Source organism: Setaria viridis, chromosome 3 (assembly GCF_005286985.2).
Source record: "Setaria viridis chromosome 3, Setaria_viridis_v4.0, whole genome shotgun sequence".
NCBI lineage: Eukaryota > Viridiplantae > Streptophyta > Magnoliopsida > Poales > Poaceae > Setaria > Setaria viridis.
The window spans coordinates 9,258,172-9,365,801 of record NC_048265.2 but is presented as its reverse complement, the minus strand read 5'-3'; the positions used below and the strand labels follow the sequence as shown (position 1 = coordinate 9,365,801).

At 47.3% G+C, this 107,630-nt stretch overlaps 17 protein-coding genes and 1 long non-coding RNA gene across 19 annotated transcripts; 7 read left to right on the top strand and 11 right to left on the bottom strand.

The window, feature by feature from the left end:
• Nucleotides 1-7,857: 7,857 nt before the first annotated feature.
• Nucleotides 7,858-10,752, bottom strand: LOC117850036 (phospholipase A1-II 7). Its single transcript, XM_034731814.2, has 2 exons — nt 9,925-10,752; nt 7,858-8,782 (listed from the first exon to the last, which is right to left on the bottom strand). The coding sequence occupies exons 1-2, from the start codon at nt 10,543-10,545 to the stop codon at nt 8,183-8,185; spliced, it is 1,221 nt and encodes a 406-aa protein (XP_034587705.1). The 5' UTR covers nt 10,546-10,752; the 3' UTR covers nt 7,858-8,182.
• A 5,108-nt stretch (nt 10,753-15,860) lies between these two features.
• Nucleotides 15,861-20,131, bottom strand: LOC117848189 (malate dehydrogenase, mitochondrial). Its single transcript, XM_034729520.2, has 7 exons — nt 19,701-20,131; nt 19,444-19,617; nt 18,830-18,998; nt 18,662-18,723; nt 18,111-18,235; nt 16,940-17,057; nt 15,861-16,253 (listed from the first exon to the last, which is right to left on the bottom strand). The coding sequence occupies exons 1-7, from the start codon at nt 19,935-19,937 to the stop codon at nt 16,113-16,115; spliced, it is 1,026 nt and encodes a 341-aa protein (XP_034585411.1). The 5' UTR covers nt 19,938-20,131; the 3' UTR covers nt 15,861-16,112.
• An 809-nt stretch (nt 20,132-20,940) lies between these two features.
• On the bottom strand, nt 20,941-23,381 carry LOC117848190 (GTP-binding nuclear protein Ran-2). Its single transcript, XM_034729521.2, has 8 exons — nt 23,236-23,381; nt 23,075-23,144; nt 22,346-22,402; nt 22,143-22,260; nt 21,851-21,940; nt 21,584-21,763; nt 21,414-21,491; nt 20,941-21,303 (listed from the first exon to the last, which is right to left on the bottom strand). The coding sequence occupies exons 1-8, from the start codon at nt 23,236-23,238 to the stop codon at nt 21,234-21,236; spliced, it is 666 nt and encodes a 221-aa protein (XP_034585412.1). The 5' UTR covers nt 23,239-23,381; the 3' UTR covers nt 20,941-21,233.
• Nucleotides 23,382-25,096: 1,715 nt separating this feature from the next.
• Nucleotides 25,097-27,141, bottom strand: LOC117847933 (3-ketoacyl-CoA synthase 11). Its single transcript, XM_034729237.2, has one exon. It carries the CDS (start codon nt 26,987-26,989, stop codon nt 25,403-25,405), a length of 1,587 nt encoding a protein of 528 aa, XP_034585128.1. The 5' UTR covers nt 26,990-27,141; the 3' UTR covers nt 25,097-25,402.
• A 1,466-nt stretch (nt 27,142-28,607) lies between these two features.
• On the bottom strand, nt 28,608-31,805 carry LOC117847934 (uncharacterized). Its single transcript, XM_034729238.2, has 7 exons — nt 31,581-31,805; nt 29,745-29,787; nt 29,569-29,661; nt 29,405-29,467; nt 29,229-29,324; nt 29,004-29,081; nt 28,608-28,932 (listed from the first exon to the last, which is right to left on the bottom strand). The coding sequence occupies exons 1-7, from the start codon at nt 31,757-31,759 to the stop codon at nt 28,846-28,848; spliced, it is 639 nt and encodes a 212-aa protein (XP_034585129.1). The 5' UTR covers nt 31,760-31,805; the 3' UTR covers nt 28,608-28,845.
• Nucleotides 31,806-32,055: 250 nt separating this feature from the next.
• On the top strand, nt 32,056-37,718 carry LOC117847932 (pentatricopeptide repeat-containing protein At1g15510, chloroplastic). The gene is made up of 3 exons (XM_034729236.2): nt 32,056-35,047; nt 35,130-35,203; nt 36,324-37,718. Exon 1 carries the CDS (start codon nt 32,186-32,188, stop codon nt 34,781-34,783), a length of 2,598 nt encoding a protein of 865 aa, XP_034585127.1. The 5' UTR covers nt 32,056-32,185; the 3' UTR covers nt 34,784-35,047; nt 35,130-35,203; nt 36,324-37,718.
• Nucleotides 37,719-40,782: 3,064 nt separating this feature from the next.
• LOC117849010 (protein SLENDER RICE1-LIKE 2) lies at nt 40,783-42,267 on the top strand. The gene has a single exon (XM_034730623.1). It carries the CDS (start codon nt 40,783-40,785, stop codon nt 42,265-42,267), a length of 1,485 nt encoding a protein of 494 aa, XP_034586514.1.
• A 6,625-nt stretch (nt 42,268-48,892) lies between these two features.
• Nucleotides 48,893-49,990, top strand: LOC117847606 (uncharacterized). Its single transcript, XM_034728833.2, has 2 exons — nt 48,893-49,214; nt 49,327-49,990. Exons 1-2 carry the CDS (start codon nt 49,114-49,116, stop codon nt 49,679-49,681), a joined length of 456 nt encoding a protein of 151 aa, XP_034584724.1. The 5' UTR covers nt 48,893-49,113; the 3' UTR covers nt 49,682-49,990.
• Nucleotides 49,991-50,140: 150 nt separating this feature from the next.
• LOC117847605 (uncharacterized) lies at nt 50,141-51,451 on the top strand. The gene has a single exon (XM_034728832.2). It carries the CDS (start codon nt 50,679-50,681, stop codon nt 51,243-51,245), a length of 567 nt encoding a protein of 188 aa, XP_034584723.1. The 5' UTR covers nt 50,141-50,678; the 3' UTR covers nt 51,246-51,451.
• A 3,986-nt stretch (nt 51,452-55,437) lies between these two features.
• LOC117847267 (zinc finger CCCH domain-containing protein 39) lies at nt 55,438-57,671 on the top strand. 2 transcript variants are annotated; one of them, XM_072292669.1, is made up of 3 exons: nt 55,438-55,551; nt 56,061-56,720; nt 56,839-57,671. In XM_072292669.1, exons 2-3 carry the CDS (start codon nt 56,082-56,084, stop codon nt 57,178-57,180), a joined length of 981 nt encoding a protein of 326 aa, XP_072148770.1. In that variant the 5' UTR covers nt 55,438-55,551; nt 56,061-56,081; the 3' UTR covers nt 57,181-57,671. The 2 variants fall into 2 exon arrangements, with proteins under 2 accessions (XP_072148770.1, XP_034584338.1); XM_034728447.2 differs by having other exon boundaries at nt 56,836-57,671.
• Nucleotides 57,672-58,098: 427 nt separating this feature from the next.
• On the bottom strand, nt 58,099-59,017 carry LOC117847268 (probable 2-oxoglutarate-dependent dioxygenase AOP1.2). Its single transcript, XM_034728448.2, has 2 exons — nt 58,507-59,017; nt 58,099-58,432 (listed from the first exon to the last, which is right to left on the bottom strand). Exons 1-2 carry the CDS (start codon nt 58,899-58,901, stop codon nt 58,261-58,263), a joined length of 567 nt encoding a protein of 188 aa, XP_034584339.1. The 5' UTR covers nt 58,902-59,017; the 3' UTR covers nt 58,099-58,260.
• A 443-nt stretch (nt 59,018-59,460) lies between these two features.
• On the bottom strand, nt 59,461-61,744 carry LOC117849009 (probable 2-oxoglutarate-dependent dioxygenase AOP1). Its single transcript, XM_034730622.2, has 3 exons — nt 61,264-61,744; nt 60,845-61,166; nt 59,461-59,922 (listed from the first exon to the last, which is right to left on the bottom strand). The coding sequence occupies exons 1-3, from the start codon at nt 61,626-61,628 to the stop codon at nt 59,680-59,682; spliced, it is 930 nt and encodes a 309-aa protein (XP_034586513.2). The 5' UTR covers nt 61,629-61,744; the 3' UTR covers nt 59,461-59,679.
• Nucleotides 61,745-64,337: 2,593 nt separating this feature from the next.
• On the bottom strand, nt 64,338-65,253 carry LOC117850032 (uncharacterized). The gene has a single exon (XM_034731811.2). The coding sequence runs from the start codon at nt 65,074-65,076 to the stop codon at nt 64,570-64,572; it is 507 nt and encodes a 168-aa protein (XP_034587702.1). The 5' UTR covers nt 65,077-65,253; the 3' UTR covers nt 64,338-64,569.
• Nucleotides 65,254-67,419: 2,166 nt separating this feature from the next.
• On the bottom strand, nt 67,420-68,620 carry LOC117850440 (oleosin G). The gene has a single exon (XM_034732267.2). The coding sequence runs from the start codon at nt 68,156-68,158 to the stop codon at nt 67,658-67,660; it is 501 nt and encodes a 166-aa protein (XP_034588158.1). The 5' UTR covers nt 68,159-68,620; the 3' UTR covers nt 67,420-67,657.
• A 962-nt stretch (nt 68,621-69,582) lies between these two features.
• On the top strand, nt 69,583-77,353 carry LOC117848015 (uncharacterized). Its single transcript, XR_004638765.2, has 2 exons — nt 69,583-71,831; nt 73,588-77,353. It is a non-coding gene; the product is annotated as an uncharacterized lncRNA (long non-coding RNA).
• LOC117848013 (protein CHUP1, chloroplastic) lies at nt 72,034-76,310 on the bottom strand. The gene is made up of 9 exons (XM_034729317.2): nt 76,168-76,310; nt 76,048-76,097; nt 75,232-75,957; nt 73,626-74,897; nt 73,355-73,486; nt 73,055-73,236; nt 72,792-72,903; nt 72,476-72,619; nt 72,034-72,395 (listed from the first exon to the last, which is right to left on the bottom strand). Exons 1-9 carry the CDS (start codon nt 76,253-76,255, stop codon nt 72,297-72,299), a joined length of 2,805 nt encoding a protein of 934 aa, XP_034585208.1. The 5' UTR covers nt 76,256-76,310; the 3' UTR covers nt 72,034-72,296.
• Nucleotides 77,354-79,441: 2,088 nt separating the features above from the next.
• On the top strand, nt 79,442-84,347 carry LOC117848014 (mitogen-activated protein kinase 17). Its single transcript, XM_034729318.2, has 11 exons — nt 79,442-79,900; nt 80,750-81,149; nt 81,245-81,372; nt 81,459-81,518; nt 82,086-82,235; nt 82,620-82,775; nt 82,862-82,999; nt 83,087-83,166; nt 83,298-83,399; nt 83,642-83,813; nt 83,983-84,347. Exons 1-11 carry the CDS (start codon nt 79,589-79,591, stop codon nt 84,055-84,057), a joined length of 1,773 nt encoding a protein of 590 aa, XP_034585209.1. The 5' UTR covers nt 79,442-79,588; the 3' UTR covers nt 84,058-84,347.
• A 19,253-nt stretch (nt 84,348-103,600) lies between these two features.
• Nucleotides 103,601-106,620, bottom strand: LOC117848053 (probable auxin efflux carrier component 3b). The gene is made up of 6 exons (XM_072292291.1): nt 105,220-106,620; nt 104,901-105,157; nt 104,707-104,792; nt 104,456-104,613; nt 104,295-104,371; nt 103,601-104,149 (listed from the first exon to the last, which is right to left on the bottom strand). Exons 1-6 carry the CDS (start codon nt 106,387-106,389, stop codon nt 104,080-104,082), a joined length of 1,818 nt encoding a protein of 605 aa, XP_072148392.1. The 5' UTR covers nt 106,390-106,620; the 3' UTR covers nt 103,601-104,079.
• Nucleotides 106,621-107,630: the final 1,010 nt, after the last annotated feature.

Sequence of the window (107,630 nt, the reverse complement as noted above, 5' to 3'; positions counted from 1 at the left end):
GCTACGAGCAGAGGATGAGAAAATCCGCTAGGCCCACGCTGGCGAGCTTTTCGGATTTGGGTTTTGGGGTTGGTGTTGGGCTTACCCGTGTTCGCGGACCTAGCGGCTCGCAGGCTGGCGGAGGAGCAAGAGAGACGGTGAGGAAGTGGAGGCAGTGAGGAGTGGGGCCTAGAGAAAAGTGGGGAAGAAGAGGGTGGCAGGGGCGAGGACCTCGACATCGGGGCGAGACCTAGGTGTCGGGCTGGAGCTAGGGGCGTTGACGGTCGGGGGAAGAAGATAAGGAGATAGAGAGAGTAGATGAGAGCCATTCAAGTTTGATCCAACGGCCCGGAAAAAATCGAGTGTGGAGAGACTCAAACACTCGAGAAATACAGAGGCAACCTCTTAGCTATTATCTTAATACAATAGTGTTAAAAGAAGCCACCATATTCGCCGAAAAGGTCTAGAAATTCCCATGTTAATAAAAAAGGAGAAGAATATGAACCGTTGGATTTTATGATGATCTAACGGTTTAAACTAGCCCAAAGAGTCCACGAGTCTTTTTTAATATGAGTCCATGATCTATCTACTATCTTAATACAATAGTGTTAAAATAAGCCATCACGTTCGCCGAGAAGGTTTAGAAATTACTACATTAATTGAAAAAAAGAAAAGAATATGCACCGTTGATTTTTATGATGATCTAAGGGTCTAGATGAACCTAAATAATCCATGTCCAATATGATTAATAAACACTTAATTTGGGAACCGGAAAAAAACATAGACATCGACCTTTCAATTAACATCCAGATCAGCAAGCAGATTAGATATTTAATAATTCTATATGAATTCCATACGAATTGAAACCAAGAATTATTCCTTCTTTAGTAAAACAACTCTTTCCAGTTTCCATCTACCATACGATGCCAAGAGCTAATTTCTTCTATGTGACCAAAGAAGAGAAGAGCAGACATTCCTTGCCATCGAAATTGATCATCAAGAGAACTAAAACGAGGATTAGACGGTTTCGTTGGAACAAGTGAGAGAAGCAAGGAGCAGAAAAAATAGAAGCATCATGATGAAAACAGAACCCACAATAGGAACACAACGGCGGTGGACTAGGCAGCCATCTTTGCCGAACATGGTGTGCCGTGCGGCACAATGGCAGGCCGTTTTCTACCAAGCCAAAGGATACCGGTGCCGAGCTTGCCTGCTCCCGCAAGAGGACCACGAAAGGATCGGCTCCACCTTGAGACGCCGATGTCACCGGCAAAGAGCGTTGCACGGACCAAATGAGGAATAGCACCAGTGACTGTAGTCCGGCCTCTCACCATCTGGCTTGCTCATCAGAATTCACACTTGCCCTTAGATAGCAGCAGCGTGCAAGAGTGGCAGCGTCCATGCCGGCGTATGTGCTACGGTGGTGTCCGCAATGTCATCAAGCCATGCATATATATACAGCCTGCGATGACAGCACACAACAACGATTTATGATGGTAATGAGTTGGGTTTAGCATAAACACCGGTTAGATATCTTTATTGTCGAAAGTGAAATTTTTTTGTGTTGGAACCATGGGTCAAACTATGGTTGGCAATGTCATCAAGCCATGCATACGTGTTTATTATTTTGAGCCTTGGCATCGATGCCGCACGCAATGACAGCATACAACAACGATTTATGATGGTAATGAATTGGGTTTAGCATAAACACCGGTTAGGTATCTCTACGGTCCAAAGTGAAAAATTGTTGTGTTGGAACCATGGGTCAAACTAAGATTAATTAGATGAGAGTTTCGGTGATCCCGTTGATCAAGAATTACACAAGGAGCAATGTTGGTGCAGACATTGCTGATAATAGTGCTGATTTGGGCATTTGCCCTGCAGGGTCTAGACAAACGCAGAACCCGGCTAAACATGTGCACAAAGTGTCGTCATGCACTGCACCAGAAAAAAAATTTGCTGGTGGCAAAGAACGATATGTGCTAGCGGATGTTAACAGGCCGACCCCTGGTCCTTGCTGGCGGGTGGCAATTCGGCCTGTCAGCATGCTAAGTTCCAGCTGCCACTACAAATATTTTGTACTATCTAAACAATAGACTCCATGATACGCCAAGATTTGGTTTCGGCAAAAAAAAAATATTATGCCCAATCACCGTCAATTTTAATCCATCCAGCCTTTGATGCAATGCTTAGCCTTAGCGGCTTAGCCTATGTCTAGCCTATGTGTACGAAGTCAACAACGGAGAATTCTTCAGAAAGTATAACATCCCGAGTAACATCCAGTGAACACGAAGAAAAAAGATACTATAATGAACAAGGTACTATAATGAAACCGCTGCAAAGTTCATGATCGTGGTACCTGCTGGGTGAGGTCATGGTTTGAGTATATATTAAATTTAATTTGATTGTAAAATTATATATCGGCCAATATCTTACTATTACTAATTGGAGGCTCCTTTTGAAGCCTCCAGGTGAAGCCACCTAGGATTCCTATGTGGACACTCTAGAAAAAGAGAGAAATCCTAGAAATTCTCACAAAAAAGCAAAACATTCGACCATCAATCGATAGATTCAAATCATCATAGCCATTGGATCTATTATGTTTTCTAAAAAATTACTCACCTATGCCATTATGAAAATAGCCTAAAGTAACCCCCTAAATCTATATATAAATTACCCACCTCTACCATTATATAAAATAAAATAAAGTAACACCTTAATCTTCATCAAAATTACCCACTTATGCCATTATAAATAATATTTAAAATAACCCCCTAATTTGCAACTGAATTGCCTACCACTGTTACTTAAAAAATTTAAACCCCTTAAATTTGCATCTATATTACCCACACATGGCATTATTAAAAATAACATGAGGTAACTCTATGTTTGAATCAAATAACCTTAATTAAAAATATACAGCAATATATGATTCTAAATCATCTATATCTTGCACTATTGGTATACGATATAATAATTAAGGTCTATACGTATGATTTGTGTCACCATTTATAAGGATATAAAGTGATGAGAATATAGATTTCTATGCTAAAATTGTATATCAAACTTAAGGTTCATTAAACAAATTCAAGTGCATATCTGCGATGCAAAGTGAAAAGTTAAAGATTATAAATGTGGATGAAAATATTATAGAGTAATTGCTAACTAAAATCTATTACAATTGGATGAAGATATTAAGTATATATCTACATAAGCATTGTGTGTTCGAATATTTAACAAATGAGAGCAAGCTTATGGTAATAGCTTTTTAGCAATGTAGTTTCATTTTTTTCCATTGGAGGCTTCGCATTAGTTCCCACGAGACAAGCCAGAAAAAAGAGACAAATTCTCATAAAAATTAAAAATGTCAAACACCAATCCTGTAAACTCTAATAATCATAGCAATTGATCTATTATATTTTCTAAAAAGTTACCCACCACTATTATTGCGAAAAATATTCAAAAATGAGCTCTAAACCTATATTTCAATTACCGAGCTCAGCTATTATAAAAAATAATCTAAAGTAACCCCATAACCTTCATCCAATTTACTAATACACATCATTATAAAGCATAACTTAAAATATCATTCTAAAATTTTATCTATGTTTCCACGTATGTCGTTATTAAAAATAACCTAAAGTAAATACCTAAATCTTAATCTAATTATCTTCATGTGCATCATACAGACATGTTAAAAAGTAAATTAATATATGATTTTAAATTATGTATTTATGTCATTGTTAATATAAAAATACTAAGTTAAAGTATATACACATAATGAGTGCCACCATTTAGACCATTTATACATGTATGTGAGGAATCGATGAAAAATATTGATTTGTATGCTAAACATAATGTATGGAGGATTGGAGGTGTGATACAAAATGGAAAAAATATGAATATGGATGAAAAAGTGCATTGAGTAATTATTAATTAACAATCAATCACAACTGGACAAATATAGATACATATCTATGTAAGTATTATGTTGAAGTATTGAAAAATAAGAGAGTAGTAGGTAAACAATTTTGATTATTAGCTAGGAGTTTAATTTCTAAATAATTTTAAATACAATAGCTTCTAAAAAATATTAGCCCGTGCGGGAGCACGGGTTGATGAACTAGTGTATGATTAATTATAACTCTATTAATATATGATGAAGGGATTACAATGTTAAAAAGATACGGGACTAGCCGCGCTATTTGCGCGGAGCATCTTGCTAGTTTAATATATATTCGTTAGTTGGGGTCCATATATCGTTATTGACGAAGAACATAAACCAACGATCATGTTAACAAAATCTTCTTCACTTAAATATGAGAGTAATTCAACAAGCATATGAGTATATTAATACTCCGCAAGACTTATCCAACTATAGTGAATACTTAGACGACTAAAGTTTTTGGGTGAGGAGTTTGTTTGAGTGGATGCTTACTATCAAATTTAGCATTCAAGTTAAGGTGAACTAAACATTCTAGGTAAGAAAATTATCAAAAGCATTTCAGCATTGAAACCAATTGATTAATAAAAACAACAATATTTATCATCATTAAACTTCATTTCTTTACTAACGATGTGACTCACTTATCAAGATTATCTTAACTGAGAGGTATGACGAAGCAATTCAAATTAAATCCCTTACAGGTGGACCTAATCACATGACACATGCATGCTCATCGAGCCGCATGTGGTAACTATTCTCTTAGCAAGTGCTAAATACTTGAACTGCTCCACGACCCTTGAGTAATAGTCCACACCGATACTAATGATGGGTCAGCCATGAGTTAGACTACCACTCAATTAGGAAGTTGGGATCAAGCTTAACCTACTAGCGCACACTATGGTACATAGGTTTACCAATTTTAATTGCCTCTTACTTCCTGCTTGTGATTAGTACAGTTCAAAATCGACCAACATGACCAACAACAGATGGATCTTAATTGACACAGGTGGAGCTACGCAAACCAACAAAATTATAATAATCATTCTCATCTCCACTGGATCTCCAACTTTATCATGTATTGCAGATTAACAACACATATTAAAAATTCCTATATCTCACGGGTGACAGATAGTCACTTGACTTTTTCCAGACTTAATTAAGCAGGTCATTTCTATGAACCTATACATACTACATACTAGTATAGAACAACGGATTTCTAGGGAGCATGTAACTATGATTTCATTCAACTCCTAGAACTTAAGTGCACAACAATTACTTAAATAAGAACGTTACTTAATTTCAAATTAGTGATCATATTTTGGTGCTTGCCTTCCACGCTAGCCTTGGACTCTTCTAGACATTGGTTAAGGTCTTGTGAAAATTTGAGAGGCTTTGGGATGCTCACTCTCAGACTATACATATGTGTGAGTTTGTGGTATAGTGATGATAAATGTGAACGTTCATGAGAAAACTATATACGAATGGTTTTGTTTTGAAGGTCTTATCTAAAAAATAGAATATTAAAATCAAAATTTAATTTGAATGATCCATTTGTGAGCTGACTTATTTTATTACATTATATTGTTGATGTCAGTAATTATGTTTGAACTTCCATGTAGAAGCTTTGCTCCTTGGTCCGTGATGACGAAGTAAATATGTGGACGAGGGAGGAGTGAATCTATGGTCGAGGGTGAAGGAGGCATCATATATTCCTATTTCTACATAACATATATTGTACATAGTATGTACTCATTTAGAACTATAGTTAGCATCGATATTAATGAACATGCTCATGCGTTGCATCGCCCGGATTAGTAACTGGCTAGGATTGGCTCCTCCTTCGCTGGTAGGATGGAGTAACATGATTTATTGATTTAGCATGCGTGCACAGCTATGATCTGAAACAAAAATCGAAATGCAAGTTCCTAAATATGGGGAAAGTATCAGCTAAGAATTATTACACCATGATACACTATAGAGAGATGGTTTAATAACCCCCAAAACATAAACTCTGGTCAATTTTTGGCAAAGTATATGAACAGGCATGAAACAATACACAACTAGTTGTAAATTCAAACTCCCGATCGAATTCTAATACGTGCTCACTATTTGTAAATGAGGATACAAAAGGTGTAAAAATCACACACATTCATATGAGGACGATGTTGTATTCGATCGGATCTGCTTGAAGTTTTGGAGCATTAAATGGCTGTAAGCATTATTCTAGTTAATATTGCAGTTGAGTGTATATAATACTCATATTTTCTCCTAAATAGATATTATTTTACACATGATTTTTCTAAGCAAGTAAAAACTCTTTTTTAGATGAAAATAAAACTTAATTAATTAATTATTATGAATTTAACAATCATAAATACATAGGAGCCTACAATGTCCATACACTTTCCAAGTTGTGCAAGTTTTGAGTTTATTTGAGCTTTCTCTCCACTTTCTCTTTACATCGGGTAAGATAAATCACGATAGATGTCAAGTTGTCGGTTAGTTGCATCCATAGATATTTAGAAATGGATCACGTTTTAGTTGTTATAATTCTAACAAAAAAATATCATTAGTAACTAGTGCTCTCAGGTGACCATATTTAAAACATATACACTATCATTTTACATAGCAATTTTTTGTGCATAAAATCATTAATCTAGAAACGTCTCTAAAAATGACAACCTTTAGATGATTTCTATTATGCATGAATTGTATATATTTTTTAAAAAAACATTACAAATCAGGCGCTTGAAACCCTACCTTCATGAGAACGTGCAGAGACAGGACATATTTTGGGATTAACAAAGTCACCACGAGCACCTCATTGTCGATGGGCAGCAGCTATAATTGGCTACATGAGCTAAGAGTTCTCTACCCTAGGTCCTCTAATATTTTTACAAGTGTTGTTGATTAGGCATGCACATGAGACATGGTTTTAGAGTTTATATGAACAATGCAGAGGCACACATACGTAAGGCTATGAAAAAATTGCAAACTAGCACATAGTAGCAGAATTAAGTAAGGCTGAGAAAATAGGAAGAAAATTATAGAGGGATGAAAAATTGAGCTAATATATAGCATGCATAACTTAGAGAAATTTGTATTTTTGACACCCCAGATACGTGGCTTCGCATATTTGACACTCCAAAAATTAGCTTCACAAATTTGACACTCACAACATTGACACATTGATTTACTTGACATTATGCCTCTTTAACGATTTTATTTCCTCCTTTTTCATTTACTGGATTGTGAGAGGACTAAACTACCCTTGATTTATGTACGTACCATCCAGAATGTCGGATGCGCCCGCCCGCCTCGCTCGTACGCTTGTTTGCGCACGGCGTCGACGTCGTCGTCCCTGACAGTAGCGCTGGCGATCGTGGGACGTCTTGGAGGTGAGGGCGTACAGGAGGCCCTTGGATTTGTAGAGCTTGTGGTTGTCCATGAGCTCGATCAGCTTCAGCAGCTCGGCCACAAGCTTCTGGCCATTGTCCAGATGTCATGAATAAGGTTGCTAGTGCGTCATGAACAAGGCTGCCAACAACGACCACGTCGCCGCCGTGCGCCGTGCGCATACATACATAAAGTAAGGGGTAGTTTAGTCCTTTCACAATCCAGTCAATGAAAAAGGAGGAAATGAAATCATTAAAGAGGTATAATATCAAGTAAATCAATGTGTCAATGTTATGGATGTCAAATTTGCGAAGCCAATCTTTAGAGTGTCAAATATGCGAAGCCATGTATTTGGGGTGTCAAAAATACAAATTTGTCCGTAACTTAAATGTTGTAGCGTGCCAAGTCTAGCGCCGTCTAGCGCCATGCTACGTAAGCCAGCTTGCTAGTTTTTTCTAAAAACTGGATTAGAATTAAAATAATTTAATTTTTAATAAAAGTATTGTGAAAAGAGGAGAGAGGACAGACCAATATGATTTAGCATGCATCCACAGAGTTATCATCTAAATTGAACGTTGAAAGCAAAGCTCACTGGCTATGTGTGCGAAAAGCATAGCTAGAATTATTACACAATGTTACTCAACCGGGATGGACGGATGGTCTGACTCGTGAAACCTGATGATCTGCCTCCGATCTGGCCGATAGGAAGAGGCGGAAGCAGAACACACTAATAAGCTACTACTACTTCAAACCCAGATGGAATGATAATACATGGCGTATTATTGTCACTCATTTATAGACGACAACACGAACGGAGAGCCACACCCACACACATGCGTGCGAGCACGAGCTCCAATTTGATCAGATCTGCTGGAAGTCCTGGAGCGCCCAGTGGCCATCGGCGCCCTTGACCATGAACTTGTTCTTGGCGACCCACCAGTCGGCGGGTACCGGGTACTGGTCCTTGAGCGCGCCCTCCTCCTTGTTCGCCAGCGCCACGTCGCGGTCCACCTCCAGCTTGAACCCGCCGGCGCTGCCCTGCTCCCCGGCCACGCCGTGCAGGTAGCACTCGAGGTTGTGCCGCGTCGGGATCGTCCCGGGCTGGCGCAGGTACGGTGACCGCCCCGTGTCGATGGGCAGCGGCACGGCCACGTCCACGTACCCCAGCGGCGGGTACAGGGGCACCACGTCACCGGCGTTCTTCACGTGCAGCGCCCTCAGGTCCGGGAACGAGGCGAAGGCGTTCTTGAAGTTGGCGTCGCCGACGCGCGGGCTCGCGTACACGAACGCCGTCACGGGGCACGGCGGCTGGGAGGAGTCGGCGGGCGCGTTCAAGCCGTTGGCGGCGAGGTCCACGGCGTTGAGGGTGGCCAGCGACGCGCCCAGGCTGTGGCCCGTGACGGTGATGCTGGTGACCTCGTCCTTGTACAGCGCCATGAGCCTCCTGACCTCCTCGAAAACCTGCACTCGCCAGAGGGCATTATTTGATCAATTCGGCAATTAGCTTGGCGTGTGGATATGAAGCAGCTGCAATGCGCGTCTATATATATGCAAAGTCAATTTGCTGACGATAAACGCTAGGCGACGCAGGCTATATTTGTATATATATATGCCGTTTCAAGTAACCTAACAATAATTAGCTAAAGAAATCTAGGGCGGCTAGCTTAGATTTCATGCATCCAACAACTATTCGATTGAGTGTCACTTTGCTATAGTTAATTGAAGGTCAAATACTTGAAGAAATCAAAAGCATATATTCGAGCAGCTGATATTGTTTATGTGGGTCCACCACGGAAGGCATGGACTACATAACCACATGATTTTGATAGCGAATATAAGCTTCTTTGGATACATTTCGAGAGGTGCCGTATCCATGACTAATTTCTATTATGGTCAGTAGTTTCAAATCATACAATGCTCATACAGCAGTTTATTACCATTTTCATATGACTTGTTCTAGAAAAGTTATAATAATGTTGATGATAATCTAAAGTTAGCCGGCCCTTACAGATTAGAACGACTAACAATTAATATTAGTTTGTATAATCAGATAGAGAATTATTAAGCCGATCTTTCTCTTATTACTAAGTCATGATATCACTTACTTAAGGGAGTAGTATATATACCAGCTCCCTGCCTCTTTCGCAAATGGAGTTTTTCTTTCTTTCCAAAGTTCAATACATTAATGCAACTTCCTGTATTGCTGACCTCCATCAATACGGTTCTTCACGGTCGCATGTACAGATGTGCTACGAGCTAACTCGTTGCTCGAATGCATGTTTTAAGCAAAGCAGCGGCTGACAAGTAGGCCCTACGTACTGGAACATTCATGCAATGTGCATGCTTTCGTGTGAGTTCACGTTTGTCCAAACGCTACAACCATGATATCTTGGCCGTACGTGGAACAATTTTCACTGATGAAAATGTATATAATGCTTTAGGTCCTGTTTGAAACCGAGTGTTTTTTTACAAAGTTCTTTAGAAATTTGATTCGCAGTAAGCATTTCAATCCCAAGTTTCCATTTCCTCAGGTCTTCTGGTAATATTTAATCGTAGTAAGAAAAAACTGGGAGATGAAGTGGAGATCGTTAGTGGTTACTTGCCTGATCTCTGGCGCTGGACTGGTTGTACTTGGAATCCGGGTTGCTGGACCTGTACACGGACAAGAATCCCCTGTGCACCAGGGCGGCCGGGTTCGCCGCCGCCGCCGATCCCAGCACGGGCGCGGCGGACACGGGCGTGAAGTCGAAGTCGTTGACCCACTCGAGGTTCCTCATCGTCCCGCGCCACGCGACGAGGATGTCGCGCCTCCCCAGCGCGGCGACGCCGGCGTCCGTGGCGACGGCGACGTACCCCATCCAGTTGGACTCCCTGCTCCACGACTCCGGCAGCAGGTCCGGCAGCGGCAGGACCAGGAATGCCTCGGGCACGGGCAGCGCCGACGTGGCGTAGATGAACTTGGTGACAGAGTAGCTCCCCGCCGCGGCGGCGCCCGAGCTGGCCAGCAGGTCCGAGTAGCCGAACACGCACGCGCCGCAGTGCGGCGAGCGCTTCTCCTGGTTGAACCCGTCGTAGGTGGCCTGCGTGAGCTCGCCGTAGGCGATGAGGTTCGCGCGCAGGTCGATGTCCAGCGGGTCCAGCAGGCCGGCCCACGAGCCCGCGCCCTGGAGCTCGCGCCACCTGTTGGCGATGCTTCCAAGCATCGGCGACGACGACGACGCCATGGCCGCACCTGCCACTTGTTGTTAATGAACTCGATCGATCGCCTTCGGCTACGCGTACGTGCCTTTGGTTTGGCTACTAGCTAGCTGAGGCTCTCTGGGCTCGGCTGAGGCCTTACTAGCTTCAGCTTGGTGGTGTCTTTATATCGCCAGATGCAGGCCGCGTCGATGTGATCGAGGTACACGGTAATCTACTTGCTGTTATCTTTCAGAGGCGCGTACGTCCATCTCAGTGTGCTCAAAAGGTATTATATCTTACCTGAAAGTGACCGGCAGGAGGAAGAAGAACGTCATGCGCCAACGACTGTTCAGCGATCTGCAGTGGTAAAACGTTGCGTCTCCGACAAAATGATCTTTGGCTGGTACCCTACATGCTCCGAATAGGAACATGCGCTGGTCAGTTGTGCACGAACAGTTACGTATCATCCCTCTAGCTACCATATTGCTGTTCTCGTCCCTTTCAGCTTCGTAATCTACTGTAGTGGTGAAAGTGGTTGGTAACAGTACTAGGTTGTACTAACAGTCAGTCAGTCAGTCAGTCACATGGCTGGTGTTAGGGAAATGTTGACTGTGGGTTAAAAAGTGCACTTGGCACGGTTAAAGTGATTCGGCGATACAAAGGCCAAGGCGGTGAAAACGTTTCTTGCCAGTACATCTGAAAATTGAGCCCGGTGTAGAAAAATGTGTGCCATTATGCCAAGAATCGTTCATCCAGAACCAGAGCAACAATAAGAAGCACGGTTCAGGCACCTTGCTAAGGGCTATGGCTGACCTGGCACTTGACTGGTGGTTACAGGAACGGAGATGCAAAGTGTATGTGTCACCTCATTGCGTGCAAGCTTTAATTGCTTGTCCCGTCGAAGATCTGATGACCATTATCCTGCTGCATCTGTGTGGCTTTGTTTCTTTTTTTTCCTCGAGTGAAATTTATGATGACGTCGTTGATTGGCACGGCAAAGGTGGTAGCTTTCAAGCGTGTACCATGAGTCTGAATAAAAATATATTTTTATTCAACTAAGATTTTGCATCCTAAATCTTCCTGGTTTACCTAGTTAGGAGGAGTTTCTAATTCGAAGTCTTCGTGACTTCTCACATAGCAGTACCAGTTTTAGAGATGGTGAGTAGAGTACTAGTAGACGTTCGTGTCGCTTTGTTCATGTTTAGAAAAATGTTTGGTCACTTTAACAACCCTTACACGTCTAGAAAAATGTTTGGTCACTTTAACAACCCTTGCACGTCTGCCGACATGAGGGATATATAGCGTTGCACTACTCTTGAATGGCTGTTTAAAGACTATCCTTATTTAACACCAGGAGAATGACTCGTTCCTTCAAAATTTCGTAAAATTTCTTCTTTCTTATTTGATACTGACTTCAACTTTCGTTCTCAAAATAACATTGTTGTTAGTTTCGTTAGATCCAACCGTGAAAAATCTTTAGAGACCTGTCAGATTTTTTGTAAGCGGACAAATATACCCCTAGCCAAGGCTAAAAATTGGATGGGGACGGTCCGCAGGGGCGGATCCAGGGCCCGGGCTGCAGCCCGAGGCGAGACCATGGAGTCCCTTTAACCTATGTGTTGTTTAGCCTAACAAAATGAGGTTTAGGAGACAAAATTAGACTATTTTAGGTGTGATTCAACAGCTCAGCCCGGGGCGCAGCCCTGTTCTGGATCCGCCCCTGACGGTCCGTAGAGTCGAATCTGTGGGGACCTACTCCGTTGAACGCCGCGTGGCATCTTCAGCGATCGGACGACACCCTGCTCGATTCACCCCTTGTTTACTTCCCTCCAAACTCCCAACTTTGACACTATGCAAAAAGAAGATTCCCCATCACATCAAACTTGCGGTACATGCATGGAGTACTAAATGTAGACGAAATCAAAAACTAATTGCACAGTTTTGTTGTACTTTGCGAGACGAATCTTTTAAGCCTAATTAGTCAATATTTGGACAATAATTCATAAATACAAACGAAACGCTACAGTGTCGCATTTATGGTAAAATGCCAATTTGGCACCTCCCAACTTGGGAAGTAAACAAGGGCTCAATTAAGTTCAGCTCGGCTCTCAGCTCATGGCTCAAGCGACGCAAAAAGGACAGACTCCACTCGGCTCAGGCTCTGAGATTTCCTAAGGCTCCAACCACGTAACGTCTAGAGCTCTTCACGCCTGCAAGGCCGCAAGGTATACATGGCGTTGCTCGTGGCGAGGGGATGGCCAGAGTAGCGGGCCACGCGCTGGAAAGGCCGCGGCGGTAGCTGCGCAGGAGCTCCGGCATCTTGAGTGCGCGGCGGCTGTCCAGGAGGAGCTCGAGGCCGGTGGCAGCAGCAAGGCGCGTGCGGCGAGGGCCAGTAAGCTCGTGCGCCATGCTAAGAGCCAGCAAAGCATCGAGCTTCTCCACCGAATTGAAGTTTCCCAGGCTGAATTGACCTCGTTGGCTTCCAAATCGAAACTAGCCACCGGCCAATTTGAGATCAGCAAATCTTTCTTCCTACCGCTAGATAGCTCATGTCTCTATGGATAGTCTTGTTGGTTGAACGAAGAAGAGAGAAAGTAGGAGAAAGTAGGAGGCAAGCGCAAAAAATTTGGTGCAAAATTTTGTTACAAGTGATGAAAAAAAAACATATATGCAATCAACCGTTGAAATTTGGCTACAGAACTGGATGAATATCTTAACTGCATGAGGGGCAAAAACGTCTTTCCAATTGACACTTACCAGTGTTAGTACTCCACATCGACGGCAGTGATATTTTGAGATGCAACTTGAAGTTGGTGTTAAATAAGTAAGAAAGAAATTTTGAGGATAAAAAAGATGTTAAATAAGGAATTATCTCATATTTTAATTAGGAGACATGATCGTGTTTTCCGAAAGCATTATCATTGGTGATAGGCTGACAGCTATGAACAGCAAAAATGACTTGGCTGCCGGCCTGAAGCGTGTACCACAAGTCTCGGCAATAGAAATGTACTCCCTCCGTCCTAAATTATAAGTCATTTCAAGAATCTTGAAGAGTCAAAGTATATCAAGTTTGACCAAATTTATACGATAATATAATAACATTTATGATATCAACTAAGTATCATTAGATTCTTCATCAATTATATTTTCATAGTATACCTATTTGATATCATAAATCTTTATAATTTTCTCTATAATTTTGATCAAACTTGAGATGCTTTGACTCTCCAAGATTCTTTGAATGACTTATAATTTGGAATGGAGGGAGTACGTAGTAGAGATACGACGACAAGCTAGCATGCTAGATAGAGCGTAGCTTTCTCTAGGTTCAGGCATGTTTGCTTCCTTTAGGGACTAAACTAAATTTTAATCCTCCTTATTCACTGGAGTAAAGTTTAGTCCCCCTGTTTGGTTCTAGTGACTTAGTCACTAAAACTTTTGAACAAAGACAAAACTACCCCTAATCAATGCCTCCTGCTACCCTTTCTCCTGCCCTGTCACCCAGCGCTCCTGCCATCCTCCCGCCATGCCTTGCCGCTGGCCTTCTCTGCCTTGCCGTTGGCCTTCAGGGCGAGGCGGGGCGGGCCGGCGGGAGCGGAGCAGCAGTGGACGGGCGGGAGCGGCGGGCGAGCGGCCGGGGGCGGCGGTGGGCGGGCGGGAGCAGTCGGGGGCGGCGGCGGGAGGGCGGGAGCGACCGGCGGGCCAAGAGCAGCGGGCGGGTGGCCGGGGGCCGGCGGCGGGGCGAGTGCAGAGGAGGATTGGATAGGGAGGGGTGGTAGGGGGAGGGACGGGGCATTAATGAGGGGCAGACCGTGTCTAAAGTCTCCTTTAGGCCCTGTTTGGCACAGCTCCACTCCACAACTCCAGCGACTCCAGGAAAAAAAATAGCCAAACACCCCAACTCCAAAACTCCCTGAAGCTGCCAACTCCATGGAGCTATAGTACAAATGGGGGTGGAGTTTTGGATCACCTCTTTTGCTGCTCCAAAACCCCCTCTTTTGAACCTCCTCGTGGAGTTGGTGGGTAATTACCCACCAATGCCACTGGTTATGAAAAAAACGGTTCGATTCTATTCTCCAGTCACCCCGCGCATCTCATTTTCCTCATCCCGTGCCTCCCTCCGTCTCCTCATCCTGCGCCTCCCTCCGTCCCGACGTTTCTGCCGCCGCCGCCAGGCAGACTGGCGGCCGCCGTCCACCTCCGCTGCCAGCCGGACCAGCCCCGCCGGTGGCCGGCCCAGCCCCGCCGCCAGCCACCCGGAGAACCCCCCCCCCCCCCCCCCCGCCGGTCGCAGGGCCCTGTCGTCGCAGGCCCCCGTCGCCGGTCGTAGCCCCCGGCCGCCGGCAGCAGGCCCCCGTCGCCGGCCGCAGGACCCGTCGCCGGCCTTCGCGCCGCTCCGCCGAAGGCCCGCCGCCAGCATTCGCGCCCGTCCGCCGAAGCCCCTCCGCCGGCCGCCAGTTCGCCCCGCCGCCGAAGATCCCCCGCACCGAAGCCCCTCAGCCGGCCGCCAGTTCGCCCGTTCGCCGAAGCCCCTCCGCCGGTGAGCTGCTTGCTTGCTCCTGCGAGGCGATGGGAGCGCCGGGGCAAGGAAAAAAAGAGGAGGGAACGGTGTGTCGTGGTTGCCGGGCAGCCTTTCTGAGGAAGAAGGAGATGGGGATGGAGAGAATGACAAGTGGGACCTAAATTGGGGGTAACAATGGCAATCCACACTGAAAATTGATTTTTTTGGAACTGAGAGCATCCATCTAGCCAAACACCCCATTTTATTCTGGAGTTCTGGAGTGGAGCTGACTCCACCTGGAGTTCTGGAGTGGAGCAGCTCCATCCAGAGTTGGAGCCATGCCAAACAGGACCTTAGTCCCTTTTAGCAACCTCTTGAGAACTAAAAGGCTAAACTTTAAGGATTAAAGTTTAGTAATTTTTAGTCATCTTGTTAGCAGTTTAGGGACTAATAGTAACTTTTAGTCACCCTGTTTGACAGTTTAGGAACTAAAAGAACCCAAACCAAACACCCTGCTACCGGCTAGGATAGAGACAGCTACTTTGCTCGCGGTGTAGAAAACGTCGATGGTTTTCAGCAGGCCAAACCACCATTCATGTTTCGCAACCCAAAGCCTTCATCCATGGGGTTTATACATTGCCAGATCTATTCTCAAGAACCGTTAACGAGCATAGCAGAGCTTGTTGCTTCGAGCCTTCGACCCTGGGAATTGCACTGAACCCGCAATGTTCGGCTCGTCTGGTACAAATAATATCTAAAAGTTGTATCTAGCAGCCGCAAGCGCCCAATAATTGAATTCCAGTGTGGCATGGGCATCCAGCCTCCGGTCCAAATACAACACCAGAATAACGAGCGGGATCGAGCAAGTGGCGAGTTTGTTTCCATTTTCGTCACGCAAGCTATTGGCCGAGCACAAAAGGCACCGGCGACCGGTGTGATTGTTTCTGGTACAAGGTTGTTCAGGTTGGCGACTAAGCCGCTGGATTTTTATTACGGAGCACAACGCCACGACCTCCCAGCAGAAGCCGGGCAGAAAAAGGCAGTCTAACAAAAAATTTCAAGACATCTCCTCAGCTCGATATATGAATTGTTAGAATCCGTGCAGAGCGCCTAGTTCCCGTGGGCGAACTTGATACCCTTCTCAATGGATGCCTTGAGCTCGCCCTTGAGGTTTTCCAGTCCCTTCTTCTCAAAGTCGTTGAGCTCCCCCAGACCAAGCACTTCCTCCACTCCGTTCTTGCCGAGCCGTACCTGTAACATGGGAAGGAGTGGTGTTAAAACTCTACTAGCCAGCATATGAAGACCATCTATTGAGAGAAAATCGACAAAATCTAGTGCAATAATACACTAGAAAGAGTCCATCTAACTAGTATGGGTAAGGCACGGGCATTAGCGAAGTTTACCGAACACATTATTTTGATCAGCCAAAATTAAAATGCCCTCTTGCAACTGACAAGACAGGGAAAACCATGATATTGTAAAAGAAATGTGATGCTACCCATCACTCGGTCAATGGTTCCTGGAAACAAGAACATGCTACATGGAACCATATGGCCAAAATGTCTCAATGATTCTCAAAAGAAAATAAACCAAAATGGCAATGGTTCACAGGTTCAACACTTCATTCTCTTTAATCCCATAAGACACGCAAGATCCATCAATGAGACAGTTTTAAAACTTAAAAAAAAAACATTTCTTTTAATGCCTCTGACCACACAAATAATTCAGGGCACAGAACCTATGATTTCGATCCTTGCTTCCAAAGTCAACAAACAGATTGATTTATATAAGAAATAAGTGCAAATCAAATTCTACTATGGTAACTTAAATGTTGGTAACTGGTGTAAACCTCAACAAAAAAGGAAAGTGCAAATGCCTTGACCATATGATAAAACATTACTGCACTTTACGTAGACATTTACGCATTAGATAAGTACCTTGGAGGCAAAGAAGGGCAACTCTGTCACAGTTGATTGCACAAAAGAGCACTCTACAATGTCAGGAACTCCATTCAAACCTTTCAAGCATGCATCTGCAAAAACAGCACCAGCATATCTGCAAAAGGCAAAGGAACTATATTAGTAAAAAAAAATTGCAGCAGAGCTTGACCTGAAATCAGCATAAATCTAGTACAGGTATGCATAACAAGAGTTGATGGAGTATTGCAGAGTTTGTCTGCACAGCCACTAGAATATGATGATTCATAAAAAGATGACATGCAGGCATAACATTAAAGGGAAGCTACGGTAAGTCACACAGAAATTCCAGACATGGGGGTGTTAGGATGAGGACGATTGCTCTTCTGTAAAGTCAATAAATTTGGATCCAAATCCCACCTACCCAAACAGGTTCTAGCTCATATTGCACTAAATTAGTTGGAAAAATAAGATATATGATCTTGAACAGGTACTCATGGACAAGGACAAGTGGGTCCTTCATTTAGGAAGATGCTTCATTTGGACAAGGACAAGTGGGTCCTTCATTTAGGAAGATGTTTCATTCCAAGTAATAGCAATAACTTGAAGTATTTCACAAGAATGCAATAACAGAAAGTTAACAAAGTAGAATGTGCAATTTTTTTTCTGAAAGAATAATGTCTAAAAAACTATAGAACAAAATAGAAGCAGGTGTGCTTCAAGGAATGTCTCTTGTATTCACGGGGTTAGTTCAATTATACCTGTATAATGAATGTCATAAACAACTAATGATGTTCATTACAATTAGATAGCTTAATATACATCCAGTTCCGACAGTAAATTGATACAATAGATATACAATCAAATGAATACAGGAACAACCATGATACAGCAGTAACAACATAGATTCAATAGTACCAAATTTCGGCCACAAGCAGGTCACTAGCTTTGAAGTAATAAGCTTGTGTCGGTGAGTGTACAGGCAATCGTGCAGCAGCTAACTTATGTCTTATGTCACAGGCAGTTCTTCTAAGAAAGCACAAGCATCTACTGATGGAGTAGTTGCAGAGGATAGAAGACAATACTCGTATAATTCCAAAAGGATCATGAACAGACATGCTATGCTAGTCCCAGGTTCTATTGTGCAACCAATAGATATGCCCACAAAGGTCCATATGTTTTATAGACTTACGCCATGGACAATGTTGCGGATCCCTTTCCAGCCTTTGCTTCAACAACCTCCGTACCACCATCTTGTGTCCTCTTGGTAAGGGCCTCAATGTCTTCTTGGGACAATGAATTGCTTGCAGGAGTGGCCTGCGTGAAATAGACATTTTGATTTTTAGTTGGAAGTTTATGCTAGAGTAACTAGCTTAAGAGATATGAGGCACAACATACACCTACCATGACAATTGATATGACTACCACTTGCATAGTATTTCAGTACAACAATGGATTATGTAATGTTAAATGCTAACCCAAGACAGATTTAGAGTCCTTATGCACAATTGCTAAAATTGAAATTGTTGAACTAGTCTAAGCAAACATACTCTGTTGACTCGTGTCCACAAAATGCAACCTCTTTGCTAATCAAATTGCATGTTTTGCCAATAATGTTCATACACTTACACTACTTGATCGTTATGGGCATGCTTATGCTATAAAGCTCTTTTGTCGCTGATTATATTTATTCTAAATTGGTACATTTTCAGATTATTGTGTCACTTTTGAAGGATAAAATACCTGTGAGAAGAGTGGCAGAATAGTAATACCCGCATGGCCCCCGACAACAGGAACATTCACGTCTGCAAAAGGTCACAGCAACAACTCACATTGAGAGAGATGAAAAACTAAATCTGACAACCACAATCTCAATGTCTCTAGCAATTGTCAAGTAAAACATCTTATTACCAGTAACTGGCACGCCCGCCTTTCCAGCATAAAAGGTTTTAGCACGAACAACATCAAGAGTGGTCACACCAAACAGCTTCTTCTCATCATAAGTACCAGCCTTCTTGAAAACCTCTGCTGCAATTGGGACAGTGGAGTTGACAGGGTTGCTGATCATATTGACAAGAGCCTAAACAACCATATAATCAACAAGCCGATGATCAGTATGATAGCACAAATTAAACAAGAATAGGATGAAAATGTATACTTAAAGATTCAGATTAGACATAATAAGAAATAAGCATGGGATCACTCCAATATCATCTACCACCCCTTGTAAAGGGGATGTTCACATATCAATATCCGAATGCATGTGAAGTGGGCTCTGGAGCAAGTGTGCCTTCTTAGAAACAGGAAATGACATTGAGGTGGGCAACTAGCACGTGGTAATTGTGTATGTTTTGGGCAAACAGTGTTGCCTATCAGTTATAGGTAGGTGCACAGCTTTACTGCAGATGACCACTGAACACTAGATCTGCCCCAAATCCAAGCACCAGCTACTCCAATTGCCAAAAAGAGTACCAAATCTATATACCTAAATTGCAGATCTACACTGAAAAGGGCGCGACGCTTACGTTTGGGCAGTGCTTGGCGATGGCGGTGCAGAGGGCCTTAACGATGCCGGCGTTGATGTTGAAGAGGTCGTCCCTGGTCATGCCTGGCTTCCTGGGCACCCCGGCGGGGATGATCACGACGTCGGACCCCTCCAGCGCCTCCCCGAGCTGGTCATCCCCCATGAACCCCTTCACCTGCAGAACCCGCAACCAATCAGCTCAGGAGCCCAGCCGAACCAGCAGTGCGCGTCGGGCGAGCAGGGCAACCGGGGGCGTACAAAGGCCGGGGAGTTGATGTGGGAGACGTCGGCGGCGACGCCGGGGGTCCCCGCGATATCGTAGAGCGAGAGGGAGGACACGAGCGGGTTGAGCTTCATGAGGAGCGAGAGGGGCTGCCCGATGCCGCCCGCCGCGCCCAGGACGGCCACCTTCCGCTCCGGGTTGGCCGAGGAGGCGTAGCCGCGGCGGCTGCGGCGGAGGAGCTCGGACGTGGACTTCAGCAGAGCCGACCTCATCGCGGCGTCGGGAAGTTGGGCTCACCCGGGCGCGTCTCGCTGTGGACTGGTTGGAGTGGGGAGCGGAGGCGCGCGGCGGCGGCTGGTGGTGCTTTAATAGAGGGGAGGAGGAAGGATCCAAAGGGTGGATGGGATCTAAAGGAAAAAGTTGTTGGTGGTGGCGGTGGGACTGGGAGAGAGAAAAGGCGAGAGATTTTGGGGTGTCTCGACGTCTCCGCCCGTCGCCGAGGTGATATTTTTCTGTTCTGTGCTGGCCTGTTGGGTTTATCTGGCTGGCCGAGGCGGAACTGCGGAAGGGTCACTGCCGCACTGATGAAGTGCACAACGACTGCGCGAGCACGATGGCGAGCGGCGCATAACGACCAAGAGCACGACGGCTCTTGATTTGCCTTGCTCAATAAAATCGATTATTTTTTGAACGAACAAGAACAGCGGTCATGGTTCCTTTGGACCTCGGTTTTGTGCCCAACTTCTGGATGGACTGCGAAATTCACAGCTGACCAAAGGCAGCTATGAACCAGCCGTTCTGGCCTCGTAGAGACACCGGGATCCATACCTAGCAACTTGAAAAGGCTGTTCCCGATCCTTATTTGCCATTAAAGAAACCCTTGGAAGAATTCAGTCAATTAAGCAATTGTGTTAACAGTTTGAAGAATTCCGTCAATTGAGCTACTCATGTTAATAGTTGTGCAAGTTCAATGACAGAAAATTGCACCATTGACTTGGTTTGAAGAAGAATGCAAATTGATCATAGAATTTAACTACATTAATTTAGACAGAGTATATTTGCGTGTGATAAATTTAGACAAAATTCTGCCCTCCTAATGACATTTAGGATCAGATAAATTAGTTTAAAAAATAAGGTAGTTTCCTTGAAAACATAGTATAGTTGAATATTTGGAAGCAATATTTAAAATCGGAGGGAGTGAAGCCTCCCATACCATCAGCCCCCACAGTGAAAACACCTCTCATGTAAGAAAACACAGCGAGAACGCGTTGCAAATACGCAACAAGCAGAATTATATGATACAGCAGATAGATAATCAAGACAGTACAAAGCAACGGCCACAGCAAAGTTTACCATCAACAACCAGAGTAACAAAGCAATGTATAAAGGAGCCAGCAAATTCATGGCAACAAGTCCAGCGATGTCAACACATTGAAAAGTTGCAACACGTCTCGAGACAGAAAAGATCCAGATTTAGACAACGCTAACTCTAGAGAGTTCGTTCTAAAACAACTCTTATGCAAGGGCACAACTCCGTCTGCTCAGGTCTGAGACTCATGATCCACTTTCTACTCAATCAGATCGTCATCGTCATCAGGAAGAGGTTGTGCGGCCGCTGCAGCAAGCTCAGCTTCATGCCTGCAATCAAAATGAGAAGAGAATCAGTTCTTGAAACACTTAATATCAAGGTGACTGATTTTGGATGTGCATAAAAATGACAGTAGATAAGAACAAAGGTGGACACTCACTGTTGCTGCATAGCCATATCAATGGTAACTTCCGGAGGCTTAAGAGCAACGGCTTCAACAAAGTGGAGGTTGGGATCGCTGATAGGACCAAAGCCATCGACAATAATTAATATATGTAGGTATTTGCTGTAACCTCAAGATGCGAAAAATTAAAGTAATTAGTTAGTTACCCAGCCAACTTCCTTGCAAGGTAAAGGAAAGGCTTCTCAAAGTTATAGTTGCTCTTGGCAGAAATCTCATAGTACTGCAGGTTCTTCTTCCTGTGGAAGGTGACCTGCTTGGCCTTGACCTGCCTGTTCTTCACATCAACCTTGTTACCGCACAGGACAATGGGGATGTTTTCACACACCCTGCAAGAATTCATAATTGAACATCAGAATCCCCCAACATTATACATCAAAGTGCAAGTTGTATGACACAGAAAGATTGAAACAAACCTGCACAGGTCCCTATGCCATGTAGGAACATTCTTGTAAGTCAACCTTGAGGTTACATCAAACATTATAATCGCACACTGGCCATGGATACTGCAGGGAAATAGAAAATTAGAAGCAGTAACTTAATGCAATGAAAGAACAGGTTCTGTGTTGAAGGTAAGGATTAAATTTACAGGGTATGATAGCTTGATTATTCATGTCACTGAAAGTAGGGCATCATTTATAATTTCATATGAAATTTAGCAGGGACTAAATCACATTTACTTAAAAGACTATGGCAGATAAGACTTACTAGTATCCATCCCTGAGGCCACCAAACTTCTCTTGCCCAGCCGTGTCCCAGCAGTAGAAACGGATCTTACCGCAGTTAGTGGTGAAATCCAAAGGATGAACTTCGACACCAATGGTTGCTGAATTAACGAAATGCATTAGCTGCAGTAAGTATAATTAACAATTAAGTAGATGAAAGGAAACCCAAGTTCACATGACAATTACGTTCGTATTTCTTCTCAAACTCTCCGGTGAGATGCCTCTTTACAAATGTGGTTTTACCTGCAACCAAAGAAAACATCAAGATTTAAAACATACAAGGTAGAGTACAAATACTGAAGCAATCAATAACATTAGGCTTTGACCATCAGATACATAAGGTTACAAAAAAAATCATAAACAGCATCCTATGTCAAGAGTTCTCATGGAAGCGTTCGTGCCTTTTATGATCAAGAGAAAAATAGGTGCGGATCTACAGAATCCCTGCTGTGTGAGGATTCCGAACATTAGAATCATCAATAAATAAAACCAGCCCACATCTAAAAAATAGACAATTCCCATGCCCTCCCCTAATTTACATTAAAAACCGGATTTGCATCAATTTAACAGATCAAAATACATATATGAGTATCAAAGTATGCCGAAAACAGTACTCCTTTTATATAAATATAAAAAACAGCCCCTACAATCATAAACTGAGTACCATCGTCCAGTTTGTGGGGAAAAAATGAGGTGGGCAATTCTATAACATGGGCGTGATTAAATTCAGTATCACGGTAAAATATAATCTAATATGACAAAATCACGGAGCACAATAACATCGACAGATTCCACACAACAGCAGAAGGCGTAATCCATCAGATCTCGTAGAAACTGACTGTATTTAAGAACGTAACACATCAGATTCTACTATTTCTAACAAATAATCGCATCACGAAACGGATAAGAACTCACCCGTTCCGCCATCGCCGACGATGACGAGCTTGAAGCTGGGGTAATCCACAGTCCCCTGATTCGGCAGCGCCTGAAAACCACAAAACATCACAGATCAAATACGCGAAACCACAGATCCACCGATCAAACGTGGCGAGAATCGGATCCGTTGGCGCACTCACCATTTTCAGTCGAGCGCGAGGAACCGCACCTGATGCGGCGATGCGGGCTTCAGAGCACGGGAGAACAGCAAAACCCTAGAATTCGAAATGGAATTGGGCGAGCCGCCGGTGGAGGCGGAGGGTTTTATAGCTGCGGTGGCGTGTTATTTTTTTCTCGGGGGTGGGGGTTTTGGTAGCTTTGGATGGACGCAGGAATTGTGGCCGCCGGATCTTGGGCGGCGGGTGGGGATCGGATCCGGCTAGCTTTCGTCCCACGCGAGATTTCTGACCGTCGGATCCGGAAGGTGCCGTTGGAGCGGCAACGTGGGCCGTTTGGGCTTTCTCTCGTTGTTCACGCGACAATGCACGAGATGGGCCGGCCTAACTCTATTTTCATTCGTCGGCCGTTCGATATTTGAGCCTGCGATAATGGGTGTTTGTTTAAGGCCAATATTCCTCTCAGAATGTCCTAAAAAAATATTCTTCTAAAAAATCTTTTAAGGCATATGTTCTAGATAATTTTGTAAGAAAAGATGTCTAAATTTTCCTTAAGTATGTGCTTGAACTGTACCGGGTGTACCTTAATATCTCCTCCAATCACGTACAAGTATTGCTTTGGATATTAACACGTATCTACATTACAACTGTAATTATAGTTTTGATATTATATCTGTAAAGTATAGCAAGAGTATAGTACAAAAGGTACTTTTCTCTACCCATTTCATTTTAATGTAGTATATAAAATTAATTTGTAACTTGAAGTTTGACCTGTTTGATTGCACTTACCTAAAACCACACCCTTTTTATCAAAAATGCAAAAAAAAAACTGCAAATCAGAAGATTTTCAAATGATAACACATATCTCAATTCGTCGCATTCAAGTTTTATGTGTTTCGTAATCTCCCGTGACCTTTGGTCAACCGATGTACGTGATGTTTGCCCTACAATGTCACCTAGCACGTTAGTACTATAAGAGGGTGCTAAAGATGCTCCGTGCATGAATAATTGCGTCAAACCTAAGTATAAGTAGGAGACTCATGTATAACGATTATATCAAGCAAACTCGTGGAAAATGAGGACAGTCTATACGGTGAGCATGCCAGCCGTTGAGAATGGTGAGCTTGTTATATCACCATTTGCAACTTTGCCGCAAATTATAGGTCATTTCGATTTTTCTAGATGTATAGATGTTTATATGCATATAGATACATCTATGTATTGCATTTAAAAAAGCTGAAATGACCTATAATTTGAAACGGAAGGAGTAGTTGGCTAACGAAGAATACATTAAACTATATAAAGTGAGAGATCCGTGGATTTCTTACAATTTTCTTTCCTGGGCGGGGACACGGGGTAACGCAAAGTGATAGTTGTCAGAAGAGGGATGATTCTCGTGGAAGCTCTGTCATACACCCGTCTATTGATTTGATAGACGAAAGTTACACGGTGGTTCAGCGTCTTCAGCCAACCTAGTTACCTGCTCAATTGGTTGACGGAAACATGTCGATCTTCAGGAGACTCCAGGAAATTTGGATTTCTTAAGGGTAGAAAATTGACATCAATCTGACATGACACCAAACGCTTCTGGCTGAAATGAGTTCACTCAATTCTGACATAGGCAGCATAGCTGCATTACGGTCAATATGCAGACAATGAGTGACTAGAAATCTTAGGTGAGAGTATCAGATTCACACGCAAGTGCATTCAGAAATTGAAGCGATCACTCGGGGGGGAAAGGATGGGGCCATGGGGAGATGAACCAAAATTGCCTTGGTGCTACATCAAGACAAAAATGTTTTGACAGGAAGGATCGAACATGTCTGCAATGCCGAGACAATGTCCTGCTTCCTGGTTGAAAAGTTAGGGAAATTCCAAGCATGTGTAAAGCATAAAGGAAACCGTGAAAATTTTCATAAGTTGCTTTTGCAGCGTGTTGTGCTTTCTGAACAATATTCCCAATCACTCGTCTACGCACGCGCTATACCTACCCCCAAACTAAACACACTTATACACATCGCGTAAGAAGTAAGAACATCAGACCGATACACAAGCGTAGCAGAAACAATCGATTACTAGCTAGTCTTGTCCTAGTAAGAACTTTTTGCTTGTACAAATCTGATCAAAAGACAGGCATGGCAATGGCGACGCCTGCAGCCTGCACACTTGGTGCGTGAACGATGACGACGAATCAGATGGCCGAGACCTTGGGGACAGGCACAGGGTACCTGTCCACGTCCTCCATCCAGGGGTTCCTGAAGCCCTTCTCCTTGGCCGGGTTCACCGAGCGGAGCGCCTTCCACACGGCGCTGTTGCACTTGAACCCTGACCCGAAGGCGATCTGCCAGGTGCGGTCGCCCTTCTTGATCCGGCCCTTGGCCTCGGTGTAGGCGAGCTCGTACCAGAGCGAGCTGCTGGACGTGTTGCCGAAGCGGTGCAGCGTCATCCTGGAGGGCTCCATGTGCCAGTCCGACAGCTTGAGGTTCTTCTCCAGCTCGTCCAGCACGGCGCGGCCGCCGGCGTGGATGCAGAAGTGCTCGAACGCCAGCTTGAAGTCGGGGATGTAGGGCTTGACCTTGCGCTTGAGGACCCTTCGCGCGACGAGCGTGGCGAAGAAGAGCAGCTGCTCCGACATGGGCAGCACCAGCGGGCCCAGCGTGGTGATGTTCGTCTTGAGCGCGTCCCCGGCCACGGCCATCAGGTCCTTGGACAGCGACACTCCCACCTTGCCGGCGCCGGCGTCCTCGCGCTGCGTCACGCAGCCGAAGCACCGGTCGTCGGCGCCCTTGTGGGTGCGCACCGTGTGCACGAGCTGGTACTTGGAGCGGCGCCGCGCCGAGCCGCGGTTGGAGAGCAGGATAGCCGCGCCGCCCATGCGGAAGAGGCAGTTGGAGACGAGCATGGAGCGGTCGTTGCCGAAGTACCAGTTGAGCGTGATGTTCTCCATGCTGATGACTACGGCGTATGTGTTTGGGTGCGACTGCAGCAGGTCCCTGGCGAGGTCGATGGAGATGAGCCCCGCGCTGCAGCCCATGCCGCCGAGGTTGTAGCTGGCGATGTTGCCCCGGAGCTTGTAGTGGTTGATGACCATGGCGGACAGCGACGGCGTCGGGTTGAAGAGGCTGCAGTTCACCACCAGGACGCCGATGTCCTTGGGCCGGACGCCCGTCTTGGCGAACAGCTCGTCCAGCGCGCCGAACATGACCATCTCCGCCTCCCTCCGCGCGTTGGCCATGGACGGGTTGGGCGGGATGTTGAGCACGGCCTCCGGGAGGTACGTGTCCTCACCGAGCCCCGAGCGCTCGATGATCTTGCGCTGGAACTCGATGTTCTCCGGCGTGAAGGTGCCCAGCTTCTCGGTGCAGTTCATGAAGCGGGCGCGGCTGCACTTGCGCTCGTCGTCGGGCTTGTAGCACGCGAAGTCCACCAGGTACACGGGCCGCGGCCGCGTCAGCACGTACGCGGTGGCCACGATGACGAGCAGCGTGGAGCAGACCACCACGAACACCAGGTTGTACTGCAGGCTCTGCCACAGGTCCGCCAGGTCCCGCAGCGTGAAGGTGGAGAGGTGCGCCGCCACGAGACCCGGCAGCGGCGCCAGCAGCAGGTACGCGCCGTGGGTGATGAGGTGGTGGTACCCCAGCTTCACGTACTTGAGCTTCACCGACTGCTTGAAGTCCGGCATGCCGCCGCCGCTCGACGTCGCCGTTGCTGATGTCGTCGTGGTCGTCGTCTGCCTCTGCAGCAGCGGCGCCTGCTCTGTTCTCGCCTCGTCCATCGCAGCAACGACAATCTCGCGGGACAAGGATCACCGCCGGAACGAGATTATACTACTTCGATCTCTCGACTTGGCTCGTCAAGGCCGCACGGCCGTCGCTTATATAGACAGACGCCAGTCACGCCGGCACCGATCCGAGCCGGTGTACGAATCCGAGGCCTACACCAACACGTACAGGTGCACGTTCAAGAGAAGAGGACCATGTCACGAAAAGCTAACCGTGACGGGATCGGGATAAGGCGCCCCACCTACCCGATCGGTCTCGGAGACCAGACCGGCCGGCGGACCGTACCACGCGCGGGATCGATCCAGACCGAGTTCGAAAGAAAGCCCGGCACGGCCACGAAACAGCCGCGCGGGCGGCAGGCAGGAGAGAACCCCGCTTGCGGTCGGGCCGGGGCGGCGCGCCGGCCGGCGTCCCCCCGCAAGCAACCGGGGATCCGAACACGCTAGCGGCGCCTCACGCGTTCCGCCTGACGCGCCCAAGAAACCAACGCGGATCGGGCTCGACTGCGACGGTTACGGGGGCCAGGCGGGCGCCGGTCTCCGGGAAGAGGAGGAGGAGGGGGAGGGCCCAAGCGAGCGCGACGTGGCGGCCGGTGGGCGCCAACTTGTAGTCATGCAGGGGGCGGCGCGCGGGCGCGGCCGAGCGAGGCGGTTAGCCGGTAGAGCCGTGCGCGGGCGCCGGGCCAGACACGCGGCCGGGCGCGGAGCTCGGGGGGTGGCACACGGTACACGAACGTGCGGTGCGCCGGGGTGTGGACGCTTTTTTTTTTTCTGGAGCGTAACACGCACGTGTTCGGTGTACGTACTAACGTACGTGAGAGTGAGCGGCTATTTCGGGGCCATTTCGTCGCTCGCCTTTTCGTGCAATCGTGTGTAGCATGAAGTCCTTGGTGTCATCGTGTGTGCCTTTTCTTTTTCCAGGTGATTTTTTTGGACTTACACTATGGTCGATGATTAGTGCAAGTAACAAGTACGAAAAAGGCAGGGTCGTCAAAGAGGTGCTGCGTTCTTCACCGAATCACCTGGTCAGATAGATACATGTGGAAAGATATATGTATAGGCAGTCGATCTCACGTTCCTTTCGTCTCGCGAGCACGTCATTGACCTGCCCAATCATCATCGGCGTCACCTAGAAATCGGCCCTGCAAGCTTCCGCGCTCGCCTTTCCGGTGAGCGTGTGAAAAACTATATATATATTCAGTGCAGCCGGGCAGTCTCTGTTTTTGTGTTTTTTTAAGTAGTCGTAGGTTGCGAGAACGCTGAACACCCGCTGACCGAGAGCGACGCCAAAACCTCGATCATCAACACATGTAAAGGTGAAAGAGGCGACGGTCAAAAGGATAAGGGAGAAGAAGAATGGCGCCGTAGTTTGCCGCAAATAGCATGGGTTTACCTGCTTGATTACGTCATTGACCTCTAGGCAGGCAGCATCGAAGATGAACTCGCAAGTCCGGTGCTTGCGCACATGGCCAGAAGATTTCGTTCTGATCGGACAATAGAGAACGACAGAGTAAAGGTGCACCCGTCTTCTTTTTGACCTAAGCATCCATATTGTGCTGTACAAGCGTACAACACACGAGTACTTGTACTTCAGACTTCAGAGGCACGCAGATTTGACCATTTGTGGGAACCATGAGAGGGATATATCTGTCATCTGTACAATAGTAGCGTGTTCTACATTGCCAAAGATCTCCAGAAAGGCATATCTTATCCAAGCCAAATTCTATGCACTGTTCACGCCACTTGCTGCATCTTCAACCACGAAGAAAAAGACCTATCCCTGAGCCAACGGTTTACAATTACAGTGCTATATGCATTTACCGGATCAATATTTACATTGATTTACGCCGTCAGTAAGCAATACCACCTGAGAATGCATCTCCATCATTGATTAAGCTCTCAGTTAGCCAGTAACCATCCCATAAGCCTCCGACTCTCTACAAGGAAAGTCGATTAAAATCACCATATAGCTGAAATATCGATAAGGGAAAGAAAATCAGACAGGCACCTGAACCATTGTAAATTGAAATATTTCTTCTTCCTCCGGACGGGCTCCTTGTACCCAAACTCTTTGTTTAAATTGGTTCTGTTTGGCATAATGAGATGCAGAACAAGATAAATTTAGTTGTTGGAGAATGGGTATTTATGCATAAATCATGGTAACTTTCATCTGTTTTGTTGTGCTTTCTATAGTCCAGACTCCAGAGTAAGAAAAGTATGTTAAGGGGAATACCTCTTCAACCCATAAGCTGCTTAATATCTTTCTTTCTTTGTGGCCTAGCAGCACTCTGTAAGCTGAATGGTGAAACAAGCGCCGGAAGCGTTCAAACTGGAATAATATTGGTGGAAATTTGTAAGTAACACACTATGACTAATAGCATACGCCAAAAGGAATAGGTTTCAGACTACCTGTCCAAGATCAAACTGCCGTCCAAAGTAAGTCGACCTTTCAAAGGGGTCGAAGCCTGCAAACTAATAAGACCATACAGACTCTGAGACTTGACAGCCTGATCAAAGCTGAGTTTCATTAACACCATGTCCAATGAAAGAATGATTCATGCTTGTATAATTACCCGGTACATGACCTCTATCCCATAATCTTGGCGGTGTTGATCATTGTATTTTAAGGACTCAAGTTGGTATTCCACTGCTTCTTCTGCACTAAACTGAAAGACAGAACTATTTTAAGTGTTCAAAAATCCATATCTGAATATTTATGCTGTAGTGATTATTTCAGATAGGGCATTACATTCAACCTGGGACCGAAGGGCTTTCTCTTTCGTGTTTCAAGCCTGAAGCAAAATTAAAGGAAAGAGTCAACAAACAACAGTACGATCCAGCCAGTTTAGCGAGCTCATCCATTCATAGGATTAACCGATGTTCATGTTCATGTACACAACATGTGGTATGTCAGCCTAATTCTAACATCTGGTATGGTATGCCATAAACATCTGCTATACCAAATGCAAATGGTATGCTCTATACTGTACATAACCTAATAAGCTTCTTACTTTTTAGTAGAGGCTTAAAAGAAAAGAACTTTATTAGGAAAGGTGAGTAAAAGTGTCTAGGTTTGCAGCCTCTAAAGATGAAATGTCGATTATCTTGAAGCAAGTAAGACAGGATTTAGGAGGACAACAATACAACATACATAATGATTTTTAGGAGGACATGTCACTTAGCCAGAATTATTGTTTCTGGGAGAGGATGTTTCAGGATGGTCCATTAGCTTTCTACCTACAAAAATACCTGATAAGTAAAGGTAACCATCCCACAACTCAGGAATTACCTAGTAACTGCAAATCTGTGGAGACGTTATAGCACACCATTAGTTTCTCAGTTATTTATGCAGTTTCTAGGTAGGACTAGGAGCAAAATGCGCATGGCAAATACATGAAAACCAGATCAGCTGATAAAAAAATGTTAAACAAAGCCCACCAGTGAAATACAGTAGTACTTTTTGTGGCTCATTTGTGCTGGATTGGAGTTGTTGAGGAGTAATCAGTAGGTGTTACAACCATACATGGCTTCACATTGGCAGTTTGGTGCATAAATCCCTAGTTATAACATCAAAGGGCAGTTTATCGAAGTTTAAGAACTGAATCGGTCTGTTCACCACGGGCCATGGGTGACATATTCCCTATATGGCTATATGTGAGATGCAAGTACCATAAAAATAAACTAGGAATGGATGTTCATGCAACAGAATCTTCAGAAGAGTTAAATTTGGTCTCCAAAATCAAACAACCCCTCATTATAAGTTGGGATGCTCACACAAAAGGTCACAAAATCTGCACATGCTGTTGGAAATTGCGGAGGAGATAGGAACTCCTGACACAGAATTTATCTATTCCTAATTGCATTCACACAGATGCTTTGCAGTCTAACTGTCATGTGTGGTTTAGCTATCGCTAATCAAATAAGTCCCGAGTGAAGTGAATAAATCCTGACTGTTTTGGTAGGCGAAAGGTAAAATTCTACTCTGGATGGCCAAAATAAGTAGTATGGTTTCATTTCACAGAAACCCACATTGAGGCTTTAGTGTCAGTTTACTCCATAGTAAACTACTACAGAATGTCTCGAATAGTGGTTTTATCCAACCGATGATAGTTCATTTAGCCTGATAGACTTAGTTGAACCTAGATAAACTTTATTTCAGCCACTTTCATTGTCGACAATGATAATGTCATGTCAATATACTGTTTGGTTGATGTATGTACCTGAAAACATTATTTTTGCCTGATAATGGCATACTTTTCTGCCTCGAGTTTTCGTCCAATTCTGAACTGTAAGCATCACGGTAAGAGATACCGGTAACCAATCTAAGGAGATTTTCATGCCGTATTCCCCATTTTAATGAATAGATTTCCTTTATTGCTAGGAAAAGCGGGGAAGTAGTCACCGAAATGTGTTTGAGAACACACTAAAAACCAAAAAACAAGCCCCACCAGGACAGTCGTGTCTGTCCTGATTACGCAACCTAATCTTCCCAAATCTCGTAACGTGTACTCAACCTAGTCGACCTCTCACACGCGCAGAGCAAGATGCAGCGAGGGGCAAGGGAAGTTGAAACGGTGGTACTGACCAATTGGACGAGAGGAAATCCGGCACGTCCGACGAGGCGGCGGAGGCGGAGACCCTGAGCCGCGCCGCCGCGACGGGGCTCGGACTGGCCGCCCAGAAACAGCAGCCGCCGCCGCGGATTGGCGCCGGCGGGAGAGCGATCGGCTTCGCGGTCGCGGTCGCAGCAGGGGACGATGCCATTGTCGCAACCTGAGATGCTTCCTTCGTTTCTGCCTCCAGTTTATTCTCTTTTTCTTTGAGAGGGAGCCTCCAGTTTATTCAGGATCGGAAAATGAATTCAGGCCAGTGAATTTCCCCCCGATATGTTTGGGCTCGGGCCGAGTCAGGCTCCACGCTTTACACAAATGGGCCGTATAGCGCTCCAACAGAGATGACGGCCCAATAAGCAACTAGTGAGCACGAAGGAGGGCGTTACTGCGTTAATGTCGTTAACTCTCTGGCTTCCCACCCGCTCTGCTTATCCACTCGCGCTTGCGGAGCAAGCGGCCACGAGATTGGCCACGAGCTCCTCACCTCGTCTTCGCCAAACCTCTCCAAAACCCCCGCCGCCCCGCGCGCCTGCAGCTCCCACCGCCATGCGCGCCTCCTCCTCCTCCGCCACACGAGATGCCGCCGCCGCCCACTAAGCCCGCGCTCAACCCACCACTCCTCCCGCTCGCCTCCCTTCCCTCGCCGCGCGCACTCCCGCCCACGCGCCTCCACCGCTTCTCCCCGGAGAAGCGCCCGCGACGTCTCAGCTCGGCCGCCGTCTCGGCGGCGGCGCCCACCTCCTCCTCCGCGGACCCGAGCGCGGAGCTGCGAGCGCTCTGCTCCCATGGCCAGCTCGCGCAGGCGCTCTGGCTCCTCGAGTCCTCCGCGGAGCCGCCCGACGAGGACGCCTACGTCGCGCTGTTCCGCCTCTGCGAGTGGCGCCGCGCGGTGGAACCCGGGCTGCGCGCGTGCGCGCACGCGGACGACCGGCACGCGTGGTTCGGGCTTCGCCCCGGGAACGCCATGCTCAGCATGCTCATCAGGTTCGGGGAGACGTGGCACGCGTGGAGGGTGTTCGCCAAAATGCCCGAGCGGGACGTCTTCTCCTGGAACGTCATGGTGGGCGGGTACGGGAAGGCCGGGTTGCTGGAGGAGGCGCTGGACCTGTACCACAGGATGATGTGGGCAGGTGTGAGGCCGGACGTCTACACGTTCCCCTGCGTGCTGCGGAGTTGCGGTGGCGTCCCAGACTGGAGGATGGGGAGGGAGGTGCATGCACATGTTCTCCGGTTTGGTTTTGGGGGTGAGGTTGACGTCCTCAATGCACTCATGACCATGTATGCCAAATGTGGGGATGCCGTGGGTGCACGTAAGGTGTTTGACAGTATGACCGTGATGGACTGTATCTCATGGAATGCGATGATTGCTGGGCATTTTGAGAATGGTGAGTGCAACACAGGGTTGGAATTGTTTCTTACCATGCTGGAGGAGGAGGTGCAGCCTAACCTTATGACGATAACCAGTGTGACTGTTGCATCAGGTTTGTTAACTGACGTAAGTTTTGCAATGGAAATGCATGGGCTTGCAGTGAAGAGGGGTTTTGCCACTGATGTTGCATTTTGTAACTCTTTGATTCAAATGTATGCTAGTCTTGGGATGATGGGGCAAGCAAGAACAGTGTTCTCAAGAATGGACACTAGAGATGCCATGTCATGGACAGCTATGATATCTGGGTACGAGAAAAACGGCTTCCCAGATAAAGCTCTTGAAGTGTATGCACTGATGGAAGTGAATAATGTAAGTCCTGATGATATTACTATTGCAAGTGCCCTTGCTGCTTGTGCTTGCTTGGGGCGTTTGGATGTTGGTGTCAAGTTGCATGAGCTTGCTGAGAGCAAGGGATTCATGAGCTACATCGTAGTTGCAAATGCACTCCTTGAAATGTATGCAAAGTCCAAGCACATTGATAAGGCTATTGAAGTTTTTAAGTGCATGCCTGAGAAGGATGTAGTATCATGGAGTTCAATGATTGCAGGATTTTGCTTCAACCATAGGAACTTTGAGGCTCTTTACTATTTCAGGCATATGCTGGCAGATTTAAAGCCCAATTCTGTCACTTTTATAGCTGCTCTTGCTGCTTGTGCTGCTACTGGGGCTTTGAGGAGTGGTAAGGAGATCCATGCACATGTTTTAAGGTGTGGTATTGGATCTGAAGGTTATTTACCCAATGCACTTATCGACTTGTATGTAAAATGTGGCCAGACAGGCTATGCTTGGGCACAGTTCTGTGTGCATGGTGCAAAGGATGTTGTGTCCTGGAATATCATGCTTGCTGGTTTTGTAGCTCATGGGCATGGGGATACTGCTTTATCGTTCTTCAATCAAATGGTGAAAACTGGAGAGTGTCCAGATGAAGTTACGTTTGTTACTCTGTTATGTGCTTGTAGTAGGGGTGGAATGGTCAATGAAGGTTGGGAGCTTTTTCACAGCATGACCGAGATATACTCTGTTGTTCCAAATCTCAAGCACTATGCATGCATGGTGGATCTACTAAGTCGTGCTGGGCAACTTACAGAAGCTTACAACTTTATAAATGAAATGCCTATCACACCAGATGCTGCTGTTTGGGGAGCCTTGCTAAATGGATGCCGGATACACCGGCATGTTGAACTTGGGGAGCTTGCTGCAAAATATGTTCTTGAATTGGAGCCTAATGATGCTGGATATCATGTTCTTTTGTGTGATATATATGCTGATGCTGGTAGATGGGATAAATTGTCTAGGGTAAGAAAAACCATGCGGGATAAGGGATTGGATGATGATTCTGGATGTAGCTGGGTTGAGGTTAAAGGAGTGGTCCATGCATTTCTTACGGGTGATGAATCACATCCACAGATCAGAGAAATAAATACTGTTCTTGAAGGAATATATGAGCGGATGAAAGCATCTGGTTGTGCTCCTGTTGAATCTCATTCTCCAGAAGATAAAGAAGTATCCAAGGATGACATCTTTTGTGGTCACAGCGAAAGACTTGCTGTTGCTTTTGGTTTGATCAATACTGCACCTGGCACCCCAGTTTCTGTTACCAAAAACCAGTACACATGCCAGAGTTGTCACAGGATATTGAAGATGATTTCTAACATTGTACGAAGAGATATAATTGTTAGGGACAGTAAGCAACTCCACCATTTTAAGGATGGATGTTGTACATGTGGAGATGAAGGTTATGGGTGAAGAGCTTGTAGACAGAAGGCTAGCTAGCTATTTTACATATAATCTTGTGCTGTTATCTATATGGTACACGCCAGTCACTGGCAAGTAGCAGGGCAACCTGGATACAACTACATGAGCAGCAGCACCACTGCTTGGATCAGCAGAACGCATTTTATGAGTTATATATAGCAGTTCCGTGCAGATACTTAACTTGTTACATGGCAATCGCAAAAATTATATTCATGTAATGGGACTTCAGATTCTCACATATGATGCCCATTGAAGGTAATTTCTCGCTTCTTCTCTTTTCTCTGGTTAGTTGATAAAGTCCTGTTGTTTGTCTAATAGTTATGTTCCTTCCTTTCAGTCTCCTGAAGCAGTGACTCGTGGAGTCATGGAGCTTTTCTTTGCTTCCAACAACTTGCCAAAAAGAAATATCAAGTAAGCTTGAGCTAGGATAGCTTAGTTGGTGTATAATGTTTTGTTGATAGGCTTTATTAGTCTTAATTGTAATTCTATTGCCTATCAACTATAGTCTAGAGAGATATAGAGCTGCAATTTTGCCAGAGTTAGTCATATTAAATACGTGAAACTTCAAACTATATATCTTGGCATTGCATTGTGTCCTTTTGTATCATTTGGGAAGCAAAAGCAGATAAAGCGTGTACAACTAAAAGGAAAATCTAGAACGCAGATTTATGCTTGGACCATGCAGTTAGATAATTCAAGATTAAGAGTTCCTGCGATATAAAGAAACCTTGGAAATGGTCCCTTGTTGCAAGTTCATTGGAAATTATAAGCAAGTCGCCAATCACTTGGGCAATTGATATGTGCTGCACTTTGCAGCCTAGTTCCTACAATTTCGATGATTGAGCTGAAAATATGGAGCACAACTTTATGTTCCAAACTAAAGTGATCTGACTTCCACCACTCAGACATTTCTATCTTAAACGCAATATTTAATCATGTAATCTGTTGCTTTTCGTATTTCATTGCACTATATGAATGGATTAATACTGGCCTTGTTTTAGTTTTGGGGATCTCGGGCTTAGGGAAAAGCGTGCTTGTTCTGAAACAGTATCTAGTTCAATCTAAATCTTTCTAAATCAATTTATGAAATATCCGTCAAGAGCACCTCTTTCAGCTGACAGATTTATTGAAGGCAGCATTGCCACGCCACAGAACATAGATGTTCATATAGTTTCGTATGTCTAATTCTGTGCAAGAGCTTCACAGGCCTTTCCCTCACCTCTCTCAAAAGTTAGAGTTGTCTGACAGTAGTACCATTTCGTCAAATGAGGATAGGCAATTGGCTCCCTGTCAAGCTAACCCAGAGCTTGAAGCTTGGTGCAATTCATGTCAGTTGCTGAATTTTACCAATACTGTCGCAGTTCTGTATTTATGCTAGCAAAACTGATATATTTAATCCATTCTCACATTAAGCCATGTCTAGTTGGTTTAGTGGTATATTTTTCTCGTGTACTTTGTACCATTTAAATTTTATTCCTATTTTGAATATTGAACAGTTCTAGCTAATATATGTCCATATTATATCATGCAGATTGCGATGAGATCGAGTAGTTCCTTTGTGTTTAGCTTATAAGAATACAAGAATATCCCAGTTAGTATCAATGCTTGGCGATGGTGATAACTGTTTGTTTATTTGCGCCAGCAATACATCAGCAAGTCCACCAGCGTACGGGATTACCTTTGTTTGGATTGTTCTGTCATCACACTTCCTTCCTCATGCACTGAGTCCCACATGGTCGTGCTCATGCTTATCATACTCCATGCAGTGCTTATAGATTCTGCCTTTAACATCACATGAAACATGACCCCTATGAGGTAGTTTGCACAAACACTACATAACTACTCTGCCAACTCCAGGATTGGCCCAAATGCTTGGATCAAAGAGAAGTCTGACACCAAGCATTGTTAGAACGGGAAATTCTGGGCAGCATTTTGCCATTTTGTGGTGAGTCTGGTATGGCCGTATGGGCCATTCTGGCCGCACTGGCCACTAGTTTTGTGCATCTTCTGTTGGTTCAGTTGAGAAATTCAGATACTGGAGACCTAGCCTATCAACTGAGTTGCCGGCTGACAGTCTGGAAGGCGTGGATCCAAGTTTTTTTTTAAATAAGCGTGGATCCAAGTTGACAGCTTGAGACACAGCCACACAGGTCATCAGCACATCGGTTGGAATGGAACTGGCTGGGTGATTCTGGACAGGGCAGTTTGGTCCCAGCCTCCCAGGTGATGGATATGTGCGGCGACGACGCAGATGATCGAGTCCGCATCGAGCAGAGCACTGCGCACCCTGCAAACGACGTGTAGTTTCAGCTGGACCGACCCTGAGAGGCTGAGAACCCAGGTGTTGTGCTGGACTGCTGCATGATTCCATGCAGGATGGCCAGCGCTTGCAGGAAAACAGGTCTGTCAGAGTGGAGAAGAGTCCTCTTCCAGCTCGCATCCCTGAATAGATCTCTCTATTACTGCTTGCAGCTTCTGCAATGTTGGAGTTACCGCAATGGTTTTGTTACTACCCGTCAATTTCTGTGCCCCGGTAGCTGCTTGGAGCCTTGCCAGTTGTACCTCAACCAGTCAACCTTGACTCTGCCTAAAGCCCCTGGCCATGCCTTCCATTACTGTGCAACACAGAATTTATGCCTCACACTCTGGGGTAACTGCCTATAATCTCCAAAGACCAAAAAAAATGGTGAAGTTTGTCAACCATGATTGGGCCATGTAATCCAGTAACCAGGTCGGTCTGATCTCGGGCAAATTCAATCCCAGCCGTCGTCGAAATTCCTTTTATATGTAATATCATTCTCATCCCATATTCTGAAATTCAGTTTCACTTTTAAAGTTGGGGTATTTGTGTTCATACCCCTGCTTTGAAGCTGCTTTGAAGTGTAATTGTTGTTTTACCCTTATTTTCTCAACTTTGTGATTTTGCCCTCAACGATTCACAAGTCAATGCGATTTTGTCCCTAGTCAATGGTCAAAACAGGGGCAAATACGCAAAGATCAAGGATAAAATCGCATTGACTTGTGAATAGGTGAGGACAAAATCACTTTTTAGAAAACAGGGGTAAAAATACAATTGCACTTCAAAGTAGAGACAAGATCACCAAAAAAACCTTTTAGGTTTCTTATTGCACTTGTTTATCATCATTTCATCGTAGAAATCGTTGGGTTTTTATGGAATTATGGTCGTACCCAGTAGGTTTTGTTTCTACGTATTGAATATCCTGAAGGAGTTTTTTTAAAAAAATATCATTAAGGAGTTAAGGATGTGAAGATGAGCACTGTAAAGTTGGTAGGAACATATGTATGATAGATGAGCACTGCTTCAACATGTGATGTACAATTACGAATTCATCTTACCACAACTCTTAAAACATTTCTTATATGGTTCAGGCTCTCACCTTGGACGATAGTGCTTTGCTGATGTTTTGGGGCTCCTAAGGCAATTAATTGTCGTATGCTATTGCGTCAATGTTTTTAAGGCTCCCAAATCTCTAGCATACATATTTCTCTTTCTTTTGTGCCAAAAATCCTCAACAGACGTACCATTACCAGCGAGCCATCGAAAATTAAAAATTAAAAATCGCAGGGGCGCCAATTGTGCCAGCTAGTCATCAGTGGCACGACATGCAACAACCATATCCGGCTCGCCTTCTAAACCTATGCATGCGTCATTCAAGCACTAGAAATAAATACTTCTCTTCCTCTTGCGCTAAAATCCTCAGTAGCGTTCACAAGTCGTTTTTAACTTTTTATATTCATAATTTTCTTATGCATCTTAAATATACATTATATCTATATACATACCAAAAGTTATAGATTATAAAAACTAAAATGACTTATAATTTGGTACAGGGAGTAGCTCGTGCTAACAAGTTGTTAACTGATGTCACTCCAACCCACACTACTAGAGCTTATTTAATAGAAGAGTATTAGAGTGGAATGAAGAGGATTGAATCTAAAATAAACTAATTTCCCTTCCCATTCCACTTCAATGCACTGCTACCCAGACAAGCAGTTATCCTGACCCGTTTAACGGCACCTCTCCCCTGACTCATATGTCATCTGCTCTATGCGAAAGAGAGGTTGGGCATGCCATTGATGGGCCCGAGGTTGAGCATGTCATTGACCGGCCAATTTCAAGACTACAACTATTCATGGTTCAGTTAAAATATTTATCTCTCTTTATTCACAAAAATCCTAAATAACCAAGCTCCCCAAATTAAAATCGAAAAAAAATCATGAAATGTATACTGAGAATGTCTCCGATCATAATTGGTATGTGACATATGATGATAAGTACCTGTGCTCCATCTCTACACCAATCGTAGCGCCCCCCCCCTCCCCCCCATAGCATGAGTAGGGGGTGTTTAGGAGGAGGGCTAAACTTTAGCCCTGTCACATCGAATGTTCGGATACTAATTAGGAGGACTAAACATAAGCTAATTACAAAATTAATTGCAGAACCCCTAAGCTAAATCGCGAGACGAATCTATTAAGCCTAATTAATCCATCATTAGTGAATGGTTACTGTAGCACCACATTGTCAAATCATGGACTAATTAGACTTAATAGATTCGTCTCGCGATTTAGCCTAGGGATTGCGTAATTAGTTTTGTAATTAGTCTAGGTTTAATACTCCTAACTAGTGTCCAAACATTCGATGTGACGGGGCTAAAATTTAGCCCCCTCCTCCCAAACACCCCCTAAGGTACAGTTGGAGGAGCACTAGCTGTGACAGCCAGTTGTCACATGACATAGGTGGCGTTTGGTTCTCTTTGCTTATTTTTAGCACGTGTCACATCGAATGTTTAGATACTAATTAGGGGTATTAAACGTAGACTATTTACAAAACCCATTACATAAGTGGAGGCTAAACGGCGAGACAAATCTATTAAGCCTAATTAATCCATCATTAGCAAATGTTTACTGTAGCAACACATTGTCAAATCATGGACTAATTAGGCTTAATAGATTCGTCTCGCCGTTTAGCCTCCACTTATATAATCGGTTTTGTAAATAATCTACATTTAATACTCCTAATTAGTATCTAAATATTCGATGTGACGGGTGCTTAAATTTAAGTCAGTGAACCAAACCAGGTCGTCACGGTTCACCACAACTAGGTCCACCTCGACTTGTGTGCTCAACTTCACACCCCTGACTCACCCGCTTCCTATTAGAGCACAAGCCATCCAGTAGACTGCCGAGCGTGGAAGCTAACGTCGGGTGCAATCACACCCCTCTCCCGCTTGTCCGTCTCATCCCCATCAACTGGATACCTATGGACCCCGTCGCCGCTGTCAAGCTCATCATCACCCTCCCGCCCCAACATGTTATTGACCGATAGATTTCTGTAACCATGCATGTTTCGTTCAAAACACTTCTTTCTCTTTTTTCAACAAAAATCCGTGACAACATTGTTAGCATCAAATTAAAATAAAAATATATATAAGAACCAGAGAGCTGTAGCCAGAGTGACCCAACCACTTTAGCTAGTTGTCTTACGACAAAGACTATTTCGTGCTCAACTTTTGCGTCATCATTGGGTAACCCCCTCTCCCTTCCCCTTCCCGACCAGTTGTAAGAGCGGTGGGGGACGAGGGGTATCCCAAGCTCCGTTTCAGCATCAGTGGGTACCACGCGACGTGCCACGAGGAATTACCATTCTTCATCTTGACGACCAATAATGGTCCCCACCCCACTAGTGTGACAATAAAGAATTAAAGAGATGATGAGGATGCAGTTGGAGGGGCATTAGCTGTGCTAGCCAATTGTCACGCAACGTGGGATAACAGCCGACGGGTATCCCATGAAACACCTCAGCACCGCCATTAGGTGCGCCTCCACCTGTGTGGCGACGTCACACCCTTGACTCGCCCGCTCCCTACAAAACGCCGGCCAGCAGCCAGTAGGACGCCAAGCGTGGACGCTCACACCGCCCACACCGTCGAGCGCAAGCACGCCTGCTCCTGCTCCCCTCCGACGAAGGCATGGGCCTCATCCCCTTCAGCTGGCTGCCCATGGAACCCGCCGCCGCTGCCACGTTCACCGGCGGCATTCCGCCACCGTTCCCCGCCGCAGCGGACAACGGCGCCGCGTACTGCATCGACCCGACGACCCTGCTTGCGTCCCTCCTGCCGCCCGGCAGGCAGCCTGCTGTCCCAGCCGCCGCGGAGGCGGCGAGGCGTCGCCAGGAGGAGGAGGAGGCCGCGGCCATCCGCCTGGTGCACCTCCTCGTCACCTGCACTGGCGCTATCCAGGCAGGCGACTACTCGGCCGCGCATGGCAACCTGGCCGAGGCGCGCTCGATCCTTGCGGTCATCGCGACCTCAACCGGGATGGGCCGTGTCGCGACTCACTTCGCCGACGCGCTCGCGCAGCGCCTCTTCCCGGCGTACCCGAACGCGGCGCCACCTGCTCCACCCCACACCGCGACGGCCGAGCAGTACAGCCACTTCTACGACGCGGGGCCCTACCTTAACTTCGCCTACTCCACGGCGAACCAGGCCATCCTCGACGCATTCGAGGGCTGCGACCGCGTGCACGTCGTCGACTTCGCCCTCATGCAGGGCCTCCAGTGGCCGTCGCTCATCCACGCCCTGTCCAAGCGCGAGGGAGGGCCACCGCGTCTCCGCATCACCGGCATTGGCCCACACCCAACGGGCGCCGGCGACGAGCTCCGCGAGGTGGGCATCCGCCTCGCCGAGTTCGCGCGCTCCCTTGGCGTCCCCTTCTGCTTCCGGGGCGTCTGCGTCGACCAGCTCGACGGGCTGAGCAAGTGGATGCTCAAGATCGTCCCCGGCGAGGCACTGGCCTTCAACTCCATCATGCAGCTCCACCGCCTCCTCGTCGACCCGGACGCGGACCCGGCGGTGCCCGCGCCGATTGACATCCTCCTCGACCTCGTCACCGAGCTGCAGCCCAGGATCTTCACCGTCGTCGAGCAGGAGGCGGATCACAACAGGCCGCCACTGCTGGAGAGGTTCACCAACGCGCTCTTCCACTACGCGGCCATGTTCGACTCCATGGTGGCCGCGGGCAACCACGCCGCCGGCGGCAGCTCCACCTGCTCGCTCGCGGAGGCGTACCTCAGGAGCGAGATCTTCGACATCGTCTGCGGCGAGGGCAGCGCCCGCGCGGAGCGCCACGAGCTGCTGGGCCGCTGGAGGGAGAGGCTCGCCCGCGCGGGGCTGACCCAGGTGCTGTTCGGCCCGAACGAGGTCCGCCTGGCGACGGCGCAGCTGATCTCCGCGACGTCCTTCTCCGGCGACGGGTACAGCATCCTGGAGTGCGCCGGCAGCCTCGCGCTTGCGTGGCACGACCGCCCGCTGTACGCGGCGACGGCGTGGCGCGCGGCAGGAGGAGGAAGCGCCGCCAGCGCCGTGGCTCACGACGAGTGGCGCGACGACGGCCGCCGCAGGGCTAGGAACGGTGGCCGCGAGAGCTACGGCTTCGGAAACCTCGCGATTGTCTAGGGAGGGCTTAGCTGAAGGAATAATCGTGCAGTGACTTAGTGAGAGAGCGGCCGATGAGGCGAATAATAATCGTAGCAATGGTGCGATGATCTGGTTTTGCTTTGTTTGTGTGATCGAGCCTAGGATGAACAATTCAGTCTGAGTAACCTGAGATGAGAGACTCTTAATTAGGAGAATGTTGCAGCCAGTTGTTTGAGATTTTGAAATGTTAGCCCTGATCTTATGAAACATGTTCCAGCTGTTCAAAGTAGCGTTGCTGATCCTTCAGTCCGATTCTGATGACCCGGTGCACTGAAATCGAAGTTCTTCGCCATCCCGACGAGATGAAACCGCACTCTCCCTCTCTGGCACAAGAGCCCCGAGAGCCCAGCAACGGGCCGACGGAAGCCCTGGACAATGCGTTCGTCAGCCCGTTCAGGAAGCGACCGGGCCGGCTCCCCTTTCAGTTTCAGATAAGTGCAGCCATCGCCCGTGCAGAAACGGGTGGCGTCGGCAGGACATCTCCCCTGCGGCCTGCGCGGAACACCTGACTCGAAACCGACCCCACGCGATCGGCGAGCAGCACACCCCCCATGGGCCCCATGGCGCCATGCGACGCCATTCACGTCAGGCGCCTGGTGTTTGCCGGGCCTTTTCGCAGCTTCTGCCCTCGAAGGACCGGGACGACGGGCGATCAAAGGGTTGAATGGAGCCTTCAATAATTCTTTCTTCGAAGAACAAAGTTTATATCCCGATTGCCACCTCAAACGCATCTCGCTTCTAATCGTTAAGATGACACTAGTCAACTCGTGATAAGCTCACCTTAAGAACGATTAGAAACACTCAAAAGCGTAGCGGAAGCAAACGCAAAATGAGACTCCGAAAAGCTTGCACAAAAGATTAAGCACAACCACTACTAAGCATGCTTGAATTGATTTCTTGACACATTGAAGCACTTAAGTAAACCGATCTAACTGCATACAAGCAAAATGGTTAAACAAGTGCTCATGCTTCGACATGCAAAGAAAAGCTAATTAGCATGTAAAGATTAAACAATTGAACCAACAGTTGTATCACTATAGTATGAAAGTAACAGTTGACAAGAATTAAATACTCGCTGATCTGGTTCTGTGAATCAAACTCGGGAGGGACTTGGCAAGTGCAGACCTGAACTGAAAAACTACTGTCCTTGCTCACCTGCAAAGAAAATGCAAGCTGCTGCTGAACGCTGGACTGCTGCAGTTGAAGGGCAGAACCAGCAACATGGCTGGGCAGTCCGTGATGGCCTCGGCCTGCTTCGCGCTGGCTCCGGCATGCTATCCGGGCCGGCCTGGTCACAGCCTCCCGCCTGGGCTGACCTGCGCCAGCTGCTGCTGAGTCAGCCGCTGGGCCGGCCTGGCTGCAGTCCAGCGGGAAACTTCGCCGCGCTGGGCTGCTGGCTGCCGGGCTGGAACTCTGGTTGCCAGGTCTCGCGTGACGAGCACAGCACGCACGCCCTACCAAAGAATACGGTTTCGGGAAACCTGCAAATTCAATCCAAATTCGTGAGGCACCAAAGTTGCTCATAAGAATCCTAGCAACAAAAATTCCAACAAATCTTATAGGATTTGGGCAAATCGCGAAGGACGAAAAATTCTCAAAGATACCTCAAAAATCCTGAAAAAAAGATAAAGTTCATATTCAAACGAAAAGCGTACGAAATTGTTCTTTGAATTACTCTTACAAGCCACTCGTAAGCACAATCAAAGTTAAGATGGTAAAAAGATCAAATCAAAGATCATCCCATCTCTCTCCCTCTTTCTCATCCAAAGGCTCTCATAAACAAATGAAAAGCCCATCACCAAAAATCCCTAAAGATGTGTGGCTTCCTCAACAGCCACTCCTCATATATATATAGGCATTTAGCAAATGTCCAAAATGTCCTTATATGGAACATATAACCCAAATACCCTATAGGGGTAAAATCATCCAACTTTTTGTCGCTGCATCGAACGGACTTGATACCTTCACGACTTCGCTTCGGTTCGGCGATGGTGCCACGCGTCCTCCGACTCGACGTCGTCCGGCCGCACCGTACTTGCCCCCAGTTTTGAGACCAACCGGCCAAATCCTCTTGCACGCCCCATCAGGCATGACTCACCCCGATTTTGAGGCCAAACCGGTCAAATCCTCTTACACACACCATGGGCGTGACTCACACTTGATTTTGAGGTCAAACCCTCTTGCACGCCGCGCACAACGTGACTCACCAATATCGACACGTGTTTGGCCTCCGCCGAGCCCTCGATGCCTCCAAGTCTTTCGCTCCCAATCCTAGGCCGCCTACTCGACTCGTCTCCATCCCACTTGACTCGACCGACGCCGTCTTCATCCCAGTGTACTCTTGCTCTTCTGCGCACCATGTGGATCGTCCATGACTCCACCCGAACTCCTCAAGTCCCTTGGTCCAAGCTTACTCATGTCCACCCTTTACAGCTCTAGTACATCGGTTGAACCTTTCGCTTGACTTTCACCTCATACTGCCGACCATCATGTCGCATCCATCACCTGCACATCACAAGCTAAGAAACACAACACACAAGATATGTTTTACACAAACAGCACAGCACACATATCACATCTCCGATTAGCATAATCAAGCACATATAGAATATGGACTCAACAAGTAAGGTCTCAAATCATCTAATCAATCACTCATCATAAATAGATAAACACAAATAGACCGAGTCACATGTTAACTCGGTCTCTCGGCCCTCCGCAGCGATCGGGCAGGCGCGGCCACGCAGTGAAATCGGACGGCTTCAACCACCGCCGTGCGGCCGTGTCGGTTAACCTGACGACGAGCGCGACGCTTTGCTCGTTTCGGAAGGGGGGCGCGGCCTGCGGCGAGCGCCGCAGTGAATGCAGGGTTCGCCGCGGACGGGAAACTCCCCGCGCATTTGGCCGCGGAAGGTAGTTGGTTTGTTGCCTTGTCGGTTGGTTGCTCGCAGCGATGAGAGTTACTAGACTAGACTTCGGCTTGGCTTGGGACCTTGGTCGTCGTCCTCTTCCTTGGCTGTGGCATGTAGAGCTGGATGGGCTAGTTTTGGAGACAGCCATGGCGGATGATCGATCAGCAACCGTGGACATGCATGGAGCTAACACGATCCCTAACCTCCTATGCATACAGTATACTCAAGTTAGCACAGGTCCGGCCGACACCATTTCAAGTGACCATCGTCGATCAAGTGCCTTCTCTGAATGTTTTTCTCCTTTTTGTTTGAGAAATGGTGTGCGTACTACCTGATATGGCTCAACTGTGTGCTCGTAAGTCAAGAGACAGAAAACCAAACCAAGCACAAATAAAGATCAAACCCTCCAGAAAATATACTAAACGAAGAACTCACGAACATTGCAGTTGCACATATAAGCCGATCACTCCTTTTCTAGATAAATGTTTACCTGCTTTCTATTGAAAGCAAATTGAGTTTTCTACAAGTACAAAGCTGGGGTTTCCAGCTTGCCATAAACAGCAACGGAATGACAAAGCTACAGCTTCAAAAAAGAAACGATATACGGCTAACTAGTAGATAGTAGTCTTCCTCCTTGCAAGTATATGCGCATACTGCATACCACCTCAATCCCCTGACTCGTTCGTTCCATAGATATTGAGCAGGTAATTGACAGGCTCAGTTTCTGCAGCTATGTATGCGCCATTCAAAATACTTCTCCTTTTCTTCATTGAAAAAACCCTCTTCAATGATGCTAGTCGTCCAGACAAAAAAAGGAAGAACTAGGGGATGTGGAGAGGGGCACCGGCTGTGCCAGCTAGTTGTCGCGCGGTGTACAACGGGGTATCTCACGCTCCACCTCACCACGACGACTAGGTCCCTTGCCCAATTTCCCCCTCCTTTCGCCAATCCATCCCGCCCCCTCCACTTATGTGCGAGAACATCCAGGGTGGCGTAGTCGAAAGAGCACCAGCTAGCCGTACCAACCAGTCGTCATGCAACATGAGACAACGGGTATCCCACACTCCACCTCACTACCTTGGCGCCACCACTATCCCCCTCCACCTGTATGTCCAACGTCACACCCTTGACTCGCCCGCTCCTTGGAAAATTCATATCTAGCCAACAGGCTTGTGTTACGAATGTTGACTCCTCTTTTCTAGCTTGATAGCAAAGAATCCCATCGAAGAGTACAAATCAGGCAGCGCTTTGCTTTTCTTTCCTCGATCATGTTTTCTAAAGCACCCACTGATAGCGATGTTGTAGTGGAGATGGTAAGTTTGGATGTGCGAATGAAACAACTGCCTCATTTTCGAAAGGGGATTTATTGTTGCCATCAAGCGTGGATACTCACACCGATCACATTGTCCAACACAAAAGCATGTGCCCTTCTTGCCACCTAGGAACCCATGGATCTCATCCATGGGTATTTCAAATACATAGAGAGAGAGAAAAAATACAAGCCATGCTTTCTTTCTAGTTTTCTTTAGTCTTTTGTTTTCGTTTTAGCAATTTTAAATAACCGATCTACATTCTCTAAAACAAACTTCAACACCAAAATACTGATATAGTGTATAAATTTTTTGACTAGTATGTGTTTTAAAAAAATACAAAAGAAAAACGAAACATATATTCACATTGGATTTTATCTTTTTATTAATGTAGCTATGAACCAATCTTAGACATTCAGTTTTTTTTTTTACCTCAGCCCGAATTTCAAGCTGCGCTCGCGATAAGCTTATAAAGGAATGATCGGTGGATGAATTAACGACGAATGGCCAGTGGATAGGAATCAGGGTAAGGAATGATCGGTAGATGGACGTTGGCCAAGCAATGGAGTTGAGCTTACCACGCGTAGCTTAGGCTGCTCGGAAGGGCACGAACAACTTAATCAAGGCGATACTGCATGAACACATAGTATGATAGTAGCGCCTCTAATAGTGCACAAAAGTTATAATAAAAATATAAATGGACAGAACATTCACTCAAACTTTGATGCCAAACAAAATATGTACATGACAGGGGGGAAAAAAAGGTGAACTCAAGCTAGGATTCGCAACCATTAACACGTTGAAGTGTAGTGTGGCGCACTGGCACAGGGGTCGACCGCCCCGCCGGTTTCTGGAATGATGAGAGAGCGCATTTCATCTTTTGAACTCTTCGGCGTCAGTCAAACTCGTCTGTTAATTTCGTTTCGAAATTTTTATGCGGGTGGTTTTGAGAGCGGATACAGGTAATTCGCCGTGAACAAGCTATGGGCTCTGATGGCTGTACTGTGTAACGACGACCTGGAGCGCCCCCTTGTGGCCTTGTGCAGTGCAGTTGAGGAGGAGTTGGCGCGCTGCCGGGTGCCGGCGACAATGCCAGGACGGTGGTTCCCAATGCTACGAGACAATGACAATGGCGGAATGGAGACACAGGCGTACGTACAGGTTCTCCAGGCCAGGAGCCACGCCATGGTTAACGCCAAACGCAGCACGGGGACGCCTTCGTTCACTAGTCAGTAGTCACTACCACCCCGCTGCCCGCTAGCTGTTACGTTACGGTGCGCCCGCGTGCCGCAACAGGATGGATGATGGCTGGGGAGGAGATGGCCGGCGGCCCAGTTTGCCATAGTATTATGGGCCTAGCTTATCTTACAGCCTGATCCCAAAACACAAGTCTACCTAGGAAAGGGACGAGGCCCCCGCCCGAACCGAGACTAGTGGCCGTAGAAGCCCAGAACGGTCATCTGGACAGAGACGGGAGCAGTTGGCGTATTGATTCTGCTCTCTGAATCCACCGTTTGCCAAAATTGAAAATGAGCCGGGAGAAAAGAGTAGCGCATTTCTTGGTGGCCTCTGCTTTCGCTCTCATAACTAGCTGAAAGTGCTGCAAAGGAGGAAGTCCGGCACCTGTTTCGCTGCTTTGGCACGGCTAAAACATGCCAAACTTGCCAGGTGTGAGGTGTCAACGGCGGACTATTAGGCCCCGCTTGAATACCTGTAGATTCAGAATCCAGCTTCTGGAATCCAGCTATGGATCAAACACTCTAAATTCTGCCACAGATTTTAGAATCCAAAGCTAGCAGATTCCAGAATCCTAGAAGCTGAGCAAACCTAGCTTCGTGCTGATTCTAGGTTATTTAAATGACGATGTTGCCCTTACCTTTTTCACATCCCCATGCTATCAGCAAGGGTATTATAGGTATTTGGTACCATAAAGCAACAATCCATCTACCTACAATCCATAGATCTAAACACCTCATCCATCGAAACTTTTACGATCTTGATTTTAGAATCTAGCAAAAGATCCAAACATGCTAGCCGCCGCTGTGCAGAACCATACGCAACGCCAACAAGTCCTCGGCGGTCGGCGCACACCTCGTCTCGACCAGCCATACGAGAATACGTATGCGAAATGACGGGTCATCTGGACTCTGGACGGGATGCGTTGCACACATGGTGCCGGACTGCCGGTGTCCCTCTCTCAGCGTTCACTAATTCAGAGCACGAACAGAACAGCCTACCCGCGCGCCGAATCGCTCTGAACTGCGACGCGACTGGGCACACAAATATCCAACCAGCTGGGGCCCGCGCTCCCGACGTGCCCAGCGCACCATGTGACACGCCACCGGTGGTTCCACACGCCAAGTTAACGGGGAGAGAAGCGCACGTTCCAGCTGCTAGAATCCAGCGTCCAGGCCCGAACCAACCGCCGTGATCTGACCAGCGACTTCTGTCTCTGTTCACCAACACCCCGCCAATTTCCTTGGAAAAAGGCAGCCTATTTAGCTTCCGAGCTCTCAGACCTGCCATCGATCGCAAGTCGCCTCTATAGCCGGCAAACACGAGGAAGCCTTTTTGTTCTAGATCGACGAAGCTCTCGGGACTCGATCATGGCGGTCTCCTCCATCAGCTGCGCGCTCAAGCCTCCAGCCCCCGTCAAAGAAGCAAGCGCTCGCCTGCAACCGTCGCCACCTGCCACGAATACGCCGTGGTGAGTTACCACTTCTGTCTCAAGATCGGTTGCACATCCAGCCCTCTCCCAAGTTCCAACCGCAATGGCCAGGGACAATGGTATGACGCGTGCGTGCGATCTCGAACTGCAGGTCGGGCGGGCTGCGCCGGGCTTGCGCGGCGGCCGCGGCGTGCGTCGTGATCGGGACGGCGGGCGGCGGCGACGCGGCTCTCGCGCGGGGTGGCGCGACCGTCGTTCCCAGGGCCGCCGGCGATGTCGTGGCCGCCGTGGACGCGCGGGCGCCGCCGCGGTGGAGCGACCGCAGGGAGTGCCCGCCGTGGCGCGCCAACTCGCTGGAGAACATCGTGCCGGAGAACCTGCCCCGCCCGTCGGCGCGCCGCAGCTTCAACAGCATCAAGGCGCCGGAGAGGGGCCCCGCCCTCGCGCCTGAGGCGGTGGCGCCCTTCCTGGAGCCGCACTCTGGCCTGGGCTGCTTCTCCCTCTAGGCAAGTAGCCGGCGGCCCCTCCTCTGTAGTTGCATTTGTGTTTGTATACAGCCTGGTGATCAGATTAGCAGAAGGGGTACTCGAACAAGGTTCGAATTCAATAGATTTTAGAAGAAATCATTTGTCCCGCTAATCCAGGGGCGGATCAAGGGCCTGGGGCTCATCTTCCTCTTCTTCTTTCTCCTTCTCTTTCTCTTTTATCTTCTTCCTCTCCATATCTGAAAATTTTAGTACTTTATTCAGTAGTATGAGCGATGGAACATACGTACATATGTATACACACGACATACGAGCATGATTTTTGGGTTACATTTCCTTCAAATTTTCATTTGCTTGTCTAGTGTCTTTGTCACGCTCATGCAGCACGTTCGGGGAAAACCGACCTGTGCAGCAGCGAGGGAGCGTGCCGCGTGGCGGCGTCCGGCGTGACGCGTGGCGCGGGGAGGTTCCAGGTTTGCCGCCCCTTGCCCGGGTAAGATGGGCAAAGGGCCTTCCTGCGTAGAAATTACTAGGCCCGTGAGCAGTGGAAGCCCATCTGGGATGAGATGATGATGTTTGGGCTGGAGGCGAGGCCTGTACAACAATTTAGCAAGTTACAGCCCAATCATGGATTTTGGAAGAACATGCCTCTGTAGTAGAGAAATCGGGTCGATGATACTCTGCGTTTGGTGATCTCATCTTTTACTGAACTCCGATTTGATTGATAGCGCAATTCTCTTGCGTTGGCATGATTCTGAAACGATCACGAACCACTAGTGCTGTCAATGGGAAAACCTGACCGTCTTTGCCCAATGGCAGCAGTAGTTGGGAACCGCGCGCACGCCACTGTGGACAAATATCTAACCAAGCGGGTCCCGCGCTCTTGACGTGCCACGAGACACGCCACCGGTGGTTCCAGTGTTCCGCACGGCAAGCGAGAAGAGTTACCGCTGCAAAAATCCGGCGTCCAAAAGTCCGGGGCAACGACTCTGATTTCACCAAACATTCTCCCTCCCCCATGGAAAGCCTATATATAACTTGCGTTGCGTTGGTCGAACCAGTCAACAGACGCCAGTACCATCGCCGCATCACTCTTCGTCCGGCGTGCCCTGCCCACGGCTCCAAGAGCTCAGGAGCAAGAATGGCGGCTACCTCCATCAGCTGCTGCCTCGGGCCTCCCGCACCGCCCAAGGAAGCTGCTAACACCGCTCGCAGGCCGTCGTCGCTGCGCCGCGCGTGCGTGGCCGCCGCGGCGTGCGCCGTCATGGGGATGGCGGGCGGCGGCGGCGGCGGCGCCGACATGGTCATGGCGCTGGCGCGGGACGGCGCGGTCGCCTCCAGGGCCGACGACGTCGCCGCGGCCGTGGGCGCACCGCGGTGGAGCGACCGCAGGCAGTGCCCGGCGTGGCGCGCCAACTCGCTGGAGAACGTCGTGCCGGAGAACCTGCCCCGCGCGCCCGCGCGCAGGAGGTTCAGCAGCGTCTCGATCTCGGCGGCGGCCCTTGCGCCCGCGCCGGACTTGGTGGTGGTGCCTCCTGTCCTGGCTCTGCGCCCCGGCACCGGCACAGGCTGCTTCTCCCTCTGACGCAACCGGGACCCGTGCAAAACGCACCTGTATTATTTTGCATAGTTAGTATAGATGTTAGAACCAGAAGGAAAAAATCGCCCCACTGATCGATCAGTATTTACTAGGGTGGAAAATGGGGGCATGTGTATATGCGATACACATATCGCCATGTACTTTATTTGTTATTTGCAATAACTGATCAGTGTCGAACTATCGATGACAAATGGAATTTGAAAGCTTCTGCTGATCAAGAGAAAAGATGGCATCACCCTGATCGTGTTGCTTTCTTGGAAAAGTAGAAAGCGTGACAGATATAGTGAGTACGTGAAAACGAAATCCAAAAATTGATCGAGCTAGTTTCAGAAAAGAAATGTTCAGAAAAACACAAAGGTCCGAGCTTGTTACGTTTTACTTTTACACCTGGTGCGAGAGCGAGGGGGGCGTTGCGCACGTACGACAGTTCGCTCGGGCTGAACGTACGACAGTTCGCTCGGGCTGAACGTACGACCTGCTTTGATGCTGCCCGAACTAAAGCTGTAGTACAAGTGTACAACGTTTTTGAGTGAAGTACAGGGACCAAAACTGTCTGCCACGTTCCTGCAGTACGAAAGTGACCTTATTCAGCGTGTTTTGCACTTTTGCTCGAGCCACGTAGTACAACCTCTGTGCTGTGGACAACAATACAACAGGGAAGCAGCCGCTCAGGAACTGAGAAGTCGGAACCATTGTGCCAAACTGCCAAAGCCAGCCGCCCCATTAGGTAGGAAGTTTGGGACACATTCGAACAAGTAAGGTAGTAAACTCGTAGATCCTAGTACAAAATTCGAAGAAAACGCGTTTGAAGTTTGAACTCGTGGACTTCTACTGTTTTACCTAAGACCCGAAGGATTTTTATTTTTATTCTTTTTTCTACTAGGCCTCTCGAATTTATGTTCCAGTTTGAGGCATTCCTAGCTCCATTTTGCAATTTCCATGGCACCCTTGGTCGCCCGGTCCACTTGTCAGGCCTGTTTCGGCTTCGGCTGCCATTTTTGAAAATGGACACACACGAAGCTCGGGCCACGAGCCCACGACCCACGAGGCTGCCGGCCTCGTCGACGCGAGAGATCCATCCATCATCATCTGAGGCCGGCCCAACTATAGCGGATCCGTCGTCCGTCGTTGTTAGCCAGAAGTAATTTTGTTGGTCAAAATCTCAGAGCCCGCAGACCAGTGCTCAAGTCATATTCGATCATGGTCTTTCCCCTCTCTTGCTTGACTACGGGTCACGGGCGTTGCAATTGCCGTGAGCCCTTGAATGGCGGCAGAGGGCAGACTGACCCAACCGCGCAGAAGAAGGCTCCAGTGTGTCCGCCGACACGGGCCACGCAGGTTCCATACGAAGCGGTGCAGTTTTGGCGGCTGAAGTTTAACTTCCCTCGGGCGCCCTCGAGCCTCGACAAGGACCGTGACCCGCCGAGCTAGACCATTTCAAAGCTGAAGCGACTTGGACATCCAGCGCCACCGCCACCCATCGATGCGCCGGCAAGAAAGAATTCACGGTCACGAAGCTAGAGGCTACTAGAGATCACGTCGCGCGAACATATATTGACCTGGCACTTCCATTGCCGGCCACCGATCAGCTAAGCTGCTCTGCTCGATCTCAGCGATATCCCTACTATATAAGCACCCATATCCACCAGCAGTGTACACACCTCGCCGTGGCACATCACCAGATCACATCGATCCCATCGTCGTCGCGCACGCAGGGCCTGCCTGACCATGGCCAGCCTCGTGTCCCAGCCGCGCCACAGCATCCAGACGTACTGGGCGCGGAGGAACTACCAGCGCCTCGGCTCGCCGTCGCGGCGCCTCAGGGTGGCCCGCCTGGGCGCCGGCAGCAGGGCGACGTCGTCGGCGCAGCCGCCGGCGCCGGCGCCGGCGCCGGGCTCGTCGTCGTGGAAGGCCAGGGCGGCCCGAGCGGCGCGGCTCCGCGCCGCGGTAGTGCTGGCGGCGCCAGCGCTCCTGCTCGCGAGGCTCCGGGACGCGTACGTGGACGCGATGGTGGCGCTGGGCGGGGGCGCCGTGCGCCCGTGCGCGGCGCTGGCGAGGTCGCGGAGCGGCGCGGAGGCAGGGCTGTGGGGGAAGCGGGTGCCCCGGGCGCGCCAGCCGGGGCGGCAGGGGAGCGGCGGCGACTTCGAGCGCCGGATGATGGCGCACATATACAGCATGGTCGTCACGCCGGAGCTGCCCTGCGCCGGCAGAGCCTGATGGGTGGATGAGCATGAGCCGAGCACGTTGTCCGTCCCAGTGTAAGCAGCAAGCGAACCGGTGGATGTGATGTGACGACGCCACTTAAAGGCCGGATCCTCTGTTCGTCATGTGTTTTTGTGTGTTCGTTGATCTCCTTGTGCGCAGCTGCTCCATCTGAATCACTAGTGAGTGCTGCGAGACCACAAGTGTATATTATCATCGCTTACGAGAATAAGAAAGGAATTTCTTCCATCATTAGATCGTTTGTGTCTCGGCGATCCTCTATCCAAGTGGCTATTTGTGTTCTCCATCCAAGTGAATACTCGAGCTCTCCATCCTGAATGGTCTGTGAATTAAGGCGGGAGTATTTGTGCTTGCAAGCTGCTAGCTACAAACAGGAAAGGAAAATACCGAGCACTTGCTGCTGCTAGGTTAAGATTGACAAGTCGACCTCGAAGTCAAGTGAGAAGAGGAAAACATATTCGGTCAACAAACCACTACGTTGGGCCAGTTCTCTCTTTGCGAGAAGCCCAAATTGGGCTGTTTAAAGGCTCCTGATGACCATACGGCCCAGTACCTAAGCAAGAAGTCCACGTCTGCCTACAACTTGGACGCTGTCTCACTGACTCACTGGTCCCAACCCAGCTTGAACTTTCTACAAGGGACTGGCAATTTGGCTATATACGTAGTACAACAATGTTGTGTGTACTAAACCACATGGCTAGGTTGTGCCTTGGTGCGGGCTTTTGCTTCAGGTGCATGACCGCAAGGGTAGGAGTATGATCATAGGAGGCAGCCCGACCCGAGGAGACCCAGGAGAGTCAGCATCCAGCATCCGCGCTCTGATTTCAGGTCCGACCTGCACGTCAGCACGTCCCGCATCGCCGTGCATGCCTTCACCCGCACGTACCGAACCAACCACGCGCAAGTGCATAACTAATCCGATTGGGATCCCCCTAGCCGAACTGATTGGCACCGCTAAACGGAAGCGCGCACCTAAAAGCCTCGCCGATTCGTTTGGGCGTCGCGTCCCTCGTCCGCGTCGGGGGCACACCTGTTCCCTCTCTCTCTCTTCTTGCTTCTCAGCACGCTCTGTTTATCTCGGCGTGTACCGGCGGCCGCGGCCCCGCACGGCCCGTGGGTGATGCGCGATCGGGACGGACGCGCGTGCGCTGGTGCGTGGGCCAAGTTAGTTAAACCTGTGCCGAGGAAGCAAACGCTACGGACTGGCTGGAGCGTGACATCTTGAGGTTCTTTTTTTTGTCTGGCCTTTTGGGTGGTGCTACTATCTTGCTCGAGACGGCGCGGGTTAGCTCGGAGCTGAGAGGGACGGACCCGTAAAAGCGAAGCAAGCTGCAGCAGCTATAGCGAGATAATCCCATCAAGAACCGCACCATAACCATACACACGGATCGGAGTAGCACTGCAAGAACAAGTACAGAAATAGCTAGCGTCCGTTGGCCCACGAAATGATTGGTTAGTGGTTCGATGGTCCTGAGCGAGTACTCAGAGACGAATGGAGCTCTCCTCCTACGAGGTGTGCACCTCACTGAAATCACCAAGTTCCGCTACCGGTCGTCAAAGGAGCTCACATTTCATCCAGACATCCGCTGAGACGGTAATGATAAGCAACGACTGTTAAGTGTTAACTACGGCGGTTAATTGAACCACAACCTGATATCTGAAATTTGCACAGGATCATTAACTGTCTGCCTCCCTTTACTCAGGTCATGCTGATCAGAGCACACCGAACAGGGCAAATTGGAAAAAAAAAAAAGGAGCATAGGCTGCGAGAGCAGCCAGCCATGAGCAACAAAAACGCGCGGGCTACTCGAGCGCCAATCCCCAAACGCTGCGCGCCGTGGCGCGCGGGCCCCACTGGATCCACCGCTCGATCGCTCGCCGTAGCCAGGCGCGCGCTGCGTGCGGCGGCCTATATGTATACGCGCCCGCCTGCCCGCTCGCACCCAGCAGCATTCAACCCCTCTTATTCCCTCCCTCCCTCCATTCCTCCCGGCTCTCATATCTCTCTCCACCCCAAATCCGCGTGTCGAATCGAGCGCACGCTCCAGCAGGGGAAGCTAGTTAAGAGGTGAGTGCGCGAGCTGTTTGATCTGAGCTTCCATCCTCGTTCCTCAATTTGGGTTGTGCATTTGATGGATTATAGCCGCCGTGTTTGATTGTCTCGCTCCTCAAATGGGGCGACTTTTGATGTGGGTTTTGCGTTCGTGACTAGATTAGGTGTGGGTTCAGTTCTGCGTGAAATCGAAGTTGTCAGTTGTAGATCCAACTCACTGGCTACTTCCCGATTGCTTATTGCTCGCTTTTCTGTTTCAATTTAATGCGTCCTAGATGTTGGGGTCAGTTCCACGTGAAACGAATTTGTAGGTTGTGGATTCAACTCACTGCCTGCGCTCTGATTGCTCTCATTGCTCGTTTTTCTGTTCGAATTTGATTCGTGTTCGGCTAGTTCTGCCATCGCCTTGAGCAATATGCTTCGTGGATGTTTCCAGCAGTGTGCAGTCCAGTTCGCTCCAGAGATTTATTTCCTGTGATTTACCTTCGATTTTTCCGTGACGTTTTGATCCAATTTGGTTGCAGGGGCAAGTTGTTTGCGCCGCCATGGAAGTTGTCCTCGCTCCGGCCCAGCCCGACGGCCTGCTCGCGGCGTTCGGGCCCAAGGAGCCCTGCGGCTTTGGAGATCGACGCTTCACCTCGCCCAGCCAGCTCACCAACGGCGACGATCTCTTCTACGGCTACTCCTCCCCCTCCTCCCCCTTCGGCCTCGCCAGCGTGCTCTCCACGCCGTCGCCGTGCGCCGCCTCGCTCTCCCGCGGCTCCTCTGACTCCGGCTCCGTCGTCGACGACGGGGACGATGCGGCCGCCGCCGCGGATCGCCGCCACCGCCTCGCCCGCCTCGCGCTCCAGTACCAGGAGGTGCTCGCCCGCTTCGAGCTCTGCCTCTCGTACCTCGCCGACGCCAGCAACGAGGCAGCGGCGCTCCGGCGGGAGAACGATGAGCTCCGCGTCGCCAACGAGGACCTCGCCCGCCGCATCAAGATGGTCGGCGACAAGCTCGCCGACGAGTTCAGCGGTCTCCGCCTCGCCGAGGGGCACGGGCACCCCACCCCACTTCGTCCTCTAGCACCGCTTCCAGTCGTACCGGCGCTGCCGAAGAGCATCTCCGTCCGTTCGCCCGGCTACCTCAAAATGAACCAGAACGGCAAGCATCGCCCTTCCAAACCAACGAAGCTGGGCTCGGTGAGATCAACGCCCACTCCGTTTCCCCGTTTTTGTGACCGAGTCCAGTGGTCGATCAATCAGTTCATGCCTCTTACCTGTTCGTCTGTTGTTCTCAATGCGGCAATCCAAGCAGCAGCGCGTGTTCGTAGGCATGGACGGCAGCGTGAAGGAGGATGGGGAGCGCAAGGGCGGGGAGGAGAAGAAGCTTAACAGCGGGCTGGAGTTCGAGGTGTACAGCCAGGGCACGTTGAAGACGGAGCTGTGCAACAAGTGGGAGGAGACTGGCGCGTGCCCTTACGGCGACCAGTGCCAGTTCGCGCACGGCATTGCCGAGCTCCGCCCCGTGATCCGCCACCCGCGCTACAAGACGGAGATCTGCCGCATGGTGCTCGCCGGCGTCCTCTGCCCCTACGGCCACCGCTGCCACTTCCGCCACTCCGTCAGCCCCGCCGACCTCTTCCCCCAGCATGACGTCTGATTATGTCAGTCCATGGCAGAGCGCCACTCCCTCACTCGCTTCCACCCTCTCCACTTCTCCAGCTCTGCCATTTGTTACGCTATTGTCGCAGTCGTAAAAAAACCATGTCATTATCACAGGTGAGGCTGAGGAGGATAGCCATAAATAAGGTATAGTTAGATACATGAAATAGAAAACAGAAATTGAGCTATATAATTAGCACGCAGGCAAGATGTGAATACAGAGTTCTAGAGACCAAGCTGTTCATATGGGGCTGATCACCAAATATGTGAATTAGGTTGAGTTTATTGTATTTTTCAGTATGGTTTACTAATCGCGGTGTTTTGGGGGCAAATAGGCGATAATTTGTGGACTCCTGTAAGTAAACTTGGTAAGGCTGTTATCTGAATATTCATTGATGTGTTGAGCACTTGCACACTTGGCTAGTGCAGGTATCTTCAATTGTATTGTTTCTGGACAATTGAAGCAATGAATTATATTTTGGTGGAACATGTGAAGCTTGCAGGGATGGCATTTTGCCTCCAGTTTGTGATGTTCTGTTTACTGCAGATGATCTTGCTGTCCTAGTTTTCTTCCGAGTGACTAATGCTGTCCTAATTTGCCGTCTCTCTATCAGACTATCACTTGCAGTGGTCAGTGGATGGGGATTTGCCCCATTTTTTACCCCAATTGCTCTTGTGCCTCAGCGCCTGTTACCTTTATGCAGCTGTTACCTTTGTGTTGTCTTTGCTGGTTGTTTCGCAGTTGGAATAAGTTATACTGTGGATTTCAATTTGTATGATCTGTGTTATTGTGCACGAAGGATAGTCAGTAGTGATTAGCGATTACACTTTGCATACACTGAAAGTCAGTTCAAAGGTGGTAAACTGCTTGTTTGGATGGCAAAGATGCAACACAATTTACACACCTTATCTCATCTTCGCTAGAATGCCAGATTGTTCATGTTTCAGGATGCAAGAAATGCAACTGTGTCCTGTGTCTTCTATGGTGTGTTGTAAACATTCTAGTGTGCAGGGGTGGTACAAGAACAGAGGCTATTGGTGTACAGTACAGGGCTGAACTGCAGATGCATTTTGTTGCCTATAATCCACAGTAGGCCTTGAGCTTATCTTCGCGGCGGCTCGTGTTGCTCGGCCACCCCGAGCCCCTCCAGCACCATCCTCCGCACCGCCTCCTCCAGCTCGGCCATCCGCTTCGCCGCGCCATGGACGGCCTCGCTGCCACGCGCGCGGCAGAGCCGAGAAGCCGTAACCTAGTTCCCATCGTCGTGCCGGAGCAAATTAGTTTGGGGGGGAGGGGGGGGGGGGGGGGGTTGCAGAGAGCTACCAGAAACTGGGGTTGCCGCCGCCGTCGGGCCACATGAGGTCCGCGAAGGCGCGGACGGCCTCGGGCTCGGGAGCGTCCACCATGGCGAGACTCTCCTGGCCGTCGAGACCCTGGGACTCACCGAGGTAGCCTGGGAACGGCTTCTCCGGTCCGTAGTTGTTGCACGGCTTGGCGTCGACGGGCAGGGCGAAGAGCGGTTTGACGGCGCCGTCGAAGAGCGCGGCGTGGAGCTCCGGCGCTAGGGCCGGGTAGCGCGCGTCGAAGCAGCCGATAGTAGCGAGCGCGTCCACCACCTGGGCGCGCACCGCCGGCCAGGTCCCGGCGCCCGGCGCCGACGGGTCCACGCCGGAGAAGTCGATTCGGGGGAGCTGCGTCGCCTCGGCGCTCCCGCTCATCGTCAGGGCCTCGGCTCTGCTCAGCTGAACTCCTTGTGCGCTGGCGTGGCTAGTGGTTGCGTCAATGACTTTGACTTATACGAGTAGCTTACTGAACTACTGATAGGCTGATTTTGAAACGAACAAGTTTTTTTTGAAACGAAATAGGCTGATAGCTTTGTCACGAACTGATTCGCCGAGTGCAGCTCGAATTTACGTGAGTACAATTTACACACTGCAATATTGCAGAAGGACAACATAAATTTATTAATTTCTTTCGTGCCTGCCATCGGATTGTTCATGTTTCAGGCACTGTTTGAAGATTAGAGGTTAAACTTTAGTCCCTAATTAAAAGTATTAAATATAAGTTAATTATAAAACTAATTGCACCGGAGGTTAATTCGCGAGATGAATCTATTAAGCTTAATTAGTCCATAATTTGACAATGTAGTGCTACAGTCACCATTTGCTAATGGTAGATTAATTAGACTTAATAGATTCATCTTGCGAATTAGCTTCTGCAATTAGTTTTATAATTAGCTCATGTTAATCTTTCTAATTATCATCCTAACATTCGATGTGATAGGTTAAACTTTAGCTCGAGGATCAAACCCGCCGACGTTTAGAAATGGAACCGGTATCTTCTCCGGTCGGTCCTAAACTTTCCAGTCTTCAGACAGCAGGGTTAATATCGCATCTCTGATGCAAAGCCGTTCACACGAACAAAACGAATGCCAGACGGCCGTACAGATTGCTCAATTCGATGGTGCACACCGGGCTGAACTGCAGACGTGTGTAGTTACACTCCACAGAAGGCCTTGAGCTTATCTTCGTGGCGAGCACCTTCTTCGGAAACACAGAAGCGGATGTAGTCATTGTTGTCATGGGGCTTGAAACGTGGAGGGTGTTCGTCGTCCACAAGTTCATCTGGCGCCTGAATCTGGAAATTCGGGACGGAGAATAACATGGCAGAGTACCTGGTGGCATCCCCACCGACAGTAATCCGGTGAAATGGTGCGTATAGACGGTCGTTTGTCCAAGCCTGGAGTATAAGGTGAAAATCATCAGTGCAGAAAGAGCAGAAGACAACATTGATCAGTGCAGAAAGTCAGGAGACAACCTGATCAGTGAAGAAATGGGTGTCTCTGAATTTTGAATCGTAGGAGAAGTTACAAAATACTAAATTAGTACTCCCTCCATTCCAAGTTCCAAATTATAAGTCATTCCAACTTTCTTGGAGAGTCAAATCATACCAAGTTTAACAAAATTTAAGAAAGTACTAATATTCATGATACCAAATAAGTACAATTAGTTTCTTCATTAAAAATATTTTCATAGTATATCTATTCAGTGCCATAAATCTTTATGATCCTCTCTATAATTTTGATCAAGTATAAAATGGTTTGACTCTCAAAAAAATTGAATGACTTATAATTTAGAACGGAGGGAGTAATCGTGAAAATGCAGGCGGGTCAGTACTCTGTAGTTTTTCAGTGATTTGTTAAGCTCAGCTTTAACTGAACTCAATGCCTGAAAATATCCATGCACACGATTACAGTATCGCACGTCCTTGTAAGCAAGCAGGTCTAAAAATGTTCCAGTTAGCAGCCCAAGTGTTGACTAACCGAATTGTGAAAGAAGATTCTTTTGGTGACCTGTTAGGACTAGGCCTTCATGTTAAAATGTGCACATTATTGCGTTTGACAATGTTTTCTGAATGACTGACACTGGTGTTCTGAAAGGGAAATAGGCACTTAGGCAGTGTGCTACTGTTGCTGAAACATTGTATTTGCATAACAGATTACAGTATCTACTGCTTCTACTAATACTAGTTGCTAGCATTTGTATATTCTTGCTTAATCTCTCATTGTCCAACAACTAGAACCGTCTCCAGCTCACAAACTTGTGGCTCTCGCCAAATGCAATGAGAGGTAAAAATGAAGCAGAACCGCATTGATTCGTACCCGGAGTGCCTGGCCGACCATGACGACGAGCGACGTCGGCGACGGCTTGACGAGGACCCGCTCCCCGTCCCTCGTCTGCACCTCCAGCCCTTCCACCTCGTGCTGGCACACGATGCTGAGCAAATTGGTGTCCTGATGCGACCCGAACCTCACCGTCTTCTCCGCGGCGTGGGGCGCCTGGTACTCCGACATCCGGAACAGGTGCCACGTGGACGCTCTCAGCGCGTCGTGGTACTTGGCCACCCCGAGCCCTTCCATCACCATCCTCCGCACCGCCTCCTCAAGCTCGAAGATCCGCGACGCCGCGCCATGGACGGCATTGCTGCGCGCAGCCGTACCAGAGCAAAAGTCAAACCGAACCTTGCCTCTCCACGGAGCAAGATCTGCGGGGATGAAATTAAAGGAGGTGCTAAGCTTACCAGAAGCCGTCGTTGCTGCCGCCGTCGGGCCACATGAGGCCGGCGAAGTCGCGGACGAGCTCGAGCTTGGTGCCGTCCACGATGGCGAGGCTCTCGTAGCCCGGGATGTCGCCGAGGTAGCCGTGGAAGGGCTTGTCGGCGCCGTAGTAGTTGCGGCGCTTGGCGTCGACCGGCAGCGCGAAGAGCGGCCTCACGGCGCTGTCGAAGAGCGCAGCGCGTTGCTCCGGGGCCAGGGCCGGATACTGCGCGTCGAAGCAGCCGACGGTGGTCAGCGCCTCCATCACCTGGGCGCGCACCGCCGACCAGGTCCCGGCGCCCGGCGCTGACGGGTCCACGCCGGAGAAGTCGATCCTTGGGAGCTGCATCGCGTCGGCGCCTGTCCTCGCCGACCTAGCTGAGCTGAAGTGCTGAGCTCCGTGTCTTCGATGGTGATGGGGCTTGGGGTTGCTCTGCTTCGCCTCGTGGTTGGTGGCTGCTCTGGCCTCGGAGTTGACGGTTGAGCATAGCGGCCGCCGACGTTGACTTGGATCCAGAGAAAGTAAAGTGGGCTTTGTATTTAGGCCCAACTACTTTACTGGCCCAACTAGGAACTGAACAAACTGAATCAGTTAAAATTTCTTCAGTTCACGGCGGAAATGTGTGATTGTTATGTTCTTCCATGATCATGAATTGACCGGCGTCAAGATAGGCTACCTGCCCTGTGATTAAATCCTCCATCTGTGTCAGGTGCGGACAAATCTTTGGTCAGACTCAGACAGTGATTGGTCCAAAAAATGACAGTCACTGATGTTTACACGCACGAACGCTTCAGACTGCCCCAACCATCTGTCTGAACAGATCCAAAGTTCGCAAGGTTTTTTATTAAGCAACAAGACAGGGATATCATTCTTTTGGCAGAATGATCTCATGCCAAGCATTTAGAAAGGAGACCCGGCATAAGCGCGGTGAATCGGTCCTGGATGACACAGCATCAATTTGTCCATTTCTGTCATGCCTGCCAGATTGTTCATGTTTCAGACCCGTAGCAAGTCCAGCCAGTGTCTTCTCTGGTCAGGGCTGTAAATTACAGTGTGCAGGGGTAGTTAACAACTTCCAAGGGCGACAACGTTGAGAGAACGAATTCAAGATGCACAAAGCTCACCATCTTTATTTTTTTTATTTATTATGATGCGGTAGGCCATGAGTGTATCTGACTTGCATCGGAGCAATAGAAATGGGCCATGGTATTTCAGCACTAGACCCGTTACCACCCATTGGGGAACTTTTTTTATTTTTTTATTTTTTATTTTAGCATTTTGTAAAAATATATAGTCAACCAAAAAAATTGTAAAAAATATATAAGGTCTTATCGCCGGTCCAGGCGGCGGTTGGACCGGCAGAAGAGCCTTACCGCCAGCCCAGCCGGCGAAGAGGGGTACACCCCTCCGCACCACACTTTTAAAAAATTATAACTAATTCATATCAACTCGGATAGAGATAAACTTTATATAAAAATTGTAGATCTTAATGAGATCTACAACTTTGTAGTTAAAACTTTTTTCATTTGATGTCATATTGGTGCTCAATTTTTAGATCTGAAACTTTTGTCGATTATTTCAGCAATTAAATGGCTCCAATGAAAACAATTTGAACTACAAAGTTGTAAATCTCGTCGAGAGCTACAATTTTTATATAAAGATTATTTCTATCTGAGCTCATATGAATTAGTTATCATTTTTTGAAAGTGTGCTGCCCAATTTCAGATCTAAAAATTGAATTTTAGATCTAAAACTTGTGTTGATTATTTGAGCACCAATATGACATCAAATTTAAAAAGTTTTAACTACAAAGTTGTAGATATTGTCGAGATTTACAATTTTTATATAAAGTTTATCTCCATCTAAGTTGATATGAATTAGTTATGATTTTTGAAATTGTGGTGCGGAGATCCCTTGTCGTCGGCTGGGCTTGCGGTAAGGTACTTCCGCCGGTCCAACCGCCCAGCCCGCGATAATAGGCTAGTTTTACAATTTTTTCATCCGACTGCAAAATTGAAAAAAATATATAAAAATAAAAAAAAAGCCCCAGTGGGTCCCCCATTCAGAACCTGGCCCAACTAGAAACTGAGCCCTGCTTAAATAACGGAAATACTTCTCTTTAAAAAACACACTAGAAACTTAACCCAGTCTCCCCTAAAAAAAAAGAAACTTAACCCAGTCATCAACCATTGTCCAATCGCCGGCTCAAATGCAAGCAGACCTTTTCTCCCACGATGGATTGACATGGACCAGAGCCAATCCTGGCCACCTGGCCTGCAAATAAACTTCTCGTTCCGCGGCACCCGCAGCCAAAAGCTCCAGTCACTGACGTAGTGATGCCTACACGCACGACCGCTTGATATCGCCTCAATCTTCTTCCGAATCAGACCTGACGTTGCCTCTGCATGATGTTGTTTAACCAACAGGACATCACTCTCTTGGCAGCTGGGTTATCGCCAGCAATGCCCTGCCAAGCATGTTCAAAATAAATAGATAAAAAAAACAGATTCCCCATGCGCGATGAATTTCCCCTGCACGAGCCATCAGCCATGCCTGAATTTTCTCAAGTCTTCAATCTTCTAGATGGACAGGCGACACCCATGGCGCCGCGTGCGATTGCACGCGACGCACCCACGTGAGTGCGTTGCTGAGCAGAGCCGCAGAGACCGCAGCTTCGACGGGGCTCTCAGTCAGAGCCGAGCAATAAGAACCGAAACGACCAATGGATGAAGGCGCTCGTGCATTTCCATTTCCTCGCAGGAGTTCCAAGAGCAGCACGTTCTTCCAGCAGCGACATCGCACGTACACGCAACTCGTTTTTCGTCAAAACACATGGCTGTGGAGTCGGACTAGTATGCCCGCCGATGCCGATGCGAATTGCGAGCCAAAGTCGCGGCAAAGTTTACCGCAGACAGCGACGCTTCGCTGTGTTCTTGCCCGTGCGGCGAATCTTTGAAAGATTACAACCACCTAGAAGGCCGCTTTATCGTTGAAGACCATAACGGAAGGAATTCGAGAACGACACGGGTTGATGTGGAGGTTAACAGTAGTCGCAGCTGAATAATCGTACAAAACCAAGCCACGGATTTGCTGCTCTGCAAATTTTCTTAGAATTTATACATTTTACACGCTGCCACTTTTGCAGCAGGCGGCTTGCTTGCATTCACAGGGGAAGGACAGCGGCAGTACTGATAATTCTCACTCTGACTACCAGCTAATAAAGGAAGAGCGTACATGCCGCTCTTGATCGGATCAGCAGCGCGCGCGTGCACTCCCCGGCTCACACGCATCACATGTCGAGCAGGTGATTGGCGGGCATCGGCGCCGCCGCCTGCGGCAGGTGCCCGGCGGAGGAGTGGAGCATGGCGGTGAGCTCCTTGGACGCGACGATGGACTTGTAGATCTCGAAGATGAGCCGCTGCTCGAACTCCGTGGTCCGGGCGGCGCTCGGCGCCGGCAGCTGCTTCCGGCGCGGCACCCGCTTGGTCCAGAGCCCGTCGGGGCCGCCGCCGGGCAGCGTGATCGCCGACGCCCTCCTGGCCAGCGCCAGCATGGCGCCCACGTACGCGTCCCGCGCCCGCGCCAGCGCGCGCCGCGGCGCGGCCAGGGCCACGCGCACCCGCACGCGCAGCCGCCGGACGGCGCCCCACCCGCCTCCGCCGCGCCGCGACGCGCCCAGCTGCCGCGTGACACGGGACTTGCCGCCGTCCGCGGCCTCCAGGCGGTGGTACTTGCGCCGGCGCCAGTAGGCGCGCACCCCCCGCGTGAACTGTATCGGGAACGCCTCGGCCTCCATGGGATCGGATCGACCACCGAACGCGCTGTCCGCTGTCCCTCGCTCGCGCGTGGGGTGGCTGGGCTGGTTGCCTGGTTGGCGTTGGTGGTGTGAGTAGGAGGGGGGCAGGGGAGTTTGGGTGGAAACGGTGGTGCGGACGCTTCATTTATGTAGGAGTAGAGGGGAAGGCAGGAGGCGGCAGGGTTGGTGAGCGGGGCTGTGGGGGGTTTATTGGTGGTGCTGCGCGTCACATGGATGTGGCGTTCGTGGCGCACGGGCAGGGATGATGCGCGTCAGGTCAGGGATGGGTGCGCGCGCTTCCCGTTCCCGGCAAGTGCGCGGCCGGTTGGTGCTGATGCTTGCGAGCCCCAAGTTTGTCTGTCCTACGCTACTCTATCCCGTGAGATGTGAAGACTGCTTGAGTCGCGTTGAACGATGAACGTCTAGAAGCGAGCTCGGTTGCCGCCGGGATGAAAAGCGTTTAATTCGGACGAGAAATGTATTGTTCCTGGGGTCGTACTACCGCAAGTAGCGCGCAGACAATTCCGTGGGTTCTAGCTGAAAATTCTGGTGCTTCACTTTTCGGAAACTGCTTGTTTACTTGAGACTGGTTTGATTTTTATTCACGCTGAGATAAAGTCAGATGGAGAACTGGAGAGGCTTGGTACGTGGAGGATCTTTGCCAAGTCTTGGGCCATACTAGTAGTATCTTTGATGGTCAAATTAAAATGCCGTAACGAAATGAAACATGTGATTGAGAGGGAAAAAACTGCTCATCCCATCATCATTAATAAAAGAAACGATCGTCGGTTGAAGATTCTGGAGGGCCAGTCAATGGCTTGTTGGCGCACGAGTCTGCTTTTAGCGTGCGCGTTCCACGTGTTTGAAATGCCTAGACATGATCCGATGCTCGTTTACATTCAAAACATGTGACCATGCGAGGTAGTACTAGCGTGACTGTTAGATTCCTACAGCTACGGTGAGGGAGGCAAATGCTTTGCTCAAGGATGGGCGGGGATGGACACGGTGTGACAGCTGCGGGAAACGGAGTACGTACCCGCAGTCATGGCATCAGCCGCAGGTGCTGACGCTCCGGCCACGGGGAGCTCTGGGACGACGGCGGGCTGCAGGATGGAATCGTCAGGCTCTCGGCACCGTGGTGGGCGTCTTGTTGTTGAAAGAAGACGGATGCAGGCGGCATCTTGTGCTGGCTCAGATTTTACTGGCGTTGCCTAAGTTTGGAGGTGCCAAATTACTATTACAGCACTGTAGCACACTGTAGCGTTTCGTTTGTATATGTGAATTATTGTCCAAACATTAACTAATTAGGCTCAAAAGATTCGTCTCGCAAAGTACAACAAAATTGTGCAATTAGTTTTTAATTTCGTCTACATTTAGTACTCCATGCATGTAACGCAAGTTTGATGTGATGGGGAATCTTCTTTTTGCATAGTGCCAAAGTTAGGAGTTGGGGGTGAACTAAATAAGGGCTCAACCGAATTCGTGCCGAGTTTGATACTCATGCTGAATGAATCTACAGGGGACTTCTGGTTTTACCTTTTTCCTTCTCTTCCTTTTCTGTTTCCATTTGAGGTTCGACGCTTAGGTTGCGGATGCTACACAACATCAGGATCTAGCGATTACCTTCTTCAACCTTTAGTCACCCCATGTTCGTCAACGCATGCTGACGCTCAGAAAAATGATCGAGCAGTTCAGCTCGAGCCCTGCCCCAAAAAAACCGGATGACCGTCCGTGGGCCGGCCTAGGCACGTATTTTCGGTCGGAAACTAAACCATCTCATGCTTTTGCTGGCCCATTCCGCTCAGGTAAATTGGTGCCATTAATTGTCGTCGCCGGCCGATAGCTAGTTAGCTACTCGAAATTGGAAGGCGAGGGGTGTTGGGCTATCTTATGCTCTGATGGGAGAGGTTATTGGGCTTTCAAAGTGTCCGTGTCCAATTGCGAAACAAAAGAAGATACCAAATCAATCCACCAACACATTATGCAAAAATCACGTTACCAAATACTACCTCCCTTTGCTGCTTCTTGTTCGCTTTTCATTTACTATTATTGCTATTATTATTACCCTTTTCCCGTTCAATTAAGTCCGATTCGATGCGAGCCGAGGGCTTTTTTTACCAAGTTGGACGCGTGGCCGGACTTTCGAACCAAGTTGAATCCTAAAATCAACCGATCCAATCATGGATCCTTCGATGTGGCTCATATGGGGTACGAATGATAGGACACTGCGTTTATTCGCACTCCTTCGGTTTTTTTACATAATGTCACATGTTGCTCATCATATGTTAATGACGCGATCCATAACCTCATATCGTCAATAGAAGCATTCCGCGAGGGAGGGAGTTGATCAGGCTGCCAGCCATGACGAGTCCTCTTATGATTCAACTAATTGCCTAATTACACGAGTACTAGAAAAGCAAGATAAAATTACCAAGATAAACGTGTCCTAGCAAAAAAGTAGAGAAAATTGACAGCACGGAGGGGGAGACTGGATTGGAGTACGCACGCAAGAGATGAACATGAAAAAGAGACGGCGACGACCTAGCTACCAGCAACACGCACGCCCGGCGCCGCCGCGCGCCTATGCTCCTGGCGCGGCGTCCTTGGAGCGGCCGTGCAGGTACCCGCCGTACTCGCGCGCGTAGTCCTTGACGTGGCTGGCCGTGTCGGCGATCCGGCTGCGCGCGTAGTCCATCCGGTCGGCGCCCACGGGGTGGCGCCCCGTGAAGTAGCGGTACATCCATGTCCCCGCCGCGAGCGCCGCGACGGCGAAGCCGCAGGCGGAGAGCGCGACGGCGGCGAGGACGGCGGCCGCGACGGCGACGGGCACCCAGATCGGGCTGGTGAGCAGCGCGATCGGGCCCAGGAAGACGAGCGCCACGACGGCGCCCGTCAGCGTGAGCCCCGTCAGGAGGAGGAGCACGGCGCCGGACACGAGCAGCGTCAGGAAGCCCACCACCTGCGTCGAGTTGGGCGCGTGGGTCTGCACGCGCCGCAGCAGCGTCGCCGACGATGGCGAGTCCGGCGGCGGGTGCCCCGGCCGCTCGCCGTGCCCGTGCGCGTGCTGCTGCCGATCCGCCATGCTCGCTCTCTCGCGCCGCGTGGCTTTGAGGAGGAGAGCCGGAGGCAGCTCGGCGGTGTCGGGGGATGGCGCTTGTCTGTCCGTGGGAGTAGTTGGCAAATGGCGGGGAGGAGTTAAAGGCGCGGAGAGGGACGTGCCAGCGCCGGCACGTGTCCGGGCGCCGCGCGTGCATGCGCGACGTGTGTGGGAGCAAGGCGACGACCGCTAGCTCGCGCTCGCGATCCTGCTCCTGGGTTCCTGGCCTTGTCTTTTCACCGTGTCATCCGGATCAGATCCTAGTTTAACCGCGGGAGATGCCTGCTTGAATGAAGTATCTAGTGTGGCAGCGGCACGTGTGCGAGGGCATCGACGGTTCGAGGAGTCCGCGAGACGGCGACGGCGCAGGTGGCCGGCCCGCGTCACGGTCGGCATGTGAGCAAGTCTTGTCGTGTGCGCACGCGAGCTTGATGCGAAAAATCAAGCTGGTTTCGGGGGACGATATGATCGTCACCACACCAGCCGCCGGAACGCGCGGCCGGCGCGGGGGTCCGCTGCTCGCACCGGCAGGCGGCGGCGTGGCGCGCCAGTGACCAGTGAAACAGAGCAGTGGAGAGGCATCGCCGCTCGGCGGGCAGGATATGTCACGTACAGATGAACATGTGATGAAGCAAGATTAGTGGAGAAAAGGTGCCCCAACAAGATTTTGACCGCTAATCAGCAGGGAGGGATGACACGGGATAAGCGACCACGCGACAACGACTTCCATTATGCAGAATCCAACATCAAGGGTACCACAGCGTCTGCCGGATTCCCTGGCCGTGAACCCCACTTCGTCTTCCACGGCACGGCTATGATCACCTCCTCCGTCCATGCGCTGACAGAAACTTTCAGCTCCTCCTGGACTTCAACAGAAGCAACGGACCGCGAGAGCCTGATGCTACCATCTCCGGCAACTACTACTCCTCTCTCATCCTTGTTGGAACGAAGCAAGACGATTCCCTCGCGATCGATGCCTGCCGTACGAGCAGCGAACAGCCTGTGGAATCCGTCCGGCCATGAGCCACCAACGACTCGCACGAGGATCGTTGCCTCCACGGACTGAACGATCTGCCCAAGCTTAAACTGCAACGTAGAGCGACCCTGGCCGAGAAGATCTGGAGGGCGTCGCGGAGGAACGCGACGTAGAGCGGCGGGGGCTCGTCGCTGAATGCTGCTGGTGTCGTCGAACGACCCGTCGATGCGCGACCGCGTGGCGATCCAGTGGTCGCGGTACTGGCTGGCCTGGTCGGCGAGGAAGTCGCGCGGCCCCGTCTCCCATTCCGCTTCCTCGTCCGCCGCCCGCTACCTCTCCCACATCGCCATGGCCTCTGCCGCCAAATGCGCTCGCTCCATCACGGGAGCGCGGCGGAAATTGGATTGGCCTCGCCGTCGGCCTTGGTACCGTAGCATAATAAATAGGCACGCGGATGTGTACGGATTCCGTGACGAACTCGGACTTGCCGATCCCGGTGGCGGCGTGCTGGCTTGGGTCGTGAATATCTGATGGCCGGGAGCCGGCGGGGGCGGAGTCCGGAGCTGGTAGTGTTCACTGTTCATAGCGCAGCAGAAGCAGTGACCGCTGCACGGCGGCTGCCGTGGGAAATTTGGAGCGGGCGGTGTGGTGGGGGCTCCCATCTGGCTTCCATGAGCCCCTCGACCCTGCCCTTCTTAATCCGCGGCTTGTCGCTCCCACCGCCGGCCGCAGCCCACCGAGGATCCAGCCTCATCCGGTTGGCAGCGCTCCCGCATCGTCTCGCCTCCACCGCCAGCCAATCCATAACCACCACTGGACCTCCACCGCCCCACCCTCCTCCTCTTCTATGGCCGCCGGCCATTGAAGCTCCCACCCCAACAACCTTGAACCCTAACCCCGCCATCGCCTCCACTACCACCCCGGCCAGCAACGACCTCGCCGCCGGCCGCTTTCCCCCACCTCCCACCCCTCTGGCGAGCGATGGTAGGCTCAGCTCGAGAAAATTCGATATTTGACACTCAATACGTGCACCTCGTTAAATTTGACATCCCATTCGCGTACCCTTTCAATATTTGACACTCGAATTGTTTCGATTCGGGAATTCTCTTCCCTTTTCCACAATTTCCATCTTTTCTTTTTCTCTTCTCTCTTCAGCCCTAGTGAACGGACAATAATACCCCTAGCCTTATCTTTTCTCTCCCGTGCGTCTGTCTCTGGTTCATCTCGATGACGAAGAAACGTGTTCGCCGCTGACGGCTCGTACTTCTCCCCGTGCCCACGGCCAAAGCAGCAGCAGGTACAGACCAACCCGCCATGAAGTTGAGGGGGAAATAGGTCTGGCAGATCCGGTTCCGAATTATCGGTTGCTTCCCCGTGCGTGGCGGCATGCCCGCTCCCTGTTCCACCCGCCTGAGCTGCAGACGAGCTGCGCCGCCGCATCCCCATGAGGGCCCTGTCCGGCCGCCAAACCCCGCGCACCCTTGTCGCATTGCGGCCGCCACGCCGCCATGGAGCCTGCGCTGGTGATGTTGGGGCGCAGGCAGCAGGCGGAGGTGGCGCGCGGCAGGCGGAGGCAGCCGTGCGGTGCAGATGCGGCAGGTGGAGGTCGCGTTGGGCGTGTAGCGCAGGCGACGGGTTCTCTGGTTCTCTGGTTCTCTGGCAGAGGAAGAAGAACAGATGGAAGCGACTTTTGCTTTTTACGTTTTGGTTCTCGCAAAGCGTTGAGAATAGGGGTATTATCGTCCGTTCACTAGGGTTGAAGAGAGAAAAGAAAAGGAAAAGATGGAAATTGAGGAAAAGGAAGTGTTAAATATTGAAAGGTACGCAGATTGGATGTTAAATTTAGTGAGCTGCGCATATTGAATGTCAAATATCAGAATTTCTCCGCTCGCGAGCTGCGGTGGCGTGCAAATGAGCAAGAGGAAGAAGAGATCGTCAAGAGCCGCACGAATCTCAAACACCGGAAGCCATCTAGCTTTGAGGGTGTAGTGTGAGTGCTTTAAATGAGTTGGATCCTGGTGATGAGCTGATAAATTTATTCTCCAAGGCTTGAATAAAGACGTGTGGGTGGCTATAACTCATTTTCCACCCAGTTATCTAGAGCTCTGAAAATCACGACGCTATCACCATAATTTAGAAAAAATCTTTTTCATGTTCCTCAACTATCGACGAAGTCCGACTTTAATCCTCCAAGTGCAAATTCGGATGTTTGAAACACCGAACTATGCAGTACCGTGTAAATCTAAATCCCTCGCTGATTTTAGCGGTGGTTTTACGTGATGTGGTGTAAAATCGGATGTTTGAAACCCTGAACTATGCAATTCCGTACGAATCTAAATCCCTCGCTGATTTTAGTGGTGATTTTACGTGACGTGGGGTGGGCTCCACGTGTCAGGTAACATGTGGTACCTTCTCTCCTCTCTCTCGATAGTTGAGGGAAAGGGACTTTTTCCCCATAATTTCCCCCGACTGGGGGATTCATCCACTCTCTCAATTGTTTTTTCATCCACTTAAGCAGTCAAGCGACGTTGCCCCCGCTGACCGCTCTGATCGCTGTCGCGAGCCGAGGCGGCTCCGGCGGCTAGTAGGCGGCGAACCGAGCGCAGTCAGTCGCCCGCTGCAAGCGGTCGCTTCTCCGTTCAGGTGGAGCTCGCCGCCGCAACCTCGACCTTCTCCCTGCAGGTGGATTTTTGTCCTGATATGATTTCTCGAAGTTAGATCTGCTATTTCAGCATTGTATGTCTGTGGTTAGTGACTGGGTAATTCCTTCAGAATTTCAAATCCAGTAGTAAGGTTCATTTGGAACAATAATCTCCATAGTTTCAGTTTTTCAGAATACCAAAATGGACATTCACTAGTAGCAAAAGTGCAAAACTATGCTCAGTTCAAAAACACCAACAAAACTATTTCTGGCTCTCTGCTAGCTTTCATTTTAAGAACTTGCTTGTGTACAGTTTACAACCTTCAGATGAAAAAGGTATACGCTTTCACTAAAACTGGTATACGTATGAACAAAACCTGAAGACCTTTATTGTCTTCTTAGCATATACATTGCAACACTGAAATTTACACTTCTCTTTGTACACTTAAGCTAATCGACTAAAAATGGCTTTCCAAACTAGATGGGTATCGAATCCTGTGTTCAAATTACGCTTCAGATATCTGTGGAGCTGGTGTCTGTGTAGTCATCTTGCTCCTTAGCTCTTCAAAAGCTTTCATGCTTTCTGCATCGAAGCCTCCGGCAAACTGCAGAAGGTCAAGGATAAGTTACTGACTCGAAATCACCTGTGAAGTGACTAGTTTCCAATATATATTTGAGAATTTACCTGATGAACTCGGAAAGCGAATCTCACACCCTGGAGAAGCAAAAATTCTCTATTGGGCTCTTTCTCGGTGCCTTGCAATGCATCAAGTTCTGAAGCAACCCTCTTCATATACTTGTTTGCGAGCTGGACAGATGCCAATTTGATCTACTCCAACATATAAAACGAAATTTGAGTTAGTTTTGATGAATACTCTGACTAATAACATACTCACCTTTATGAGGAAATTAGACATGCATTTTTTTTAAAAAAATTAAGTTTATTAAAATAGGTTTCTTATCAGGTGAACATAAATGGGGTATATGCTAGAGATGCACACCTTGCCAACTACTCCAGAATCAGACAGCCAGTCAACTGGGATCCCATACTCCTTGTACCGTGAGACGGCCATATCTCTAGTACGGAGTAGTGCATAGACACTCTGCTCCACTCTGGTGCACGTATGACACTAGTTAGTTCAGTGAAACAATCAGTTTAGGTAAATCATGTTTCTCACATATATCTTAGACTTGGGAAAAATATTTCCTGTTTATTTCAGAATAACTACATTAGGGAGAATACTAGGTCAGATGAGACACTTACTTCTCAAGCAAGGAATACATCTTGTTGAGAGCTTCCTCACATGCAAGTTGTCGATCATCGGTAAAGGATGAAACCTTGTTCTGTAACTTTATCAGGTCTTGGTACTCAAAAGATGCTTCTCTTATTGCATCAGTTTTGCTCTCTGGCCAATCGAAATGCTTTAGCACTGCTCGTTCATCAACCTAAAAAGTTATTGATCCTCTTTAGTATTAGATCACATGTGTCCTAGGTACAATACCTTGCAGGTTGTCTCCTATTACTTTGTATGTGATGTATGAAGAATATGGTTGGGTTACTTACCAAGAAGGATAACTCCTCATCCAACCAATTTACAAATGCAACGACATCATCAATATTTACAAAGCTTGCTGCTCGGACCTCACTTGCTAGAGACTCGACAAATTCTCCTTGCGTCTCCACATCAGCTTTGACCTGAAACATTCCATGTTTTTTTTTAAATCCATTACTTTTGATATTAAATTTAGATTACCAGTTATATTATGCATTAATAATGGAATGCGTAAATTTGGCAGGATTTTTATGCAACGTGGCGCCAGCAGAAAATACTTACAGCCAAGAGGAATGTTGATCTGTTCTCAATCTCTCCAATCATATTACTCCTGGCGTCAGAAACATTGGATGACACTGATCCTAGAGATGTCTCCTTCTTTGCTTCACGCTTCATGAGACTTTGATAGAACTCAACAATCTCCGGTGCACGATGTACCTTGTCACTCCCAGCAACACTCCTGGGTAGAGCACCTGGAGGTGGTGGCGGCGGCGGTGGGCCACCAGTTTTCCCAGGAGGTGGTGGTGGAGGAGGAGGTGCACCTGGTGGACGTGGTGTTTGTACTCCACTTGCAGTATTTGTAGCCCCTGAAGCAGTGGTTGATCGAGGGGGAGGTGGCCTGGGGACTCTTGTTGCTCTCTTCTCAATGTTGGCGAGCTTCAACTGGCTCACCACCAGGATGTTGTTCTGGTTGTCACTAGATTGCTCGCTGGATGCGGCGTTAGCTGCAGGGGCTCTCTCCTTAATCTGAGCAAGTTTTGGTGGAAGTGCACCTTTTGGAGAGGAAATAAGAGCTGAACTATGCCCACCGCCAAACCTTTGTGCTCTTACTTGTCCAGCCTTCTCTTTTATTGCATTCTCCCGTTCAGTTGCAAGTTTGTGCCTATCTTTGTAAGCAGGATACTTCTCATCAGCAAAACCTTCGACTGTCTTTGACATCAATTGGAATGAGGATGCGACATTTTCCTCGTCCAAGATGTCATTAGGATCTCTCTGTCCAAACGTTGTTATGGCTGTACCATCTCCTGCATTTTTAAGCATGAGAGCTTCCAGGGGCCCCCTTGGTTTCCTCCTTGGAGAGCCACTGATTGAGGAGGCTAAACTACTGCTGTCATCCTTGCTCCTTCCCCACCTTTTGAGCTTTTGCATCAGATTGGGCCTTTTGCTTAGGAAGCTGTATCTGCTGGAAGAACTATCAATTGAAACATTGTCAAAGTCTTCGCTTCCGGGTGAAGAAGGCATTGAAGAAACACTCTCAAGGTCTGTATCACCCTGACCTCGTTCAGATCCTGCGTACTCCAACATCAGCTGTTTGGCCCTCTCCTGTGATTTGGGGCTCAGGGTCTTGTTAAGATCACGTGCAGAGACTTTCCCTGATGGCATCTGATAGTTACGGAGCTCGAATCTCAGACAAGCATTGACCCAACGCAGGTACACCAGCTCCTCTACTTCACTGAATCTGTTCATTTGTAGGCCTTCCACTTGCTTTGTGAGGTCCTCATTTGTATGCCTCAGCTTGTTTATCTCTTCTCTTGCGTTGGCGACTACATCACTCTGCATGATACATAATAGGGTATGCCATTAACACACATCTCAAAAGCATATGAAGACTGAATGAATACTTTGCAGGAAACTAGTAGGTACATTCTTCCTTTGTATAGAATATGAAAATTCTGATGTGGTTGTTAAATGTAAGGCTACTTCTTAACCCATGCTTTAGTAAAGTGCTAATTTATCAAACTGAATTTGTGTTGAAGTAGCCAGGAAATATTTTGATAGGTAGGCTGTAATATCTTGCATGGTGACAAACTGAGAATCATGTGTAAGAGAAAACAATGTCTTGCTAATTCAATGCCTCATTAATAATAGAGTACCAGTAGTAAGGTACCTCTGTTATTTTTCCTTCTGCTGCATCCAACTTCACTATGAGATCTCTCTTCTCGTACAAAAGCTCCTTGTTCTTCCTCCTGAGCTCAATTACCTCCACTTCCAATTCCTTGAGCTTCTTGAGCTTTCGCTGGACCTCGGCTTCTTTTTTTGCCGCCTCTTCTTCCTTGGCCTTCAATCCAATGACCTGCTGCTTTAGCAGCATCAGCTGACCTTTTGTCTGGCCGGCCTCCAGCTGCATCTGCCGCTGCAGCTCCTTAATCTTGCTCGTAGCCGCTTCAAGCTCTTTCTTGGCTACCGCTCCATGCGCAACCTCATCCTGCAGCTTCTTCCGCTCTGCCTGCATTGAGTTGATGGTGTTGTTGAGCATGTTGATCTCCGCTGTCTTAGTCTTGAGCTGCTTCTGCAGCTCAGTAACGTCGGTCTCCATCTCCTTCATGCCGTAGTACTCCAGCAGCTCGCCTTCGAGCTTCACCTCCCTTTCCTCCATCTCCCTCACCAGGCTGCGCAGCCTGTCTATCTCAGCGGCCTCATTAGCCATGTGAGCGTTGTACTGTGACCGTCCATTGACATCGAACCGATCCCTTGGTATAGGGATGTCAATGTCTCCTGACAGGAGGCTCTCAATCTCAGAAAGCATATCATCGTCGTCATCGTCTAGGGACCGGGCTGAGTTGATTATGCCACTGATTGTTTTAACCTCTTCCTTCTCTTCTTCTTTCTCACCCTGTAACAGCAGCTGGGAAGATCAGTATGGCATAGGCCACTAATACAGCATTTTTTTTTGGAAATTGTAACTGGTATAAGATATACACACATGTTCAGAATGGTGTGTCTTGTCCTTCCTTTCCCTTGCTTGGCCATTGTCTGAAAGCACAGATGCTTGAGTGAATAACTCAAAGTAACACAAGAAACTATTTGAACTATTGAGTGTTACCTTTATTATGCCTGCCCCCACTGTTAACTCTCTTAAGAGTTAAAGCTGCGACGGAGGCTACAACGACGAAGCCCAATCTCACGAGCATGACTCCGATCACTCATCACTCTGCCGGCCTCAACCGGCAGGAGGGCCGAGATGGGGAGCCTCTACTCATCAAAAAGATGGCGAAGCAGAGCTGGAGCAGGTATGATTGGCCTAGCCGGCTAAACTCTCTTCGTATGTTTAGCCTGAAGATGGATTGGAGAAGAAACTCGGTGCCTGCGAGAGCTGGTGAACATACACCACCAGAACATGTGGCTGGCCTTATTCATCCCGTATTGGCGCCGCAATTGCCTATCTGTGTTTATCCCCTTGCAAAAACGAAGTCATGTATCACACAAGTCTCTTTCATCTCTCCGTGTCCAGTAGTGTGGTACTACCTGGTAGCTGACAAAATTTCCATATGCTGATGGTGCAGGGGGGAAAGAGAAAGACTGCGTCTTCGTGTCTTTTGATTTGGCCCTGCTGCGGTACACAGAAGACTTGTGGCTTGGAAGCTTGTAGCCCATTTGAGAATGGGTGGTTGCTGGTGTGCTTCGGTGTCACAGGAAAATGGAGGAGGGGGAGTTATCAGGCTCACAGGATGGAGCACGTCATTACCCTATCCTGGATGCTAGTCTAGATTTTTTTTTATCCAAAGAAATAGCGGATTCTTTACCGTTAGCATCCATATGTGCTGCCATGCTGGAAAGTTGGACTGCTTTTTTTCCTGGATATTCTTGGAAGTACTGGCCTTTTAAGTTTTAACTATTTACCTCTACTTAGTTGTAACTCTGACATTTTTACTGTAGGTCTTTTTTGTTTGGTAAACTGAGCTTTTTCACTGAGAAGAGCTTTTACCTCTTGAGATCATCGTGTACGTTTTCGCATCTGGAATCTCCATGTGGCGAGAAGCAGAGTATTTTGTGAGCAAAGTGGTTGACAACTTGATCATGGCATTGGCAACCAAACAGACCTCGTGGCTCAACTGCAGCAACAAGATGCATATACACACAAGCAGAGAATCTTCTCATATTTCAGGGTTATGACTACTGAATACTGACGCTGCACAGCACAGCGAGTGGACATCTTTGTTTGGATTGTAGACAGTATTCTGTTTATGATTATAGACCTTCGCATACATTTCACATGGTGCTTTTGCCTTCATCTTTTAATTGATTAAGATTAGGTACAAACCAAACTCTTTACCTGGTGGTTTTGTACTAACTGCAGACTTGCAGTAGCATATGTTTTCTCCATGGAACACGGACAGAGATGAAAAACAGCTGTCATGGCCCTTTCACATGCATTTCACGTGGTGCGTGCAGTAGCAGCCGTTCCTTGTAGTTTGATTCTATGAAATCGTCTTTTTTTTGAACGAAATGATTCTATAAAATCTCATTTCTCTTCTTTTGATGCGAGACAAAATTCTACTCCCTTCACCAGTAATAAATGTGTAATGTTTTGGATATCAACGTAGTCTTTAACCTGCAACTTTGACCACAGTTTCCTACATTGCCAATTTGCTATTGTATGAAAATATTCTTCGACGGTTGTGATGATACTGCTCCCTCCATTTTTATTTGTAAGACATACGCGCATATTAAAATTTAAAATTTACAATCTTTGATCAATAATTTAGTCAACATTTTTAAATTTTTATAATGTAACTTGAAATGGTTAGATTCATAATTAAATGTACTCTTCAATGGTCATAATTTTATAACAATAAACAATATAATATAATAGATGAACGGTCAAAGTGTAATTTGGGAGATCGTATCAGTCATATCACGTCTTATCTCTACCTAATATTAAAATACGGTTGTTTCTACCGACCGTTATGGTTGTTTTGCAAAAAAATCTCTCAACTGTTTCGTAATCAACCCATAGTCCTTGGATAGTTCTTACGATTTTGCGAGCTGGAGCGGCCTGACGTGCTCGCCTGGCCAGGGCCGGCCACCTCGGCAGTGCCGCGAGTTGGAGCTAGGGCCGCCGCCGCACTGTCCAAACCCACCGTCCGTCGGCTGCTTGGCCACGCCCCAAGTGCTACCCAACCTTGTTGCCGAGACGCAGGTTCCGATTGGTGCGCCGCTGAGCCGCTGCCTCGTGCTCTGGCCTCCGCGCACCGCCAGGCCGCCGCCGTGCCAGAGCCCCGATGTGCCTACCAAAACGAGCACCAAACTTCGGCATGGATTGTAGCTCGCATCCTTCAGCAACTTGGCCTCCCTGCCTCCTGCGCTCATCCAGCACGCTGCCATGGCCATCCACACCGAGGCCCTCGACTAGCTCCACCTAGCCTACACGGCGCGCCCCCGCTGCTCCTCATGCATTGGTCAACGTGACGGAGGGGAGGCGAGGCGAGGGGCACACCTGTAGCACTTGGCAGTTGGCACCCCGTGGCTCCATCAGTCTGTCCTCAGCTGACCAGCACCTTACTCGCCGCCACCGCTCGCGATGGTGCTCGCTATTGGAGCGACACAAGCAAAGCAAGAGCATTGACTAGAAGGAAAACTTATGGTCCGATATGATGGAAGGGAGGATAAGGATTGTAGTTTTACATAGAAGTCCTCATATTTTATATAAAATGAACTGACGACCGTATCTATTACGTAAAACATTAAAAAGATCCTATCTTTCTCAATTTTTTAGTACTATTCCATAGATGCAAGCCTGCAACTAGCATTATTTGTATATCATCTTTTCTACAGTATCAATTAAAATCTAGCGCTAAATGAACGGTACACGGTGTAGTAATGGCATTGACACAAGTATATAGTTACTTAAGCAGTTTATTTTAAAATTTATAATTTTCTCTGGGCATATTTGCTAGTAAAGATAAATGGAGGGAGCATGTCGGCTATTTTAAAACAACATATATTTATGAGCACCCTCATAGGTAGTGTGAACTGTGAACACCGCGTCCTTGGAGATAAATCCAGGTTAATTCGATTGACCGTAATTTCCGCCATTATCTTAACAAATTTGTTTCAAGATTTCACCAACCATAAAGAACAAGACAAACTCGAGGGGGGAAAACAGAAACAGTTTCCCGTGCTATGTCTGCTGCTCCGCCGACGTGTTCACCACTCCGCAGATTGGAAACGCCGTCCCCTCCGCCTACGTCCGTGGGCTCGTGCTCCGCACCCCTGTCCCACCTGGATGCCCGGCCCCACCCCCGAGTCCCGCCCATCCCATCCCCACCCCACCCCACCCGGCGGGAGTCTCCAACCGGCACGAACCGCCACTTCCCCCGCACGCCTCGCCCCGACACCACCCCGCGCGCCCCGGCCTCGGCCTCGCTGCCTCCGTCCCTCCCCCGCGACGCGCTCCCCGCGGCGGCCGGGCGTCCCCAGGTGTTCCGGGAGCACGCGCGCCCGATGCCCAGGGCGCGCGGTTTATGGGCGGCCGCGCCCGCTCCCTCATCCGCTGGCTCCGACACCGCTCGCGCCGCGTCTCCTCCTCTTCCCTCCATCTGACCTCCACCACCAACAACGACAACACCGCCACCGGCAAAGACCTCCACGCACACTCGCTCCCGCACCAACCCCACGCCGAGGAGGAGGAGGAGCAGCAGCAGGAGGAAGGGTGGCAGGAGGTCGCCGAGGGCCCGGAGTCCGAGCCCGAGGGGTGCATTGTCTTCGAGGAGCGGGGCGTAGGTCCGCGCGCGCCCGTGCGCACGAAGCCGCCACCCATGGATCCGAGCAAGAAGGTGGGTCAACTCAATAGCGTCCCCGTGATCGCGCTCTTGGATCTTTGCGGCCTGTTCTGCTCTCCTTTCTTTGCTTCTTTTCTGTTCCCATCTGCCTCCGATCGTGATGTTTGGATCCATCCGCGGACGGCGGCTGCTAGCTTTACCCTCGTGATGCGGTCACGAGATGGTGAGGTGTTAGGTGTGGAAATTTAACTCTGCGCGCGCTGGGCAGGGCAAACGGAATCCCATTGAATGATCTTGTGCCTTCTCGTCAGTGCTTTCGGATCCGCGTAGTTGGGTTGAGAGATGGTCGCGCTCAATGTGGCGTCAGAAATGATGCTTCAGTAACCAATGTGATTTGCAAACAGTCGTGCATCAACGCGGTTAGGAAAAGCCTTGTGCTTTATGGAAACATCATACAATTTGCAGTATCGACTTTTGGAAGATGTAGGAAAAGCCTTGTGCCTTTTTCTTGTCCCTGTCATTTGAAACTGAATTAATGAACTCTAGAAGAGGAGGGTACGGGCTGATTGCAGTGTAATAATTTTTCTGCGGGTGCCATGTTCCTTGTTGACTTTTGATGGGGCACTGGTGGTTGCCAGCTTATTATTGATTTGGGAGCAATAACCTTCAGTTAGTTAGCCAAGTTGCTGTTGCCTCTAATTCAAACTAAATATGAAAGGATCACAAAATGTCCTCCAGTAGGTTCATGCCTTTGATGCTTCAATTCTTGATTACCATTGCCTGTACAGTGAAATGCTGTATCTTTTTTTTTCTGTTCGCCTAGTAATCCTATATGTGCACTGTATTGTACCAGAATAATTACTCCATCTAGCATTCGGTAACTGTTAGCTTGCTCTCTTTCAGGAGTCTGAATTCTTTACAGAGTATGGCGAGGCAAGCCGCTATCAAGTCAGTGAAGTCATTGGAAAAGGTAGCTACGGTGTTGTGGCCGCTGCTGTTGACACCCAGACTGGTGAGCGTGTGGCTATAAAGAAGATTGTTGATGTCTTTGATCATGTCTCCGATGCAACCCGCATCCTTAGGGAGATCAAGCTGCTCCGGTTGCTGCGTCACCCAGACTTAGTTGAGATCAAGCACATTATGCTTCCTCCTTCGCGGAGAGAATTCAGGGACATATATGTAATCTTTGAGTTGATGGAGTCAGATCTCCATCAGGTAATAAAAGCAAATGATGATCTCACAGCGGAGCATCACCAGTTCTTCTTGTACCAGCTGCTTCGTGGAATGAAGTACATTCATGCAGGTTGTTGGACTTCATATATATGGGACTTGTTAATAATTTGTCACATCTTGTTATGTGTAGATTCTATGCTCATTCTGTAAATCTTGATTTTGCAGCAAGCGTTTTCCATAGGGATCTTAAGCCAAAGAATATTCTAGCCAATGCTGACTGCAAGCTGAAGATTTGTGATTTTGGCCTTGCCCGTGTGTCATTCTGTGAGACCCCATCAGCCATATTCTGGACGGTAGACATTTTGATAGTGTCGAGCAAAGTTTTATTTATTGAACAACTAAATTTTGTTTTCTTAGGATTTTGTGTCCTTTGCTGTAGGATTACGTGGCAACTAGATGGTATCGAGCTCCAGAATTATGTGGCTCCTTTTTCTCAAAGGTGAGGGAATTCTCACCTGAGTTTCATTTTGCAATGTGCAAGTCTTATGTTCTTCTGAAATTGTTATATTAGTATGATAAGTTTGGATCCAATAGAGCAATACTGGTTCCAGATTATCACCTGTTGTTCAGGTTAATCTTAACCATCAGGTGATATGTTGAGTTCTTGACTTAACCAATTACAATTATATTGATTAACTTCCCTGGGTGCAACGGTATTTCCCCTTTTACTTTTAGAGTATCTATTGCTCTTGCAAAATGTATTATTCAGATGTTTATTCAATTTTCATCTGCCTTTTCTTTTGGCAGCATTAACTTATGATATATATGTTTTTCTTCCTAGCAATTTTCAAAAAACATATGACATAACCCCCCTCCTCCACCAACCAATGCTGCTTCCATTAAAATGTGAATGTGGAACATAGAGGTGTGTTTTACATGCTAATATAATGTTGCATAACTGGCTGGGTATTAATTGAACAATGTACGTTGTGCAGGATTATGTCTGTGCTTGTTTTACAAATGTTATAGAATGGCAAGGTTCTGAATTTGGCATTGACTTTTGCAGTACACTCCTGCTATTGACATTTGGAGCGTAGGATGTATATTTGCTGAATTGCTCACGGGGAAGCCACTCTTTCCAGGGAAGAATGTTGTGCATCAGTTGGATCTTATGACTGATCTACTTGGTACACCTTCAGCAGAGTCCATCTCTAAGGTATGCTCACTAATTACTAGTGAGTCCTTGCATCTGATTTCCTCCACAATTTTATCAAGCATTTTTTTTTATTCAAGGTACCACTCTTTCTGATTTTCAGTACAAAAACTTGTGTAAATGTCTTTTACCAGAAGTGGACAGTTACAAGTTTACCATTAGTTTATTCTGCATTACCTTGTGCTTTATTTTTTGGACTATTTCACTATGCCCCTTGATAATGTTCATACCCATAGCTTGAAACTCCTGAACCAGCAGACATCAATGTTCAATAGCAACGATATTTTGCTATTCTTTTTATAGATTCTTTTTAGAACTGAAATGTAAATTGTTGGATGCAAAAATGGTCTGTTCAGTGTTCTGCACTAAACTACTGAACTATTGCAGATAAGGAATGAGAAAGCTCGACGATACTTAAGCAATATGAGGAAAAAGCCTAAGGTTCCATTTACTAAAAAGTTTCCAGGGGTAGATCCTATGGCTCTCCATTTGCTTGAACGTCTTCTTGCTTTTGACCCCAAGGAACGACCAAGTGCTGCTGAGGTAGGAGCTTTTGTTCACCATAACGATAGATTCCACTTTCCAAACGTTGGATTTTCAAATTCTGATATATGTAAATGTTATTCAAGGCCCTGACAGATCCATACTTCAATGGATTAGCAAATTCTGAACGTGAACCCATAGCACAGCCTATCTCTAAACTTGAATTTGAGTTTGAGAAGAGGAAGCTGGGAAAAGATGATGTCCGAGAATTAATTTACCGAGAGGTGTGCGATTGCTCAATTATGTTATTGGCATATGGTAGAGCTGCTATCTGTCTTTTTACTTTACAAACTGTTGTTACATCTCTTTAGATTTTGGAGTACCATCCTCAAATGTTGCAAGAATACCTACGTGGAGGTGATGGGAACCAGATGACCTTCATGTTTCCAAGGTGGGTCTACTGCTTTTGTTTAAGAAACACACTTGCGTTGTAAAACTATGCTTATTGCGCTAGTTGCCTAATTATATGCACGATTCGTGGAGTCTTTATTGGTAATATAACTTTGATATCTTGTATGACAGTGGGGTGGATCGTTTTAGACGACAATTTGCTCATTTGGAAGAAGGTACTGCAAAGGGTGAAAAGCCCAGTCCACAGCTGCGCCAGAATGTTTCTTTACCAAGGTTATCATCAGAGATTCCATTTTCTTTTATCTTGTTGAGAATTTTATGTTGTTCCCAGAGAACCTTCTATTTGGACCAGGTCAGTGGCGTTGCAATAGATTAGGCATATGTAGCTTGCATAGGTACATTAGTTTTTTATTAGTAAACAAAAGAGAGACCTTAAACACAATTCATATTGAGCTGCCTGTTCTCGTACTAGTTAGAATCTACTTGAAACTAATAATCCTCATATCTTGTATCAGGGAAAGAGTGATTGGCAATAAACATGGAGATGGCGATGCAGGTCTTAAGCCAGTGCATGCGTCAGTGACTGATGGCATAAGCGACCCGGTCTTGAGTGCGAGAAGCTTGCTGAAGAGTGAAAGCATCAGTGCTTCCAAGTGTATAGGTGAAAAACCAAAGCATGTCAAAGATGTAAGTAAACCACATCAGTTCATAATTTCTTCTTCACTAAAATACATGCACCGATGTTTTCTTTTGTGCTAAAACTGCTAGCATATATTCGCTTCCTTATTCCACGTAAATATCTGACATCTCATTCTTGATGTCAAATATGAACTGATGGTAACCTACACTTCTCCAGGAGGACTCTATTATGGAGACCGTGGACGAAACAATTGATGAGGTGTCGAAGAAGATCGCTCAACTGAAAACCTGATCGCTCAACTGGAGACCTGATTGTCTCTAAGTCACTGGAGCGATCAAATATAGCTGGTACAATAGCATGTTAACTTCCTCACGCTGGGAATGAGCCTACGGCAAGAGTCTATAGCCACTAATACTACAAGCTCTTACGCCAGTAACTTTGTTGTGATGTAAATTCCCCCCTATTTTTTGACTGCAAACAAACCTATGTCTGACTGAGTAGCTCCACGTGTTTTCCTCCGTGGAGCCACGTCAATCCTGTAAATTTTTTCAGTTGGAAGTAAATCTTTACGCGAATGTGTATTCGATCTTCTTTCCAGCAAGTGGCTGCACATATGTCACGGTGGCTGCAGGTCCATCCATTGTTCCAGTTCCAAACAGTGTGAGATGACCAAACTGTCCTCTGCTGCACTATCTCGCATTCTCGTTGCCTTCCGGCCGCCAATATCGGATCGAACGGTTGATTGGGAGGCCTAAATTGGATGGCGCGATCCTATGGTTCAGTTTCTGACGAAGTAAACGGATCGGCCCAGCCTTTTGCTCAGCGCGGGCTCGTAGATTCTAGCTCTGCAGCCCATTACAGAGGAAAGGGATTGGTTCGGCCTGCCATGGTTGAGTTAAGCCCAAAACGATCGTGGTGGGGGTACAAGCGGACGCGCAAACCCAGTGGCTCATGGGCTGGCATGAAAATGGCACGGGGGTTTTGGATTCAGATTTTTGCTGATTCTGTATAATTTAATTTCTATGATTCTGAATCCACCTGGACGGTGTCTGTATGATCAACTCTTGCTGGGAGCATATCTGTAAAGATTTCACAGCACATCTCAACCCCAGCAAGATAATTTATGGCACGATGCTCGATGCGGTCTATCCCGCCAACGACAAACCATTCAAACCAACCGCCCGTCCAACTGTCGTTTAATCAAAAAAATCATCTTCGATTCTGTAACCAGTAAACCACAGTAGTTGTTGAGTCCAGAAACAACCTGGATAAAGATTGCTGATTTACTATTGATTCTACTGTTTTGCATCCAACTGGAATACTTTATGGAATATATGAGCAACTATTAGTTGATTGCTGGAAGCATATCTGTAAAGATCGAGCAAGATAATTATTATAATTTTTGTTTGGAAAATATCATTTTTAAAAAATAATGTTTATTCATTTTGGGTCACTGGTACTATTTTCACAATAATTAAAAAAAAGAGCAATTGTTTGGTTATTAGCAATATGGCGCCAAATTTAGGAGTAGTGCCTTTTCGCGTATCTTAAAGAAACATAGGTTGTTATGTTATGGAACGGTTCCATTACAAATGCCACTGTGGCCATGTGCACCGGTACGATAATAAGCCGCGTTATATGCGTCAACTCATGTCGCAGCTTTTATTCGATCAGCGCAACGATATTCCTATTGAGACACGTAGGCGTGCGACCTTTATTTACTTCGCTATTAACCATATGCATTAATCCAAACGATCACCATTATTTACTTCGACTTATTTGCGGCTTTTACTCGACCTAAGCAAAACAACATTCCTATTAAAATTATACACATAGGCATGTGATCTTTCTTTGCTTCACTGCTAGTCACCATTAAAATTTACCAAAACTCAATTGTGGCTTTTATTCGACCGGAGCACAACGGCATTCCTATTGAACCACATATGCTACGGTCTGTCTTTGCTTCACTCTAGTCATGTAAACTAACCAACGCACGGTCTTTCTTTGCTTCGATGTCGTTATTGGTTGGAATGCAGGAAGAATCGATTTCAAAGGTGGATAAACATTGTCACAAAAAATAAGCTAAGCATCATCCCTTGATGAGATTTATATATATGCACGACAACAAATCATGCTGACCGTTTTGCCTCTAGGCAAAATAATGTGTATAGTTATATGTCACAGATATAGAGCTTTTGCGTGCAGGGTTCCGTTACTCCAGATGGTAGCACGCGAGCTAATAACCCAACAATAAGCTCAATAAAAAGATACTTTGGCCCATTTGTGCCTTTTTTTCAACCGAATCACAACAATGTTCTTGCGTGTCGAGAGCACATAAGCATGGTTCTTCAAACAAAAAACACATAAGCATTATTCTCCTCGTATGCTTCACCTATGTAGCTATTTTTAAATTACAAATGAGTATATGCAATTCCAATTTCCATTTAGTAATAAATTGCCTGCTAAAATGTTGATACCGAAGATTTTCACGTAATGAATTCACCAAATCATGCATGTCTCATGTCTGGCTGTTGGAGTGTTTGTACATGAAATCCCAGATCATGCATGTTTGGATGTTGGTTTATTGCCACCCAATTCATTCAAGAACTGCCATTTATTCTCCATCCGCTCCTCGATAAAACCCCCACCCCCAGGGCCATCCTATTCCATCATCTCGCTCAGCCTCTCAGGTGTCCCCATCGGAGCCCTCTCCCATTTCTTCTAGCTAGTGCTTCTCTCCTGGGATCCATGGAGCCCACGGGGATCAGCAAGTCCTTATCAGGCCTGGAGCTTGCCGTCGCCGCTGCTGGTATATACGTACCCCTGAAATATCTGAACTCTCCTCGTCTGGCTCCAGTAGACGAATCAATCAGTCTATTCAATCTTTTTTTATGCATGGAAAATAAGTTTTTTCAAACCTCTCTACGTTGAATAGATGCTGTGTGTAGTAACCATGAAATATGATTGCTCTTCCTCGTATTTGCAGATGGTAACGGGTCCAACGACAACGGGAAGAACGCGACGATGGAGATAGCCCTCCCGGACACCACCAGCAACCACCCGGTGCACAGCGGAGACGGGGAAATGCAGCAGATGGATGGGGTTGGTGTGGAGGAGGAGGGCGGCGGCGGGTCGTCGTCCCAGGGCCGCAACTACGTGCGGCTCACCCGTGAGCAGACTGACGTGCTGGAAGAAGCCTTTCAGGAGAACCAAAACCCAGAGACGGTGAGTTTCTTGACTAGTTTGAGCGACCGGCCTCTTAAATGAACGTTAGTTCTTCATAGATGTTACCTTGATCTGTAGTACTTTGTTTTTTTCTGAAACGTTTATCGTTATTTAGTACTTCGGTTGGATAGATCTTGCGTAATTTTGCAGGTTTATTTAATTTGTTTTTAATAAACTTCTTCGATCTATTATAAAGTTTCAAAGTGGATAGTACGCTTGCACGGCCACACACACACACACACACACACACACACACACACACACACACACACACACACACCCCGCTTATATACGTTGTTGCCTTACATGCGCAAGCTTCAACGTGAACAATTGGTCCTAATGACGTATGAGTATGAGTCCAATTCATGTAATGCTTTTGCAGAAGACGAAGAAGGAACTGGCTGGGAGAATCAATGTGTCACTGCAAAAGGTGCACGTTTGGTTCCAGACTCGCAGGGCAAGGTAATATAAAGTGTGATATGTCATGCAAAAAGTGATCAATTCAGTGCTAGATATCGCTAATCTAAATGGCCTCTTTAATTTGACACCACGTATAGTAATAGTACTGCTAATATTCTTATTTATGTATGATGCAGGCACGGTGACAATGTTGTTGCCGCTTAGAAAGATCATAAAATATATGATTCAGATAGGACATAATGATTCTCACAGCAATTAGTTACATGTCATGTTATGTCTAGTTTCCTCAGGGAGCAAGTACAAGCTCATCGTGTCTTATTGTGGTGTGTTCTTGTAGGTTCAACCAGATGAAGCGCGGTGAAGAGCACAAGGAGGAAGTCATCTCGCTGACAAACAAAGTCAGCTCACTGAACGAGCAACTCAGCTCGCAGATTAAGACGATCATCTCACTGAACGAGCAAGCCAGCTCGCAGACTAAGACGATCATCTCACTGACCGGGCAAGTGAGCTCGCTGAGTGAGAAGGTCATCTCACTGACGGGGCAAGTCAGCTCCCTGGCCGAGAAAGACATCTCACTGTCCGAGAAAGTCACTTCATTGACAGAGGAGAAGCACCACCTCGAGAGCGAGCTTGCGAAGCTCAAGGCGGCAGCGCCGCCTGTGGTACCACCACTACCCCTGCCGGCGTCGGCGCCGGCGCCGGCGCCATTAGCCGACGAGGCCGCGTTTCTGCTACCGGTTCCGGGGCTGGTTCAGGCATTTGTAGGACTGTGCCCTGAGTGTGCGAGCAACTTCAGAAACATGAGAGGCGGAGGTGCTAGTGCTGCTGCTTCCACCAGTAGCGCTCCACCTCCGCCTTCCTCTTCTCCCAGGCTGTGCCCCGACTGCAGGAGCACCTTCAGAAACCTGGCAGCAGCGGTAGGTAGCCTTGCCCTGCGGCAGGCCGAGGCCGGTGCTGGTGCTAGCTAGTGCTCCGGCCACTACTAGCACCTAGCCTCTTCCGCTTCTGGTGGACGCGGCTCCATCTGATGTGTTGGCGGAGCACAAGCTAGAGATTCATCCTTGGTGTTAGATGGGGGTTAAGTTGTGATCAGTAATCAATCCGCATTACATGGGTTAATGTTGGATTGTGTCATCATTTGTACTCTTGTCTTCCTTAGCTTCTGTTTGAATCATGTCGTCGGTGTCTATTTTAGTGTTGATCATGTACTGATCATAAGGGTCACATTTTGTTTACATCAGCTTCGGCTAATCAATTTTGTTGTTTCCAAAAGATTGTCATAATTTATATATTCCCCTGTCTATTTGTATCTCTCGAACCAAAAAGATTATTATTGGTTCAGAATCATTTTCATTATTTTGTTTTGGGTTAACATGCATGCAACATTATTTTGGCCTAAAACATTTCGGAAAGACTACCATGAATTATATATTTCTGACGGGATGCCCTTTGGTTTCATGTAAATTGTTATTTTTCGCTTTCTTTTTTTAATATAATTATTTCTCTCTCTTTAGGGCTAGTTTGGCCGGACTTCTCCTGGCTCCAGCTCGTTCTAACAGTCTACTATTCATATTCATCCACCGTTCATTTACGGTAGCGCGGAGCTTCTTTTCTCTCTTTTTCTCCAGCTCCAGCTCCTTGGGGTTACTAACACGCTACAATAGCCGGTGTCACGTCGAGCCGGAGCCCCAAGGAGCCCAGCCAAACGGACTCTTAGTATATTATATATATTAGAGCACACCTCCTATTCTGTAAAAAAATATAGATATTGCAATGTATTTCTCTCTCTTTAACTAAAAAAGTTTGTGGTTTCAAATGACGTTCATTGTTTTTATTTTGTATTAACATGAATACCTTGTTATCTACATTGCTAGGAAATTGGGAATACAGATGATAAATAACTTTCAGGTGCGCATAAGAATCCGATCGAAAGAGCTCACAAGGGACATGTACATCAAACTGCACTTGTACAGCAGCTAGTTTCGAAGTTCAATTCATCAGCTGGTGTTTGTCAGTTGTCACAAATGTCATCAGTCGTCCGCCAGTGAGGAACTATGGAATATTAAGCTCTTGTAGTGATCAACCCAGCCAATCCCTTAATCTTGGCCAGAAGTTCCATGTATGACCGTCTTTGCAAAGAATATATATAGATCAAAGAATACCATACCATCCAAGAAAGCCGAGACCTACAACAAGCGCCGCAGCTCATAACCTCAAGTGATTTACAATAATATGCCAAATTGCCCCCATCGATCTCCGCCACTGTCTGTCCTTTGCAATTCGCCTTTGAGTAACAGTGATTTGTGTAAGTTAATTGTGTAATTATACTACTAATTCCTTTGCTAGGCCACCTTGCATTTACGTTGAAGCTCTGCCACTCCTTTTGGTCTTGACCAATCATCACAAATCAGGGATCAGCCCTTTTGTGACAAACTTCATAGTCATCACTAATATTGGCATCACAAAAACATTGTGATGATTTTTAGCACAAATATTCCTTATTTTATAACAATAATTCATCACTACCAACCACTACTTTTAGTGAGGAATTGAGATTGTGACAACTATGATTTAGATTTTTGACGCCATACTCATAGCCTTATGGAATGCACAATAGAAGAACTATTAAATAGGCGTTTAGACATAAAACCCCATGAATGAAGCGCCCACATAAGAACCCCATCCTCCAATGCAAACTAAACACTTATGTTTTTACTGTTAAATGATTAAACACCATTTTCCTGCAAGCCACCTTTCATGCGTATTTGTCAAGCTAGGCGTCGATGCATCGTCAAGGTGCGATGCCCACGCAAGACGGCAAGAGCTCATGCATGCTTAGGTCCACGGTGGCAACAAAAACAACAGAAGTACCTGCAAGCGTCGTTTGGTTATTTGGCCGGGGGGGGGGGGGGGGGGGGGGGGGGGGGGCAATACTAATAATCTAGAGCAATTACCATTGTTTTAACCGGATTGATTACTGTTATTCCATAGAAAACAACAAACTCAGGGGGGAAGGGCCACGGTCCCCTTTGGTCTCCACTGTCCTCCGCCACAGCTAACTAGTAGGGCTAGTTGCAAGCTAAGTGTCACTACTCTTTGTATTAATAGTGACGCAATTATCATGACAAATGCACATTATCTAATTGCACCAAACATGGACTCAAACTTTTGTGTTTTTCAGTGACAATATTTTATTAGTGGTGACGAGGTCTGTGCACAAGTAATATTATTTACTATGCAAAAATCATATGCTTTCTCGGGATTTGCATGGTATAAGTTTGGCATTATATGTTACAAAATTCGGCATTTGTGATAATGCTTTTCCACTAAGAAATTGACATGACATCAATTCTTATTAATTTGTGTATCCTGTGCAATCTAAGTAATATATCAGGTTATCATTGAAATACATTAGTGGTATGTAAATATTAAATAACATATCATGTGGTCATCTTCCGGTGCATTGAGCTCCATCTGATCTATTGATGGAACACAAGACTCATCGGTGTTAGACGATGGGGGTTGCAATCAATCAATAATTTGCATTACATGAGTTTATGATGGATTGCCATAATTATTATTTTTTTCCTATTTCCGTTCAAAATTAATTATGTCTACGCTTTAGTTTTAATCATGAATTGATCATAAGGATCACCTTTTGTTCGCATCAGCTTTGGGTAATAAATCATGTCATATCCAAAAGGCTATCATAAATTATAATTTCTCTCATCTATTCCTACATCTCAAACTAGAAATCTATTTCTATATCCCAAATCAGAAAATTTATGTGGTTCCAAATAATGTTCGTTGTACCTTTATTTTGGGTTAACATGCATGTGATGTTAATTTGGCTAATCGATCATGTTATTTTTTTTTAAAAAGACTATCATAAAATTATATATTTCCAATGTCACGCTTTTGATTACCTGTAACTTGCTATTTTTCTCTTTCATTTTGTTATTGAAATTCCCCACCTTTTCTATCTCTCTTGTTCATAAAAAATATGGATCTCAAACCAAAAAATGGTGTGGTCTCAAATCATGTTCATTACTTTTATTTTGGATAAACATTAAATGTACATAGATGGGAAGTTGGGAATGGGCAGATGATAAATTACTTGAGGTATGCATAACAATCTGATCAAAAGAGCATAGAAGGGACATTGTAGACGACCGAATAAAAGTCCCAGCTTCTGCAACAATAGATGTTTGTGGCTATTCATTATTACAGTTGTTACACTTGCTGTAAGAAAGAAGCACCAAATGGTTCTCAAAGAACTAAATGCTCAATCACAGAAAGCTTCACCATTAGCTGTTGCTAAACCTCCATCCAACATCAATTTCACTTCGATTCCTGCAGCAATTTCGTTCATCTGGTGTTTGTCATGAATGTCCAATATTGTCCCTTCAGTCGCGAGTGAGGAACTGAACCCGGCCGATTGATCTTGGACAGGGAAGTTACGTCTCTCTGACCCATAGATCAAAGGTTGCTGAGACAACGGCAGCTGCAACTGCATCCCCAGCTCGCAATAACCTGAAGTATTTACCATTGAATTCACACGCATCCATCAGCGGCAGGGCATTGTCGAATCTTCCAATCTATCTCCGCCACCGTGGTGGGAGGAAGAGTTTTTTTTTCCTTAATGGGAGGAAGATCTATTAGGGTGTGTTCAATAGTAAAAGCCTATCATTGTCTACATAATTAAGCTTTCTCCATGTCATCTGGAGAGACAAACACTAAACACAAATCATCCCCAATAATTTCCCTCCAATAACATAATTCCATTATCTGTTAAGAAATTGGAATGGAAGTATCCACTATTGCTTATTTACATTTGTAATAACCAAAATGAAACCATTCATCATTTGTTCTTTGAGTGTCCTTTTGCTAATCCATTTGGCGTATAGTTAAAATTTCCTTTGCCGTAGATACTCCTAGGAATATGGACCATATGTATTATGGATGATTTAGCAATACAGGAGTACAACAGAGGAGAAAAGCATTAGCCGGGGTGGCTCGCTCTTTTAGGCTATATGGTTTTGTCAAGATGATATTGCAAAAGGTGGTTTTTAGGCTATATGGTTTTGTCAAGATGATATTGCAAAAGCATTAGCCGGACTTTTATAGGCATATACTGCCGGTTGAGATTTTGAAGAATATTGCAAAAGGTGGCAGAGCGAAAGGAAATTAAGCAGGCATGCCATTCCATACAAGTGCTTGCCATGAATTTTTTTTTTGCCAAGAATATATGGGCGGCAGTTTCACCAGTAGACTATGTGTTTGATGTCGCATATATTCACTACTGGAAACGTTTTTTTCCCTGTCGATAAGGAAACCGATAGGAAAATAAAAATACTGATAGGAAAATACAAAATCAATTTCCCTGTCAGTGGACCGACAGAAAATTACCGACAGGGCTAGCTTGACAGGGAAAATCAAATTTGCCTGTCGTTACACCATGATTAGATTATTTGTGTTTTTGATGGCACAGTAGGAAGGGAAGGGGAGAGTATATATGAGCTATACCTTGTGCTTGCTTGTTGTGGCATGGTGAGGAGCTTGGTGGGGGGCACTGAGAGATCGAGGAGCTCACCGCCGACGAGAAAAGGCCAGGGACGAAGCCTCTGAAGTGGATCTAGCCTTTTCCTCCATGGATCTAATGGCGCCTACAGGCGGACGATGCCATGAATCCAAGGGCCTCCTTCATGGCCGGGTACCCTCACACGTTGCTGCTGTGCTATGGACCTGTGCAGGACGAGAGATGGAGCTGATTAAACGAGAAGGGAAGAGATAAAGGAAGAGAAAGGTATGGGTGGCCAGGATTGCAGCGGTGAAGAGGAATGGCCGGCGGCGGCAGGCAGGTCATGGTGGCTCAGCATGGAGTGGCAGGGGTGGCGGCGCGTCGTGGAGATGCAGTGGATGCGCGCTGCGGCCAACCCTAGCAGCCCAAGTTTAATTTTATGCGCGTGAGGGTGTGCTCGGCTCCTTTTGGGCCGGTAGAAAGGCTACATTAGGCCAGGGCCAGTTTTCCTGTGAGTTTCACAGATAACGCACAGGGAAATTTGCCACTCACAGGAGTATTTCGTATTCCAATAGTGATCGTGTTTCCATTTTATTTTAACCCATTCTATTATAATGCACTTGGATGATCTATCGTAATAAGTAATATGGTGGCTGTACACATCAAGATATGCAAAAAAGTCAGAACTTATTTCTTTATATAAAAGAAACTTATTTCTTTATATAAAAGAAATATGATTTCTTAAAGTGTTCAACGACTTTACTTTTCCCTCTTCTAATCTCTTTCATGCCTATTAAGACTTACTTAGAGACCGTGTAAACCTGGGCTCTTACATGAGAGCTCTTTCACCTCTTTTTTTGTTATCTCCTCCATCTCCTGACATAAGCGATGTACATATACACTTATCGTGCCAATGCAAACATGACCCTGATCGAAGGGGATGGAAAACATATTTTCCCTCAAATTAACTAGCTAATAATAAGTAATGCACTGGTGCATTTCACAAATATATATAAGAATGACCTTGAAAAATAAACTAGCAGAATATAAACGGCGGCAAACACATGCACCAGAGTTGCAGCAGCCTTGCAGGTAGCTGTTTTGGCTCACCCGGCCCTGCGCAAAAATAAAATGTCTCCCAATGCCAGTGCACGTTGGCTAGAGTAGTACACAGCGCTCCGCCGTTCCGCATAGTTCATTCAGTGGCGTGGACGGACATGCGGCAAGGGCTCGGCATGATCCACGTCATCCTCCCAGCAAGATCACCATCATGATCTTTTTATTTCAATAAAAATTATTTATTTGGAAAATGATTTTTATTTTAATTCATCAACACTGCTTTCATAGTATTTAAAAAACAAGTAACAACGTTTCAATTATTTGAACATGATACGCATTATGAGCAATGATTTATTGGCTTGTAGAGAAACCTAAGTTGTCTCGGAAGCGTTCCGTTGATTGCGTGCATCCTAGCCTAATAGTCAACACTATTTACTCTAACTCAGTTGTGGTTTTTATTCGACCAGAGCTCTCAACAAGCTAGAGATTCCTATCGGAACATGTAAGCACATGGTTCTATTTCCTCGCACAAACCAAAATGCTAGCATGATCCTCCCCATATGCTTCATTTTTTTCAATAATTTTAATAGAAAGAAATATTTCTGTGTTTTTCAAAATTTTCATTAGCATGCAATAAACTATAGCTTGCTAAGACGTTAAACTACGCCATCACTACTCACCAAATTAAAGCAGAATGCATTAAAATCACCAAATCATTTCTGGCTGTTTTCTTATCTGCGCACAACTCATTTGGCCCCTTGGCGAAAATTGCCATTCTATACCTCCCTTCACCCTCCTATAAAAAAACCTCCTGGGATGGACCTGCGCTCTCCCATCATCTCAGGCACTCTAAGCCATTTCCCATTTTTCCTCTTCCTAGGGTTCTATTGCTACCTCCGCGGGCTCCAATGGAGTTCAAGGGCCTCGGCGAGTCCAGTTCGGGCTTAGAGCTCACCATTGCTACCCCAACAGGAATCGACCTCAACTCCTTATTATTTGAATCCAGTAAGCTTGCAAAGAAATCATTCGATCTCCATCTCACCACCGAAACAGATATGCTTATATGGTCGTTTGTCTTAGGATCCGCAGTGGCAGATCGATTATCGTGTAGCACGAAATGATCGATCGTTTCTGTTGTTTGTGCAATATGCAGACGACGATGGTGGTAACGGGTCTAACGACGACGAGAACGCGACTGAGCTGGACCTCCTGAAGACCATCAATCACCCACCGCCGCATGCCGGGGAAAAGGCGCCGGAGGACGTGCTGACGATGAGAGGCGTGGATGTGGAGGGTGATGCCGCCGGTGGCGGGTCACTTATCACACGCAGGCTCTACAGGAAGCTCTCAAAGGAGCAGAATGACGAGCTGGAAGCAGCCTTTCAGCAAAACAATTTCATAGACAGGGTGAGTTCGATTTTCTTAACTAGCAAGTTCGGTTTTCAATCCAGAGAGTCGAATCTCTTTTGAACGAAATTTCATTATCTGTGATAGATCTAGTTCACGTTTCATAATTCTCGGTTGGATATATAGATCTTGGGCCAGAGATTAGTACACATATGGTGTCCTTTCATAATTTTCGGTTGGATAGATCTTTTATTTATTTGCACTTAGATTTCGATCTGTTTGAAGTGTAGACGTACATATGGTGTCGTTTTTCATTCAGGTCTTTGGACAATGAAATGTTCAAAGAATCATCTGTAACTATGCATGCATCTATTTCTTTTGGTTAGGTCAGAAGAATATCTCCATTTTTCTAAATCATGCATTGCCAGTATGCTGTTCTAGTAAAGCATCCACTAATATGTGGTTTGTGATCACATATGCACCCGTACTATGTCCAACGTGAACAGAATGGAGAGTTAGCTAATGACTTTTGAAATAAATGAAACACTTTTCAGAGCTCGAAAGAGGCCTTGGCTGAGAGGCTCAAGATAACGCTGAAGCAGGTGGATGTCTGGTTCTTGAACCGCAGATGCAGGTAACACAATCACAAACAAAGTAGTACTACATCTACAAGTCTCTAGCTTACGGGTTACATTATTGCTGTCATCAGCTTACCTCTGTCGCATCGTATGTATCATGTTTTTGAAACAAAATCGTATGTATATCACGCTCCTAAGAAAATCTTGGTCATATCTTGTGGCATGTGCGTGTAGGTTGAGGAAGCAGCAAACTGAGGAGGCCCATATCCAGAACAAGCAGCTAGTTGAAGAACTGACCAAGAAAAAGCGCCGCCTCAAGCGCAAGATAGAGAAGCTCAAGAAGCGCAACAAGGAGCTCAAAGAGAAGCTCAAGGCAGCAGCAACACCTCAGGCGGCGGCACCACCACCCCCACCACCATCAGCGCCATCAGTCATGCTGCTCCCTCTCACGGCGGGGCTTAACGACGCGCTTGCAGCTGCACTGAACACACAGCAAGGCAGTGCGGCCGCCGCTGCTGCTGCTTTACCCTCTTCTGGCGCTCCACCACAGCCGCCTTCCGGCGGCGGCTCCAGCATCATCTGATGTGTTGAGTGTGTGCTAGCTCGCCAGCAGGGATGGGAACAAGCTTCACTTCCCACAAGAAAATTGAACTTCAATTTAGCTATTCAAGTCCTTGTCGCGAATTAAGTGCTTAGCCATAGAAAGCTTTGCCATTAGCTGTTGCTAAACCTCAATCCCCCAGCAATTTCACTTCTATTCGTCCCTCAGCAATTTTGAACTTCAAGTTTTCAGATGGTGTTTGGCATGAACATTGATTGTTGTCCCTTCAGTCTGCCTGATGTGATGAACTTAACCCGGCCATTGGTCTTTGGCCAGGAAGTTCCATGGCGGCTTGCAGTTTCCCAATGCAAGCACCATTTTGGCTACACGCTTGTCACGCACGGTGATGTGTCATACTCCAGCTCGTAATAGTATTCTTAAGTATTTACCATTGTATGTGTGTCAATTCTTAAGTGTTGTCTCAGCGCTCAATACTGCTGTCAGGGAGGCCGCGGGCGTACAGAGAAATGCACGCGGCAAGGCGACGCGATCCGTCACGTCGACGTCAAAAACCGCCCCGCGGCGGCAAAGCGCCGTTTAATCGGACAGCCATCTCGGTCATTCGTTCAGTACTTCAGTACGTACGGAGTATGTAATAACGTAATAAACCTAGCATTTCTATATGGACATGCTGAGAGATACTGCTAGCCATGTAGAGTCCTCATCAGGCCATCACGATTAGAACGTAAAAATGAAGACTGCAACATTTAATTTCTTTCTTTCGGCGACGTGTCTCGCTTCAAACGTGTATAATATGACCTACTGCGCATTTGCGTATTATACTCAGGGGTGGAGGTATATAGTAATTAGGGGTGCTAATGCACCCCCTAAAAATAAAAAAACAGTGAATATGTTTAATTTTTCACCATATATGCACCCCCAATGATCAAACTCTATGCACCCACTAGGCAAGTGCACCCCTCTTCAATTTACTCTAGCTTCGCCACTGATTATACTGCATCGTTGGTGAAGTTCAAAAATGGGATGAATAATTCAGTGTGCTGATTTCGTATACCATTGATTTTCTGCTGGTATTTATCCAACTGTATGATGAATATGTTACTAATAAATATTTCTCAAAGCATATCTGTCAAGATTTGACATAAATGTATAGCAAATCTCATCCGCCAGAAAGATCACCATCGTGATCTTTCTTATTTCAAGAAAAAAAATGTTGGATAATGCTGTCTATTATATTGTTTTAAACCATCAACGTTATTTGCATACTCCCTCTGTATAGAAAAAGAAAGTCGTTTTGGACAAAGTTTGGGTCAAACATTGGGAATATAAATTATGAATAACTTTTAAGTTGTTGAGTTTGGAAATGTGAAAGCCATATAAATAGATTTGTCTTGAAAAATATTTTCATAAAAATATACATATATCACTTTTTGATAAATATTTTTATAAAAATAAGGAGTCAAAGTAATGCTTTGGAGACCGTGTCGCTGTCCAAAATGACTTCGGGAGTACTAATTAAGAAAACCAAGTAATGTTTCGATTGTTAAAATACGATGATGAATCATGAGCAATGATTTATGGACATCAAGAGAACATAAGTTGTCGGAAGCAGTTCCATTGGTTACGTGTACTAGCCTAATAGTCAACGCTATTTACTTCAACTCAGTTATAGTTTTTATTCGACCAGATAGCGCAACAACATGGCTAAAATGCTAGTATTAAAGATAATAATAAGCACCACTGGAACTAAAGAATTGGGAGATATGCATCATCACATAAAAAATCATCTACACCCCATCTGCATCTTGCCGATTGGCATCTAGCTACGCAAAGTAATTTTTATAATTAACGGACATGAGTTCTAATTTCACAATAACATAACAGATCTAAAATATAATGCTGCACTATGAGTAATGATTTTATGCACAGCTTAAAGAATTGTCCAGTAGAGGTTTGCTAATGATAATATCTGCGCTAACCCGATAAGTGCTATTTACCTAAGCTAAGTTGGCTGCAGCAAGACAACGTTCTTGTCCAGTAAAAAATTAAAAGGGAATTCTTGTCAGATACATGCATGTAAGCACATGTTTTTTCTCGCAGAAACAAGAATGTAAGCATGACCCTCCATATATATATGCTTCATTTTTTTCCACTAACTTTAATAAGTAAGAAATATTTTTGTATTTCAAAAATTTTCATTAGCATGCAATAAACAGCTTGCTAAGACATTTACATTACATTAAAGACCATCAGTACTCCATCAAGTACTCACCAAATTGAGCAGAATGCGTTGAAATCACCAAATCATTTTTCGCTGTTTGCTTATCTGAGAGAGCAACTCATTTGGTTGGCCCCTTCAAGAAAATTGCCATTCTATATATATACCTCCATTCGCCCTCCAATAAAAACCCCTCGTGGGACCTTCTCTTCCATCATCTCATGCATGGCCCCCCAGCCACTTCTCTATTCCATAGCCCCTCAGTCATTTTCCCATTTCCTCTTCCTATAGGGTTCTAGTGCTACCTCCGTGGGACCCAATGGAGTGTTCAAGGGCCTCGGCGCGCGAGTCCAGTTCGGGCTTAGAGCTCACCATTGCTACCCCAGCAGGAATCGACCTCAACTCCTTTGGATCCAGTAAGCTTGCAAAGAAATCATATACGCACATGCCTGTAGTTTGTTATTCAACCTCCATCTCACCGAAACAGATCTATATATGTATATATAATCGTTTGTCTTAGCAGTGATTGATTGGTTATCGTAGCACAAAATGTTCAAACGTTTCTGCTTGTGTGTCCTGTGCACTATATGCAGGTGGTGTGTATAGTGTGTTAACGGGTCTAGCGAAGAGAACACTGAACACGACGGAGCTGGACCTCCCGGACACCACCAATCACCCACCGCATGTTGGACAAAAGGAGGACGTGCTGACGATGAGCGGCATGGCTGTGTGGAGGGAAGCAATGCCGGTGGCGGGTCACTTGTCACGCACATGCACTACAGGAAGCTCTCAAAGGAGCAGAATGACGTACGAGCTGGAAGCAACCTTCAAGGAAAGCAATTTCATAGAAAAGGTGATATCAATTTTCTTAGCTAGTTTGGTTTCCAATCCAGAGTCGCGCCCTCTTTTGAACGAACTTCCATAATCTGTGATAGATCTATCTGATGTTTCATAATTCAGTTGGATATATCTTGGACCAAAGAATAGTTTTCGTTACTTGCACTTCGACTTCGATCTGTTTAAAGTGTAGTAGACATATAATTTCGTTTCATTCATGTATCTTACTATTACTAATTGGAAGCTCCTTTTGAGGCCTTCAGGTGAAGCCACCTAGGATTCCTAGGTGGACAGTCTAGAAAAAGAGAGAAATCCTAGAAATTCTTATAAAAAAGCAAAATATCCGACCATCAATCATAGATTGAAATCATCATAGCCTTTGGATCTATTATGTTTCTAAACAATTATCCACCTATGCCATTATGTAAATAGCCTAAAGTAATCCCTAAATCTACATATAAATTACCCACATCTGCCATTATATAAAATAAACTAAAGTAACCCCTAATTTTTATCCAAATTACCCACTTATGCCATTATAAACAATATTTAAAATAACCCCTAATTTGCAATTGAAGTGCCTACCACTATTACTTAAAAAACTAAAGAAACCCTTTAAATTTGCATATATATTACCCACACATGCCATTATTAAAAATAACATGGGTAACCCTATGTTTGAATCAAATAACCTTAATTAAAAAGATACAACAATATATGATTCTAAATCGTCTATACCTTTTACTATTGGTATACGATATAATAATTAAGGTCTATACGCATGATGTGTGTCACCATTTATAAGGATATAAAGTGATGAGAATATAGATTTCTATACTAAAATTGTATCTCAAACTTAGGGTTCATTAAACAAATTCAAGCGCATACATGCGATGTAAAGTGAAAAGTTAAAGATTATAAATGTGGTTAAAAATATTATAGAGTAATTACTAACCATTTATAAGGATATGAAGTGATGAGAATATAGATTTCTATGCTAAAATTGTATCTCAAACTTAGGATTCATTAAACAAATTCAAGCGCATACCTACGATGCAAAGTGAAAAGTTAAAGATTATAAATGTGGCTGAAAATATTATAGAGTAATTACTAACTAAAATCTATCACAATTGGATGAAAATATTAAGTATATATCTACATAAGTATTGTGTTTGAATATTTAACAAACGAGAGGTAGCTTATGGTAATAATTTTATAGCAATGTAGTCTTATTTTTTTTCCATTGGAGACTCCGCATTAGTTCCCATGAGACAAGCTAGAAAAAAGAGATAAATTCTCATAAAAATTAAAAACATCAAACACCAATCCTGTAAACTCTAATAATTATAGCCATTGATCTATTATATTTTCTAAAAAGTTACCCTCCATTGTTATTGTGAAAATATTCAAAAATGAGCTCTAAAGTTATATCTAAATTACCGAGCTCGGTTATTATAAAAAATAATCTAAAGTAATCCCATAATCTTCATCCAATTTACTAATACACATCGTTATAAAGCATAACTTAAAATGTCATTCTAAAATTTTATCTATGTTACCCACGTGTGTCATTATTAAAAATAACCTAAAGTAAACACCTAAACATTAATCTAATTATCTTCGTGTGCATCATACAGAAATGTCAAAAAGTAAACTAATATATGATTCTAAATTACTCATTGTTAATATAAAAATATTAAGTTAAAGTATATACACATGATGAATGCCACCATTTAGACCATTTATACATGCATATGAGGAATCGATGAAAAATATTGATTTGTATGCTAAATATAATGTATGGAGGATTGGATGTGTGATACAAAATGGAATAAGTACGAATATGGATGAAAACGTGCATAGAGTAATTATTAATTAAAAATCAATAACAACTAGACAAAGATAGATACATATCTATATAAGTATTATGTCGAAGTATTGAAAAATAAGAGAGTAGTAGGTAAACAATTTTGATTATTAGTTAGGAGTTTAATTTTTAAATAATTTTTAAATACAATAGCTTCTAAAAATATTAGCCCGTGCGGAAGCACGGGTTGATGGACTAGTTTGGATAATCAAATGCTTGGAGAATCTGAAACTATGCATATGTTTTTTCTGTTGTGTTACGTCAGAAAATTCTCTATTTTTCTAAATCATGCCATGCATTTCGCTAGCATGCTGTTCTAAAGCAGCCACTAATATGTGATTTATGGTCACAACATATGCACCACCAGTACTGTTTAATGTGAATAGAATGGAGTTAGCTCTAATTATCTACGAAATGAATGAAACACTTTTCAGAGCACGAAAGAGGCCTTGGCTGAGAGGCTCAAGATAACACTGAAGCAGGTGGAAGGCTGGCTCATGAACTGCAGATGCAGGTAACACAATCATACAAGAAGTGGATCACACACTTTTCAGAGGACACACTATTGCACCATATCATACATACCATGTTTCTTCTAAGAAAATCTTGGTCATATCTTGAGGAATGTGCGTGTAGTAGGTTGAGTTAGCAGCAGACCGAGGAGGCCCATATCCAGAATAAGCAGCAAGTTGAAGAACTGACCAAGAACAGGCCGCCTCCAGCGCAAGATAGAGAAGCTCAAGATGCGCAACAAGGAGCTCAAAGAGAAGCTCAAGGAAGCTCAAGGAAGCAACACCTAAGGCGGCACCACCACCACAACCGTCACCATCAGTCATGCTGCTCCCTCTCAAGGCGGGGCTTAACGACGCACTTGCAGCTGCCCTTAACACACAGCAAGGCCGTGCCACCGCTGCTGCTTTACCCTCTTCTAGCGCTTCACCACTCCCACCTTCCGCCGCCGGCGCGGCGGCTCCAGTGTCTGCTAGCTGTGTTGAGTTTGAGTGTATATATGCTCACCACAGGCTAGGATGGAACAAGATTCGTCCCTTGTATTATTATTAGGGATCGTGGCTAGCTGGTCCTTATTCAGCGGCATTCAAATTCAATGTATTAGTTGTGGGAGTTTCACTAGATCATTGTTTGTTTTTCAAATTCCTCCTTTTGAACTTGTGTCATGTATTGATCATCAGTGCCGTAATCTTTTGCTTATTACACCAACATCATCACTAGATCATTTTATGCCTTCTTCCACCTCTAAAAACCCCTCGGGGCCTACTCATGTAGCCAATTCTCCTTTAGCTTTTGCCTTAGCCTCACATTTCCTCTTCCTAGCTAGCTCCCCGATGTTTTCTTCTGTGGACATACACGAGCATGCGCACACGCACACGCAACGCGCATATGTGCACACACACAAAACGACTGGTCGCTCATGTATGGACATGATTAATAATATCTTCTTTGATTGATCACATATAAATTAACCAGCAGTGTCATGTACATTCTATATATTTACAGCAGCTTCAGCTTTGTTCGATCTCATCATCTCATGTCGTTTTGAAAAGGACTAAGATGTCATAAACTGTGGATTCCTTTCCACCATCAGTTTCTATCTATCAAACAATTTTATATGTTCACTTGTGTGTTCAAGATCAAGGAGACCAAATAAAGAGTAGCTTTTGCAGGTTAACGCATCTTGTGGCGTCTGCATGTAGATGGAAGAAGAGGCAAGAAGCGACGAATCAAGGAGACCTACTATATAAATCATTTTTCCATCTGCCTTATCACTATTGGACTAAAAGAAACTAGCGGTAATACATTTTCACTGCCTGATCATAACGTGAATCGTTCGAGCCATATTTAGTAACACACCTACATATAAGAGGACAACATAATGGACATGTGGGAGGCACAGCTGCCCTTCATTGAAAAAGATGATGAGAGTGCTGCTGCTTAACCACTATTAGCTAATGCTCTATCCCGCCTTCCTCTTCTACCCCCCACCCCCACCACACACACACACACAAAGAACGAACGTGCGGGATTGCTCTTTTAGGCAGCAGGCCCGTCGTCTTGTGTGTTGGGCATATATGCTCACCAAGGATGGAGTTTAATTGTCACATGCGTAGACTTAACACGAATGTGTCTAATTAATGTTTTTTAAAAATCATGCTTATATGTAACTATGTACTTATCCGGGAAATTGGGAATAGATACGGAAATTCTTTTAAATAAAACAGAATACAGATACATATAGCTTCCAGCTATGCATCGTGAGGATCAGAGATGACCAAAAGTATTTAGAAACCAAAAATGTGGACAAGCTTACTTCCCGCCACAGACAAATTCAAACTTCAATCCAGCTGTTGTTTGCCACGAGTGTTATTCCTTTTGGTCCTGGTCCTCCAGCCAGCAATTGTGATCAGATGCTAAGTTCTCATAGTGAACTCATTTATCTTGGCCACGAGGTTCCATGGGCGCCGCGGTGGTCTCTCAGTCTCTGTGGGACCTATCAGGCTATCAAGATCAAATGAAGGTCGAGTCAGCAACTGCAGGCATGCCTCATGCCTACAACTTTGTGGATATGCACTGTTGTCTCCTGTCCGTGTGGTATAATTGCATCGTCCCGTCTGCATGAGCTAGGTGTAAGCTTCATTTGGCACGGTCACTCTTGGTCACCAGTCATAGCAGTCCGAGAATGATATAGTAGACCAAGGCGATGGGAAGACCAATTAGCATGCCAAATATGACCCTGTAAATGATGTGAACATTTGACAAAAATTAGGCACACACCCACTTAGTCACATTTCAGTAACTAAGATCCCTGGCAACCAATGCAATGTAATGAAAAAAAAAATGCAATGTAATGAAGGCTATCTGTTTGGCTTATATGTTACCCGGTGCAAAGAATGGCGGCGTGCAGATCGTATTCCTTGGCGAACACAAAAGGCACGATTCCTTGTGGCAGAGCGGCCTACCAAGATGTACACACAGAATCAACATTTTGGCTTGCTCATACGAATGTGCATACGAATTAAAATCCTCGACTAGCGGTTACCTGAACAATGGCGATGCAGAGGAGCGTGCCTCGAAGGCCGACGGCGGCAGACGTGGCCGCCATGATTGCGGGACCCAAGAGGAAGCGGATGGCCATGGTGATGGCGGCGACGGAGTTTCCGCAGGCAACGATCTTCGGTTGCATGGCCATGAAGAGTCCTGGAAGGAAAATAATTGTTGCTTGAGTACGGGCTGAACCAACACACAAAAACCAAGGCTTCATTTGGGAAATAATCGTTGAGGTGAACAGACCTAAGCTGAACATGGCCATCCCTAGCCCTGCATCGGAGAGTATGGAGATGGAATTCCTCACTATGATTGGCATCGCGATGAGAAATCTGCAGAAACCGTTCCAATTGGTAATGCAGAGTAGGAGTCATGGGAAATTCTGATGCAGCAAACTCAAATGTAGCTAAGCATATAGCAACACGAAGAACTCGATTTACCGGAACGAGATGAGAGACCAGGTGAGGCCGACGACGCTGGCGTACGTGTTGGGGTTGCGGATCAGCCGGCGCCACACCATCGTGAGGATGAGCCGCATCATCACGCCCGCCGGTGCCTGCCCACCCGCTCTCCCCGCGCCCGCGCCGCCGCCGTTCTCCCCGCCGTCATCCTTCACGTTCTGCCGCTGGTCCGCCGAGCCGGACTCCAACTTCGCCAGCGCGTCCTGCAAGGCCTCCGCCTTGAAGCTAGCGACGCGCTCCCCGGGCCGCATCGCTGAAGCCAATTCCGTGTGCACATGCATCAGAGACATTCGTGCACGTTCTGCATTGGCTTTCGGTAGTTCTCGTCTGGTCCAAAGGAGTTTGGATGGCGAGACTCACCTCTCGACATGCCAACGGGCGGCGCCTCGGAGGGGACTAGCCGGCGTACATCCTTGGCGCGGTGTTCGCCGCCGCGGAACACCGGCAAGCCGCTTACCTCCGACGCGGCAGAAGCGCCGGAGCTCCACTCGAACGTGGGCATGTCCTTGGGGTCATAGCTGGGCGCCACCGCGGCGGCCGATCTGGCCCGGACCGTGTGCTCGTCGAAGCTGGACGGCCGCGGCGTGTGCTGCCTCGACGAGTGCAGCGAGAAGAGGTCCGCCGCGCCGAAGCTCGACATGCGCATCGACGCGCCGTGCAGTGGCGGCGCGGCGCCGGTGGCGGAGACGTCGCCGTACGCGAAGCTGGATCCCCTAGGGGTGGCGTTCCGCGACGAGCTCACCGAGTATATCTCCACGCCCGTCAGGTTGGAGGGCCGCGGCGTTGCCAGGGACCGCCGCGACACCGACGTCGACCGGCGAACAACGAGGCGCACCCTGCCGTCCGGCGCCACCTCGGCCTGCGCCTCCGCCTGGCTGCCAGCGAGCGACACCACGTCCGGGTCGACGCGCACGTCGGCGATGGCCGCCGCGGTGTCCGGGCACTGGCCCGCGATGAGCGCCCGCGCGGCGCGGAACTCGAAGAGCACGAGCAGGAGCGTGTACCAGACGATGCACTGGAGCACGACGACCTGCACCAGGAGGTCGCCGGAGTAGCGGCCGTACATGGCGACGAGGAGCGGGATCCCCATGATGAGCGTGTTGGGAAGCGTGGAGAGGGAGAAGAGCGTGATTGACCAGTCGATCGGCGGCGCCCGGGTCGCGCCGCCACCGCCGCCGCCGCCGCGCGCGGGGAGGCACGACCAGACGGCGAGCGCGGCGAGGACGATGACCTTCTGCAGCGTGTCGGCGGCGACGAAGCGGAGGTTCATGACGTAGGGGTTGCTGGCGGCGATGCAGTGGAAGGAGAGGAGCGGCACGGCGAAGACGGCGACGAAGCGGTTGATGCCCGAGCACTGGTCCGGCGTGAGGACGCCCCACCACCGCACGGAGCCGTACGCCAGGATCATGGCCACGTACAGCGGCACCACCGCGCACAGCACCGTGTACAGGTCGTGCCACGATATCATGGCGGCCGGCCGGCGGCGCAGCTAGCGGTCGATCGCCGAGAAACCTCGATCTGCCGATCCTCTTGGGTCGGTCGCGCAGGCCGGGGAAGTTTGTTGATTGAGTGTGGTCGATGGAGAGTGTAGGAACGAGTCAATTTGCTTGCAAGTAGTAGTTTTGTGGGAACGAATCAGTTTGCATGCAAAGAGGTAGTGTCGGAACGAGAGTGTAGGAACAACGAAACTGTCAGTTAGCTGCCGCTGCCACAGCATGCGATCAAGTTATCCTGTGTTGTCGATCATGCCCTCATTCATGGATTTAGATGATTAGTTTTTTATTCTGTTACATAACAACCGAAAATCTCCCCAAAAAATCTCGCTAGTGCGCGCGGAACACTAGCCATTCGGCTGATTCTCATCACATGGTTAAACTCAAACGGCCATTAAACTTCAGCCAAAATTGAAAATTTTCAAAATTAAAAGAGCAAAACTAGTCAAACGACAACGAGACACTCTTTTCGTGTCGTCGTCCCCCAAAAAGGAACTACGGAGTACTCTGCAGCATGTGTACCGGCAGCCCAGAAGCAAGCGGCCCAAAAATTTGCTAGCCCGAGGGGGGGGAGGGAGTTCGTCACGTTACGGGCCGAACCCTTTGTCATACCGGGCCGCGGGCCCCGCTGTCTCACGAGCCTTTCACTGCCGGCACTTGGATCCTGATAATCTCTCCCTACAACCTCCCCGAAACCCGCGCCCTTGTCGGAAAAGCCGCCCTCCGCAGCAGCCGTTGGGAGCGGCAGCAGAGGACCGGCGGTGAGCCGGCCATCCGGGTTCCGCAGCCCTCGCACAGGCCGCCCGCACCGTGCGCGTGTTGCCATGCCACTATGCGGCTATGCCACCGTCTCCGCAAGGCAAGCGCGCGTCACGGCGGATCGCGGAGTCCCGATAAGATCGTCGCCATCGTCCTCGACCCCTTGCGTCTCCAACACGCCCACGAGCTCAAGTGGTGGGCGAGAATGGAGAACCCGAGAAGAAGATCCGAAGCCAGGCCAGGCCAGCTACTAGCAGCACACTGTGCTGCACAGTCCGCTCCATGCTCCTCGGATCGACCAAAGCAAGAGATCACATCGCATCGCATCAAATCACATGCCGGCTTCTCCCGTACAAAAGAGATCGATCTCGCAATGCACGAAAGCAAGCAGGGGTCAGAGCCTTCGGACAGAGAGAGACCTCACAGCCTGCTCTTTATCGAGTGCCGCGCTCCGCAA

What these genes read in the sequence shown, in the direction of transcription:
- LOC117850032 (XM_034731811.2), bottom strand. Translation starts at nt 65,076, where the DNA reads ATGGAGGCCGAGGCGTTCCCGATACAGTTCACGCGGGGGGTGCGCGCC.
- LOC117850440 (XM_034732267.2), bottom strand. Translation starts at nt 68,158, where the DNA reads ATGGCGGATCGGCAGCAGCACGCGCACGGGCACGGCGAGCGGCCGGGG.
- LOC117847606 (XM_034728833.2), top strand. Translation starts at nt 49,114, where the DNA reads ATGGCGGTCTCCTCCATCAGCTGCGCGCTCAAGCCTCCAGCCCCCGTC. An exon ending in CCTGCCACGAATACGCCGTG is followed by an intron (nt 49,215 to 49,326) that starts GTGAGTTACCAC and finishes CTCGAACTGCAG; the next exon opens with GTCGGGCGGGCTGCGCCGGG.
- LOC117849010 (XM_034730623.1), top strand. Translation starts at nt 40,783, where the DNA reads ATGGGCCTCATCCCCTTCAGCTGGCTGCCCATGGAACCCGCCGCCGCT.
- LOC117847934 (XM_034729238.2), bottom strand. Translation starts at nt 31,759, where the DNA reads ATGGCATCGTCCCCTGCTGCGACCGCGACCGCGAAGCCGATCGCTCTC. An exon ending in CCTTCGGTCCCAGGTTGAAT is followed by an intron (nt 29,662 to 29,744) that starts GTAATGCCCTAT and finishes TCTGTCTTTCAG; the next exon opens with TTTAGTGCAGAAGAAGCAGT. An exon ending in GGCAGTTTGATCTTGGACAG is followed by an intron (nt 29,325 to 29,404) that starts GTAGTCTGAAAC and finishes ATATTATTCCAG; the next exon opens with TTTGAACGCTTCCGGCGCTT.
- LOC117848013 (XM_034729317.2), bottom strand. Translation starts at nt 76,255, where the DNA reads ATGCTCGTGAGATTGGGCTTCGTCGTTGTAGCCTCCGTCGCAGCTTTA. An exon ending in TGGGGGCAGGCATAATAAAG is followed by an intron (nt 76,098 to 76,167) that starts GTAACACTCAAT and finishes CTGTGCTTTCAG; the next exon opens with ACAATGGCCAAGCAAGGGAA. An exon ending in ATGAGGAGTTATCCTTCTTG is followed by an intron (nt 73,237 to 73,354) that starts GTAAGTAACCCA and finishes ATAACTTTTTAG; the next exon opens with GTTGATGAACGAGCAGTGCT.
- LOC117848190 (XM_034729521.2), bottom strand. An exon ending in GTTTGAGAAGAAATACGAAC is followed by an intron (nt 22,261 to 22,345) that starts GTAATTGTCATG and finishes TCGTTAATTCAG; the next exon opens with CAACCATTGGTGTCGAAGTT. An exon ending in GATATGGCTATGCAGCAACA is followed by an intron (nt 21,304 to 21,413) that starts GTGAGTGTCCAC and finishes TTTTGATTGCAG; the next exon opens with GCATGAAGCTGAGCTTGCTG.
- LOC117847605 (XM_034728832.2), top strand. Translation starts at nt 50,679, where the DNA reads ATGGAAAGCCTATATATAACTTGCGTTGCGTTGGTCGAACCAGTCAAC.
- LOC117849009 (XM_034730622.2), bottom strand. Translation starts at nt 61,628, where the DNA reads ATGCAGCTCCCAAGGATCGACTTCTCCGGCGTGGACCCGTCAGCGCCG. An exon ending in GGCAGCAACGACGGCTTCTG is followed by an intron (nt 61,167 to 61,263) that starts GTAAGCTTAGCA and finishes GGCTGCGCGCAG; the next exon opens with CAATGCCGTCCATGGCGCGG. An exon ending in TGGTCGGCCAGGCACTCCGG is followed by an intron (nt 59,923 to 60,844) that starts GTACGAATCAAT and finishes CTTATACTCCAG; the next exon opens with GCTTGGACAAACGACCGTCT.
- LOC117848014 (XM_034729318.2), top strand. Translation starts at nt 79,589, where the DNA reads ATGGGCGGCCGCGCCCGCTCCCTCATCCGCTGGCTCCGACACCGCTCG. An exon ending in CATCAGCCATATTCTGGACG is followed by an intron (nt 81,373 to 81,458) that starts GTAGACATTTTG and finishes CCTTTGCTGTAG; the next exon opens with GATTACGTGGCAACTAGATG. An exon ending in CAGCAGAGTCCATCTCTAAG is followed by an intron (nt 82,236 to 82,619) that starts GTATGCTCACTA and finishes GAACTATTGCAG; the next exon opens with ATAAGGAATGAGAAAGCTCG.
- LOC117850036 (XM_034731814.2), bottom strand. Translation starts at nt 10,545, where the DNA reads ATGGCGTCGTCGTCGTCGCCGATGCTTGGAAGCATCGCCAACAGGTGG. An exon ending in AGTCCAGCGCCAGAGATCAG is followed by an intron (nt 8,783 to 9,924) that starts GCAAGTAACCAC and finishes TGGCGAGTGCAG; the next exon opens with GTTTTCGAGGAGGTCAGGAG.
- LOC117847932 (XM_034729236.2), top strand. Translation starts at nt 32,186, where the DNA reads ATGCCGCCGCCGCCCACTAAGCCCGCGCTCAACCCACCACTCCTCCCG.
- LOC117847933 (XM_034729237.2), bottom strand. Translation starts at nt 26,989, where the DNA reads ATGGACGAGGCGAGAACAGAGCAGGCGCCGCTGCTGCAGAGGCAGACG.
- LOC117847267 (XM_034728447.2), top strand. Translation starts at nt 56,082, where the DNA reads ATGGAAGTTGTCCTCGCTCCGGCCCAGCCCGACGGCCTGCTCGCGGCG. An exon ending in AACCAACGAAGCTGGGCTCG is followed by an intron (nt 56,721 to 56,835) that starts GTGAGATCAACG and finishes CAATCCAAGCAG; the next exon opens with CAGCGCGTGTTCGTAGGCAT.
- LOC117848189 (XM_034729520.2), bottom strand. Translation starts at nt 19,937, where the DNA reads ATGAGGTCGGCTCTGCTGAAGTCCACGTCCGAGCTCCTCCGCCGCAGC. An exon ending in TCGCCAAGCACTGCCCAAAC is followed by an intron (nt 18,999 to 19,443) that starts GTAAGCGTCGCG and finishes ATGGTTGTTTAG; the next exon opens with GCTCTTGTCAATATGATCAG. An exon ending in GGCGGGCGTGCCAGTTACTG is followed by an intron (nt 18,724 to 18,829) that starts GTAATAAGATGT and finishes GACCTTTTGCAG; the next exon opens with ACGTGAATGTTCCTGTTGTC.
- LOC117847268 (XM_034728448.2), bottom strand. Translation starts at nt 58,901, where the DNA reads ATGAGCGGGAGCGCCGAGGCGACGCAGCTCCCCCGAATCGACTTCTCC. An exon ending in GGCGGCAACCCCAGTTTCTG is followed by an intron (nt 58,433 to 58,506) that starts GTAGCTCTCTGC and finishes GATGGGAACTAG; the next exon opens with GTTACGGCTTCTCGGCTCTG.
- LOC117848053 (XM_072292291.1), bottom strand. Translation starts at nt 106,389, where the DNA reads ATGATATCGTGGCACGACCTGTACACGGTGCTGTGCGCGGTGGTGCCG. An exon ending in GATGGCCATGTTCAGCTTAG is followed by an intron (nt 104,614 to 104,706) that starts GTCTGTTCACCT and finishes TTTTCCTTCCAG; the next exon opens with GACTCTTCATGGCCATGCAA. An exon ending in GCCGCCATTCTTTGCACCGG is followed by an intron (nt 104,150 to 104,294) that starts GTAACATATAAG and finishes CATCATTTACAG; the next exon opens with GGTCATATTTGGCATGCTAA.